This window comes from Dendrobates tinctorius, unplaced genomic scaffold (assembly GCF_039654945.1).
Source record: "Dendrobates tinctorius isolate UK_male_01 unplaced genomic scaffold, ASM3965494v1 ptg000231l, whole genome shotgun sequence".
In the NCBI taxonomy this organism is placed as follows: Eukaryota; Metazoa; Chordata; class Amphibia; order Anura; family Dendrobatidae; genus Dendrobates; species Dendrobates tinctorius.
The window spans coordinates 21807031-21951209 of NW_027361898.1; the positions used below are offsets into that span (position 1 = coordinate 21807031).

Here is a 144179-nt window from a genome sequence, read left to right on the forward strand (position 1 = left end):
ATACAGAAGTGCAAATGAAAATGTGCTGCATATTCGCTACGTGGTGATATACCCTGTGGCTATGTGCACACGGTGCGGATTCTGCTGCGGATCCGCAGCGTTTCTGGCCCTGCAGGTCCGCAGCAGTTTCTGCTGCGTTGTACAGTACCATTCTTTGCAATGGTAAAACCAAAAACGCTGTGCACATGCTGCGGATTTTTCCGCACGGTTTTGCTGCAGGTTACAATCCGCAGCATGTCAATTCTTTGTGCGGATACCGCTGCGGTTTCACACCTTCACCATTGTGAGGTGTGAAACCGCAGGGCTAAACCGCAGGCTAATCCGCAAGTAAACCGCAGGTATTTTGACCTGCGGATTTTTCAAAATCTGCAGCACCTAAAACTACGTGTGCACATAACCTCAATGTTAGACCTTTAAAAAATGATACAAACAAAAAAGTATCGCAAAACAAATTTTGCTATAAAACTGCTGGGTTTGAAGAATATTTAGAGTTGAGAGTCCTCTATCTACTTGCTAACACAGTACAAAGATATACACTCACTGGCCACTTTATTAGGTACACCATGCTAGTAAGGGGTTGGACCCCCTTTTGCCTTCAGAACTGCCTCAATTCTTCGTGGCAGAGATTCAACAAGGTGCTGGAAGCATTCCTCAGAGATTTTGGACCATATTGACATGATGGCATCACACAGTTGGCGCAGATTTGTCGGCTGCACATCCCTGATGCGAATCTCCCGTTCCACCACATCCCAAAGATGCTCTATTGGATTGAGATCTGGTGACTGAGGAGGCCATTTGAGTACAGTAAACTCATTGTCATGTTCAAGAAACCAATCTGAGATGATTCGAGCTTTATGACATGGCGCATTATCCTGCTGAAAGTAGCCATCAGATGTTGGGTACATTGTGGTCATAAAGGGATGGACATGGTCAGCAACAATACTCAGGTAGGCTGTGGCATTGCAACGATGCTCAATTGGTACCAAGGGGCCCAAAGAGTGCCCAGAAAAATTTCCCACACCATGACACCACCACCACCAGCCTGAACCGTTGATACAAGGCAGGATGGATCCATGTTTTCATGTTGTTTACGCCAAATTCTGACCCTACCATCCGAATGTCGCAGCAGAAATCGAGACTCATCAGACCAGGCAACGTTTTTCCAATCTTCTACTGTCCAATTTCGATGAGCTTGTGCAAATTGTAGCCTCAGTTTCCTGTTCTTAGCTGAGAGGAGTGGTACCCAGTGTGGTCTTCTGCTGCTGTAGCCCATCTGCCTCAAAGTTCGACGCACTGTGCGTTCAGAGATGCTCTTCTGCCTACCTTGGTTGTAACGGGTGGCAATTTGAGTCACTGTTGCCTTTCTATCAGCTCTAACCAGTCTGCCCATTCTCCTCTGACCTCTGGCATCAACATGGCATTTCCGGCCACAGAACTGCCGCTCACTGGATTTTTTTTCTTTTTCGGACCATTCTCTGTAAACCCTAGAGATGGTTGTGCGTGAAAATCCCAGTAGATCAGCAGTTTCTGAAATTCTCAGACCAGCCCCTCTGGCACCAACAATCATGCCACGTTCAAAGGCACTCAAATCACCTTTCTTCCCCATACTGATGCTCGGTTTGAACTGCAGGAGATTGTCTTGACCATGTCTACATGCCTAAATGCACTGAGTTGCCGCCATGTGATTGGCTGATTAGAAATTAAGTCTTAACACACAGTTGGACAGGTGTACCTAATAAAGTGGCCAGTGAGTGTATATCTTTCCTGTATCAAAATGCTGGGTTTGATGCATTTTTGTTTATTTGTTGTTTTTCACTTTGGCAACAAATGACTTGTGCAAATTCCCCCCAGTTACTGGGCTGTGGTTTGTCACAGCCTATGATAGAGTTAATTTATAAGTTGCTGTTTAGTGCCTATTAATTTACATAGAAGGTCTCCCACCCTTTTTTCATGTGTTTTTCAATGGCTTCAGTGCGGTTCCCACGGCTGTGCTGCCCGGAGAGGGATATTGGTACTGAGCTGGTGCTTGCGTCTGAGCTCTGTCATGCCGTATGTGGAGGCAGTGCGCTCTTGGGACTTGTCGGTCTGGCCGTCTGCTATAGGTGCAGTAATCGAAAAAAGAGCCGGGCGATCAGGATGGGTTGGAGAGTCCTGCTGGCCGGTGCCTCGGTCACCACAGGTGTGACTAGGGCAGAACCTGCAATTCGATAACTGCCTGGTCTTTGCATAGGGCCTCGTGCACACACTGTATTGTGGTTCCCATAGTATGTGGCTTCTTCTGTTCCTTCGTGTTTTACAATTTTCATTCTGTATGAATCATGCAACATAAAATTCATGGTGAGCACACATGGATGCTTTTCCCCATTGCTGGTAGGGAAGAACGGATCAGTGTAAACCGCACCCAGCAGAAGCCTATGCTATGGAGCCTCTATGTTCTGCATGGGACACTTGGCTGCGGCTCTGCAAGGGTTTAATGCAATAAAGTGCTATGTTATGGAATTGTACACTGTAGGATACTGCATGCCGAGAAGCCTTCATTATGGGGGTAAAAGCGTTACTTGTGACAATGCATAATATCCTGATAACATGCAATTTCAATGGAGCCATTAGGGTAAGTTCACACTAAGCATTTTTTTCTGCAGCAAAACCTGATCTCTTTGCAGGAAAGAAGCTGCAGAAAAAAAGCATGTTTCCCTTTTGTTTTTCGCAGCGTTTTTGTGGCAGTTTTGGCACGGTAGATTTGTCTCTTGTGCATGCTGATAAAGTTTAGTGTTAGAAAAAAAAAGTCCTATTCCATAGAATAAGGTTTTGTCACAAAAAAAGCGCAGCAATACATGATACATGCGGATTTGGTGCATTTTTTTTTTTTTTTTTTTTTTTTTTTCACCACCCATTCAAGTAAGTGCAGGTCACTTTCAGCCCCTCCAGCGATCAGGACCAGCGACGCTGGGTTCTAATGTAAATGTCGGGTATCCATTCCCATAGATTGTAAATTAATTTTTTTTTTCTTTTTTTTTTTTTTTTTTTTTTGCGCACTCCGTGTTCAAGCGTGCACATGCGTTTTTTTGAGACAGGTTGGACGGACCAAAAACGCAACAGGTTGCGTCCGGTGCGCCTAGGCCTACACTACAAAAAACGCATGAGCACGAAAATGCATACGAACGCGTGCGTACGCTAGACCATGCGCCCCCTTGTTAAAGGTAGAGGCGCAGGATGCATTCGCATGGACGCGCATAAAGCGCAGCGATAAAAAACACTAGTGTGAAACCAGCCTTAGGCATGGGAATCATAAATAGTAGAATTGCTTCCGAGCTTTTAGGGAATGACACCTCCATCATTTCTTTAATTGCTTTAAGAACACCTTTCCAGAAGGCTGTCAAGGCCGGGCATGCCCACCATATATGCAACATTGAACCCACATGGGCCCCACGTCGCCAACACAAGTTGGATACTCCCAGGAAGCATGGCCTGGACTTCAAGCGAGACACTGATTATTTTTTTTTTTTTTTTTTATGTATGCAGCAGTACGGTTATATTGCTGTGTATAATTGCTCTGTATTATCCCGGGGTCACACTTTTGAGAAACTCACACGAGTCTTGCGTCTCAATACCATGCACTGCCGCCAGCACTTGGACCAGAGCGCTCAGCTGCATAGAAATACATGCAGCCGCACACTCCGGTCCTGAGTGCCGGCGGCAGTGCCGGGTATTGAGACGTGAGACTTGTGCAAGTTTCTCGCAAGTGTGACACAGGCCTAATACAAACTATCAGACAATCGCAAAATCAAGTGCCCTAAGGGGACTAAATAATACAGTAAAATAAAGTTGAAAAAGTTAAAATCACCCTCCTTTTTCGCTATTCAAAAATAAAGATGTGAAAAAAATCTAAAAAATACTCGTGTCAAATTAACGCATCCGGAAAAGGAACTTAGATTAGTTGTGCCACTGCACAGCTGCAATAAATAATTTTAAAAAACAAAACAAAAAAAAACGCAGTAGCGGAGCTTTAACTGGGAATCAGTCAGCAAATGGTACGAAAGGGAGATTGTAACTGTTTTTCTGAGCTTTTCTTTTCTTGGCTCATTTATGACCACAGACAACATCAAAATTAAATGTGCAGGGAAACAAAGAACCTAATAAAATAAAACCGTACAAAATGTTTAATGAAGCACAATTGCAAAAATAATTATTTTAACCCAAAATATGTGCATTTAAATGAGAAAAAAAATTGTCTACAGCTGTTTGCAATGTTAAATACAGACTGTGCACTGCTGCCATCCATGCACTGTATGTGTTTTTTTTTACAGACCCATAGACTTGTATCAGCCCTTGCCTTCCGAGTCTGATGTTTACCATGGACTCAATAACTTACATGGCCTAGTGTGATCCCAATATCCGATCTAACTTCGGCATACTTCAACTTTTTTTTTTTTTCCTTGGACAGGCTGTGTCTGAAGAAAAAATTGGGCATGGGGACGAGTCCTATCCTTCAAAACAACGGATAGCACTTGTCGCCTGCACCTGCTGTTAGTCAGCAAGAAGAATAACCATGCATAGATGGCATCTGTGTACTGTCTGTTTTTGAGGATTCATGATCATGTAGGACTAATAGATGCGTTTTATTCATAAAAGTTTTTTCTTTCCTTTCATCCTTTACAACCCCCTAAAGGGTTAAGTAGTACTAGTATTTTCATTCAGATTTCTACTTGTTTTTTAGGGTTACTCCTGAACTCTATAGTGTGGCTGATCGCTCCCGACTTCTTGTCCAGTCAGTCTTGGATCGCTCGCATCTCCTGTGTTTTCATCTCTGTAAGTCATTTCTAAGGTTTTTGCCACTGATAAGATATTCCGATAACCCACACGATTATTTATACACTTGGAGATCAGCACCTGAGATGTTCATGTATAGAAGTATGTAGTGCTAAGATGTTAATGACCATCAGGAATTCATATTGATAGCCTGTCTTTAAAGACCCCTTTAAGATATTAGACAGTAAAAGTTCAGCTCATATTAGCCTTGTATTTTCTGTAATTTTCCTAACACCTGGAGACTGCGTAACCATCAATATTTAGGCTGTGTGCCCACGTTGCGTTTTTTTTAAGCGTTTCCGCAGCGTTTGTGCCGGCTCAGACGCTGCAGAAACGCTTAAAAGAAGCTTCTCATTAAATTTCATGTGTTTTTGGCTTTTTGTGCCAATGCATGCGTTTTTAAAAGCTCAGGAATCGCTTAGCGGCTAAAAACGCAGCATGCTCATTAATTTCCGCATTGCTGAGCATTTTTAGCCTTTTCCAATATTCCCAGAAAACGTGTGGGGGGAAAAAAAAGCTTAAAAAACGCACGTCTTTTGTGCAAGAAACGCGCGGAAATAAAACGTGCGTTTTTTGGAAAGGGGATCAGTTTCCTGAGCGTTTAAAAACGCTAATAGGCACATAGCTTCAATGAGAACATGCATGTTTATATTATTCATCCAATACCACTGAGTTCTTTATGACTGTTTAATGACAACGGTGTATGTTTATATTACCGCATAGCTCTTCAGTGCTAAAGTATATGTTTATAATTGCTGCATAATTTCGCTGTTAATGGTTGAGAAATGTCATGTTTATGTGGAATATCTGGTACCAGGAGAGTTTTTGGGCATGTCATATCCGGTGATGTATTTGTTTGGTGTAGATTGACATCTGAAGCGCTGGCCACTCAGAAGAAAGATATTATATTGGACAAATAGAATTTTTTAGTTTGTTTAACACTTGGTTATGCAAGCATTTGTTTCTAAACAATACATAAGCTGGGGAAGACTGCAGCTAAGACAGAAGCCTGTTATTCTGTGGACAGAAAGGGGACACCTTTAATGCCACAGTGTGGATATCCCAGGAATTTCTCTGTCTTCGCCGTTCTGCTTCTCATGGACGATGTGTACTATTCCTGGTGAAGTTTTTCCTGTGTAGCGTAAATACTTTACCTTTGTGATTTATATTATGCAAAAGTGTACCTAATATCACACTGTTTCCTATTTTCTGTAATCATTTAATTATTGCCATATCTGATACCTTTAAGTACTTGACAAAACAAAGTAATCCCTTCAATTCTGTAAAGGCTGAAGTTGTTTTTTTCCCTTCACCCATGACAGCACACCTGAGAGAGGGATCCGCCCCGCCAGGACAGGAACCTACTGAGATATAAGGGGCGGCACCTCTCCCCCGCTTCAGTTGGGTTCCTGTCCTGGAGGGAATCCCACTGTGACGGTGCCTATCATGGCAAAAAGGAGAAAAAAAAAAAAAGAGAAGATAGAAGAACAGAAAGGAAAGAAAAAGAGCCCAGGCCCATCCCGGCATGGGAAGAACAGGTGTCTCACCTGTAGCGCCGGCCGTCGGGTGCTGGAGGCACAGTCCCCGGTGACCCCTCGGGCTCCGGGTTCATGTGGGCGCAGGCGGAGATCCCGGTGGCTCCTGGAGAACCCGCTGCGCCGCCCTCCCCTCGCGCAGGCCCGCAACCTCGATCCCCGTAGCGGTTAGCATGGGAGAGCCGCGGGCGCCTTCCGGCCACTGACCTCAGCAGCGCAGAGGAGCATGGGTGCGCCGGCTGACGTCAGCAAAGGGCGACTGTGTCATGGCGACGACTGCGACGCTGGCTTTCTGAAGTGGTCGGCCAACGGTCGCGGGGGGGAGGGAGGAGGAGACACCCACCAGGACGGAGACACATCATTTAAAAGGAGGAAGCAGCTGCAGAACGGGCGTGCAAGATGGAGTCAGAACAGGAGCGTTCATTGTCCCTGCCTCCCTCACAACCCTCTAGCAGAAAACATGGAAGCCATTCAAGCAGTAGTCACCCCAGCCGCAGGTCGGGGGACTCCTCAAGGTCCAAAGAGCACAGGTCGCATGCTCCGTCGTAGCCTCCGAGTCCGGTACCATTGATTATGGGTGGTGAGTAATCTTCGTGAATGTTAGTGTTCTATTAATATGGGTTCCCTGATGTATGTTTGCCCCATAGGAAAAGCCTAAAAAAGCGGGAAGTAAGAGGAATAATAGAGACTGTGTGCCATATGTAAAACTCCCCTAGCAAGAGACTGGCAGAAAGACCTCTGTGCCAGTTGCATTCAGCGATCCATGGCAGAAGAAGCGCCTAGATTCGCAGCTAATCTTATATCGGCCCTTAGGTCAGAAATGGAGGGTTCAATTAAGACATTGCTGAAGAAAGGGAGAAAGGGTAAAAAGAATCCCCCTAGAGTTCCCTCAAACTCCTCTTCGGCCTCCTCTCAGTCCAAACAGCCATCCTCCTCAGACTCCTCAGACAGTGACACGGGGGGTAAGCCATGTTTTCCTGTTGAAGACACGGATGCTCTCCTAAAGGCCATTATGACAGCAATGGGCCTACAGGAAGAGAAAGCGGCTAAATTCCTAGAGGACGTTATGTTTGGGGGACTTCAAGAGAGGAAAAAGCGGACCTTTCCAGTAAATGAAAAGATCCAAGCGCTTATTGAGAGAGAGTGGAGGAAACCCGAGAGATCAGGGGCTCTTCCCTCCGCCTCTAAGAGGCGATACCCCTTTAAGAGGCGATACCCCTTTGAGCACAAAGATGCGGAAGTATGGGAGAAAGTCCCAAAAATTGACGCAGCAGTATCTAGAGTCTCCAAAAAATCAGCCCTGCCTCTGGAAGACTCGGGTTCTCAGGGACCCGCTAGACAAAAAAGCTGATTCTTATTTAAGGCATGCATGGGAAGCAACAGCGGGAGGATTAAAGCCGGCGATAGCAGGCATCTGCACAGCTCGATCCCTGATGATTTGGCTGCAGCAGTTAGAGGAGAGGCTAGCGTCAAAAGTCCCACGGGAAAAGATATTGGCAGATATGTACGGTACCTCCTGCATGGGGCAGCAGCTTTTTTTTAGCAGACACCGCGGCGGACTCTGAGGTTGACAGCTAGGGCGGCAGGGTTGTCAAATGCCGCCAGACGTACTTTATGGCTTAAAGGCTGTCCAGGTGATCTGCAATCAAATGCCAAACTGTGCTGTCTTCCCTGTGATGGTCGATTGTTATTCGGGAAGAACTTAGATGATATCCTGGAAAAGGCGAGCGATAGGAAGAAAGGCTTCCCCAGGTTCCCGACAGACCAGAGGAGACAGCCCTTTCGGAGAGGAAGATTCAATAGGGGTCGTCCTCCGGCCGATAGAAGGAGATGGGAAGATAAAAGGAAGAAGGAGTCGGGATTTATGTTTGGTGGAGGCACCTCCACTTCAAAGAAATCTCCACAATGACGCCAGCATTCCGGTAGGGGGGAGGTTGGCACTCTTTTCCCAGGCCTGGGAAAAGGTCTCTTCCAATACCTGGATCCTAGGCATTTTAAAAGAAGGCCTAAGAATCCCCTTTGTTCGCGAGCCAAAAGCTGTGTTTGTCATAACCCCTATCAGGAACACAATCGAAGAACAGTCTGCTTTGGAAACAGAGATCCTGAGCCTGATAGAAAAGCAGGTCCTTTGCGAGGTCCCAAACACACAGGAAGGAAGGGGATTCTATTCCCCCCTTTTCCTGATAAAAAAAACAAAAAAAAAAAAACGGATCAATCATTCAGGACGATCATAAATCTCCAGAGGTCTCAATCGGTGGATAAGAAATCAAACCTTCAAAATGGAATCGGTGACTACGGCCTTAAAGCTGCTACATCAAGATTGTTTTATGGCCCTAGTCGATTTAAAGGATGCATATTACCACATCCCTATCCATCCAGGTTACCAAAAATATTTGAGTACTGTAGCTCTCTATACTCAAGCACTTCCAATTCAGAGCTCTTCCATTTGGCATATCTATAGCCCCGAGGGTTTTTACCAAGATCATAGCAGAGGTAACAGCCTTCCTCCGAATACAGACACGATACAGTCATACACCCTACTTGGACGTGGGCAGCTCAGAAGACCACTGCACAGCTGAGCCGTGTGACCGACACCCTACAGGAATTAGGGTGGATAATAAATTTCAAGAAATCAAAACTACAGCCCCTAAGAAAACAGGCCTTCCTGGGATTTATCCTGGATTCGGAACAGCAAGCATGTCTGCTTCCGGATACCAAAATAGAGAAGGTACAGAAATTGGCTTTGGCTGCCCGAGACAAACCTTTTATGACTTTGAGGGAGGCGATGTCTCTACTAGGTACACTGACTGCCTGTATTCCGGCGGTCAGGTGGGGTCAATTTCACACCCGTCAGCTCCAGAGGCAGATACTATCAGCACAAAGATCGCTGAGAGGGCGTTTAGAAGGAAGACTGGAGCTTTCCTTAGAAACCAGGGACTCTCAACTGGTGTCTGGACAGTACAAACTTGGCTTTGGGAATGCCTTGGGACAGACAGGCGACCGATGTAATACTAACAGATGCAAGCTCCTCGGGTGGGGGGCACATCTAAGGGGTCATGTAGCCCATGGTTCCTGGAGGCCTCAAGAAATGGGGGTATTGTCCAATCTGAGAGAACTGTGGGCAGTAAACTAAGCCCTAAGGCCTGTTTCACACTTCCGTTTTTTCAAATCCGTCAAAATCCGTTGTTTTCCGTAAAAAAACGGATCCGCCATTTTTTGCAGGATCCGTTTTTTTTGTCCCATAGACTTCCATTACGGTTACCGCGGATCCGTCAAAAAAACGGATCCGTTTTTAAAAAAACGGATCCGTTTGCATCAGTTTCCGTCAAAAAAACGGAAACGGATCCGTTTGGCGGACACAAAAACGGAAGTGTGAAACAGGCCTAGGCCGCCTCATTCCCCTACTCGGGGGTCGCAATGTCCGCTTCATGTACGCCACCGTTACTTTGTTGTCCGACATCAACCACCAAGGGGGGACAAGATCACACTCCCTAATGAAGGCAGCGAACGACATTGTGGGCAGAACGGAACAACACCTACACTCCTTAACAGCCTTGCATATAAAAGGGGCAGAAAACCTAGAGGCCGACTTCCTGAGCCGCAATACTCTGAAGCAAGGGGAGTGGGTTCTAAATCGGTCCATTTTTCAAAAGATAACACTGCTTTGGGGGAAACCGGTGATAGACCTCTTTGCCAACAAGCACAACAGACAAACAGAGAGGTTTTGCTCACTAAATCCAAGAGAAAAACCATGGGCAGTGGACTCATTGCAGATTCCGTGGGACTTCAGGCTAGCCTATGCGTTCCTCCCCCCCCCCCCCAGTGGCTCTGATCCCAACGGTGGTCAAGAAGATCAGGAACGATCAAGCCAGGGCGATCCTAATAGCCCCATTTTGGCCAAAAAGGCCCTGGTTTGCTCTGCTGCGAAGGATGTCCCTCTCCGATCCATGGGTTCTGCCAGAAATTCTGGACCTACTAGCTCAGGGCCCAATATTCCACGCTCAAGTCAAAGGATTCCATCTGATGGTGTGGAATATGAAAGGTCGCTTTTAAGAGATGGAGGGTTCTCTCCCGGGTTGGTAGCCACCCTGCTAAAGAGTAGAAAACCAGTGACGACCAATATCTACGGCAAAACATGGAATAAATTCCTGCAGTTCCTAGGTAAGCCGTTAGGACAAGAACCCCCAATTAATGCCATCGTGGAGTTTTTACAATCAGGATTACAGCTGGGGTTAGCGGTAAACACTCTTAAAGTACAGGTATCTGCACTGGGAGCACTCTATAATTGCAACTTGGCAGCAAATAGATGGGTAGCCAGGTTTATCAAATCCTCCCATAGGTCTAGGCCTATCCCAATACCCAGAATAGCCCCGTGGGATCTAAACCTGGTACTAGAGGCCCTTACAAAAGAACCATACGAGCCTTTACATCAACTACCCATAAAGTACCTGACTCTAAAGACGATCATTTTAGTGGCCCTCACTTCGGCCCGTAGAGTAAGCGACTTGCAGGCTCTCTCAGTAATCCCACCCTATACACAAGTTTTTCCAGGATAGGGTGATATTAAGAACAGACCCCGCTTATCTGCCTAAGGTAGCATCAGATTTTCATTGGGGTCAGGAGATTATCCTCCCATCCTTCTGTGATAATCCAAAGAATTCAGGGGAGGAAAAATTCCATTGTCTGGATGTTAAGAGAGCCCTGCTAGCATACATATCTGTCACTAACCAGTGGAGGAGGTCCCAGTCCTTGTTCGTAGCATTTCAGGGTGCCAGGAAGGGCTATGGGGTTTCAAAAGGGACTATTGCCAGATGGATTAGGGAGGCCATTAGTGTAGCCTACACAGCTAGTGGTGGTCCGATTCCTGACGGCATCAAAGCTTATTCCACCAGAGCTGTGGCGACCTTCTGGGCTGAGAAGGCAGAGGTATCGATTGAACAAATTTGTAAGGCTGCTAACTGGGCCTCACCCTAAACCTTCTTTAAGCACTATAGATTAAATCTATCCTCCTCTGCTGACTTAACCTTTGGTAGAAGAGTGCTGCAAGCGGTGGTCCCTCCCTAAGGTGTTTTGAAGTCTCCAAAAATCCCTCAGGTGTGCTGTCATGGGTGAAGGGAAAACCACCATGGTTACTTACCGGTAGCCAGTTTTTCCAGAACCCATGACGGCACCCGTATATTTCCCCCCCCCCCTTTTTTTCACTTTATGGGTGTGCACGTTTAGTAGGGTGCATTTGTGTGATGTGGTGTTGGATTAACATGTAACTAACCGGGAAGTCCTCTCAATGCTCTGTAACCAACTGAAGCGGGGGAGAGGTGCCTCCCCTTATATCTTGGTAGGTTTCTGTCCTGGCGGGGCGGATCCCTCTCTCAGGTGTGCTGTCATGGGTTCCGGAAAAACCGGCTACCGGTGAGTAACCATGGTGGTATTTCCCGAAATGCTTCTATGCCTCTATAATGACAAACGCAGCTGGTACTCGCCCTCGCTGGGTCCAGTGTCTGATTGTTTACTAGCTGCAGCAGTGCCGTTACAACTACAGTGCACGAGTCAGCACTGCAGCCAATCACTGAGCTACGTGGCTAGTGCCATCTACATCAGCAGAGCTCAGTGATTGGTTGCAGCAGTGATGTGCACAATACTCTTGACTCGAGTATTGGCCGCGTCTGTTTTAGTTTCAGTAAATTTTTATTTAGAAACTTATTAAACCAAGTCCAAGTTATGAACTCCTATGCAAGGGAGTGTAAACTAACAATTTAACATACATTCAGTAAACTTCAAATAATATAAGGGAAGACAGGACATAGACAGGGGTAGGCAAAGGCACATAGGATTTAATTATACGATATCCAATAATCTATAATGGTATCATCAATAACCAATCCAGGGCGTTTAAAGCGGTTATGCAACCCACTATTGTAGGATCATATATGAATCCCGTCCCAGGCCATGACCAGTTCTCAGTTGGCTACAGAGAGAGCCTTAGTGCGTCATCCAGTCGAGTATCTGAGTGAAGCTCCATCCAGGGATGCCAAACCCTGAAAGAATCCCATGTGTCGGTTCTAGTTTCTTCTATTCTTTCATATAACATAATGTCTTTCATCTTCTTTCACCATAGATACTGAAAGTGAGGGCGACTTCCACTTTGCCACAATATGGATTTTAGTGGCCATACATAAATAGTTTACCAGCTTCTGAAAGCTTTTTGGATGCCGGGAAGGTCTGGTTCCCAGTAAAAGGCTAGAAGGTTCCAGTACAACTGGTCCACCATGCATCTGTGCTATCAGACGCTTCACCTTCTCCCAAAGTCCAGAAACCACCGTAGAAGACCACCAAATATGTTTCATGTCACTAGATAATCCACAGCCCCTAAAACAGTCTCCCGAGACATTAGGAAAAATGCTATGAATTTTTTCCGGTACATAATTGACTCTGTGCAATAGTTTTAAGGAGGTCTCCACAAGAGAAGTCTGGTGACTACCTTTCGATAGGGTGTCACAGCTACGATACCATTCATCAATTGACTGTTAAAACCCCAGATCCTCCTCCCATTGTAATGTGGCGCCCCTGAGGGTTCAGTCGCTACAGAGGTACTGCACCTCCTCCTGAGGTGTAGTATCCCACTCCCCAGGTAAGATGGTAACACCTGACCAGACTCCAGCACTACATCCAGCACAGACACCTTAGACCACAGAGCACCCTTTATGGCAGCTGCTTTGGATCATGAAGGGTGGTGGGTGGAGCTTAGAAACACTAGAGGGGAAAGCTGACAGGAAGTTATGTCAGACTCCCCTACGGGGGAAGGAGGGGAAAGGACGTTTTGCATCAGCCTCCTGTGAGCTCGAGCTGCTAGCAAGGAAAGAGAAGGAAAGAAGGATCAGTTGTTCATAAGGATAAGAGCGGAACGTGAGGAGAAGAGAGACTGGGAATTAGGGATAGTACAGAGCCCTTTCCTAAGTTTAATGCGCCAAGGGTGGGCGCTGGTATCCGAGGCGGTGTGTGATACTAATGATCCTACAGCAGAAACCGGAGGAATAGAAGTTGTGACCACTTTATTCCCACCTAAGATTCGAAGATGCAGCTTTAGGGGAAGTGGGCTGAAATACGGACCTGTCTGCAGAGGAAGGGTTAATGTACACTGTGCTGGACATGAACTGCTGTAAATGAAGGTGGGAGACAGCTAGACAGGGGAGAAGGTTGTTGTAGTACAGGGTTCTTGCCACTAGGGGGAGACCTAGGACAGGAGAAGTGTATTACTGCAGTTTGGCCACAAGATGGGAGTAGAGAGCTGTGAGGAAAGGACTGAACATCAGCTTAGGGCTACGAAACTGCACAGTTATGAGGGGCAGGGTTACAAGGACTCTAGGGGTAATTCCCAAGGAGGGGGATAAAAGGAAGACAGTTCTAGAAGCGGTCAATCCAGGAGAGGAGAAGACTAAAGGGAGAGGTGGACAAAGAAGAAGCTCCGGAAGGGACTGGCAACAGAGACGGTCAGAGGGTGGTCCTGACGGGAGATACCCCAGACAGAGAGAGCCTGGGGTACCACAAGATGGACAGACTCAGACGGATGAAGCGCTGTGGTGGTGGGCTTAGGGCAGCCACACTGAAATAGCCGCAAGAGACGTCAAACAGGAAAGGAAGGAAGTGAAGGCCTATGTGCGGAGTCGAGCAGCTGCTGTGTGGTGCTGCGGGTCGTCGAGAGGACGGCCAATAAAGAGGACCTGTTGGTCGCACTACAGTCTCTGTCTCCGTCTGTTCGCGGCGGTAATAGGACCACTTCCCAGTCGGCTCACCTACCTACATTTGGCGTAGTCAGCAGGATCATCGCCGCCAATACTCCATCTTCTGTGGTAAGCCTGCACCGAAGATCCAAAGGACCCAAGCTGAACGGGTTGAAGAATTTCCCTGTGGATTACAAAATTGGACTGTGACCAGGATTGTCGGTTTTCATCAGGCGGATCCGGAGCGGAAAAGGACTTGACAGAAAGACTGTGGCACTCCAGTGCCAGAAAGAAGCACAGGAGTTTGCAGCTACATTGGACAATCTGGGACTATGTTGCACCCGCCCCTGGGGGGAGCAGCTTACATCTGGAGACAGCAGCCTCCTCATGCTGGACCCTGGAAGATGGGTGGAGAGGCCGACCAACGCCCCACCCGAGAATGGGAGTGGCCCGGGTGAAGAGGCTGGGTGCGGCTGCTTGGCGCCATTAAGCTTCTGGACATCGGACGAAATGCGACACTGCAGCTGCCGTGGCCTCAGATGCCTGGAATGGAAGTGGCGTCAGGAGATCGAGTCCCTTCGGGAGAGCTGCCCCTGGGAGCCACTGTCGGTACCCCGGATGCCTATCAAGGAGGAGGAGCGACCCCGGACCCTGCTGAAACGGCCGCTGGAAGAACCGCCATGGAGTCTCCCCGCAGAACCACCGGGCCTGGAGGCTGGCATTGCCAGACGGCGGGGTGAAGATCGTCTGTTGCTGGAGGAGCTGCGGGATGGTCTGTCGGGAGCCGCGGCGCCGGGGAAGGTGAGCGTCCCCCCGGCTCAGCTGGCGTCACCGCAGGCAGCTCCCACTCCCCCACCTCGTGCACAAGCCAGGCCCCACCATCGGCTCCTGGCCTCCCCGCTCGGCCTCCTGCCCTCCCGCAACCTCGGCTCTGGATGATTTTGTGGCCCTGACGGGGCCGACCACCGTTCCTGACCACGACCCCTCGCCATCCCATCCCGCGGCGACTCCTGCCACGCTCCACACCCTGGCGGCGGCCTACCCATCTTGGCCTGCCACTGCCACGGTCCCACTCCAGTTTGCCGCGGATGCCGGGCCGCCGGCCTCCGCAGCCTCCTTGCTGACAGCCGTGGCCGCCGCTGCTCCATCTTTGGCTGCGGCCTACACCGCAGCAGCTCCGGCTTGACTTGTGGTGTCGGCCGTGGCCTGCCTGCTGACGGCTACGGCCGTCTCTACCCCTGCTGCGGCTGCCGGCCGCGGCCCGCTCGCTGGGCTCTGCGGCCTACACCGGACCCTCCGCCTGGGTTGCGGAGGTCATTGAGCAGAAGAAGGCCAAAGAGCGGGAAGTGTGGGTGCTGCTGCACGAGAAGGGGGAGGCAGCCACGTCTACCCCTCGATCATATGGCCGGCTCATGCACACCAACACCGTAAAAGGTTACGAGTTTATTCGGGACCTCGCAACCGGCCACAAAGTCTATCTCAATGTGGCTTCTGTTAAGCACGGGCGGGCTGTGTGGGAGGGAGACCTGGTCTTCTGTTACAAGGAGTACTGCCCCCGCGGCTTCTATGAGGTGGCGGTCAGCGCATACCCCGAGGGGTATGAGCCCCCAACTGATTGGCGAAACATCGCCCGCCAGGAGGTGGCCCGGAGTATCCTTCAAAATGGACTACCGGGACTGCCGTGCGCTGTTGCCTTGGGACAGTTTGACGTCCTCAAAGCGGGAAAATATGCCCACTCCTGATGAGGCAGGGATGCAAGGGAGGGGCAGTGCTCTCCTTATAGGAAGGGGGAGCACCAATGTTCATGTTTTGTAAAAAAAAAAAAAAAAGTTGTCTTATTTGAAAATGCTGAAGTAAAGGAAAAGTTAAAGGCGGTAGTATTAAAACATAGTATAGTTGAAAACTATGTATAGTATATAATAGCTGATTTGAAATGTTATTTGCATCTAAAAATGAGAATGTTCAACAGGTCCCGGGTACTAAAGGTACAGAGGAAAAACGCCGACCATGACTATTTAAATTTGACAGGACAAAGAGACAGGCGGAATTCTAACAGACAGCGATCCATAGGTCAAGCCCGAATACCACGAACACCCCAAAAGGAAAGGGAGGACGCTGACGATTACCTGGTAGGTTAGGGCCTCAGTCATTGCGCTCCAAATTTGCAAAATGTCACAGGACGGGAGATAAGTGGGAAGTACGCACCCGTAGAGGAATCTGGGTGGTCTTAGCCCAACCAGACGGAATTGTCATAGTGGCGTACGCGCCAGTGGGTAGCCGTAAGCTACTCAAAGCATGGTTGCTCCCAGTTTCGTTCAGCCCCCGCGTAGCGCGGGCCTGGCTCAACAACCGGTCCGACAAAATAAGGTGGGGAAGTTTCAGAACGGAAAAAAGGGGAATGAGATTGTCGAGGGCGACAGTGGTCAAAGGAAGGGGGAGTGTAGGGGAAGTGGGCTAACATATGGACCTGTCTGCAGAGGAAGGGTTAATGTACACTGTGCTGGACATGAACTGCTGTAAATGAAGGTGGGAGACAGCTAGACAGGGGAGAAGGTTGTTGTAGTACAGGGTTTTTGCCACTAGGGGGAGTGTTGTGAGTTCATTTTCCCCTTCACCGTTGATGTCTGATGAACTCCCTCTGCTGGTGAGGAGAGGTAGTGAAATTGATTGGGTTGGGAGGAACCTGTCATCTGAACAGGTGGAGCCTGATTGGACACCCGGAATCACTGAGTGGATATAAGGCAGCCGACGCCCTACAGGGGTGCTGGTGATCCTTTCTGCTCTGAGCTCTTGCAAACCAGTTCAGTACCTGTCTTCTGAAAGCTAAGTATTTGCTCTCTTGTTTTTCCATGAGATTGTGTCTGTTTACTTAGTGTTTGTGTTCTGTCTGCCCTTGTTGGTACAGGCTGAGCTCCATTTTTGTCTCTGGTCAAGTGGATCTTTGGCTCAGTCTTCAGAATATACCTGAGTGCTGATGTAGTGATTTTGAAGTCTAGTGACTTTGGGGCCTTTTTTCTATCAGACGTGTTGGACATTATTTTGGCAGAATTTTTGCGGATTGCAGCCAGCATTTTTTCTGTCCTTTCCTATTTAGTTAGTTGGGCCCCATTGTTTGCTCAACCTGTCTTTCTGTCTGTGTTTGTGTTTTCATCTGCTTTTCACCGACAGTACATGTTGGGGGCTGTCTATTGCTTTGGGGTCTGCTCTGGGGCAGTTTTGGATTTCCCCTTTCTTTCTTTGGGCTTATTTAGTTCTCCGGCTGTGAACGGGGGGTCTAGGGCACCGTAGGAACCCCCCGCGGCTACTGTTGGTTGTGTGAATAGGATCAGGGGTCTGCAATACGATAGCTGCCAACCTCTCCGGTTTTCTGGACTTGGCTTGTATTTTTGTTTTTTCCTCCTTCGGTGACTCATTCATAACAGGGGAGACCAAGGACTGGAGAAGTGTAGGAAGGTGTAGTACTGCAGTTTGGCCACAAGATTTGAGTAGCGAGCTGTGAGGAAAGGACTGAACATCAGCTTAGGGCTACAAAACTGCACTGTCATGGGGGGCGGGGTTACAAGGACTCTAGAGGGAATTCCCAAGGAAGGGGATAAAAGGAAGACAGAGTTGGTCAGTCCAGGAGAGGAGCTCAGGAGAGAAGACTAAAGGGAGAGGTGGACAAAGAAGAAGCTCTGGAAGGGACTGACAGCAGAGACTGTCAGGGGGGTGGCCCTGACGGGAGAAGCTGCAGACAGAGAGAGCATGGAGTACCACAACACGGACAGACTCGGACGGTTGAAGCTCTGTGGTGGTGGGCCTAGGGCAGCCACAGTGAAAGTCGAGAGAGACGTCAGTCGGCTCACCTACCTACACGGCAGCAACGTGTGTGAGCTGGGACATGATTGTATGGAGTCCCCGAAGCAGGATACAGCTGGCCGTTATACGAGTGGAGTTATAAGTAACATCAAGAAGGAGGAACTTGAGTGTAATTCAGAACTACAAGTACTTCAGATTAGTGCTAGAAAGGAGACATTCAGAACAGGCACACGCAAGGGAGTGCTGGAAGGGTTAATTCCTTCTGCCTTGGAGTTGGCTGAGTCCCAGACCTGGAGGCTGCGGCACTGAAGTGGGCACCTGTCTGTACCAGAAACATGAGTAAAAGCATTGGAACTGCACTCAGCTGTGTCATTGCCTTCTTCCTGCGCCAACCTACTCAGCACTGCTACGTCCCTGTGCCTAACACTACACCATCTCCCTCAACACCTACTACTACTGCCCTGGGACCACAGCTCTGCCTGTGGAGAGCTATTCCATCTTTGCTGCCTTATACCATCTGTCCCAGAGGATCTGCACCGCAGGGTTGGCTTAACACCTTCATTGCTGAGTACCACAGGTGGTGTCACGAATTATCTACCTATAAACTTTATTCAGCTTCATTCCACCTATTTTACATGGACGCCCAGGGCCACAGACCGAGTCACCGCCACAGCGACACATCCCTTTGAGACACCGGCCTAGTACCGAGGTGATTCCCACACCTGCCCTGGGGGTGATCCAGTAACATATACTTCAGTTTTTTTATCATTTTGTGGAGAATTATAGCATAGATCAATGAGGTCGTTCCCCTACCCAAAGGGTCATTTAGACATTTATTTTCAAAACTTGATGTCCTGAGAGTAGTATCGCTCGGGAGGATATGCTTTGCAAAGTGGAAGATCTGGTTTAATCGCATTACCTCCCTAACTGGAGGTTCAAATTCTTGTAACAAGTTCCTGTCTGTCAAGTAAGATATTAAATGGGGAACACAAATGTTTAAGTATACGAATACCTTTCAGCTTCGACCAAGAAAAAATTTGTGACTCAAGGCCTGGCGGGAACATGGTGTTTTGTAATATAGCTGTCAGGTGAGAGAGGCTAGATTGTAAGTTATATTTAAACCGGACTTTCCTCCAAAGAAGCAACGAGTGGACTGTAAAAGGAGCCACATTCATTAACCCCCGTGGAAGTCGGCCTAATAAAGAGAATGGTTTAGAGAGAAATGATTTCAGAATAACCCATCTCGACTATTGGGATATGAACACGTACTTATTAATTGAGCAATCCGTGCCGACTTGTAATAACGTGTAAAATTAGGGAGGGATAAACCCCCTTCTTTTCTGTGATGGAACATAAGTTTTTGAGCAATTCTGGGTTGTTCTCCTAGCCAAAGAAACTTGGACATCATAGAGTGTAAATGAGTGAACGTTCTGGCTGGTACCATAATTGGGAGGGACCTAAATAGATATAAGAAGCGAGGCAGTGATACCATTTTTAATTCATGTATTCTGCTGAGCCAGGATAACTTTGAGGAAGCCCATCTATCCAGGTCCCTCTGGAAGTTTTGGATCAGTGGAGTGAAATTCCACCTAAACAGAGTTGACCTGTTGGCTGTTAAGTTGATTCCCAGATATGTTAGATAATGTTCTTTGTGTATAAACCCAAAATGGGATGCCATTAGTTAGTGCTCTATCTTAGGAAAATTTACAAACAATGCTTCGGATTTATCAATGTTAATTTTTAACCCTGAGATCTTCTCAAATTCGTAAAGGAGGGAAAACAAGTGAGGGAGTGTAGTGTGGGAACTTACTAATATTAGCAGAAGATCATCCGCAAAGAGGCTGAGTTTATATTGGTCTCCCATATTCTCAGGGCGCAGGATATTCTGATCTCTCCTTATTGTTTCCGCAATGGGTTCCATTTTCCAAGTGCAAAAAGAGCCGGAGATAGACAGCCCTGCCTGGTAGCACTCTGAATATTAACCCCTTAGCGACAGAGCCAGTTTGCAGCTTAATGACCAGGCCAATTTTTACAATTCTGACCACTGTCCCTTTATGAGGTTATAACTCTGGAATGCTTTAATGGATCCCGCTGATTCTGAGACTGGTTTCTCGTGACATATTGTACTTCATGTTAGTGGTAAAATTTCTTTGATAAGTCTTGTTTATTTATGAAAAAAACCGGAAATATGGCAAAAATTTTGCAATTTTAAAACTTTCAATTTTTATGCCCTTAAATCAGAGAGATGTGTCACACAAATTTCTTAATAAATAACATTTCCCACATGTCTACTTTACATCACCACAATTGTGGAAGCAAAATTTTTTTTTGTTAGGAAGTTATAAGGGTTAAAAGATGACCAGCGACTTCTCATTTTTACAACAAAATTTACAGAACCATATATAATTTTTTTTTTTTTTTTTTTTTTTTTTTTTTTTGGGACCACATCATACTTAGTCATTTTGAGGGGTGTACATGACAGAAAATACCCAAAAGTGGCACCATTCTAAAAACTAGACCCCCTCAAGGTGCTCAAAACCACATTCAAGAAGTTTATTAACCCTTTAAGTGCTTCACAGGAGCTAAAGCAATGTGTAAGGAAAAAATTAACTTAACTTTTTTTTGCAAAAAATTTACTTCAGAACCAATTTTTTTTATTTTCACAAGTGTTAAAAGAGAAAATCAACCACACAATTTGTTGTAAAATTTCTCCTGAATACGCCGATACCCCATATGTGGGGATAAACCACTTTTCAGCACACGGCAGAGCTCGCAAGGGATAGAGCACCGTTTGACTTTTTCAACGCAGAATTGGCTGGAATTGAGATCGGATGCCATGTTGCGTTCGGAGAGCCCTTAATGTGCCTTAACAGTGGAAACCTCCAACAAGTGACCCCATTTTGGAAACTAGACCCCCCCCCCCAAGGAACTTATCTAGATGTGTGGTGAGTGTAATATCCACACGTTATGAAGAATTCAAGGTATTAAACTTTAGATATGTTTTATTCTTCGTCCTCCAGCACACAGCATAACAGTTGCATTCCCATGCTACCCAGAAGTGAAACTGAAACTTCCCTTCTCATCCCTCTTGTCTCCACCCCCCAAGTCCCATAAGTCTGGCTTGCTTAAAGAGACAGATCTAATTATTATACATTACATCATCCCCTTTTTTTTTTTTTTTTCTATAAATAACCCATATTACTGATAAATGCAACAACATGAAAACGTCCAAAAAAATCATATGTCCGTTTTGTCTTATTTGTTCAATTCCAAAACCAGAGAAACAAACAAAAAAAAAAAACAAAACAAACAAAACTGTAGTTACACTTCTTCAATAAGCCTCGATGGAGCTCTTCTCTCTCGTGTAGGATAACGTCTGGGCTCATTGAGAGGGTTCATTATTGATGGACCAGCTACCTCTTGTTGGTCCGCTCCACCATCGGATATCAAATCTTCCACCAAAGAGAGTTCATTGTCATCATTCTGCGGTATGACTTTAAAATATGAAGAATTTTGCGTTATGGAGTGTCCATCTCGTTCAGCTGTGATCATGCTGCCTTTCCTTTTAGTAACATAATATTTTGCAGGACCATATACAGGTGAGGTCTTGTTGGTTGGTCTTTGACGTACCACCACGACATCCCCTCTTTCGATGGCACTTGACTGTGTCCTTCGCCTTCTGTCTGCATAACGTTTCATGGCTTGTTTGTTGGAGAAATCTGTGGATCTCACTGAGGAGTCACTCGGTCGGGGATGGCTGGTCACATCAGGGTATACGTATACGCAGGGTTCTGCTGAACATTAAATGAACTGGAGCAGCATTAGTAGTGGAGTGTGGCGTATTGCGGTAATTACGCATGAATTTGTATAATGACTGTTTCAGTGGGATGTGCTCCAGACTCGCTGCCTTGATACGTTTCCCCAGAGTGCGCATAAAACGTTCCACAATTCCATTGGCTTGCGGCCAGCAAGGTGTGATTTTCCTGTGATTGAATCCCAAGTATTCAGAAAATTGTGTAAACACATGTCCATTGAATGGAGGTCCATTGTCTGTTTTAACCACTCTTGGAATACCATATGCCGAGAAAATGTCGTCCAGCTCTGGTATAACATTATTAGCAGATGTTGAAGAGATAAATGAAATGACAGGGTATCGAGAATATTCATCAATTGTTACGAGAATGTATTGGCCATTTGGCAATGGTCCATATATATCGACTGCCACTTCCTCCCAGACAGCAGTGGGTAACGGAGACATTTGTAATGGCTCTAAGTTTGATGATGGAGTGATTAATTGACAAGTAGAACAGCGTCTAATCTTTTCTTCCACCAAGTGATCCATATTTGGGAACCACACTTTTTCTCTGAGTAACTTCTTTGTGCCAACAATTCCTAAATGACCTTCATGTGCTATCTGTATGACTAAGTTACGCAAAGTCTTAGGTACAACTAGTTTGGTACCTCGAAGAATGAGGTGTTCTTCAGTGACTGATAATTCCTCACGTACGTTTGAGAATAGTTTTAACTCTTTCAGATCAATCTCAGAATCAGGAAATTTTTCCTTTTGAATTTCATGCCACCTTCGATTTTGGATGATTTGTATTAGGGCACAGAGTGTCTTGTCTTTTGTTGTTTCATTTATAAATTGATCAAGAGAAAGTGCTTTTGGCACGGCATGATCTGTAACAAAACGTAGGTATTCTTCAATGGAGGAATGCACAGGTATATCATCATTAGTAGGATGTCTTGAAAGATAATCAGCCGGATTGCTGTATTTTCCATGTTTGTGAACAATTTTATAGTTGTAGTCCTGTAGACGTAGGCCCCATCGTTCAATTCGTGCAGGCATTTTGGCTCTGGGATTTCCAAAAATTGTAAGAAGTGCTTGATGATCTGTGACAATGGTGAAGGGAGCTCCATAGAGAAATAAGTGAAAGTGTTCACATCCCCAGACAACTGCCAAGCTTTCTTTTTCAGGTTGAGAATATTTTCTTTCAGTGTTTGTTAAACTCTTACTTGCATAAGAAATGATGTGAGGATTTTGATTGTTATCCTTGTACTGCGCTAGAATAGCACCCAGTCCTACGGGACTGGCGTCCACAATCAGTTCAGTTCGAAGGGCTGGATCAAAATAAGCCATAGTGGTTGTCGAGCAGAGTTCATTTTTAATTGTTTCAAAAGAGGCCTGACCGTCTTGAGACCATTGAAATATACAACTTTGTTTTGTAAGTTCCCGTAGTGGATTGCTGATTGTTGAAAAATTCGGAATATATCTAGCACAGTAATTTGCCATTCCAAGGAAAGAACGCACTTCACTGGCATCCTGTGGAATTGAGGCTGTTCTGATAGCTTCCACTTTCTTGGGGTCTGGTTGTACTCCTTCTGCCGAGAAGATGTGACCATAGAATTCTAATGAACCCTTGTCAAACTCGCACTTCTCTTTGTTTAAAGTGATTCCAGCAGAAAGCAGACATTCGAAGATAGCATATAGAGCACGATTATGCTCAGCTTGAGTTTTACCAAAAACCAATATGTCATCACTGTAATTAAAGGCATTTGGAATGTGTTGAATGACACTCCTTATTGCATCCTGAAAAATTTCTGCTGCTGAGCAGACTCCAAAAGTCAATCTTTTGTATCTTCTGAGGCCCACATGGGTGGAAAATGTGGTCAAGTATCGGGACTCTGGACTCCGTTCTAATTGATGATATCCCTTATTGAGGTCGAGCTTTGAGAAGACGGTGGCTCCATTTAATAAATGAATAATGTCATCAATCGTAGGTGAGATATGTCTTTCCCTCTGGATAGCGGTGTTGGGCAGGCGCATGTCAACACACAGTCTCACTTGATCAGGAGTCTTTGGTTTTGGAACTACCACAAGTGGAGAGACCCACGGAGTGGGACCAGTAACAGTTTCAATAACGTCCTCATCCATGAGCAATTGGAGTTCCTTTTCTACCTTCTGTCTCAGGTGAAATGGAATACGCCTGTGAGGCTGGGCTACTGGACGAACATTGTCATCCACATGAAGGTGTACTTGAGAGTCCTTTAGTTTTCCCAAACCACTAAATAGGGAGGGAAAGCTGTTCACCATAGTTTGTACATCCATATCCGCAGGGTCAGTTATGGTATGAATAATCTGGATGAGCCCTAGCTCCAAGGCAGTGTGATAGCTGAGAAGACAGCCTCCCGATCCTTGTAATGTGTGGAAAGTGGTTTTCTGCCTGTTTTCTTTATATCTAATTTCAGCATCAAATTGTCCCATTATAGCTAGAGGTGTTTTAGATCCATAAGGAAAAATTTTAGTCTGACTCTGCACTTGTTGTAAGACTGGCCTTGTTTTCAATTGTTCATATGTAGTGCCATCTATGATATCCACTGAAGCTCCTGTATCTATTGTAAAGGTAATGTCAGTGTTGCAGATTGAGAGTGTACTGAACCAGTGACAGAGGTAGTGAACACATAGTTCTCAGTCGCAGACATTTCTTCTGTGTCCTGATTTATCACTTTTACATCTGCAGATTTTGTCATAGGCAGCGGAGGCTTGTAGTGCGCTGATTTGCAAACAGCTGCAAAATGATTCCCTTTTCCACATTTACTGCAGGTTTGTCCCATAGCTGGACATTTGTTCTGGTGGTGAGGGAAATCCTGTCCACATCTATAACATTTCTTCTGTTTCTGGGCTTGTTTGTCTGGTAAATTTTTCTGTTTGAGATTATGCACATGTAATTTATCCCCATTCTCCATTACGGTAGCCTGATGATCTGCTATTTCTATAGCACGGGCCATTTTGAGCAAATCATGTAGAGAGATATCCTGCTGCAGAGCCTTACGCCTTAGGTTATTAGACGAGCAGGTGACAATTATTTGAGTTAGGATTTCATCATCTACATCTGTAAAGGCACATCCATGTGCTAACTCTTTCAGTCGTGTGACATAAGTGTCTATGGACTCTTCTGGAAGCTGCTTGGCAATCCTGAATTTATATCTTTCATATCTGATGTTCTGTTTGGGGTTGAAGTAGCCAGTGAGAGCTTTAGTGCAGTTGCTGTATGTGTCTGTTTCTGCTGCAGGTAACGTACTGTATATGTCATAGACTCCTGTGCCTGCACAATGCAGGAGCAAAGCTCTCTTTCTTTTCTCCTCCTTTATGTCCATGGCTTCTAGGAAATTCTCAAATCTGTTTAGCCATTTTCTCCAGTTATGGGAGAGATTAATAACATCAGTCATATCAAATTGTGGGAATGTGTGCAAGTAGTCAGCCATGATAGTCTCTCAGTGGTGCTGGCGTGTGAAGCGGTAAAATATATTCCGTACTCACAGCAGTAGGTGATTATATCCCATCCTCGTCGCCAGTTGTAATATCCACACGTTATGAAGAATTCTAGGTATTAAACTTTAGATATGTTTTATTCTTCGTCCTCCAGCACACAGCATAACAGTTGCATTCCCATGCTACACAGAAGTGAAACTGAAACTTCCCTTCTCATCCCTCTTGTCTCCACCCCCCAAGTCCCATAAGTCTGGCTTGCTTAAAGAGACAGATCTAATTATTATACATTACAGTGAGCACTTTGAACCTTCAAGTGCTTCACCGAAGTTTATAACGTAGAGCCGTGAAAATAAGAAATCCATTTTTTTCCACAAAAATGATCTTTTCGCCCCCAAACTATTTTTACAAGGGTAACAGGAGAAATCATACCCCCATAGTTGTTGTGCGATTTGTCCTGAGTACGCCGATACCCCATATGTGGGGGGGAACCACTGTTTGGGCGCATAGGAGAGCTCGGAAGGGAAGGAGTGCCATTTTGGAATGCAGACTTTGATGGAATGGTCTGCGGGCGTCATGTTGCCTTTGCAGAGCCCCTGATGGGCCTAAACAGTGGAAACCTCCCACAAGTGACCCCATTTTGGAAATTGGACCCCCTAAGGAACTTATCTAGATGTGTGGTGAGCACTTTGAACCCCCAAGCGCTTCACAGAAGTTTATAAACGCAGAGCCGTGAAAATAAAAAGTCTTTATCTCCACAAGTGTGGTTTTTTTTTTTTGTTTTTTTTTTTTATAGACCCTCAAGGTTGATAAATAGTGGAAACTCCTCAATTCTTGCTCCAACCCTGACCCCAACACACCCCTAACCTTAATCCCAACCCTAATTCTAACCCTAGTTCGTCCTAACCCTAATTCTAACCCTAATGGAAAACTGAAAAAAAATATATATTTTCTTTATTTTGTTATGTTGGCCTAACTAAGGGGGTGATAAACGGGGGGGTTATGTACTATTTTGTTTATTTTGATCACAATGATAGTTTATCATCGTGATCAAAATGAATGAATGGAATCTGACAGCGCATGTGCCCGCCATTTTCCCCGGATCCAAGATGGCGGCGCCCACCGGAGGACGTCGGCAGGACACGGGACCACCGGGAGGGGACAGAGGACCACGGAGAGGTACCGGGGGGGATCGGGGACCCTCTTTCTCTCTCCTCTGATGTGCGATCACATCAGAGGAAAGAGAAATTAAATGTATAATCGCGGCTTATTTTTTTTTTGGCGGTCGCCGTTATAGGGTTAATAACGGCGATCGCAAAAGTGGGGTCGGTAAAAACCGACTGATTCATGTTCTCTGGGGTCTCGGCTACCCCCGGCAGCCGAGACCCCGGAGAAAATCCGACACTGGGGGGCGCTATTCACTTTCTCCACAGCGCTGTGAATTAATGGCGCTGTGGTTTAAGTACCCTTAGGCTATGTGCACACTCTGCGGTTTTGGCCCTGCGGAACCGCAGCAGTTCCGCAGACATGGTACTTTACCATGTTAGCCTATGGGTTTTCAAATCCGCTGTGCTCACGCTGCGGTTTTTTCCGCGCGGTTTTGCTGCGGTTTTTTTTCCGCAGCATGTCAATTATTTCTGCAGATTCTGCTGCGGTTTCACACCTTTAACATAGTAGAGGTGTGAAACCGCAGGCCAAAACGCAGCAAAACCGCAGGTCACTTTACCTGCGGTTTTACCTGCGTTTCCGCGCGGAAAAAACCGCAGCGGAATCCGCAACGTGTGCACATCGCCTTTTAACGGCGGTAATTAAGGATTATCGGCGGTCGTTAAGGGGTTAATTGGAGTGGAATGTGTTGACGGGAGTTTTAAATAAGCACTAGTGCTATCGTAAAACAATTGGAGGCACTTTATAAGTTTAGGGGAGAATCCGAATTCCGATAGAACCGTAAAAAGATATGTTCAGTACACTGAATCGAAAGCCTTCTCAATATCTAATGCAAGCAGTAGAAGTCTCTTTCGTTGTAGGTTAGTTGTTAAATATTTAACGCTCTCCTAATATTATCTGGGGCCCCTCGCGTTGGTATAAAACCAACCTGATCCTGGTGGACACGTCTGGTTTTTAAAGGAATACGTGTTGGCTTAATTTTTTATAAATTCCACCATGTGTTCCAATATTCTCTGCTTTTCTGGGGCTATGCAAGTGGGTTTTTTTTTTTTTTTTCTTTCCATCAGTGTTGTTAAATGAGTTTCACATTTGGACAAATTTAATTACAAAGCTTCTCTTATCCTTTGCATTGTTAACCATGGACAGCACTTGTACTGCCACTGATATCATCCATGTGTTGTATATGATTTTCATCCGTGACGGTAATTGAGAAATAAAAAAAAAATAGGCATGATTTTTGCACAGACACATGATTCACAAAAATAGAGCCATGAGAGGTGCCCCATAGAGAATAATGGGTACATGTTCTATCTGACAAAACCAAACATAGAAAACATACAGTATGTGAAACATCTGAATGAAGCCTCAGTGGTATGGGGTATCTGATCGGCAAGTGGCTGCCTGTAAGTACTCATTCACAGAAGAATATAAAAACATCATTCAGAGTTTAATACAGAAAAAGTGGAATTTTACTTTTTCTCACGTCCGGTGTACTTTTTTTTTTTTTTTTTTCAGCAGTTAATACCATAATTTACAGTTTCCTGTGTTACAGAACTGCAATGTAAAAATTGGATGCAGTACATGGCATGTTTTGTATTTTTTTTTTTTTTTTTCTTCCCTACTCAAAAAGATTTGTTTTAACATCTTATTCCCATCCATGTGTCTATATTTTTACATCTGTATGCCATCCATTTTATACATAAAAATGTCAAAATGTACATGATCAAATCCAGTTTCCTAGGTTAGTTTTCGTAGTGTACCTATAAAATGTGACTGTAATGCATATGTTCCATATAGGAGCCATATTTATTTTTTTTTTTCACTGTCCTTGTGTAAAAAATGAAGGAAAAAAAAAAAAAAACTGTCTAGCTCAATTGAATTACATTGGTCAGTGTGCGGTCTGTATTTTACTCTTGTCTGAACCAGCCTTTACTATGAAACAAGTCTCGTGGGAATAAACATTTTTGCAACATTTCTGCGATGTTTATTTGTGCAGATCTAGTTACATGGGTCCAAAAGGACCTTTGTCCATCAAGTTCAACCTTTCTCCACCAATTGTACATAGTTACATAGGACAATATGCATGATTTGGATTACGGTACTTGAATTGAAGCCCATAGTGAGTAATTTGCGTCCAGCGATAGAAAATCTAACATATTTGGAAACCTTTGTGACCTGCGGGAGGTCGCAGGTTGCAGTGTGACGTTGTGGGACAGGATTAGAAGCAGGGCCTTAATGCAACACTGAGATTTGCATGTCACACTGCATGTCGCCGTGAAGTCCTAGCATCAAAGGAATTAAATCTGCTAAATAGATCAGAACAGAGGATGTCCCCAGAAGTCTGGTAAGATTTGGGAAAAGTGGTATAATTCACCCTTGACACATTTAGCTCCTAATGCTATGGTTTCCTCGATCTCGCATCATAATCCCTGATGTATATCACTTCTGGACCATGGAAGCTATGATTCTGTAGATTTAAATGTGTCTATTATAATCTGACCTTGTATGAGCAGACAGCTCCTAAACCGAACTTGTTAGGAGGTGCAATGATTGGTAAGGTGTATCGTGTAGAATATTGTTTTATTTGTTAACTATTACATCACACTTTCAATAATAAGATATGTCACTGTGAATGATTATAACTCGTATTATTTTGACCTTATACTGCAATGTCATACATTTGTTATACTATGTTGTGGAACTCTTTAATAAAGAGTTTTTAAAAAAAAAAAAAATCTGCTAAATAGAACAACAAAATATTTGACATACGGTGACATGGCTCGGGGCATTGTATGCAATGGGAGTTTTCTGGGGTTCTGTATTTAAATCGAAAGAAGCCACATTACCCATCCAGATAGCGGATTCAGAACGGTCTTCCACCTCTGCAGTGCTTATTCTGCTGTCCATGTTTCTTGCCTTCTAACTATAACATTTTTCAATTGCACTTGAACCCGCAGACATGGATTCATTATTTCTGCTCCATGCTCTTCTGGGCGTTTCTCTGTTACTCTTTGGAGATTGATCAACTCTTCAAGCCAAACCCATCAGAAAGGTAATGGAGAAAAGCTATTCTACAAAGTGGTAAGAATTGTGAAATCAGAGAAATCATTGTGAGACAGTCACTTTTTCTAAGAAATAATAACCTTAGATGACATCGTCCAACATGTGAAAAAGATGAGACCGTAATTGAAAGCATTACAATTAGTGATGAGTGAACATGCTCAGATAAGGTGTTATCAGAGCATGCTTTGCTGCTAAGAAAGTGACTTTGACTTGTTTGAATAATATGTTCGAGTCTCGAGTCCACGCGGCTGCATGTCTCACAGCTGTTCGACAGCCGCAACACATGCAGGGATTGTCCATCAAATAGACAATCCCTAAATGTGCTGCAGCTGTCTTAACAGCCACGGAGGCTGGAACATATTTTCCACGGTGTCCCTCCTGAGAGCACCATGGAGGTCGTCGTCGTCGTCCTCCTCCTCCTTACAGGGGCAGAAAAGCACATGAGAGGTTAAAGGGAACCTCCCCAGATTGGACTGGCTGCAGGCTATGCAGTCTATATGCCTGAGAGGAGACTCGCCTCAGGTTAAAGGTACCATAGTCGTAGATACCTGGGTATCCCTAGTTGAAGCGCTTAAGTATCTTTGTATTATACTTCTACATATTTTTATTGTAGCTTTGTGTAGGTTATACTCAGTGTGCCATTCCAGGGGGTCCCTTGAAATCACTACAATTGATTTACACCTGTTCTGAGTACCTGAATTGACCTTTCTGAAAAGTAAATTTATTTCAAATCCCTGTGTAGTAGACTATTCAGGGAACCTTGGACTGGCATAGTGATTTCAGCGCCGGCTGAGTGAGTGTACTGTATAAGGGTATTCAATCTGTTTTTTTTCTTCCATATACTAAGTTCTACTTCATCTGCTGTTTGAGAAAAGACTCTTTTGAGATTTCTGCCTCAGTCTCGGTTTGTAACCCACTGGATCTTATTTGCACCTCCGGTCATTACATGAGATCGATTGAAATAAATGTAAGTTGCATCAGCCATGTGGTGGTACTTGTTAAAACACTGAGGGAGGTGGGTGGGGAGGGGCCTTTTAACCTCTCGTGTGCTTTCCTGTCCCTCTAAGGGTATGTTTACACGGTCAGGAAATGCTGCGTGTTTGATGCTGTGTACAGCTGTAGCGCCAAACATGCAGCGTCCAGATATTACAGCATAGTGGAGGGGATTTCATGAAATCCCATCTCCATTATGCGTTAAAAGACACTGCCGGCAGACCCGCGTAAATGGACATGCGGCGTAAACGTAGCTTACTGCGCATGTCTACTACTTAAAATAAAGGTCTGAGGCTAGTTTCACACTTGCTTTTTTTTGCAGCGCGTTTTTCCCGCAAAAAAACGCATTAAAAAAACGCATACAAATGCATACAAACGCTGCGTTTTTTTCCAGCATTTTAATGCGCATGCAGGAAAAAAACGCAGCGTTTTTGCGCGTTTGTATGCGTTTTTTGTGCGTTTGCGTTTTTTTACAGATTTTGGAAAAACCCCACAAAAAAGAAAAAACAACCATTCAACAACACACAAGACCAATGGGACTTCATTGTGGGTGTGGTATGTTAATATATATACACCCTGTCTACAGTATTCTTCACATTTGCTTGATTCTTCTCGTGACCATGGATCTGCGCTGGAAGAGTTTTCACTTCAACTTGGATTTGGACATCGCGATGGCTCAGGCGTATGCAGTTGCTTGCCATGAACAAAGGAAGAGAGAGAGGCAGCGAAGACGGCGGCGTATGTGGATACATCCGATTGTTGAACTCCGGGAGAGCCGTGGGGCATACCACACCCTCTACAGCGAGCTACGTGCAAACCCGGAGAAATTTACTGATTATATCCGGATGTCCCACGAAAGTTTCATGGATTTGCTTGCTCGTGTCCAACAATCCATCCGGAGACAGGACACACAGCTCCGTCGTGCGATTCCTCCTGAGGAACGGCTACTGGTGACATTACGGTATGTTTTAAAAACAAAGGGGTGTGGTCTGATGTTTTTTTTTGTAAATTTAGTATTCAAAACCTTGGGTAATTAGTTTTCGTGAATGTACTAATATTTTTTTTATAGTTTTTAAAAATAATATACATAAATATTAATTTTACTTCTTTGTCTGTTCACAGATTCCTGGCGACTGGAGAAACCCTATCCTCACTACACTTCCAGTACCGTATTGGAATCTCTACCTTGTCTGGAATTGTTGCTGACACCTGCCGGGCTCTCTGGAATGTTCTTTGCCCAGAATTTATGCCCCTGCCCACCGCTGAAAAGTGGATGGAAATTGCTGACAAATTCTGGACAGTATGCAATTTTCCCAACTGTTTGGGAGCTGTTGATGGGAAACACATACGGATCATCAAACCCCAAAGAACGGGATCTGAGTACTATAATTACAAAAAGTACTTTTCAATAGTACTCATTGCAATTGCGGATGCCGGATGTATGTTTGTAGCAGTGGACATTGGAGCATTTGGCCGTGGTAATGACTCGCAGGCTTTTAAAAACTCAGACATGGGCCGGAGGTTGTATGGCAACCAATTTAATTTCCCTATGCCACGGCCTCTTCCTCACACCGAAGCTCCGCCACTGCCCTTTGTAATGGTTGGCGATGAGGCTTTTCAAATGTGCGGAAACTTACTGAAACCCTACTCCAGCCGGGACTTGGACCACACCAAAAAAATTTTTAATTACAGGCTGACCAGGGCCAGAAGAACTGTCGAGTGTGCTTTTGGGATTCTTGTTTCCAGATGGCGAATTCTGGGCACGGCCATTAATCTTAAACTTGAAACAGTCGATGAGGTGGTGAAGGCCTGTGTGGTTCTACATAACTTTGTGATGGCTAAAGAGCACCCGACCTTTGAACTGGACGATGATGCTCCTAACCCATTGCCTGAATTCACTCAGCACACTCTCAGGTCATCCGTTGAAGTTGGCCAAATGAGGGACAAATTTGCGGCCTACTTTATTTCTGATGTAGGACGGGTGCACTGGCAAGATGAAATGGTGTAATGTTGTTGTTTATGGTAATAAAAATCCTTATTTGATACCATTACTGAGTGCACTATATTTTTTAAACTCCGATTAATTTAAAAACTTCCCATGTATAACTGAATTTTGTTATGTTCACACACCTGGGCAGGTAAATACACATACGAGTTAAAATGCAGCATTGCTAGTCTGCGTGAAATATATTGGAATGAGCAAAGCTGCAGGCCATGAATCAGGAAACCATTTTTTTTCAAGATAAAATTGTGCAAATAGTTTAAAACAAAGTATGTGATTTTCTCAAAACACAACACTCAAAACCCAACCCCAATGAAAGTCCATGGGGAATACAAGTCAGCATTGAGTGGATGAATGTAATCTGCTCCATTAAAAGTTATTACACTAGGCCTTTGAATGACTATACTAGGCCGTGGTATTTCAAATATGAGTATACTAGGCCTTGGGGCTAGTAGTATATGTGAAATACCACGGCCTAGTATAGTCATACCAAGGCCTACTGTAATAACTCGATTTTTAACAACTAGCATCTTGTTTCACCAAAAACAAACTGGTGAAACTAGAAAGAAACTTATTTTTTAGACAAGTTTCAACAGTTTGTTTTTCATGAAACCAGATTCTATTTGGTAAAACTAGAGTTATTACACTAGGCCTTGGAATGACTATACTAGGCCGTGGTATTTCAAATATGAGTATACTAGGCCTTGGGGCTAGTAGTATATGTGAAATACCACGGCCTAGTATAGTCATACCAAGGCCTACTGTAATAACTCGATTTTTAACAACTAGCATTTTAAACAACTAGCATCTTGTTTCACCAAAAACAAAGTGGTGAAAATAGAAAGAAACTTTATTTTTTAGACAAGTTTCAACAGTTTGTTTTTCATGAAACCAGATTCTATTTGGTAAAACTAGAGTTATTACACTAGGCCTTGGAATGACTATACTAGGCCGTGGTATTTCAAATATGAGTATACTAGGCCTTGGGGCTAGTAGTATATGTGAAATACCACGGCCTAGTATAGTCATACCAAGGCCTACTGTAATAACTCGATTTTTAACAACTAGCATTTTAAACAACTAGCATCTTGTTTCACCAAAAACAAAGTGGTGAAAATAGAAAGAAACTTTATTTTTTAGACAAGTTTCAACAATTTGTTTTTCATGAAACCAGATTCTATTTGGTAAAACTAGAGTTATTACACTAGGCCTTGGAATGACTATACTAGTCCATGTTATTTCACATATGACTATACTAGCCCTTGGGTTGGTTTTTAACATGTATTTACCCATCAGTGTGTGTGAGCGGCGCAAACAACATTAATGAAACTTATTAATGGTGAACCACAAATGTAAATTTATTTTTTATCACAAAAAAAAAAATTAAAAATTATTTTTTACGGCGTTTGGGGGCAGATGGTTTCAATTTGGGGGTGTGCAGGGAATATGCAACACTTGCAGTTGAAGACGGTGTTTGAGGGGAAGGGGCAACAAAACTTGTGGGGGAAGGTAGTCCAGTTAAGGGAATTAAACTTGGAACACTTGTAGGAGAGGAAATCTGTTCAGTTACATTAGTTGTAATGGCATGTCGCCGTAGGCTTGTGTGCCTGGACCGACTTTGGCCCAATGCCCGCCTTGATTGATTTCGCCTTGAAGTAGGGGCAAATATGGAATGTAGGTCCCCCGTCTGCTGGTATGGCTGCTGCTGCTGAGGTGGCGGCTGCTGCTGCTGAGGTTGCGGCTGCTGCTGAGGTGGCGGCTGCTGCTGAGGTGGCAGCTGCTGCTGAGGTGGTTGCTGCTGCTGAGGTGGTTGCTGCTGCTGCTGAGGTGGCGGCTGCTGCTGAGGTGGTTGCTGCTGCTGCTGAGGTGGCGGCTGCTGCTGAGGTGGCTGCTGCTGCTGAGGTGGCGGCTGCTGAGTTGGCTGCTGCTGCTGAGGTGGCTGATGCTGCTCTTCTTGGTCAGTGCTCGTCCTTGCAGGAGGACTGGTGGCGGCAGTGATGGCCCAGGTTTGCAGAGTGGTGGTGGCAGGGCTACTACATGTTGTTGTAGCGGCAGGGCTGTTCCATGTTTGCCTAGTGGTGGCTGAGCTCCACGCATGCATGGGATTGGCGGTGGTGCTCCAGACAGGAGCAGCGCTTGCCATGGTGGTGTCGGTGAAGTGACCAGCTGCACTCAGACTTGTGGTGGTGTAACGGTGGGTGTCCAGCCTTTGAAGAGAGGTGTCCGTGCAGTGGTATGCAGCACAAGTCGGTAGTGAGGTGAAGCGAGTCAATGGTGGCACAGGTGGAAAGGACACCACTGACTGCTGACCGTACCGATTATGCTGCATAGCCTGCAAGAAAGCATTGTTGCAGGCCTGCAGCACATTCAGCTGTTGATCAGGACTAAGGTGTTCCGCCATGCCCTTTTCAATCTTACTAAAAAAATGGTGTGCTGGTCTGTTGAGGTCGGCCTCCAGACGGTCAAGGCGCTGTTCTACAGAATTGAAGCGGTGTTCAAAGTGGTTAAAACCACGTTCCATCAGTGCAAAACCGCTTTCAACTCTGTCGGACAGTGACTTGAGGCTGGAATTAAATGTCTCGCTCAAATGCATAAACTCGGGCAAGACATTCCTGTCCAAGGCCCTCTGCCGCTGGCGGGTAGTGCCCGCATAACCAGTGGCAGAGACCTGGGACAGGGGAACACCTGATGGCCCAGCTTCCTGGTCACCAGCTGTGTGTGTGTGGGACCTGCAAGGTGCTTCCTGGCTGTCGGATGGCTGGGACGGGTCAGAGGACGTCCGAGGAAGGACCGCTCCAGGGCCAGGTTGCAGGGTGCTGCTCCAGGTGCTGTGGAAGAAAGGAAAATCATTACTACCATGCCTTTACAAGAAGCATCAGCTGTGGATTAGAAAAACACAGATTAATAAAAATAAAAACCCAAAATGTATAATACTTACGATCTTGTGGCAAGGACCGGTCTTAGGAACTGCAACGCGTGATAGTGACGGTATCTAGTTCTGGTCCTTGACGCAGATCCACTGCGAACCTGGCCCTCAGCACGAACATCACTGTTGAAGCGGTCCTTGATCGAACGCCAACGTGTTCGGACTTTGTCCACTGTTGATAAAAAAAAAACAGTGCCGTCAAGGACAACAGTCACTGCTTCACAATTTAGCAATACAATACTCAAAGCAGTCACTGTACACCCCGATGACACTGTTGGGTTTCCTGCTAGAATACACCTAGCACGAAACCCAACAGTGCCGTCAAGGACAACAGTCAATGCGGCACAATGTAGCAATACAATACTCAAAGCAGTCACTGTAGACACCGATGACACTGTTGGGTTTCCTGCTAGAATACGCCTAGCACGAAACCCAACAGTGCCGTCAAGGACAACAGTCACTGCGGCACAATGTAGCAATACAATACTCAAAGCAGTCACTGTAGACCCCGATGACACTGTTGGGTTTCCTGCTAGAATACGCCTAGCACGAAACCCAACAGTGCCGTCAAGGACAACAGTCACTGCGGCACAATGTAGCAATACAATACTCAAAGCAGTCACTGTAGACCACGATGACACTGTTGGGTTTCCTGCTAGAATACGCCTAGCACGAAACCCAACAGTGCCGTCAAGGACAACAGTCACTGCGGCACAATGTAGCAATACAATACTCAAAGCAGTCACTGTAGACCACGATGACACTGTTGGGTTTCCTGCTAGAATACGCCTAGCACGAAACCCAACAGTGCCGTCAAGGACAACAGTCACTGCGGCACAATGTAGCAATACAATACTCAAAGCAGTCACTGTAGACCACGATGACACTGTTGGGTTTCCTGCTAGAATACGCCTAGCACGAAACCCAACAGTGACGTCAAGGACAACAGTCACTGCGGCACAATGTAGCAATACAATACTCAAAGCAGTCACTGTAGACCACGATGACACTGTTGGGTTTCCAGCTAGAATACGCCTAGCACGAAACCCAACAGTGCCGTCAAGGACAACAGTCACTGCGGCACAATACAGAGCAGGGAAATACTCACTAAACGCCTTTTTGGCGGATGCTGTGGCGCTGTCCCAGCCATCCATCAACGCTGCGGCCACCTCATTCCATAGCCGCCGTGTCACCACATTGTCCTTGTACAGCCGGTCACTGCTGTCCCACAACGGCGAACGCTCCTGGACCAGGCTGATGAGCTGCTCATTATCCAGGTAGACGTCTTCATCCCGTTGTGGAACCTAGACAAAACACATTCATTAGAATAATCAAATTTAAATTGACTAAAAAGTTACAAAAAAAGAAACAAAAAAAAGAGTAAAAATAGAAGATAAAAAAAAAACAAAAAACATTACAAATCATTTGATACTTACATTACGTATAACCACCGGGAATTGGCTTCGCTGCTCCTGCTGTTCGCCCTCACTATTCCCGTCCGCAGATGATGATGACGATGTCTGAAAGTTGAAAAAAACGTAAGAGATTTGGAGAAGCAGCAGATATACTTACCAGATGCACGAAAATAATCACCTCACGGTCTGCTTGCGCCAATTCCTGCCGCGATGGGGAATACTCCGATTCTGAAGACATACTGCATGTAAAAATAATAAAAATCATTAGTACCGGGTGAGTCATAAAGGACGGATGTATTTGAAGTGGCTATAACTCACCACCAGGTGGAGGTAGAGATGTGCGGGAGGCGGGGTTATGTTTGTGAGGTGAAAGCATTGTTTTTATTTTAGTTTCAGTTTAAGCTATGGTGCCGTGGACGATAGAACATCGCGTTTTTGCGTACGACAGTTTTGTCAAGAATAATGAGTGTATCACAGCCGTTCAGCGTGAGTTTCGGCGTCATTTCAATATTCACAGAAATCAAGCTGTTCCCGCTCGTAACACTATCCTACGTTGGGTTGAAGCACTCCGTACACGAGGTACACTAATGAACAAACGACCACCGGGGGCTCCACGAACGGCACGTACCCCTGAAAATGTGGAACGCGTCAGGCAAGCCATGCTGCGTAGTCCGAGTCGATCTGCTCGGAATCATTCTTTAGAACTTGCCCTCAGTAATCGTACAGTAAGGCGTATTTTGCATTTAGACCTGCATTTCCACCCCTATAAATTGGCCATTGTGCAACAGTTGGAGCGCGGGGATTACGCAGCGCGACTGAAGTTCGCACATGAGATGGAAGCAATTATTGAGCAAAACGACAACCTTATTTTATTCATGAGTGATGAAGCTCATTTCCATGTCAATGGCATGGTTAATCAGCAGAACTGCCGTTATTGGGCCTATGAAAATCCGAAAGAATTACATGAACGACCGCTGCACAGCCCTAAGGTAACGGTGTGGTGCGCTATGGGCAAATATGGCGTGATCGGTCCGTACTTTTTCGAAGGCGATAATGGCAATACTGTTACCGTGAACTCACAACGTTATATCGCCATGATAAATAACTTCTTTGTTCCTGAGTTACGACGGCAACATATCCCCATCTCTAGTGTGTGGTTTCAACAAGATGGGGCAACGGCCCACACAGCCGGAGCAACAATGAACGTTCTTCGCCCTCTCTTCCCTGGTCGCATCATTTCCAGGTTTGGCGATATTAATTGGCCTCCTAGGTCCCCAGACCTGTCCATGTGCGATTATTACTTATGGGGTCACCTCAAATCACGTGTATACAAGCTTAAGCCTCGATCATTACAAGAACTGAAGGAAGCTATTCGAGTGGAAGTTGCCCAAATCGACAGAGTTGTGTTGGAACGTGTTGATGCCAACTTCCAAGAACGCCTTTGGAAATGCATCACTGATAATGGCCACCACATGGCAGATGTTGTTTTCCACACTTGAATTTGTCAAATATTTGTCAGTATACGTAACCAAATCTGTGAATACATTTATATTTAATAAATATTTAACTATTTTATGATTAGTTTAAAAACGTCCGTCCTTTATGACTCACCCGGTACATACATAATTTAAAAGGACAGGCATATAATGTAATATACTCACATTCTTCGCTGATATAATGGGTTCTTGGTTGAATGTCTGCTCTTCAATCTGTCTAGTGTAGTAGTGGCAGAGTTTTGGCAGGCACCTCCTTTATATAGACTTTTTTTTTTGGACTTTAGAAGATTCTAACTAGGATAAAAAGTGGACACCACCCAAAAAACGCTGCGCTAAAAAAGCGCATACCTGCGCATGCCAGTGCGCACGTATGCGCATCCATAGGCTATAATGGCCATTTTTAGCGCAAAACGTGCGCATACGTGCGCATGCGATTTTTTTCAAGGGCCAAAAAATGCAACATGCAGCGTCTGGAAAATACCAACGCACACCCCAAAAAAACGCAGCGCATGAAAATCGCATACATGCGCTTACAAGTGCGCAGGTATGCGCACCCATGTTAAATATAGGGGAAAAATCGCATGCGCACGTATGCGTTTTTTTCCAGCGCTAAAAAACGCAAATGTGAAACCAGCCTTACCTGTCCTGCTGCCGGAAGTCCGCATCCACTACAGTTCTCGCGAGAACTTAGTTTATCGCGAGAACTGCCGTGCACTTGACCGGGGGTTATCTCCGGTCAGTAGGCTAGTTCTCAGTCAGCTGATCGTGAGAAGTAGCAGAGCTGGACTCGTCGTGGGACACTTCGTAATTAAATGGACTACGTCGGAACAGGAAGTATTTGTTTGTTTTTTTTTGGGGGGGTGGTTTCTTCAGGAGATTGAGGGCTTTGCTTGAATTTGGGCATGCAATAAAAATATGGAAAACTGTAGTGTTTTATTTCGTTAAAATACTTTTTTCTGGCTCCTTTTTTTTTTTTTTTTTTTTTTTTTTTTTTCCCTCTAACTATAGGATTAATAATGGGTAGGTGTGTTATTGACAATCAAAGGTGACATTAACCCCTTATTATCCCATATGCCACCTCTACACTGCAGTGGGAAGAGAGGTTAAGCGCTGGAATTGGTGCATCTTAGAGATGCGCCATTTCTGGGGAGGCGGAGAGCTGGTGTTTGTAGCCAGGGGGGGTCCAATATCCTTGGACCCTCTCTAGGCTATGAATATCAGCCCGCAGCTGTCTGCATAGCCTTTCTGGCTACAAATTATAGGGGGACTCCATGTTGCTTTTTTTTTTGGGGGGGGGGGCCCTATTTTAATAGCCAGAAAGGCTAGCTGCGGGCTGATATTCATATCCTGGGAACTTCCATGGGCATTAACCCATTCCCAGGCTGCAAACATCGGCCCCGGCCGTCGGCTTTCCCTCTCTGGCGTAGAAAATTTGCCCGGGAGCCCACGCCATTAAAAAAAAAAAAAAAAAAAACACATTACATATTGGGCTGGGGTCAGACATGCGAGAAACTTGCACAAGTCTCGCTTGTCAATACTCTTAACCGCCGCTGGCACTTGGACAGGAGCATGCAGCTGCATGCATTTCTATGCAGTCACACGCTCCAGTCCTAGAGCCGATGTCAGTGCCGAGTATTGACATGCGAGACTCGTGCGAGTTTCTCGCATGTCTGACTCCGGCCTAACGCAGATTTTGTATGTGTGTGTCTCTTTAATTCTTTATGTACCATTTTATTTTTATTACTAAACATCGGGCTTGGTATTATCTATAGATAGATCTATCTTTCCCATATCTGTCTGTGTATTATTTTTCAATGGAGTATGTAAAAGAGGAGGTTGGACAAGGAAATGACATCACAATTCTTTTTTTGGTTAAATAGTATCTTTATTTAGCTTACAAAAACGCATGTAAAAAACACAGGTGACCTGCCAGTGACCTCAGGTGCAGATTTAGTGCAGATTTCACCTGTGTCAAATCCTGAGCCATTCCTGACCTTGGAAACATACCCTAAGGAGGAGGAACCTATTACTGGTAGGTCTAATACCTATTTTTTGAGCACGCCAAAGACACTCGGTTAGCACACGAGCGTGATCAGATAACACCATATCCAAGTACATTCGCTCATCATTAATGCTGACCCTTTCACTGTCTTAATCTGTACTCCAAATGAATAAATTCTGAGATCATTGCAGCTAATAGCAGGAACATGGAGGACGGGGGCACGTGTGTTTGGATGCTGGTTACGTGCATCTTTTAGGTTTTAGTTCTTCATATCCTTCCAGTGAAGAGCTACAACATATACCACTATATAGGTATATAGTATCATCCATTCAAGGCGTTGTGCAGGCTTCTAATATGGATCCATCATCGGACCCACACCGATTAGTGTATGGTGCTGAACAATAGCTCATCTCTCTACGAACTGTAGCCCAACTCCAGAACTGAAAACGGCTGATCAGTGCCGGATGTTGATCCCACACCAATCTGATATTGACAACTGGGAGGGAGCAGCAGGCAACGCTTTCCTGTACAGTAAAGATACTGAGCCCAGTGTATGTTACGAGGCTTCGTGTACTGTACGCAGGGTGTGTGGGGCCCTGTGGTGTGGATACAGTCAGTGATACACAAAAGTGTTCCCAAACCATGTATGAATAACACCTAATATTGACAGTTTTCAAAGTGTTCTATTTTAAACATCTATATTTTTATATTGCCTATTGTATCTTTCAGGTTTGGCTTATTGTACTCCTGTTTATGTTGGGGAGCTCCAAGCCTCATGTGTCTCCATGGCCTCCTTATGTTGTTGATTCCTTCTGTGACTGAAGACAGGTAGAAATTTGTGTTGTGTGTTTTTTTTTTTTTTTTGGTTTTTTTTTATCGATCACCATGGCCTAACCTATAAGAAAGGTCGCTGCACGGAAATAAAACAATTAGCCACATAAAATGAGAGGGAGACAGAACAAATCTGACTATCCCAGTATCTGTAGACTGTGAGCCCTCGCGGGCAGGGTCCCCTCTCCTTATGTACTTGTGTGTCCCTTGTCTTACACATGTTTATTATACTTGTCTATATTTCCCCTTTTCACATGTAAAGCGCCATGGAATAAATGGCGCTATATAAATGCATAATAATAATAATAATCTGTAATGTAACATCCGTCAGTAAAACGGATGCATCCTTACACACCCGTATCTACAAACTGAGTTCATAGAGTGTAGGGAGGATTGCACCACTAGATGGCAGTAGATGAAAAGCAAGATGATTGCTAATAATTAAAGGATTACTGACCAAATGGTGAAAGGACAGACCCAAACTTCCCACAGCCACCATGATGACAATGATTAAAGCCACAAGTTTCTTATTTCAGTGCGATCTTTCTCATCCTCTGTAATCGGCCTATGTGACCCCTATAAGACAGCTGAGGCCGGGATTACACATGCGAGGAACACGGCCGAGTCTCGCATGTTACTACCCGGAACTGCCACCGCCACTCGAATCGGAGCGTGCGGGCCGCATAGCAATACATGGAGCCACATGCTCCGCTCCTGAAGTTGCAAAAAATCATCCCGCATTTCTGACATAGTATTTTGGGAATTGTTTTTACGGTGTGTATTGCGTTGTAAAAATGACCTGGCAATGTGATTCTTCTTGTCAGTTCGGTTATGATGATATCCAGCTTTTTATTATTTTAGTGGTGGGAAAAAAAAAATTCTGAGGTGTAATGTTTTTGTAGATAGAGCTGTGTTGAGGCTAAATCTTTTGTGTGGTAAGAGGACTTTTTTTTTTTTTTTTTACATTTTAGGTCCCTTAGGGGACCTGAACCTGCGATCATACGATCACTTGTACTATATACACCAATACCTCAGTGGAAGTCTGTGATGAGAATTAAGGAGGTTTTCATCAGACCCTTGCTTTGATAGCAATCCATCGGCAATGCACAATCACACCACAGGGGCACCAATGAGTGACTAGAAAGACATGCCCCATGCCGGCATTGTTAATGCCGCTATCAGAGCTTAACAGCAGGATTTAACAGATAAGTCATTTATGGAGCTCTTTTAGAGGCAGGTCCTGGCTATACACAGTCATTACCCTTCTGGTAAGGGGTAGGCTCACCCCATGAGCCCACTCCATACAGCGGATACTGCCAATAAAGCCATACATGTATGGCGGATGTCAGTAAGAGGTTAAAGGGGATTCTCAAGTTTGGAAGTTATTACCTGTTCATGTTGAAAACCATCTGAGCGCAGCGCTCTGAGGCGGTCCCATTAAGAATATATTGAGCTGTAGGGCACATGATCAATTTCCGCTCCATTCAGATCCCTGGTTCATGGCATCTGTAGGGCCCCCAGCAATCGGGAAGTTATCCCCTATCCCACAGATGGCAGATAATACTCCTTTAACTCAAAATCTGCCTCTTTCAAATTTTTTCTGGAAAATCATATCATTTTGATGAAAATGGACTTGGTGGGGGCCTCTCTTCAGAAGGGACGTAGAGTTCAAGATTTCTTAGACACTTGGGAATTTTGTAGAATTTTGGCCCCACCATGTTTGTAAAGGATAGGTCACTTTCTACTCCATGGTACATCTGCTGTAAGGACACAACCACCCACCAGAGATCTTCCACAATTGCTGCAATTTCTATGTAGGGAGGGCATTTGTTGGTGGTGGTCCTCAAGTGACGCCATTATTAAAGTTTGCTTTATTGTTTATTAACCTATTGCACAGTAATTAATATTGCTACATTGACTTACAACCCTAATCTTATATAACGTATATCGAAAGTTTTTTCTTTGTTTTTTTGAGGCAAATCACTAATTTATTCTTCTGCTTTTTGTTGGTCAGATGTTACATAGTTTTAAATTCACTTCCTCTGTGGTTTTATTTTTGTCATCAATATCGTTTAATAGCAAATCCCTCTGCCAACTCTAAAAAGGGTCAAGGATGAAGGCATACCATATTATCATATACTTGATAACAAGCAAATTGTTCGTCAGGAAACCTAATGGACCGGATTTATTTTTTCAGGAGTTGACTGAATTCTGATTTCAAAAGTGAGCAGAGTCTGCTGAGACCTACATATTGGCAAAGCGTATCATACGTTATCACATTGATTTCAGCTATAAACAGATTTTTATTTTTTTGTACAGAAAAGTATTTGAGTAGAGATGATGGAAACTTTTGAAGTTTGATTTCACCAGCTCTACTGAAATTTTCCCAAAAAATGTTTTATTGCATAGCCTCCAATTACTCAAAAAAAAAGTGTAACACTCTTAGATTTCCCAGGACTTTACTCAACCCCTTTTTAAAGCTTCTTTAATGCAAAAACAGTTATGGAAATGTCAAACTGACCAATATATATGTATTTAGTCGGCCACCAATTGTGCAAGTTCTCCCACTTAAAAAGATGAGAGACCTGTAATTGACACCATAGGTAGACCACAACTATGAGAGTCAACGCAAATCCAGAAAATCACCTTGTCTGATTTGGCAAGATTTATTTTGAAAATTGTGGTGGAAAATAAGTATTTGGTCACCTGAAAACAAAGCAAGATTTCTGGCTCTCACAGACCTGTAAATTCTTCAAGAGGCTCCTCTGTCCTCCACTCATTACCTGTAGTAATGACACCTGTTTGAACTTATCAGTATAAGAGACACCTGTCCACAACCTCAAACAGTCACACTCAAAGCTCCACTATGGTGAAGACCAAAGAGCTGTTGAAGGACATCCGGAACAAAATTGTAGCCCTGCAACAGGCTGGGAAGACTGAATCTGCAATAGGCAATCAACTTGGTGTAATGAAATCAACTGTGTGAACAATAATAAGAAAATGGAAGACATACAAGACCATTAATAATCTCTCTCGATATGGAACTCCACGCAAGATCTCACCCCGTGGGGTCAAAATGATCACAAGAACAGTGAGCAAAAGTCCAAGAACCACACAGGGGGACCTAGTGAATGACCTGCATAGAGTTGGGACCACCATAACAAAGGCTACCATCAGTAACACATTACGCCGCCAGAGACTCAGATCCTCCAGGGGCAGACATGTTTCCCTGCTTAAGCTAGTACATGTCTGGGCCCATCTGAAGTTTGCTAGAGAGTATTTGGATTATACAGAAGAGTATTTGGAGAATGTCATGTGGTCTGATGAAACCAAAGTAGAACTGTTTTGGTATATACAAAACTCGTCCTATTTGGAGGAGACAGAATGCTGAGTTGCATCCAATGAACACCATACCTACTGTGAAGCATGGGGGTGGCAACATCATGATTTAGGGCTGTTTCTCTGCAAAGCGACCAGGACTACTGATCTGTGTACATGAAAGAATGATTGGGGCCATGTATCCTGAGATTTTGACTGTATACCTTTTTATATTGTTCTTGTAAATATATATACCTGTGTATTTCTAGTGCGCCTTTTCAGCAATTAACCCCTTCACTACCAAGGGTGGTTTGCACGTTAACTCCCGGGCCAATTTTTACAATTCTGACCACTGTCCCTTTAGGAGGTAATAACGCTGGAACGCTTCCATGGATCCCGGTGATTCTGACATTGTTTTCTCGTGACATATTGTACTTCATGTTAGTGGTAAAATTTCATTCATATAACTTGCGTTAATTTGTGGAAAAAAATGGAAATTTGGCGAAAATTTTGAAAATTTCGCAATTTTCCAACTTTGAATTTTTATGCTCTTAAATCACAGAGATATGGCACTCAAAAAACTTAATAGATTACATTTCCCACCTGTTTACTTTACATCAGCACAATTTGGGAACCAACATTTTTTTTTTGTTAGGAAGTTATAAGGGTTAAAAGTTGACCAGCGATTTCTCATTTTTACACACCATTTTATTTTTAGGGACCACATCACATTTGAAGCCACTTTGAGGGGTCTATATGATAGAAAATACCCAAAAGTGACACCATTCTAAAAACTGCACCCCTCAAGGTGCTCAAAACCACATTCAAGAAGTTTATTAACCCTTCCGGTGCTTCACAGGAATTTTTTGAATGTTTAAAAAAAAAAATGAACATTTAACTTTTTTTTACAAAAAAAATTACTTCAGGTTCAATTTTTTTATTTTACCAAGGGTAACAAGAGAAATTGGACTGCAAAAGTTATTGTGCAATTTGTCCTGCTTACGCCGATACCTGATATGTGGGGGGAACCACTGTTTGGGCGCATGGCAGAGCTCGGGAGGGAAGGAGGGCCGTTTGACTTTTCACTGCAAAATAGGCTGGAATTCAGATTGGACACCATGCCACGTTTTGGAGAGCCCCTGATGTGCCTAAACAGTGGAAACCCCCCACAAGTGACCCCATTTTGGAAACTATACCCCCCCCCCCCCAAGGAACTTATCTAGATATGTGGTGGGCACTTTGAACCCCCAAGGGCTTCACAGAAGTTTATGGCGTACAGCTGTACAATTAAAAAAAAAATCATATTTTTTCCACAAAAATGATCTTTTCACCCCCAATTTTTATTTTCCCAAAAGTAACAGGCCCCCAAAAGTTATTGTGCAATTTGTCATGAGTACGCTGATACCCCATATATGGGGGTAAACCACTATTTGGGCACATGGCAGAGCTTGGAAGGGAAGCCGCGCCATTTAACTTTTTTGGCTGGAATTGAGAGGACGCCATGTCGCGCTTGGAAAGCCCCTGATGTGCCAAAACAGTGGAAATCCCCCAATTCTAACTCCAGCCCTAACCCTAGCTCTGACCCTAGCCCTAACCCTAGCCCTAATGGGAAAATGGAAATAAATAAATAAAAATTTTTATTTTATTATTTTTCCCTAACTAAGGGGGTGATAACGGGGGGTTTGATTTACTATTTATGGCGGGTTTTTATTTTTGGCAGCTGTCATACGCTAAGACGCTTTTTATTGTAAAAATAGTTTATGCATCACCACATTTTGAGAGCTATAATTTTTCCATATTTTGACCCACCGAGTCATGTGAAGTCTTATTTTTTGCGGGACGAGTTGACATTTTTATTGGTACCATTTTCGGGCACGTGACATTTTTTGATTTTTTTTTTTTTTTTATTATGATTTTTGGGACCCAGAATGAACAAAAACCAGCGTTTCATGAATTTCTTTTGGGGGGTGCGTTTACACTGTTCCGCGTGCGGTAAAATTGATAAAGCGGTTTTATTCTTCAGGTCAGTACGATTACAGCGATACCTCATTTGTCATTTTTTTTTATGTTGTGGCGCTTTTATGCAATGAAAACAATTTCTATATAAAAAATAATTATTTTTGCATCGCTTTATTCTGCGAGCTATAACTTTTTTTTATTTTTTTGCTGATGATGCTGTGTTGTGGCTCGTTTTTTTGCAGGACAAGATGACGTTTTCAGCGGTACCATGGATATTTATATGCGTCTTTTTGATCGTGCGTTATTGCACTTTTTGTTCGGCGGTATGATAATAAATTATTTTTTGCTTCGTTTTTTATTTTTTAAGTGGTTCGCTAAAGGGGTTAACTAATGGGACAGTTTTATAGGGTGGGTCATTACGGATGCGGCGATACCAAATATGTGTACTTTTATTGTTTTGTTTTTTTTTGTTTATTTTCAAAAAATGAATTGGGGAATATTATTTATTTTTTTTTTTTAATTATTTTTACAATTTTTTTTTTTTTTTTTTTTTTTTTTTTTTTTATATTGTCCCATGGGGGACATCACTGTCCTGTGACAGATCGCTGATCTGTCACATCACAGATCGCTGTGACAGATCAGCGATCTGTCACAGGCACTGCTGCAGGCTTCCTCATGCCTGCGCTCTGCGGGCAGTGAGGAAGCCAGCTCCCTGCAGGCCTCTGAAGGTCCCCGTCGCCATATTGGATCCGGGGACCTGCAGGGAGAGACCCCCGCAGCGGCGCTGCACATCGCGCTGCTGTGGGGGTCGCAGGGAAGCATGGAGGGAGCCCCCTCCCTGCCGATGCTTCCTTTAATCCCCGGTACACCGCGATCATGTTTGATCGCAGTGTGCCAGGGGTTAATGTGTCGGACCGCCCCTGACACATTGTGCCGGGTGTCAGCTGTGATAATCAGCTGACACCCGGCCGCGATCAGCGGCGCTCACCACTATTCCGTCCTTGGGACTTAGGTCCCAGGTCACATGGACGTAATAGTACATCCAATGTAGGAAAGGGGTTAAATATAAAATTAATCTTGGGATGCTCTTTTATCTCGATTCATGAATCCCCACGTCTGCACGCTCGGTTGGTCAATTTTACTCTACCCGGGTTGGTTTCTGACCCGATATAAGCATATTGTCGAACGGGGCTTATTTTGAATGAGGAACTGGTGGCAGAATACCGTACTACCGTCTTTCCCCGAATATAAGACACCCCCGAATGTAAGACGTACTAGGGGAATAATGGGGGATGCCTAATGTAAGACATCCCCCGTTTATAAGACATAGCGGATCAGCGGTGCCCCGAAAGTAAGACGTTGTGCGGTACCGGTATAATGCATTAGGTTTAACATACCGGTACCGGTGCCTGTGTCCCCCGGGCAGAAGTCAGGGCCTCTCTGATTGGCCCAGCGGCTTCTGTGAGCCCGCCCGCCGCCGCCCTGACGTCACCGCTCATTGGCCAGTGTCCCCCTGCACGAGGAAGAAGAAGCCTGCCCTGCCCTGTCCCGCACCGCAGAGGAATCGCCATCCGGTAAGCAATGGCTGTGGGATACTGTACCATACCGTAATGGCAGGCTGTGGGATACTGTACAATGGCAGGCTGTGAGATACCGTACTGTAATGGCAGCAACCCTTCTGTATGGCAGGCTGCTGTGGGATACTGTATGGGACTGTATGGGTGACTGTGATACGGAACCATAAGCAATGCTTATACGCTATATTTTTGCCCCCAGACATGAGTGGTTCCGGTCCGAGTAAAAGGAAGAGCTACTCTGTGGAGTATAAAAAAGCCATGGTTGAAGAATCTTGGGGCAAAAATGTAGTGGAGTTCTGCAAGGAGAAGATGTTGGATCACCGACTGTTCCAAAAATGGCGTGCAGAATACACTAACCTGAGTGAGAAAGCGGAGAGTGGAATGGCTAAAAGGCGTAAGGTTGGATGTGGTCGGCAGCCAATGTATCCCGAGCTGGAAAGCCTGGTGTGTGAGTGGGTTGCTGACAGGAGAGCGAAGACATTGGTGGTGACCAGGGCTCAGATTCAGGAGTATGCCCTTGCTGTGGCACCACAGTTTGACATTACCCCTGAACAATTCAAGGCGTCACAGCACTGGGTGGATAACTTCATGGAACGCAATGACCTGTCTCTGAGAAGATCCACGACCCTCTTTAGGCTGGAAGATGCAGAGATTGTGAAACGTGCATTTGCCTACAAGAAGTTTGTGGATGACACTGACTTCTCCAAATACAATCTTTGCCACATGATCGCCATGGATGAAACTGCTGTGTTCATGGGCCAAGCAGCTCAAACCACCGTTGATCAACGAGGTGCCTCCTCAGTGTACGTTCCCTCCACCGCTTATGAAAGTGCACGTGTCACCTGCATTTTGGCGATTCGTCTGGATGGCACTAAAGTCACACCTTTGCTGATTTCAAAGGGCAAGAAGGACAAGATAGAGCGGGTTTCTGGTATTTATGTGCTGGAAACGGAAAAAGCCTGGGCCACACAAGCGGTTATAAGGAAGTGGCTTGATTTAATGCTGCCGCTTGTTATGCGAGGGAGCAAAAGAGGGATGCTGATCTGGGATGCAGCCAGCACACACCGGGCTAAAGACATGAAAAACTTCCTTCATGAGCGACGTATCGACCAGATCATGATTCCGGCAGGGATGACGGCTTATCTCCAGACTCTGGATATCGCCATAAACAAGCCCTTCAAGGACAATCTGCGTGCGGAAATCAATGACTACATTGAAAACCGTATGGAGAGGAACGTACGTGGGAACTTTGTTAAGCCAAAACTGCCTGAGATTGTGAACTGGGTGAAGAATTCATGGGATAAGATCAGTGACACCTGCATTGAAAATGCACTGCGAGCTGGCTACCTGGACAAGGCCTGCTCATTTCAGGACCGTGCCATTGCTACCCATGAGAGATATGGGCCAATGATTCAGGCGGAAATGGATTCCCGAGAGTCCCAAGAAAATCCACAGGAACCTCAGAGTGTGGATGTTTACGATGATGTTCCTGAAGATGATGACATGGTTGTCATCGAATAAATCTTGTTTTATCTTCCAGTATAACTTATTCAGACTGTTCATTGTTACCGTTTTTCATTGTTTTAAATGTTTTACATGTTATACATGGAAATACCGTCATGATACGGTTGTAACAAGACATTCTTGGCACTTTCTTGGGCACTTGGTTTAATAAAACTGTTTTGTGGTGAACACCACACTGTTCAGCTTGTTAATAAATGTTATTTTTTGGTTAAAACAAAAATCGTCATTTTTTTTTTTCTAATATAAGACATACCCCGAAAGTATGACATAGTGGGACTTTTGGGGGTCAAAAGAATGTAAGACACTGTCTTATATTCGGGGAAACACGGTATTAGTGAGGAACTCTGGTAGTGACGGCCAGGAGGTTTACATATATATCCCCAGCCTTGACTGGTGATATATATCCCCCCTCACTGGGAGTGCCTCAACAACTCGTATCTATAAGGGAAGCCTCTCCGGCGACTATTTGCCCTCGGTGCAGTTCTTTGACTGACCAGAGGCAAGTTGTGGCGCCAGAGAGCCAATCCCTGCTGGGTCCTTCTCTCCCCTCTCCCGAGGTTAGCGAAGTCGATACCCCCTTCCCCTGTGAGATCCGTATGTGTGTGTGTGTGTGTGTGTGTGTGTGTATAATATATATCTCCCCCCCCCCCCCCCCCCTTATTTTTTATCTCTATATCTTTAAGTGGCCAGATGGTAACTATTCTTCACGGCTGTGCTGTCACATACTATATGTGCTCTTTATTCCGTGTTTTGTGGCTTTCTCTCCCTATCTTTATGGCTTTGACGTCCGATCACTATCCAGATTCACCTCAAAATTGATGCTACATTCACTGCCTTGGCTTTTATACAGGCTATGATAGTACCTCCTGATTGGATGTGCTATACCACTAGCCATTTTTTTGGATGATTTGCCAGAATTAACTCTCCAGTTCGAACTCGTAGGGTTCAGTAAATTTCTAATGGTCAACAGGAACTCTATGTCCATCGAATCCATCTCTCTCGGCTCTACATTCAAACTGTAAAACAAAATGCGAGTATACGTCTTTATACAGCAAATAATCTATTTCTTCTTGTGGAAAGGGTCACATTGATATACAGAGACTCATCAAAAATCAATTCAAAGAAAATTAGTTGTGTAACGGCTCCTAAACAAAAAAACTAATTTTTAAAAACGGATATACTTTATTAATTGTTATAAAACCACAATATATCAGAGAACCAAGCAACTTAGTGCTGATCAAAAAACTCCAAACAAATAAGCGTATTGGAGAAAATGCAGGATAGGGGAAACAGTAACTATTCCGTCCATGTAACCTGGGATCTAAGTCCCAAGGACGGAATAGTACGTCTAGCGCGATCAGCTGCGCTCACGGGGGGGGGGGGGGACGCAGTTGTTCATGGACGGGTGTCAGCTGATTATCACAGCTGTCACCCGGCACTGTCAGGGGCGGTCACGGACCGCCCCCGACACCTTAACTCCTGGCACACTGCGATCATACACAATTGCAGTGTACCGGGGGTTTAGGGAAGCATCGGGAGGGAGGGGGCTCCCTCCGTGCTTCCCTGAGACCCCCGCAGCAGCGCAATGTGCAGCGCTGCTGCGGGGGTCTCCTTCCCTGCTGGTTCCCGAATCCAAAATGGCGGCGAGGACCTTCGGGGGCCTGCAGGGAGCCGGCTTCCTCATGCCTGCATAGTGCCGGCATGAGGAAGCCTCCAACACTGCCTGTGACAGATCGCTGATCTGTGATGTGACAGATCAGCGATCTGTCACATGACAGTGATGTCCCCCCTGGAACATTGTAGTAAAGTTAAAAAAAAAAAGTGAAAAAAATTTATAAAAAATCGCTAAATAAAATAAAAAAAAAAAAATATTCCCTAATTCATTTTTTGAAAACAAAAAAAAACAAAAGTACATATTTGGTATTGCCGCGTCCGTAACGACCCGCCCTATAAAACTGTCCCACTAGTTATCCCCTCTATTGAACCCCTTTAAAGCTTTATTTTTTGCTTCGATTGTTATCATACCGCCAAACAAAGTGCAATAATGCGCAATCAAAAAGACGGATATAAATAACCATGGTACCGCTGAAAACGTCATCTTGTCCCGCAAAAAACGAGCCGCCATACAGCGTCATCAGCGAAAAAATAAAGTTATAGGTCGCAGAATAAAGCGATGCCAAAACAATTATTTTTTATATAAAATTGTTTTCATTGCATAAAAGCGCCAAAACATAAAAAATCATAAATGAGGTATCGCTGTAACCTTACTGACCTGAAGAATAAAACTGCTTTATCAATTTTAATGCACGCGGAACGGTGTAAACACACCCCCCCCCCCCAAAAGAAATTCATGAAACACTGGTTTTTGTTCATTCTGCATCCCAAAAATCGGAATAAAAAGCGATCAAAAAATGTCACGTGCCCGAAAATGGTACCAATAGAAACGTCAACTCGTTCTGCAAAAAATAAGACCTCACATGACTCGGTGGGTCAAAATATGAAAAAATTATAGCTCTCAAAATGTGGTGATGCATAAACTATTTTTACAATTAAAAAGCGTCTTATAGCATGCGACAGCTGCCAAATATAAAAACCGCCATAAATAGTAAATCAAACCCCCCGTTATCATCCCCTTAGTTAGGGAAAAATAATAAAATAAAAAAAAATGTATTTATTTCCATTTTCCCATTAGGGCTAGGGGTGTGTTGGGGTTAGGGTTGGAGTTAGAATTGGGGGGGTTTCCACTGTTTTGGCACATCAGGGGCTTTCCAAACGCGACATGGCATCCGATCTCCATTCCAGCCAAAAAAGTCAAATGGCGCTGCTTCCCTTCCAAGCTCTGCCATGCGCCCAAATAGCGGTTTACCGCCACATGTGGGGTATCAGCGTACTCAGGACAAATTGCACAATAACTTTTGGGGTCCTGTTACTCTTGGGAAAATAACAATTAGGGGTGAAAAGATCATTTTTGTGGAAAAAATGATTTTTTTAATTGTATGACTGTACGTTATAAACTTCTGTGAAGCACTGGGGGGTTCAAAGTGCTCACCACATATCTAGATAAGTTCCTTGGGGGGTCTAGTTTCCAAAATGGAGTCACTTGTGAGTGGTTTCCACTGTTTAGGCACATCAGGAGCTCTCCAAACTTGACATGGCATCCGATCTGAATTCCAGCCAATTTAGCAGTGAAAAAGTCATACGGCGCTCCTTCCCTTCCGAACTCTGCCATGCGCCCAAACAGTGGTTTCCCCCCCGACATATCAGGTATCCGTGTACTCGGGACAAATTGCACAATAACTTTTCCAGTCCAATTTCTCCTGTTACCCTTGTTAAAATAAAAAAAATTGAACCTGAAGTAATTGTGTTTTTTTTTTTTTTTTAAACATTCAAAAAATTCCTGTGAAGCACCTGAAGTGTTAATAAACTTCTTGAATGTGGTTTTGAGCACCTTGAGGGGTGCAGTTTTTAGAATGGTGTCACTTTTGGGTATTTTCTATCATATAGACCCCTCAAAGTGACTTCAAATGTGATGTGGTCTGTAAAAATAAAATGGTGTTGCAAAAATGAGAAATCGCTGGTCAACTTTTAACCCTTAACAAAAAAAAAATTTGGCTCCCAAATTGTGCTGATGTAAAGTAAACATGTGGGAATTGTTACTTAAGTTTTTTGTGCACCATATCTCTGTGATTTAAGAGCATAAAAATTCAAAGTTGGAAAATTGCTAAACTTTCAAAATTTTCGCCAAATATCCGTTTTTTTTTTCACAAATAAACGCAAGTTAGATGAATTAAATTTTACCACTACCATGAAATACAATATGTCACGAGAAGACAATGTCAGAATCACCGGGATCCATGGAAGCGTTCCAGAGTTATTACCTCATAAAGGGACAGTGGTCAGAATTGTAAAAATTGGCCTGGTCATTAACGTGCAAACCACTCTTGGGGGTAAGGGGGTTAAACTGTCACATTTCCTTTAGGTAAGAAAACGTTGCCTTCCTTATCCGGTGTGATGTAATTCTTGCTCTTTTGCAATTCATTCTTGGAGCCCACAAGATCATAGGAACTGAGGTCTGAGGAAATCTTAGTCATGTTATGACTCTCCTGCAATGTCTTTGTGTCTCAATGACAACATGATTTGAACGTAAAGATAACAATGTGAGCAAATTCTTGACTATATTTACTCTCATGTCAAACTCTGAGGTTCAGAAAAATATCTTTCTAGAAGACCAGGGGTCAGGAAACTGCGCAACTCCACTTGAGGCACTGCAACTTCCAGCACTGCAGTTCAGAGTTGGTTTTGCTGCAGCTGGAGTGGCACAGATTGGAGACCAAGATACGTAGAGAAAATTGAGTGGGGACAAGCACACAGAGGGTGATATCGAAAGGTACAGATGAGAAGGGAGTTATGGAGATGATCACCTGAAATGGTTGTGATAGTTGTCACTACTCCAATAATTGCCCATGAATATTACAGCTGCTGCAGTCCCATCAGGAAAAAGAGGGCTCACCTTCATTTGCTATCTATTAGTAGAAAAAGTAGATTGACATTTCAGAGTAGACCTCGCTGCTGTAGAAGGGAAGCAGTTCCAGAGTGGAATAGCAATTTCGTAGGTTTATTTTATATCTGATCGTACTGTGTAGTTTGTTTTTGGAAAAGGGCTCATTGCGAACACGAAACACATAAAAATAAAAAAACTGAGATTACTCGCACATACATTGCAGGTTTTCCACTGCAAATTCATATGAAAAAAATATCAACAGTACCAGCCAACCATGCAAACAAGGACCTGTTTCAGAAATTGATTTGTGGTGTGGAAATTAAAAGGGTCCTCAGGGAGCTCACAATTGATCTATCTTTTGGACATTTCATTAGTATGACATTGAGGGTGCAGCATCCGGCCCACCACTGAGCAGCTGAAAACTGCTCCAGCAGCAGTCAGAACTAGACTATGTACAGACAAGACACAGCAGCCCCCCCATATTGCTTAGTGGTCACTGCTGAGTACTGCCACTAAGCCATGTACAGGGCTATAGTGTTCCCTCCCTGTACATCACTTACTGTATATACCGTACATCCGGCCATTGTGGGTGCAAGTTTCCATTGATGCGTGTTTTTTTTGCTTGGAGGCAATGTGCTGTGAACAGACGTATTGTATACCTTTTTTAATGTTTTCTGTAATCCAGGTTTTGCCCAGTATTATGGGGCAGCCATCTTTACTAACTGGCAGTTTAGAGATTTATTTTATAAGAACCACAGAGACACGGGACGCCTTGTGCAGAAAATGACCTTTTGAACAGTGTTGTAGGCAGGTGCTCTGACCTGTGCAGAGGTCTCTGCATAGGGAGGGAAATAATGGTGTGACAGGCCATGTCTACTATATTTGTATGTGACATCATTATGGTTTTCCCTAAGGTGTGATGTCATAGTATACATAGTGTCCTTTTATATTTACCTTATTCATGTGCTTTGACTTAATGTTGTGTAGTGGCCCTGTATTGTGGCATCATTGGGAGTCTTTTTCCCAATTATTTTTACACCACTGTCACAGTACAGGTAGAATTCACACGTCAGTGTCTAGATTTCCTGTGCACTATTGCATCACTGTGGAACCCAAGAAAAGAAAAACCGAACATGTGATCAAAAAACAATGCGGAACAAGAAAGTATATTGGGTCGCCCTCGCACACCCAGGGCAGCAGGGTACTCGGTACCGGGCCGGTGTCAAGGCGGGAATGTGTCACAGCAGCGGTGACCCGGTCTGTGGCCCTGGGCGCCCAATATCAATGGCGGTGTTAATGGTGTTAAAGTTTATATGAATAGTTTGTGACGCCACCCGTGGTGTTTGGCAAGTAAGATGGTAAGCCAACGCTGCATACAGATCCGCTGGGACTGATGGTGTGGTACAGCAGAGATGGTATAGCTCCCCACAGGTGGAGCTGTAGTCCCAGGGCAGTGTAGGTGCAATGAATGAGGAGAGGCGCAGAATGGTATGGATGCTGTTACCCAGATGTAGCGGTGCTGGAATAACTGGAGGACACCAGAGTCTGCGGTTCCAAAGCTTTGCTCACTGTTTGCAGTTCATACAACTTGCTGCCTCCGTACTGTGTTCTCCAGGTCAGGGCTCCAGCCAACCTCCAGGCAGGATAGGATTCTCCCTTCCACACTCCGCCAACATGTACCTTACTGAACGACTCCTCCAATGCGCCTTTAGGTGCGAAGCACTCCAGTACTTAGTTACCCTGGAATGCCTCTCTCTAGGTGTTCCTAGTCTTTACTTGTATGACAGACAGCTGTAGCCTGCTTCGGGAACTCCTCACTGCGTCCCGGCTCTCTATTCAGTTGCTGTTGTGTCCCAAGTCTATGATGGGAGCAAGGCGTTAGCAGCTCACTAGTCCTCCGGTGTCTGTTGCCGGACATAAAGATCCAATCAACCTCGGGGACCGGGCCCCGGCCTTTGCGCTCTCTGGACTGGAAGGGATATCTTTCTCAACCTGGTTCCCACCGTCCTTCTGTTCTCCTTCGTTCCGATCTGTTCCATCTCTCTTATGGAAGGTTAGGTTATCAATCTTATCAGTCTTTCTCGTGCCAGCAGCCCAGATCACTGGGACCTGCTGCAGCACGTCCTTCAGACACCCATCTTCTCTCTTCTCTCTCCTCCAACCAACTAACCTCTAACTCTCACTCTTCCCTCTCTTTTATATCTAACTCCACCCGCCTCCCCAGCACCTCTCATGTTACGAAGCCAGGGACCACAAAAGGCACCCTATGACCTTTCCAGCATAAAGCATGGATGGGTCCCTGCTAAACTATCCTGTGTGTGGTTTGCAGGTGTTGGAATGCGGAAAGGAGTTCCCAGCCTACCTGGATGGTGGGGCACTACACCTTAGGAGAAGGTGCAGTACCTCTGTGGCGACTGAAGCCTCAGGGGCGCCACAATATAAAGATAAAATACCTTTATTGACAAAGTGGTAAAGAGTAGTGTGGCGCCCCTGAGGGTCCAGTCGCCACAGAGGTACTGCACCTCATCCAGAGGTGTAGTATTCCACCCTCAGGTAAGGAGGGAGCACCACCCAGGACTCCTAACACTTGCACCCAACAGACACCAGGTTGGCCAGGAAAGGGTGTTGGGGAGTTGGTAGGGAAGGTAGGTAGAAGGGGAGGAGCTTAGGAAGTGGTGTCATTGAGGGCATCCAATCAGTGACAGTGAGGTGACAGTTGGTGGGAGGAGTTAGTGTGAGGTAAAGAGATCATTCTGGAAAGATCCAGTCAGTCAGGGATGGACCAGCGAGAGAGCAGGACTGATGTGGGCAGAGTAAGGGTCAGAGAGAAATATCTAGAAGAAAAGAAGCTCCTAGGAGGAGAAGGGGTCCTAGGGGCACGGGTAGTGCGACAAGCCACCCGTGGTGCCTGTATCCAGACGTGGAAGGACCAGGCCACAGTGGGGGAGCCAGCCCCTAAGCCTAGTTAAGAATATCAAACAAGGCTCAACTAGCAAGCCGGAGGCTGAGGTAATTTCAGATGCCTGAGCTGCAGCCAAAAGTATTCCCTAAAAAGGCAGCCAAGATAAGAGCAAGGGGACTTTGAGAACGTCACCTGACAGGGTCCGCGGCTGCCGGCTCAGGGACACTGCTTGTGAAGGTGAAGGGCAGGAGGGAAAGAAGAGATCAGTGCAGCGAGGCAGCCTAGAAAGGTGAACATAAAGAGGAGTCCTGAAAAGGTGTCACCAATCTACCTGGGAGTTGGCTGGACCCCTCCCCGGAGGACACAGTACAAAGCGGGGCACCGTGTGCACAACAATTGTGAGTAAAAACCCTGAAACTGCACCCAACTGTGTCCTTCGTGTTATTAGCATCTCGCCTGCCATACACCGCATTCACCATCACCGGCTCAACTGTTACCACCTGAACTGCCCTGGGACACAGCTCTACCTGTGGTGAGCGTAACCATCTTTGCTGCCCTAACACTGTCCCAGAGGATCTGCATTGCAGCGTCGGCTATTATTGCCGAATACCACGGGTGGCGTCACGATTCCCCTTCTCCTACCATTTTCCTATCATCCCCCCCCCCCCCCATTAAGCATCCATCTTTACTGGACGCCCAGGGCCATGGACCAGGTCACTGCCACCGTAACACATCCCCTTTAAAGAACCTGACCGGCCCGGTACCAAGTAACCTAAGGCCCTGCGGGGTGCTTCAACAGCACCGCATTCAAAAGGTGTCTGCACCATAAAAAAGTAAAAGAGCATATAAATATAATATAATGAAATATTAAAAGGCCAACTCCAGAGTAGCAGAAATATATAGTAATCTTGTATGTGTGTATAATCAATTTAAATATATACCATAAAGTACTGTGCTACAGTGTGCACAAAAAATGTCACTGTGTATATACCGCATAAATATGTGCAGCAACCAGTGCTGTGCCCCCAAAAAATATAGATCATGAATGAAGAAAAATGTTTTTAAAATATGAATGAGGGGAGTAAAGTACTCCAAAAGTGCAAATCTAGATGATTGTGAAAGAATCAGCCATTGATAGTGAAGTTAACATAATTATTTAGTAGATAAGGTTTAGTAATAATAGGGCTGAAATAAATAGTGATAGGCATAGTTAGGGTGAGACCAAACTGTTGGAAAGTATAACTTAAACAGGACCAGAATGGTAATAACAGTCTAAACAATTGCTGTAGAGCTGAGGCTGCAATGAAGTCGGGGGCACAATGACATAATAGAAAACAAATGTTTCCTGGATAGATGATGGCTCAGGTGCAGCGAACACTCTGACGCACGTTTCGGACTGTGACCCCTGACGAAGGACACAGTCAGAAACTCGCGTTGGGGTGTGCGTCGCACCTGAGCCATCCTCTATTCAGGAAACATTTGTTTACTACTTTGTCAATAAAGGTATTTTATCTTTATATACTTGCTTGTCCCGTATTGTGTTTTGATCACATGTTCGGTGTAACGGGGTCTACCAAGCTGGAGTACCTCTTTCAGTACCACCCCGTGTTTTCGGAGGTCCGCTCTGCATTGGCTGGAGTCTGAATGAATGACGCTGGCTGGAATTCCTTGGTTACATGGGCGCTTATAAAAGATCACTGCTTCTCCACGTATTTCCAGTCTGACAACACTTTACTCACAGGACACAGAATATATCACACAGATACAGAGGGCAGGCCAATAGAAAAGCGGCAGGCCAGACATGCATTACAAAAGCCGCAGGTGGCCGGAGCCTGCCGATGTTTACTGTGGGAATTACAAAGGTGGGGGGAAGGCGGACAAAAGGAGAATATTGTGTCCCCTCTGCCCAGGGGCGCAGCCTGTGGGCTGATGCATTAGGGACATGCATCTCACATAGAACCTATTATACATACATATAACTGCACAACATATTCTGGGTGCTGAGTGGTTCTGTAGCACGTAACACGGCTCCCCCTTTTCAGCGACGCGATCGGCATACACAGTCTGATCCTCAACGGATCAGTTTGGGGATGACCGAAGTTTATGGGGTTGGTACAAGTTCCGTTTGTCGACTTAGTCCATCGGCGTTACCGTTTTGTTTGCCGGGTCTGTGGTGGATGGTGAAGTCCAGAGGTTGTAGGGCTAAACTCCACCGCAGCAATCTGGCGTTGTGTCCGGAGACCCGATTAAGCCAGACTAGGGGATTATGGTCCGTTAGGAGGGAAAACTGTCGTCCATACAAATATGGTTGCAACTTCTTGAGTGCCCATACTACCGCCAGGCACTCCTCGATGGACGCATAGCTTACTTCACGGGGCAGTAGTTTCCGACTCAGGTAAGCTACCGGGTGTTCTTGGCCGTCCGGCCCGACTTGGCTCAGTACTGCCCCCAATCCAAACATAGAAGCGTCTGTGTGAACCAGGAAATGTTTAGTTGGATCGGGTGCGGCCAATACAGGGGTATTGGTGAGGGCGTCCTTTAGTTGGCAGAAGGCTTCCTCACACTCTGAGGTCCAGGTTACCTGGCGGGGTTGGTTCTTACGGGTCAGATCAATGAGGGGCTTGGCTATGCTGCTGTAATTGGGAACGAATTTCCTGTAATACCCTGCTGTCCCTAGAAACGCCATGACCTGGGTTTTAGTGCGTGGGATGGGCCATTTGGCTATGGCCTCAATCTTGGCTGGTTCTGGTCGCTGTTTCCCACTTCCCACCCAATGACCTAAATACTGAACCTCTGCTTTGTCCACGTGACACTTGTTTGGGTTCAGGGTGATTCTGGCCTGGTAGATCCTGTCCAATACTGTCTCTAGGTGATTAAGATGCTCTTCCAATGTCGCACTGTAGATGGCGATGTCGTCCAGGTAGGCACAAGCATAGTCCTGGAGACCATCCAGAAGCTGGTCAGCCAGCCTTTGGAAGGTCGCCGGGGCATTCTTCATCCCGAATGGCATAACTCGAAACTGGAATAAGCCGAACGGGGTGACAAATGCCGACTTGGGAATAGCGTCAGGACTAAGGGGAATCTGCCAGTAGCCTTTGCATAGATCGATGGTGGTCAAATACTTTGCCCCCCACCAGCCGGTCTAACAACTCATCCACACGCGGCATGGGGTATGCATCCATCACTGTTTTCTCATTGAGCTTACGATAGTCTACACAAAACCGTGTAGTCCCATCCTTCTTGGGCACTAACACTACGGGGGATGCCCAGGGACTATCTGACTCTTCAATGACCTCTAAACGCAGCATCTCTTGTATCTCTTGTCGCATCCCCTCTCGTACAGACTCAGGGATGCGGAAGAGGTTTTGTGGTAGGAGGGTCTGATCCTGGGTCTAAACCTTGTGTTGTGCCAGGCGAGTGTACTCCGGTCTCTCTGAAAACATCCTCTGTCGCAGCCTACAGGCCCATTCAGCGTGAGTATCGGTTACGCGTTTTATAAGTCTGCGGAACTTTTGGCGGTATGCCTCTGGTGTCAGCACATACCGGGCCAAGATCACTACTTTGATCCGCTCATAGTCCATACAGTCCTCATCAGGTACCGTGCGATAGGCATCCGCTGCCTGGCCTGTCAGCTTGCTGGCCAGAATCTGAACCCGTTCCTCCGGCTTCACTTGATGAAGGGCACACTGCCGCTCAAAGTCCTGCAGAAAGCCATCAATGTCTTCCTCTGCCTCCCCCAACTGTCGGAAGGCATTATACTGGATCTTTTTGTGGCTTACTGTTGAAGGTACCTGGTCGAAGGCCAGAGCTCCCCCTGCTCGCTAGCTCTCCTCTCTCCACTCTGCCATCTCCATCTTGGCCAGCTCCACTTTGGTCCGCTCTGCCATCTCCATCTTGGCCAGCTCCACTTTGGTCCGCTCTGCCATCTCCATCTTGGCTAGCTCTATCCTGGTCCGCTCGGCCATCTTTTCCTTCAGATCAGTACGCACATCAGCCATCACCTCTCGTATGATCTCTACTGCAGGGTTTGGGCCATAGAACGCCAGTCTGTTCTTTACCTCCCTCTGGAATTCGGTCTCCTCCACATTCACATTGGGGGGCGCTGCACTGTCGTGTTCCATGATGGCTGCTATCAAATCCGCTTTTGTTTTGTTGCTGGCGATCAACCCTTGGGCTTCCACCAGATCTTTTAATGTAGTCCTCTTTAACTTCTGGTAATTATTTTCCATTTATTCCTTTCGTCCTGTAGAAGGGGTATCATATCCCGCTGCTGCCACCAGTGTAACTGGGTCTACCAAGCTGGAGTACCTCTTTCAGTACCACCCCGTGTTTTCGGAGGTCCGCTCTGCATTGGCTGGAGTCTGAATGAATGACGCTGGCTGGAATTCCTTGGTTACATGGGCCCATATAAAAGATCACTGCTTCTCCACGTATTTCCAGTCTGACAACACTTTACTCACAGGACACAGAATATATCACACAGAGGGCAGGCCAATAGAAAAGCGGCAGGCCAGACATGCATTACAAAAGCCGCAGGTGGCCGGAGCCTGCTGATGTTTACTGTGGGAATTACAAAGGTGGGGGGAGGGCAGACAAAAGGAGAATATCGTGTCCCCTCTGCCCAGGGGCGCAGCCTGTGGGCTGATGCATTAGAGACATGCATCTCACATAGAACCTATTATACATACATATAACTGCACAGCATATTCTGGGTGCTGAGTGGTTCTGTAGCACGTTACATTCGGTTTTTCTTTTCTTGGGTTCCACTATTCTTCCAAATGGTCCACCATTCATCCTCTCAGCAGATGTATACCACTTATTTCATAAAGTATATACACTGATTTAGTTGGATATACAGATCTGGCAAAAAATTAAGAGACCACTGCACAGTTTTATAAAAATCAGCTTCTCTACATGGCTGACAGCCATTCTATTCCAATGTCAGTTGAATTCCAACCAAGGTACACCTCATTCTACTTAATGTGCTTCTGATTAGGTGATCACCTGAACCAAATCTTATTTAGCGAAGGAAAGTATAAAAAACCCTGCTGTGGTGTTCACAATCCTCTTGCAATAGGACAAGCTGGATGGCAAAACAAGTGCTAGTAATATCCCAAAAGTAATAGGAATGAAAAAATAACTTTTAACCATGCCAAAGGAGTTAGAAAAGTCTTGAGTGAGTTAAAGAAGGGCTCAATTCTGGCTTTACTAGCAGAGGGATACAGGGAGTGTCATCTTGCCTCCATCCTTAAAATTTCTAAGACAGCAGTCCACATTACAACAAGGTCAAGCAGCAGACATTGGGCACAACAAAGCTACAGACCGGCTGAGGGCGAAAATGACTCTTCACTGACCGGGATGACCGCCATCTTATTCGAATGTCACTCAGCAACCGCAGGATGATATCAAGCAACCTACAAAATAAATGGCAGCTGGGGTGAAGTGCACGGCAAGAACAATTCGTAACAGGCTCCTAGAGGCAGGGTTCAAGTTATGTAAAGGTAGAAAAAAGCCTTTCATCAATGAGAAGCAAAGGAGAGCCAGGCTGAAGTTTGCCAAAGACCATAAGGATTGGACCATAGAGGACTGGAGTAAGGTAATCTGATGAGTTTAATTTTCAGCTTTGCCCAACATCTGGTCGTCTAATGGTTAGACGGAGACCTGGAGAGGCGTACAAGCCAACGGTGTCTTGCACCCACTGTGAAAATTGGTGGAGAATCTGTGATCATCTAGAGTGCTTCAGCTAGGCTTGAATTGGGCAGGTTAATCTTTGCAAAGGACGTATGAATCAAGCCGCATACAAGGTTATCCTGAAAAAACAGTTGATTCCTTCTGCTCAGGCAATGTTCCCCCAACTTGGAGAACTCGTTTTTCCAGCAGGACAATGCGCCATGCCACACAGCTAGGTCAATCAATGTGTGGATGAAGGACCACCACATCAAATCCCTGTCATGGCCAACCCAATCTCCAGACCTGAACCCCATTGAAAACCTCTGGAATGTAATCAAGAGGAAGATGGATAGTCACAAGCCATCAAAGAAGTGCTTAAATGTTTGCACCAGGAGTGGCATAAGGTCACCCAAAAGCAGTGTGAAAGACTGGTGGGAAAGCATGCCAAGACGCATGAAAGCTGTGATTAAAAATCATGGATATTCTTCAAAATATTTATTTCTAAACTGTTCCTGAGTGAAAACATTAGAATTGTTGTTTCTAAATGATTATGAACTTGTTTTCTTAGCATTATTTGAGATCTGCAAGCACTGCATTTTTTTTTTTATTTTGACCATTTCTCATTTTCTGAAAATAAATACAAAATTTAGTGCTTGGAAATTCGAAGACATGTCAGTAGTTTACAGAATAAAAGGGCAATTTTAAATTTTATTCAAAAATATACTTATAAAGAGAAAAATCAGACAAACTGAAAATTTTGCAGTGGTCTCTTAATTTTTGTCAGAGCTGCATATCTACTGCTGCGTCCAGTACCTGTTTTCTATGACCTCACTGAGCATATTGTCCGTTTGGTGCAATTTTTTTAAATCAAATTGCTGCAAAATTTTTTCATATACGTAATTAGGGGAAAAATCATTCTTTCTATTTTCCACATTGTTCAGAACTTTTTTGTATTGCCTTTTTTTGTATAATGGGTTTCCTCGTATTGCAACATGTATTATTTTTTTTATTTTTTTTTAACATTTCGAAACCATCACTCTTTGAGCTTTTGATAATCCGTTCTTTAATTATTTTCCTAGAACAATAAAATGTCTTTAAAACTGCTAACTTCCCAATACCCGTTAGATACTTTTAAACCAATCTACCCTCAAGAACACAAATCTATGGATTCTGGAGAATAACAATCTTGTACATGTTATTAGTAGTTATTGATGCCTCTTCTCACAACATATGACCTAAATCTCCATCCTTCGTTTAGGACAGGATTGCTCCCTATCCATAAGCATTTCATTCTCTTGGTGTAGTGAATAGTATGTTCCATAAACAACCGTGTTTTATGATGGGAATGCATAAATATTGTGGTAGGCGGCCGGATTGGTGGGTGGTCCACTGCTTACCATGTCTGGACGACACAGACACCAGGCGAAGCAAGGATAAGACGGAGGCAGAGTTCAGTTGTAACAGATCTGGATTTTATTCGTCGTCCTCCTCACAGCCACGCACCGCAGCTTCTTTACTGCAATCTCCAGGCCCGGGTACCTGCACCTTTGCTCCAGTCGAAGTAACGTCCCTCGCGGATCTCTCGCTGGGGCTGTCCTAGACCAATCTACCGCCAGCGTTTCACCTGCCCGAGGTCGTCGTCCAATCGGTACCCCCGGGGCCTCGTCTGTCCTGCGGTCCGTCGGGTCAGGGCCACCCCCCTGACTGTCTCTTCTCAGTCAGTCCCCTGGTCAAGCTCTTCCACTGTCTCCGGTCTTCTGTCCTGAGTCTTCCTTTCCTGAGCTCCTCCCGGGACTAGCTTCTCTGGAACCCCAACCAGTCCTATTTATCCCCTCTCTCACTGGGAATTCCCCTCCTGGGTTCCTATCTCCCTGCCCCCCATGACTAAGCGTTTCTCAAGCCCTAAGCTGCTGTTGAGTCCTGAACTACTTCCCCCTGCCATCTTGTGGTCATTTCTCGGTACGGCACTCTCCTATCTACCTTTTTATAGCTGTCACCCTTCTATCCTGTCAATCTCTGTCTCTTGTGCACAAACTGTCCCCTCCTTACACCAGTCACGTCTGTCCGTCAAGTCTCCTTCCCCACAATATCACAGTTCATAGCAACCAAACCTCTTAGGGTTTCAGCCCCGTTATCCAGCAGGGGGTGCGCAAAGAAACTTGGGAGGAGGGGGTAAACTGTCTTTCAACTGGGACTGTGATGGTCACCACCGACACCTAGTTTGGCTGCCATACAGGGCTCCTTGCCCTCAAGAGACGCGGAACAGCCTCTTCACTCACATTCTTTCTGCAGTGCAACCGACACAACTTTCTTAAAGGGGCGCATCAGTCAATACAGGGCCACATTTGGATCCTGCACAACAATGTATGTATGGACTTAAGGATCCACTGGAGGAGGAGTCTCCACTGCTTCTCCTACTCCATGCACCCCCAAAACGGTGGCCCCTTGGCTTCCAGAGCTTCCGGATCTGGTGATGCTCCTGCGGCCGCCACACTCTTTCCAGGCACCGCCTCCTCCTGTGTAGCTGCAGGAGCTGCAACCGTTGCAAAAAAAGAAAAGAGAAGCCAGCGTTGCCAAGATCAGAACGCATAACATAAAGTGCATTTGCACATAACATCTAACTGTATTCAAAATGAGATATTTAGCAAAAAAATTGATCAATTCAATTGAGCCACCCCGTCGCGCCAAGGCAATCTCATGTGGGGGGTCCTACTCTACGTTTTTAATAAACACTGTGCCATTACGGCCTCCTAGATACATTAAAAGCAAGACCACTTTAAATGCAATCCGTACCTGAGCATTTCTGGATCGCTCCCATGATGCCAGAAAAGGCAAGTGCGGATGAAGGCCAACCAGGTCTGAATACAGACGTGTCAGGTTTTAGCCTCCACACATTGCCTGACCAGCAAGCATAGATGAAGGGCAATGCAGGTTCAGATACAGGTGCACAATTAAATAAAGCTTGGGGCAGGGTGGGGCTGCTGTGTATGTGTGCACAGCAGCCTAGATCCATCACAGTGAACACAGAAAAAATGGCGAACACGGGAGTGATGCAGTCATGCTTCAGGTATGGATTGTATTTGATATGGTCTTGCTTTTAAAACATTTAGGAGGCCGCAATGGCACAGTGAATAAATACAAATATAGAGTAGAACCCCCCATATGAGATTGCCTTGGCGTGGCGGGGTGGCGCAATATTTTGCTAAATGTCTCATTTTGAATGCAGTAAGATATGTGCATATGCACCTCATGTTATGCGTTCTGACCACTGGCAGTGCTGGCTTTTTTCTCTTTTTATTGCAACCGTTGCAGTCGGCCGCTCACAAATCTGAGCTTCCCGCAGTTGTCCTTCCTCCCGACTGGAGGCCATCTTTACAGCCACTGCATATGGCCCTTGGGGCCCTTGCTTCTTCACAAAGGTGGAGTGGTGCCATAGTTGAAGGGGACCTCTAGTTGCAATGGATCCAGCGTTCACGTAAACCTTATCTCCAGTGCTGGTCTCCAGGATAAATCCGTAGCCCCTCGTGGAATCAAAGTGCCAGACAACACCACTGGTCACCCATCCAGCCATAGCTCCCCCGCAGGGGCGCTACAGTTTTTTTCACAATGCGCTCACCGCTTTTAATTAATCTCCAGACCCACCGGGCCTCCTTGAGAGAGCGCACACTGGGTTTCTCCAGACATACGGCAGAAGAGGCAGCGAGAGTCGGCGATGATGGCAGGCCTGAAGGAAGTGAGGGGGTAGGAGCTGATGTGGCCATCTAATCGGATGCCGGTTCCCTATTCACTGACGCTGCGCCCGGTGACTATCTCGCGTAGCCATGGGAGCTGGTAACCAAGGTCGTGATGACCCCTCTATAGACAGTCTCCAAGGTCTTCCGGGCCTGTTTGGGTTCCACCAGTCCCACGATCTCCTCATCCTCCACAGCATGCTGTCCTGGTTGTTGGAAAGGGCGGCACTCCTCCCACTCATCCATCCACCAGATCGCTTCCAGTCCTGGCGTTCGATGCCACCGCAGAAGGACATACTCTGTCTCTGCATATTGTCCGGCAATGGCGTCCTCTCTCCTGACATGCCGACTCGTCTTCTCGGGCTCCCCGTTCGTGGGCGGAGTCTCTTCTGACTGCTCCACCTGTTCACTCACACTCTGTTGGGAAGGCTGAAGCTTATTCTTCGCGTGCACCCTTTTCAGGTGGGCATTAGTCACAGTGGGGTGTGGCCTCTTTCCTTTTGGCGCCAAGTTCCTTCCATGACGCCCATGAAAGACAGCACCGCCCTTCATTTTACGCACCACTTTCTCCTTGTCAGTGCTTGGCATCATTTTAGAGTCACTATCAGCCACCATTTTTAACTCTTTCACGGCGGTCCCCAGGCCACAAGTCTCAGGGCTCTTCTCCACCAGTTCTCTAGCTGCAGGGCTTCTGGATTCTACCCTGCCGACTATGCCAAGTGTAACAAAGTGGCACTGGGTGGTAGTCATGACTGAGTTTACTAAGACAGTCAGTGAGCACCCCGGCCCCTTGCACACAAGCAGGCAAGTGAAGTCCCAGTCCTGTGGTACGGTCAGTTACCTCCATCATACGTGTACCCCAGCTTCTGGGGATGAGCTTGCAGGAAAACACCACAGTCCTCAGGTCTGTTCCAATGGGAAAACTTTGTATTGGTCTAGTAATGCTTCCTGCTCTGTCCCTGCAACTTCGTGAGACGACATGGTATCCACAGCTCCCATCCAGGCCGGGAACCATAAGTCCTTCTGGGGTCAGTCCTCAACACCAGGACCCGTCCACACTGCCTGACAGTCCGTGGAAGCTAGTGTTCCCCCTCCGACTGGGGTACCCTCTGCTCCTGGCAGTGAAGAGCATCCTGCCCAGGCTCTTCTGCAGGAACAGGAAATTCCTTCCCTGTCACCCTGTTGGATTGGCCCACTTTAACTCCTGCTATCCCTGAACTAACTATATACATATGCAGGTACATGTCATATACAACACATTACACACAACTTGAGGGAACCATTAGGGTGCCGCATGGGCTCAGTGTGTAGGAGAGATGGGGCAACTGCTGAGTTTCCCAGCAACCTCCTTGCAATTTTGCTGAAGAGATAATAAACTCGCATCACTCTGGGAACTGTGGAAACGTGTTCTGTAAAATGCCGAATCTGGCATCTGATGGATAAGTCTAGGTTTGGTAAATGGCAGGAAAATGTTATCTGCCTGACTGCGTTGTTTGGAGGAGGGCTAACACTATGGGGCTGTGTTTCAGGGTTTAGGATGAACGACCCTGTATCAGCAAAGGTGATCTTGTTGCCTGATGATAGTGCAGAGTGATCCAAACAGGAATTGTGTATGTATTTTTTTTCTAATTAAATGTGTATGTAATGTAGTGTGAGTGTACTAATATACTCGCCAACCGCTGCTTTCTCCGGTCTCCAGCACCATTCTGCTCCTCCTCTCAGTGACAGTATAAAAATCATACAATGAACTCCATAATGGATGGAACGAAGTGCCTGAGTAGGGTTCCAATCTGTTCCCATATTCGTAAAACTCTGCACTCAAAAGGATATGTTGCAGAATTATGTGAATTTATTTACAGGGAACCAGTCCGAATATCCACAGCTAGTAGATATAACGTTTCGGTCCTCATGGACCTTCATCAGATGAATGCTGTGTTGTTGAAGTGAAAGATGAGTAGACAATATTCATTTGAGATGACACACAGACTGAAGGTGGTAAGAGGTATGTCTGCGCTGGGGTATAGTGACTGAAAGCTCAATGATATCGCAGCAATTGTGACTATCTGGCTCACTCTGTGCGAGAGTCAAGTCTTTTTTACAGTGAAAGCCTATAGAGCCTCATACTGACACTACATAGGATTACATTGCGAAAGCCACTTCCAGAGCAGTAAAAAGTCACTGAGAAGAGGAGCAGAATGACACTGGACACCGGAAAGAGTGGTGGCAGGTGAGTATATTAATACACTCACACTACATTACATACACACATTTTATTGACTAGAAAAAATATATACATGGGAGTGCAACCCTAATGTACAAACGTAAAAAAAAAAAAAAGTTTTGGGAGAACCATTTCTTTACCCCAACTTATGAGTATAGCAATATTATTAGTGATGCGTGAGTGTGCTTGGATAAAGTGTTTTGCGAGCATGCTCATGTGCTAATAGAGAGTATTCGAGAACGCTGAAGATAATGTTCAAGTCGCAGAGGCTGCATGTCTCGCGGCTGTTCGACAGACGCAGGGATTTCATGTTTGTTAGGTAATCCCTACATGTCTCGTGATTGTTGAACATAATGAAAAAGCAGCACAAAAGAAAAAAGTGGCTGCACGCTTCCAGGCATATACCAAACCTCAGAAATATCCATCAGAAATGAAAGCAGCACGCCTTGGAGGATTCAATTTGATGTTTATTAGCCCATCCGGCTAAGTGCCCATACAGTGCGACGTTTCGGTCCAAAAAGGTGCGGATCTTGAGAAAGGTCCGCACCCTTTTTGGACCGAAACATTGCACTTTATGGTGTTGTGAGTTCATTTTCCCCTTCATTACTGAGGCCCGAGGAACTCCCTCTTCTGGTAAAGAAAGGTAGCGAGCCTGATTATCAAACACCTGAGTCTGATGATGATGACTGGCTGAGTGGAGTTACTGACTGGATATAAGGTTGCTGACGCCCTTCTGCCCTGAGGGTGATTTCTCTGTGGGATCCTTGGAGACCAGTCTGAATTCCTGCTCCTCTAAAGCTAAGTTTTCTGCTCGGCCTTTTGCATTTGTGCTTTGACTTTTGTTTTGCTTTGTTTTTCTGGATTTCTGCCATTCCCTGCTGGGGTGTGCTGAATTCCTTTAGCTCTGTCTTCTGAAAATACCTGAGTGCTGATTTAGTTTTTGAAGCCTAGCTGCTTCAGGGCCTTTTTCATACCAGCTTGTTGACTTATGTCTTTGATAGGGTTTTGGCAGATTGCAGACAGCAGCCTTCCTGTCCTTTCCTATCTAGGTAGTTTTGGGCCCCGTCTTTGCTCAGTCTATCTTTCTGTCTGTGTTAGTGTTTTCATCTTGCTTCACCGTCATTATATGTTGGGGGCTGCCTATTGCTTTGGGGTCTGCTCTGGGGCAGTTTAGTTTTCCCCTTTCTTTCTTTAGGCCTAGCTATTTCTCCGGCTGTGATCGAGGGGTCTAGGGCATCGTAGGAACCGCCCACGGCTACTGCTAGTTGTGTTGATAGGTTCAGGGGTCTGCAATCTGATAGTTGCCAACTTCTCTGGTTTTCTGGACTTAGCTTGTATTTCTGTTTTTGCCTCCTACGGTGACTCGTTCATAACAGTATGGGCACATAGCCGGATGGGCTAATAAACATCAAATTGAATCCTCCAAGGCGTGCTGCTTTCATTTCTGATGGATATGTGATTGTTGAACAGCCACGAGACATGCAGCGGCGGCGACTCAAACATATCATTCCAGCACGGCGAAGATATTCTTTTTAACACACGAGCATGCTCGCTCATCACTAAATGATATATAAATACATACCACTATTTTATATAATGAACCTTCAGCTAAACAATGCATATGGGTTATAAGTGTGTAGCCAAAAAATCTCTGACCCTTAGGTTAACTACACACACTTTTTTTTTTTTTTTTTTTTTTTCCTGAAAAGGCACCTCATAAATTACCATAGTCCAAAGCACTGTCAAAACCATATTGCTGTGCACATGTTGCATTTTTATATAGCTTCTTTTAATGGCTTCAGGGTTCAGAAATCCTGAAATGATTAAAAAATTTTACGCTCACTCTTCCAGAGACTTCCATTGGAAGCTGCTTGCTCTATACAATTAACAGCATACAGTGAAAGTTGATGTTAGCGGAGCCACTTAATGAACAATGGCGTAACCACCAGGGACGCTGGCTCAAGAAAATGACCACCGCTGCTTTGCTTGAGGAAAAATCAGTACCTAAATGACGCCGTGTGAACATGCCTTTAGTCATAAAAAAATCTCCTAGTCCTTTTTAAAACTGAAACCTAAAAACCTAATTGCTTACACCAAAAAGAGACTTATAAATTTGGACATAATGTATCTATTTGCTGTTCATTTATTGACATATATAGGACTTTTTCATGCTGTTGCAACCTGTGGTAAAATATTTTGAATTCATAAATATAGAAATTGTATCATCCGTCGATATGGCCATGTGAGGGCTTGTTTTCTGCAGGACGATTTGTACTTTTGAACGACACCATTGGTTTTGCCATATCGTGTTCTGGAAAACGGGATATAAATTCAAAGTGTGATGAAATTGCGAATAAAGTGAAATTCAGCAATTATTTTTTATTTTTACCATTTTCACTAAATACTAAAACCATTGTGTTTCTCCAGGATAGTACGAGTTCACCGATGCCAAACATGTATAGGTTCTGTTTTATTTAAGTGGTGAAAAAAAAAAATCCACAGTTTGCAAAAAAATAGAAAATTGGTGCCATTTTCCAAGACCCATAGCGTTTCCATTTTTCAGGATATGGGGCAGGGTGAAGGCTTATTTCTTGTGTGCCGAGCTGGCTTTTTTATTGATACCATTTTGTTACATATGATATTTTGATCTCCTTTAATTGCAATGTTGTGGCGACCAAAAAAAGTAATATGCGGTTTACCCATCAGATTCTTTTTATATTTTCATCGGGCGTTTCTGAACAAGGCGATACCAAATGTGTTGTGTTTTTTTTTTTTTTTTTTTTTTATTTTGTTTGTTCTTTTGAATGGGAGGAGACTTAAATGTTTTTTATATTTTTAAAAACTTTTAAAACTCTTGGCTTCAATAACCAAACTCTTACATGCCACTGTATATAATTATTAGTCCTCATATTTTTCTCCACATGTTTCAGTATGCCTTCCACCAGTGGTTCTATGCGACATAACGTGTGTGCATAAAATACACATACACATTTATGGAAAAATAGCAGCACAATCCTAATGTTGTGGGTGCAATCTTTCCACAAGCTCCCAGCCAAGAAGCCTCCAAATTTGGAAAACATAGATTGGAAGCAGCCCTCCAGTGGAAGTCAGTGAAAAAAGTGGACTTTCTTCACACACATGCATACGACGTTTCAGCTCCTTATTAGAAGCCTTTCTCAAACCTTGATACGCTGCCGATATTGCAAGCTTTCCCACCTACAAAGAATGAAGGTCTCTAATTTTCAGCGTAGGTACACTTCACCTGTGAGACAAAATTTTAAAAAAAATCACATTGTATGACGTTTACATAAGTAATTTGTATTTGATTGCATGAAATATCTGCAATAACACTTCTTCCTCAGGGGATGACATATATCATATACATATATTTGATATATGTCATCCCCTGAGGAAGAAGTGTTATGGACTTCGAAACGCGTTGCGAAATAAAAGGTCAATTTATCTACATGATCTGGATCTGATAGTCTGTCTAGCAGCGCACATAAGTCCAAGAATTTTATTCCATAAAGAGATTTACGTAGCGGTCACTGAGTGGACCGTTGGACGTGCAGCAGGCTGACAAATTGATTCTATATGCTCCGCTCTCTCCTGGAAAGGGTGAGTATATCTCTATATTGTTTTTTATAAATCACCCGGATAAGACCCTATTGCGCTCTTCTCTACCTATAGTTTGAATAATATGAAATATCTGATACAATAGGAAAACAACTTAATATTTGGTACAGAAACCTTTGTTTGCAATTACAGAGGTCAGACGTTTTCTGCACACACTGCAGCAGGGATTTTGGCCTACTCCTCCATACAGATCTTCTCCAGATCTTTCAGGTTTCGGGGCTATCGATGAGCAACATTGAGGTTCAGCGCCTCTGGAGAATGGTTTGGCCACTCCAGGACCATGAAATGCTTTTTACGGAGCCATTCCTTAGTTGCCCTGGCTGTGTTTTGAGTTATTGTCATACTGGAAGACCCATCCACGACACATCTTCAATGCTCTTAGTGAGGGAAGGAGATTTGTTGACCGAAATCTCATGATATGACCCTAATCCATCCTTCCCAGGGTGCAGTCATCCTGTCCCCTTTGCAGAAAAGCACCCTCAAAGTATAAGGTTTCCCCCACCATGCTTCATGGTTGGGACAGTGTTTTGGGAGTTGTATTCCTCTACCTTCTCTAAACACGGTGAGTGGAGTTGATACCCAAAAATTCTATTTTGGACTCATCAGACCTCATGACCTCACATGCCTCCTCTGGATCATCCAGATGGTCATTGGTGAACTTCAAATGGGCATGGACATGTGCTGGCATGAGCAGGGGAACCTTGTCTGCCCTTCAGGATTTTAATCCATGACGTCCTAGTGTGTTACTAACGGCGGTGTTTGAGACTGTTATGCCAGCTCTCTTTGGATCATTGACCAGATCCTCCTGTGTAGTTCTGGGCTGATTCCTGAACTTTCCAAGAATCCTCCTTGCCCCACAAGGAAAGACCTTGCATGGATCCCCAAAACAAGGAAGAATGACAGTCATTTTGTATTTCTTCCTTTTTGTCAAGCTATAGCACTTACCGAATAAGCTGCAGAGGGAACCTGGCTTCCTGGATTGCACTGGCTGATCAGCGCCATAGCTGCATGTGTTGTGGCTGTGTCAGTCACAGCATATGCATGTAGAGCACACCAAACAGGCGAACAAATTCACTCAACATCTGCAAGGAGTTTGTATGTTCTACCCGTTTTACGTGGATTTCCTCCGGGTACTCCAGTTTCTTCCCACATTCCAAAGACATCGATGACAATGAGTTCAAACTGTAAAGCGCTGCGGAATATATTAATACTATATCAAATTAAATAATTATCACTAGATGGTGGCCCGATTCTAACGCATTGGGTATTCTAGAATATATATGCAGTTTATTTTTGAAGATTTAATAATAATGCAATAATGCACCCCCCAATCCTGGTATGCATGGTCCTCTTACCCCCCTTTTCGGGGTATGCATGGTCCCCTCACCCCCCCAATCCTGGTATGCATGGTCCTCTCACCCCCCAATCCTGGTATGCATGGTCCCCTCACCCCCCTTTCTTGGTATGCATGGTCCCCTCACCCCCCTTTGCTGGTATGCATGATCCTCACCCCCCAATCCTGGTATGCATGGTATCCTCTCCCCCAATCCTGGTATGCATGGTATCCTCCTCCCCCCAATCCTGGTATGCATGGTATCCTCCCCCCAATCCTGGTATGCATGGTATCCTCACCCCCCTTTCCTGGTATGCATGGTCCCCTCACCCCCCTATCCTGGTATGCATGGTCCTCTCATCCCCCTTTCCTGATATGCATGGTCCCCTCACCCCCCAATCCTGGTATGCATGGTCCTTTTACCCTCCTTTTGGGATATGCATGGTCCCCTCACCCCCCAGTTCTGGTATGCTTCGTCCTCTCACCCCCCCAATCCTGGTATGCATTGTCCCCTCACCCCATCCTATGCTGGTGTGCATGGTCCCCTCACCCCTCTTTCTTGGTATGCATGGTCCTCTCACCCCCCAATCCTGGTATGTATGTTCACCGTCACCCCCTTTCCTGGTATGTATGGTCCCCTCACCCCCCAATCCTGGTATGCATGGTCCCCTCACCCCCCAATCCTGGTATGCTTGGTCCCCTCACCCCCCTATCCTGGTATGCTTGGTCCCCTCACCCCCCTATCCTGGTATGCTTGGTCCCCTCACCCCCCTATCCTGGTATGCTTGGTCCCCTCACCCCCCTATCCAGGTATGCTTGGTCCCCTCACCCCCCTATCCAGGTATGCTTGGTCCCCTCACCCCCCTATCCAGGTATGCTTGGTCCCCTCACCCCCCTATCCTGGTATGCATGGTCCCCTCAACCCCCTTTGCTGGTATGCATGATCCTCACACCCCAATCCTGGTATGTCCCCCTCACCCCCCTATCCTGGTATGCATGGTATCCTCACCCCCTATCCTGGTATGCATGGTCCCCTCACCCCCCTATCCTGGTATGCATGGTCCCCTCACCCCCCTTTGCTGGTATGCATGGTCCTCTCGCACCCCAATCCTGGTATGTATGCTCACCGTCTCTCCCCTTTCCTGCTATGTATGGTCCCCTCACCCCCAAATCCTGGTATGCATGGTATCCTCACCCCCTTTCCTGGTATGCATGGTCCCCTCACCCCCCCTATCCTGGTATGCATGGTCCTCTCGCCCCCCTTTCCTGATATGCATGGTCCTCTCGCCTCCCAATCCTGGTATGCATGGCCCTCTTACCCTCCTTTTGGGGTATGCAGGTCCCCTCACCCCCCAGTCCTAGTATGCATGGTCCTCTCACCCCCCCAATCCTTATATGCATGGTCCCCTTCCCCCCCTATCCTGGTATGCATGATCCCCTCACTCCCCTCTCTTGGTATGCATGGTCCTCTCACACCCCAATCCTGGTATGTATGCTCACCGTCACCCCCCTTTCCTGGTATGTATGGTCCCCTCACCCCCCTACCCTGGTATGCATGGTCCTCTCGCACCCCAATCCTGGCATGTATGCTCACCGTCACTCCCCTTTCCTGGTATGTATGGTCCCCTCACCCCCCAATCCTGGTATGCATGGTATCCTCCCCCCCCCCCCCCCCAATCCTGGTATGCATGGTCCCCTCGCCCCCAATCCTGGTATGCATGGTCCTCTTACCCCCCAATCCTGGTATGCATGGTCCCCTCACTCCCCTTTCCTGGTATGCATGGTCCCCCTCACCCCCCTTTCCATGTAGCCACGACCAATCAGCGTCACGGCCATGTAGCCGCGACCAATCACTGCCGCGGCCCTGTGCAAAAATATTAAAAAATTAAAAAAAAAAGTTATTCTCACCTTCCGACGGCCTCTTGTCTTCTTTCCACGCGCCCGGCCTTACGTTCCCAGTAATGCATTGCGGCTTAGACCGCTGATGACTTGGGTCTTCTTTCTCGCTCTCGCGAGAGTGACGTCATCAGCACCAGGCCGCAACCAATCAGTGACAGGCGCAGCTGTTTGTAATGGTAAGCTGCGCCTGCCGCTGATTGGTGGCGGCCGCGACCAATCAGCGGCAGGTGCAGTCCGTCTTTTTGCATTTCTCCCGTGCCTATGCTTTATTAACATGAAATAAAGTGAATCATTTCAAGAGAACGGTGAGTGCCATCCTGCTGTCTTTTTCTACTATGATATTTCATGTTTTTTCTTCACATGGATAGAGCACCCGTTCAGCAAGGGTTACATGTGTCACACTGATAGCGGTGATATGTGACTTTGCGGGTATTTCTTTCTCAGGGACAGTGCCGGATGTTTCTTTTTTCTTTGACAGTACCTAAGATAAAACTTACACACCTCTCCATTCTTTGTAGGCGGGAAAACTTGCAATATATAGTTAATTTTTTTTTTTAATATCTATCAAAATGGATTATATACATTTTTAATCACCAGTGGTCCAAAATGCATTAGATCAGGGGTCCCCAACCGCCGGTCCGCGGCCCAGCACCGGGCCGTTGCAGTGCCCTTGCCGGTCCGCGGACACAAGGGGAGCCGGGGGGCGGTGCAGCAGCTGATACTCACCCTGCATCCCGCGGCGGCTTCATCCCGCGGCGGCTTCATCCAGCGCTGAGCGGTCACGTGCTACCGCTCATTTAAGGTCATGAATATGGACGCCACTCATCTCCCATAGGCGTGGCGTCCATATTCATAGACCTTAATGAGCGGTATCACGTGACCGCTCCGCACAGGAAGAAGCTGAAGCGCCGCAAGATGCAGGGACGTGCAGCGACGGGAAGGAAGTTCAGCGACGTGAGGGTAAGTATGATGGGGAGGATGGGGGAGCCGAGCGGAGCCATAAGGGAGGGAGAATGGGAGCGGAGCCATATATACAGGGGAGGGAGAATGGGAGCGGAGCCATATATACAGGGGAGGGAGAGTGGGAGCGGAGCCATATATACAGGGGAGGGAGAGTGGGAGCGGAGCCATATACACAGGGGAGGGAGGGTGGAAGCCGAGCCATATATACAAGGGAGGGAGAGTGGGAGCAGAGCCATATATACAGGGGAGGGAGAGTGAGAGCGGAGCCATATATACAAGGGAGGGAGAGTGGGAGCAGAGCCATATATACAGGGGAGAGAGAGTGGGAGCGGAGCCATATATACAGGGGAGGGAGGGTGGAAGCCGAGCCATATATACAAGGGAGGGAGAGTGGGAGCAGAGCCATATATACAGGGGAGGGAGAGTGGGAGCGGAGCCATATATACAAGGGAGGGAGAGTGGGAGCAGAGCCATATATACAGGGGAGAGAGAGTGGGAGCGGAGCCATATATACAGGGGAGGGAGGGTGGAAGCCGAGCCATATATACAAGGGAGGGAGAGTGGGAGCAGAGCCATATATACAAGGGAGGGAGAGTGGGAGCGGAGCCATATATACAAGGGAGGGAGAGTGGGAGCGGAGCCATATATACAAGGGAGGGAGAGTGGGAGCGGAGCCATATATACAAGGGAGGGAGAGTGGGAGCGGAGCCATATATACAAGGGAGGGAGAGTGGGAGCGGAGCCATATATACAAGGGAGGGAGAGTGGGAGCGGAGCCATATATACAAGGGAGGGAGAGTGGGAGCGGAGCCATATATACAAGGGAGGGAGAGTGGGAGCGGAGCCATATATACAAGGGAGGGAGAGTGGGAGCGGAGCCATATATACAAGGGAGGGAGAGTGGGAGCGGAGCCATATATACAAGGGAGGGAGAGTGGGAGCGGAGCCATATATACAAGGGAGGGAGAGTGGGAGCGGAGCCATATATACAAGGGAGGGAGAGTGGGAGCGGAGCCATATATACAAGGGAGGGAGAGTGGGAGCGGAGCCATATATACAAGGGAGGGAGAGTGGGAGCCGAGCCATATATACAAGGGAGGGAGAGTGGAAGCCGAGCCATATATACAAGGGAGGGAGAGTGGAAGCCGAGCCATATATACAGGGGAGGGAGAGTGGGAGCGGAGCCATATATACAAGGGAGGGAGAGTGGGAGCGGAGCCATGCATACAGGATGGGACAAGGGAGCCATGTATACAGGATAGAAGAGTGGGAGCAGAGCCATGCATACAGGATGGGAGGATGGGAGCGGAGCCATGTATACAGGATGGGAGAGTGGGAGCAGAGCCATGTATACAGGATGGGACAGGGGAGCCATGCATACAACAGGGGGAGCCACACAGAGCTGGACGGGGGGGACCACACATACATTTTCTGATGATTAGAAAATAATCAGCATGTACAGTACTCCAGTACAATTGTTCTTAAGTGCTCAATGCTCCATTTCCTTGTAGGTTCCAATCATCATTAGCAGTGACGGTCATCAGTAGAAGTAGCCCAGTGCTCCCACTGAAACAGAGAAACAAGCCAGGTGCTCACACTCATTCAAAACCTATGGTGAGTTGAGTCACATTAAAAATGTTATAATTAAATGATAAATATGCACTGCTAAACTACAACCGCGTCCATAGCCCCGCCCCCTTATGACCAAAGCCCCGCCCCTGTCACACCTCCATCCCCGCCCTGCCGGGCCATGGAAGAATGGTCTTGGTTCAAGCCGGTCCCTGGTGCAAAAAAGGTTGGGGACCACTGCATTAGATGATGTACTACTGTCTTTGTCTGTAATGTGTATATGGATATCCAATAAATCCTAATCAAGATTTTACGACTATTGGTGCAGAATAGATTCTCTCTATTGAGTATGGCTGCTCCAAGGCACAAGTGAGTCAATTAAACTGGTAAAAGATAAATGGCCTGAAGGTTATTCTGTAATGTGACCTTTTGGCTGAAAACTTTGCTTATGTTCATACATTGCATTTTTTTTCTGCAGCCCAAATCCGCTCTTTTTTTGCAGTGAAAACGCTGTGTTCCAAACTCCTGTTTTTCAGTGTGTTTGTGGCGTTGTCATGTTTCTTTTGAGCGCAAACTACATGTGTGCTTTGTTTACGAAAGTTATTTTATACACCTAAAATACTTTAAAAGCACAGCAAGAAACACCATTGAGTTTTATGCAACCTTTTTTTTTACTTTTTGCCTTCTGTGGTTGAAGAAGAGAAAGAGGGAAAAAAAAAAAAAAAAGCTTAATGAATTGACAAATTGCAAATTTCAAAAACGTTGCAGTTCTACAATTTAATAAAGAAAAAAAACGTTCATGAGGCTTGTGAAATCACATTGCTTTTGCTTGATCTGGAGAAAGCAGCATTTAATTTGTTGAATTAACTCTGCATGTGAACATAGCTTTACATTGAATCTGAGATTCAGTCAGTGTGTTGTGGTGACTATTTTCTTAGATTTCCTATAATATTGTGTGTTGGACTGAGGACGCGTGTTTTGTGTGTGATGGGAGTAATTGTTCTGTTTTGGAAGAATTTCTATATGAAGGTAAAATTCTGCATTCACTTCACAAACGCCAAACCCATTTTTTGCACCTAGAAAAGTTAATCAAATTGACTATAAAATCCTGTTGCAATTGTTTCTAACCCTAAATCCAAATGTGATTACGAAATGGCGGTGATGTCGCATTAGTAAATAGTACGATTTTCATTCTTCGTTGCCAAGAGTTTCTTAACCTTTAATATTAAAACCTAAAAGTTAAAATAGAATCTTTTAAAGATAATCTGTCTTAAGTCTTCCTCATTTTCTGCCTTATCCTTTCAAGGTGAACGCTAATATGCCCTATACAAAAAAGGTTATCACAAACTGCTTATCTACTTGGGGAGCACAATCTAGATTTTGTGGATAACCTATGCATGCATACTTAGGACTTGTTCATGCTGCAGTCTTCCATTGTATCTGTGTTTTTGAAGTGTTAATGTATTTAGTTATTTAGTGTGTTAGAATTGTATCTTGTATCTGCTGTTTTTGTTCTGTGCATAGAATACTATTGTTTTCTGCTTCACATGTTTGTTTTTGGCAGCCCATCCTCTTGTGTGACCAATGATTTTATTTAGACAGGCTTAAGAATTATTTTACCTTACCAACAAGCATTATGATAATTTATTGGGGGATTGGCAGCCTGTTCTCACTGGCTGATACTCGGGAAACAAGTGTTTCCTGATAATCAGGATGAAATCCATAAGGCGTCAAAAGTGACTGACAGCCTCAAGGTAGTGAATGGCTTTATTGGAGTTTCCATAGGAATCCTGTTTTTCCAGGTTTCTGATGGAAACCATGATGCAGTGTCCTACATTACTCAACCTAGACCACAATCTCTCTAAAAAATTTCCAACCTACTACTTGTAGTAACTACTGGAGACCATCTCCACCTGACCATCACAGCAGAGCAATGGCATAAAGCCTTTTATTCTGTCTCGCAAAATGTCTTCGATAGTTTTCTCCAGTAACCCAATTATCAACTATGGACTTTTTGGCTACAGATATCATTCCCTCCTCTATCTTGATGTTTTTGAGGACAGCTGGGGTTCTTGAAGGGGGATATGCTGCACTTGTGGTGGAACTTCCCCATTCACACAATCCTTTTTGGATCTATTCTTAAAAGGAATGTTAGTGAAAGCCTAGTGTCCTAACCCTGGTGGCATTACTCTATTTCACATGGATCCATTACATCTACAGTATATAAAAATATATTTTCCATCACTTTCCTGCAGCAGCAAGAGTTGTTATCCCCAGGAACTGGAAATCTAGCAGACCTCCATCTTGCCATAAATAGGTCCGAGAGGTCAGTGCTATGATTGTGAATGGAGAAATCGGTAGCTGAAGACCAAAATTGCTCCAATAAATTTAGTAGCTGGGTAGTTTATGAACCAAATTTAAAAAGTTCATTTTTTTTCTGGGTATCCTTGATTAACCTGCTCGCTTTTTCTTCCATTTCTCCCCTAAACTAATGTTACGGTATGTGCAAAGGTCATTATTTACATACCGGTGCAGCGGCCAAGTTTTCCCAGATGAAGGCACTTCAAGAAACTGCCCGCAGTCAATCTATTCTCCTGAGGTGGTTTCGCCATCTTTCTTGCAGCAGCTCTGCTGCCAATAGCTTTCACTCTATGCTGATAAGTAAAGAGCACGGATGGTATGCCAGCGGGAGCCACCCGAATAATGAGCATATCACTTCTTTTAACTGTTTCAAGATTTCTGAACCCTTAAACTGTTAAAGTGACCTGGGATGGAACAGGTTCACAGCAGTGTTTTAACATTGCTGGACACTGTGTTCATTTTATGGGGCGCTTTTGCTGTGCTGCTTCAGGCAGATTCTGGGCAGGATCTACCTGAAATACACCATGTGCTCGTATTTTGAAACCTGGGATAGCAGTTGTTGCAATGTGTCTCTACTTTCTTAGTATTCTACAGTAATTTTTTGAGACTCATCTTAAAATCAGAAAAATTGCAAATTTTTCCCTTTTTTTTTTTTTGTATCCACCATAGACTGCATGGCCGTCACCGCTTTGGATAACCTTAATTACCTGTTTAGCATTGCTCAGATTGGTATACTGTTTTCCAAATAGCAGAAAACTTATTATTTTGCAACCCTAAATAGAAGGAGTGATAACGTTAATTGACAACTTATTTCAACTTTCTGCCTAAACTTAGGTGTGACTCTAAAAATGGCCTGATTGTGTTCCATGACATACTCCTATACATTCCTCTATTACTGGCACTATTTGGAAGCCCTTTCCTGCTGAGAAGAGCGATTATTAGAGGTATGAAGACTGTTTACGTACAATGTAGATGTGTTCGCCCCGGGTCTGTAAGCCTGTTTTGATTTGTTTTCCAGATAAAAAAAAAAATTTAAGAATTGACAGGTAATATTGTGTGCATATTTAAAATAATAGACCATCAAGATTTTTTCTACAGTTCAAAATATTGGTATGAAGACATTATCTGAATTTACCACGACTTGTAAATTTCTGACAATTTCAGTAATTTTGTGTTGCCAAAGTTCTTCCAACTTAAAGAAAAATCCTAGACTAATTACATTTTTTTTTTTCTTTTTAAACAATGGAAAATAAGTCCCTTATTTTTACAGGCTGAGAAGAAAATGTTGGACTTGTCAAAACCCTTAGGATTTCAGTATTTCTGCTCTTAATATAACATTTTAGGATCAGGGCTGCTGGCAGTTGGTGTAATCCAGGGGATGGTTCTCAGATTGGAAACTGAACTATGCATTTGGGGGCTTGGTGGGATCTAAAATGGGCACTTCTTTTTCACAGTATCTTAAAACTGGGTATCTTCAGTTTCTGTGATTAATTATTAAAAAAAACACAATCAAAAAGAATAAACCATACTATGTGTTTCATTATCAGTCCTCTCCATGAGGTTGACACTCATATTATGGTTTTCCTCTCTAATTGTTGTGTTTCTTAGGGTACTGTCACACTTAGCGATGTACCAGCGATCCCGACCAGCGATATGACGCGGTCAGGATCGCTGGTACATCGCTAAGTGGTCACTAGTGAGCTGCCACACAGGCAGATCTCACCAGCGACATCGCTGGGGACGGGGGTCGCTACTTACCTGTCACACTAGGCGATCCTGCGTCCTCCCGCCCGGCTCCACGCTCGTCGCTCGTCATCGCCGCAGGAAGCTGACGACGAGAAACAGTCCTGGACGTTCTCGCGCGATCAGCGATAACCAGCGGGGGAGCCGGTCGTAGGTAAGTATCAGACACAGCGATATCGCTAGCAATATCGCTATAACATCACAAGTTATAACGATATTGCTAGCGATATCTCTTAGTGTGACAGGCCCTTTACACTGGGTTGTAAGAGAGTAGAAAAGCAGTAATACCTGTGGTGTGGTGTTTTTTTTTTTTGTTTTTGTTTTGTTTTTTGTTACCAGAAAAAATCTAGATGCGATTGCAATTGTGTAGCACATTCATTTCAGTAGAGACTGCGCTCCAAAACAAGACACACAATCTCAAGGCAAGCATGGTGCTGTTGAAGTAGGGCTTGTTTATATGAATAGTTAAAAGATCAGGAAACAGATTTGTCAGTCAGGGATCATTTAGTATCCTGGTTACACAGGCTGGCCTGGCTTCAGATGTACGGTGTGTTGTTGGCGACGCCATGGCCGGACTGGCCATCTGGCCACTCTGGCAAATGCCAGAAGGGCCTGTCTGGTCATGGGCCAACTTGTCTGCTACTTTGTTAGCAGAATCGGTGTTCTCAAGACACCCATACTGTTAAGAGTTGTGATGAAGCGCAAAGTTGCTGACTTCATCACTTACCCCAGCAGGCCACGGGTATTAAATATTGGTCTTGTAGTAAATCTTCCTTTCTTACCTCCATGATAATAGTAATATATCTCATCTGGTGCTTGGGGACGGCATGGGCCTGTGTGATTTCAAATGCCAGGGCTGAAATTCAGTCCCCGTCTGTACCTGGGCAGCGTGGATTCTGTTTATACAATTTATCTTTTTTTGTAAAGCATTAAAGATCATTTCACCCAACGAACAAGTTTGGGTAATTGGTAGCCTGCTAGACTTCATGATTATCATGGAATGAGCATTCCTAGAAACACTCATTGCAGTGTAAGGGTGTGTGCCCACGCTGCGGATTCTGCAACGGATCCGCAGCGGATTTGGCCCTGCGAAACCGCAGCAGAATCAGCTGCGTTGTACAGTACCATTAAAATTAATGGAAAATGGAAACCGCAGTGCAGATGCTGCGGAATTTTCCGCGCAGATTTGCTGCTGTTTCAAATCCGCAGAAAGAATTGACATGTGAATTCTTTCTGCGGATTCCACTGCGGTTTACCATCTGCTCCATTGTAGAGATGATAAACCGCAGGGCAAACCCGCAGGCTAATCCGCAGATAAACCGTAGGTCTTCTGACTTGCGGTTTACCTGCGGATTTTACTAAATCCATGCGGAAAAATCTGCAGACCATTCCGCAGCGTGTGCACACACCCTAAAGCTGCCTGGCTTTTCTAATCTCCTACAACTTTCTTTAAACTGTCGCTTGGCTTGTGAACTGGAATAGTTCTAAAAAGTGTAAATAAATAAACAAATTTAAAAAAAAACAAAAACAAAAAAAAAACTTTGTCTACGTTTATCTGTTAGTACCTGCTGTCCTTAAGATGAAATTTGGGGCCTACACTTGCTGTGAGCGAGATAAGAAACACGCCTTAAGCAGAAGACTGTTCCAGATCAATGGTACTTTTATAGTCTGGTAAGTGTTTTAGTCCTGAATATATTGTAAAAATGGCTTTTTATTTAAAAAAATAAAAATAAAACCACAATCCTCTTACTGTTCTTATTGTCATTCTTTTGCCTACTGCAGCTGGCTGGGGAACGTACTTTGTGACTTTATGCTGTTTCTTGTTGAAGTATCCGAAACGTCAGAGCCTCCTCGACAGTTACACTTGGCCGCAGTCACGACTTTTGTCATAATGGTAACAAACATTTCTACATGCCACATGCACTTGTTCACAAAGTACTTCATTATAATCTCAGATAAAGGGCTGTGGGAATCAAAGGTTTCATTTTGGCATGATTTAGGGAGATAAGAATAGCTGTTGATGCCAATGGCTAAGGGGCCCCATACATGATGGATAGCTGCTCATCGAAACCTCGTTCAGTCAACTGTTGTCTCTCCCGACTCCCACATAGAAAGGAATGTTCGCCCAAACGTTTTTGTGTTCTCTACAAGAAAGCCGATGCCAGACTCCTTTTGGCATAGACTTATCTTGCAGGGGACAAAATACACATTAGGCTGTTGTCCAAGCATGCGGATATTGGTGGCTTTGGATGGTGTTAAGGCAATCAATCACTTTATACCAATGTCTGCTGAATTCTACACTAATGTATGTTGGGAGTGCTGACCGACTGATTTTCGGGGGAGATGTCCTATTTTGGCCTGCCAATTGCATTGTCCTCCCTGCGTAAGCTGCCGCCCGCTTTCTCTGAGCACACAGGAGCGCATGGCCGAACAAGCTCTTCTGTGTAAGGGAGAGACTGCTGAGATGGCTATCGGCCTACCGATCATAAGAAGCATTGTTTGAGCGAAAGCCATCTAATATGTATGGCAGGCTGTAGTCTAATATGCTTATGGAAAAAAATAGCTGAAAAGGAATAAAAATCAATAAAAACATCACTGAAAGAGGTGGGGGGAAAGCAGTCATATTTGCTATACCATGTCCATACACAAATGCACAAACGGAATGGAGCGGGTCACCCATGATTACATTTTGAAATGTTAGATGGTTACTAAGTGGTTGTTTTCAGTATTTTGCACCTGTGCTGCCCCCGCCTTTATCAAGGGGGACCTGCTGAATCCCGTTTGTGCATTTGTGTCTGGACATGGTATTGCCAGTGGGGCTGCTTTTTTCTCTTTCAGTGATGTTTTTAATATGCTTCAGAGATCTGTGCGTGTAAATGCAGTTTAAGGATGTTTGATCTGATGTTTATGTCCAGCTTTAGGTGTTTTGTATTACATCACCTCTTGTTCTTATTATTCATATTTGTAAATGGATCTTCCTTGTTTGCTTTGATAGTAAATTTACTGTCCTGCTTATGCGAGAACATGACTATTTACCATTCCTCCAATCAGCTGGTGTTCTTTTATCAGACTTGTAAAGAAGTGATAGGAGAGTTGTAAACTCAGCAGCAATTATCTCAGCTGGTTAAGTAGACAATAACACTTGAGGTCAGACATTGTGTTAATTGTAAATTAATTTTTAAGACAGGTCTGTCCATGTGGATGGAAGGCAAAACAAAAGGATCGTTGTACGTGGACAGATGAATTGCCTGCGATCACAAACTTTTAATTGTTTGATAACTGTGAAAATTTACAATATTAAAATGTTTGTGTTCAGCAGATCACTGCATTGTGTAAAAGGCCCCTTTTTAGATTTGCTAAAATATTGCAGTCACATCACTGGGACAGGTGATGTGTGTGTATATACTAGGATTCTATAGATTTCAGAATTCTTTTTTTTTCTATCCTAAAAATATACAATGTCTGTGCATCATAATCACCAAAACACTAATCTACAAGGCCTCATGCTGTAATAACATAAAAAATATGTTTTGTTTTTGTTTTTCACACTAGCGTTTGGCAGAGGCCACTGCCGCACCTCCTCCGGTCAGCTCCTCCTACGTCTGCATGCAGCTCACGTACCTATCTTTAACAATGGGTACACAGGCCGTGCGGATGTATGCAGATGTGTCCGCATGCGTCGTTTTGACGATGCAGCGACCCACGTCGAACGCAACGTGTTGAATAGTCAAATTTTGTTTTTCCTAATGAGTCTTTTAGGATTTGGTTTTTTGATCGCTGGTGTCCCGCTAGCCAGCACGCATCGCTGTGTTTGACTCCGAGCGACCTTGTTGGCGACACAGAACTCATGGATGCAGGCGGCAGTCGTCAGAATAGCTGCTGTGTGACAAGATACCAACGACCGCCGAGGTCGATATACAGATCGCCAGATCGTTGCTGCGTCGTTGAGTAGATCTGTCTGTTTGACAGCTCACTAGCGACCATTTAGCGGTGCACCAGCGATCCTTACCAGGTCAAGATCGTTGTCGGGATCGCTGGTGCGTCGCTTAGTGTAACGATACCCTAAGACTCTGCTTATAGCTAGATCTTACAGGCCACCATACCCTGGGATCATCAGATAACCTCAGAGTACCATGGCAATGATCTGCACCCACAATAACATTCACAGGGGGTGTATCCTCCCTGTAGGCAATCTTTTAATGTGTGTGTGGGTGTGGTGAGACGATGAGCTCTTCTAAATTTCCTTCCCGCTATATTGACTGCCATGAGTTGAAAGGTATTCTCACACTCAGCTCTTTGTAGTGAGATCAGACAGTCATTACATGGCTTATACAAGCGAAAACCTTCTCTAAGCTATTATTCTTTAACCTGCATATTGCTACCGGCTAATGATTAGTGAGCCTCATGCAGGGGAAGAAGTACACACCCCCAGAGAAGACGCGCTGCTAACGCCCTCTTTGATTTAACATAAATTATAACCTAAACTTTTCAAGCGAATATCTCCACAACGGAGAGGAGAAAATAAAATTAACTACGTTTTACTCAGCTCTGCAGCCACTTTTCCATTATTAAAAACACATGTACAATTAACAAGGTTGGGTGCACTAACTGTGCCAAATACCATATTGTATATAAAGGTCAGGTGCCGCAGCAGTGGAAGTTAGCAATCAGGACAAGGAAGAAAAAGCACTACTGCAAAAGAGCGCACACTGAACCAATATAGTGAAACTAGAAAATATTTATTGATACAAAAGAGTTACACATTAAAATCATGATAAAAACATGACAGGCATCCCACAAGTACATAGCAATTGAATATGACACATGAAAAACATATATAATATAATACAATTGCCTATACATAGTCTGACCCAGCTGTAGCAATGTATCAGTAAACCTCCCTATTACTAGGCTCATGAGGACCATAAGGCCCTAACACTGCACAATAACTTAATGGAATCAATTCATTCCATATAGCCATCCATGCTACCTGGTTTGAGTACACGGGCCATGATAAGCCACAAGGACAGGATCACCAAAATGAATAATGCACCCTATAATAATGGGCAATACCAAGGTATACAAAAAACAGACAACGTCCACATCAAAACAGGAGGTTGAAAACTGTAATAAGGAGCAAACAGGTGGGTGCCCAGCCCAGGACCATTACCCCACGCGTATCGCCACAACCCGTATGGCTTCGTCAGGGGAAGTGTTTTTATCATGATTTTAATGTGTAACTCTTTTGTATCAATAAATATTTTCTAGTTTCACTATATTGGTTCAGTGTGCGCTCTTTTGCAGTGGTGCTTTTTCTTCCTTATTAAAAACACATGTGACATGCACAAATGTGATCAAGTCGGTAAGACAATGTTCACACCACCCATTGACTGACTGAAACACAAACAAAGCACAGAATGAAGAATGTGCAAAAATACCTTGCAGTAAGACATGTAATAGTAGTCAGCAAGTGCTGGTAAAAGATAACAAATACAGGGTAATTAGTCGATACATTTTTTTTTGCAAAAAAACATATGCCAAGCTGCTCCACCACGTCAAGGTAACCCCTATTGAAGCAGTCCCTAGCTAATATATTAAAACCTGAACATGTGAACAGTGTCTAAATGAGTAGGAATAAGAAACTTTTCCATTATGTGGTCAGTTTAAAATTTTCAAACTGGTAAAAGCGCCTCTTTAAGGGGTAAATGGACTTTCTAATATTAGGAAAATTTCTGAAATGCACAATACAGCACACAAGATGGTCTACTGTATCATATTGTAAACTCTTATACTAGATTTACATTACATTCGGCATTGCATTTGGTGGGAAATTTTGCAATTACCTGCCGATTGTATGCCGCAAATGTAAGTGACTGCATACATCTGCTATTGACTTATAGCCTGTCTTGAACCTAAGCTTACCTGCCATATTTGCAGATTATATTGCGTGGTCTTGCTCTTTCTTTATGGATTTATGTCTTTCATACTACTGCACTGTTATGTGATGTGTTGGTGGTTTAAAGATTAAAAAAAAACAAACAATGGTGATCTTTGTTTTTCAGGGTATTTTGAATCCCATGTTTTGTTGCGTACATTCCCTGGCTTTTTTTGGCTGGAGGAGTTCTGGTGCTTGTGTTACTCGGAGCAGTGCAGCTGAAGAAGCACCTTCTGGAAATAGGCTAGATAGGGAGGATTCAGGACTAGCAGAAGAGGAAAATCTTTTATTGAGGCCACAGACAGCACAAGCCACAGGAAAACTGTCCTTCCCAAACCTTTTACAACTGATGGACTCTGGTTCCTCTGTGGGTAAGCATAATATTGGGGCCTAGGCATCTTCCTTTGTAGTAATGAACATTGAATTAGTGTTCTAAATTTGCAAACATGGAAGTATACTGGTTTCCTTTCTGTCAGAGGTATTGTTTAAAAGTCCATGCTTCAGGTACGACTTAAGGCCCCTTTACATTTAGCGATGCACCAGCGATCCTGACCACGATACGACCCGGTCAGGATCGCTGGTGCATCGCTAAATGGTCGCTAGTGAGCTGCCACACAGGCAGATCTCACAGCGATGCAGCAGCGATACAGCGGTCGTTACTTACCTTTCAGACGCAGCGATCCTGACGTCCTCCCGTCCGCGTCCACGCGTCGCTCGTCGGCGCCAGCAGGAAGCCCAGCCGGAAGCGCCCGACGAGAAATTGAGCTGCGCGATCAGCGATGGACAGCGGGGGAGCCGGTCGGAGGTAAGTATCACACATAGCGATATCGCTGCTGCATCACCAAATCGGTGATGCTTTAGCAATGTTGTTAGCGATATCGCTATGTGCAAAACCCCCTTTAAGACCCCGTCTCACATAGCGAGATCGCTAATGCGTCACCGATTTTGTGACACAACAGCGATCTCGCTACATGTGACACACACAGCAGCAACTGGCCCTCGTGCTGGATATCGCTGATCGTGCAGGAATGTCCTGGGCCATTTTTAGTCGTCGGCGTCCCGCTGGCCAGCATGCATCGCTGTGTTTGATCGCTAGATCATTGCTGCATCGCTGAAGAGATCTGCCTGTTTGGCAACTAACTAGCGATCATTTAGCGACGCACCAGCGATCCCTACCAGGTCGTATCGTTGTCTGGATCGCTGGTGCATCGCTAAATGTAACGGGACCTTAAGAAAAGGGCCTCCATTTATGAGCTGAGGTTCTCATTGGAGCTACATGTGATGAAGGATCTGTATCCATTTGATTCTTGTATGTCTTGCTGTGCTAAATTAACAGACCATAGGTTGTTCCCCACTTGGGATCTGCTTAGCCCACTATTTTCTTGCCTCTTGTAGTTTTAGAGTACAGCATTGTTTTGCTTGTATAAATAAATTGAGAAGTGGATGCTGACATTCTCTTTATCTCCAAAATGTCTCATATAAAGCGTACATTGCTGCAATTGTGCAGCCAGTATCTCATTCATTCTACCCCTGGTTTTTGTACATGATTCTCCCGGTGGGTTACCTTTTTAAATATTAAAGTACAGCTCTTAAACCCTATCAAAGCACATTTACCCACTAATGGCAATGGCTTGTTTTGGCAGGATAATGCTTCCCGAAACACCAAGGATTGTTCAGAAATGATATGAGACACATTACAGAGTTCAAAATGTTGACTTTCCACTGATGCTTAATTGAATTAAGATCTGAGACATGTGCTAGTTGACAAAAACAAGTGGCCTCCCTGAATCTATTCCCAGTCTTCCACAAACGTTTTTTTTTTATCCTCTCAATGATTATATGTATGTACTGTATATATAATATAGTATATGTCTATAAATGTGTGTATTCTTTCTGCTTTTCTCCAGAATTGAATTGTTCTGCCTTGGAAATAAATGCAGTACGTCTCCTAGGGATGCGACAGTAACTAGCCCCTTCGGGATGGTTCCAAACATTTACACCGGACTCCAAATGCATATTTAGCTTTATCTAGAAAAATTGTAGCTGCCTGCTTTTCAGAATGATCTCTGTGAAAAAGTAGCTTTTTATTTTCTACATTGTACAAGGTTGGTTACGATCAATATCATTAGGATGAGGTTCTGATGCACGACCCAGGCTCTGTCAGTCAATACGCATAAATAGACAACAAAAAATTGTACTATGTTTAGAAAGACTCTGGACTTGGACTGGCCAATTATTACACTGCAGACCACATTTATAAAAAATGTGTAGCTATGAAAAAGACTTTGCTCATAGCAGCCAATCAATTTCTCCATTCTGGCTACCTTTTTGTCTAGGCAGTTATGTAGAAGACCCATAAATGCGATCAGTTTTAGGTACTTCATCCTTTTTGCAATTGAATATCTTATTCATGGTATGTGTTAGAAAAAAAAAAATAATAATAATCTGGGACTTTAACCCTGATGGTCAGACCTTAATGCTCCAATTTGTTGCATTTATTGGCGAATTTCCTGAGACCATGATGTAGATATTAAATTGGCGTTATTAATAAAATGTGAAAATCATGAGGTTATGGAAAGCAAAAAACTGAATCGCATATCAATCTACACATTCACAGCCTTTGTTAAATTAGTGTTTGGGCCATGGGGGGTGGAGGATGCAATTTTCATCTGCTGGCTAAATACATATGAATTATAAATGTGTGTATAATTTTATGTATTGTCATTGCCGCATGTTTCACCATTTGCAATGAGAGACTGAACACGTCTTACCAGACGGGAGACGTACTGTGAATGTAGAACAAGAATGGAACTGGCATAATAAATTTACAGCATCAAACAGTGTGGCCATTCTTCTTACTCTATGAGTAAAACAAGATCTGCTACCAGATAGAGACATAAAGAACAGTCTGAGGACTGGTGCACGAGTTATGCCTTATGCGCCTTTGTTGGCGTTTCGATGCCAGTATCATGCACGGTTCCTAGGCCCCTGCATCAGACTGGGTATCAGTTTTGCCTGATCCGTTTTTGCCAGTTTAGATAAAGTCACCTTTGATTGTATTAGATATCATCGTCCAACAAAACACAGCAGATCTAGTCAGTCATTACTCTGGCCAAATCTCCTTATTTATATGGCACCATGACGTGCTGATACTGCGTTCTCACAAATCCCTCTGTTAACCTTGATTTGATCAAAGGTTGAATGTGGTCATAAAAGGAAAAAAAGACAAACTTCCTATTCTAAAGTTGGACTCCACATTTTACTTTTGGGTGCCCTGTTAAGAAAAACTGGATTGAACTTTTAAACATAAAGAACTGAAAAACAAAATGTGGTTGCTTTATCTTTAGAGAAATAAAAAATGCAAACCACCTCTGCAATATCATTAATATGTAAAGGCCCCATATAAATAGGATATTACATGCTACGTAAAGGTCGCTTAGCCAACATCTCTCTCCATTCCCCCATTCACTCAGCTTGGCCGCTATGTTCTCTGAGAGCAGCTCTAAAGGTTCATTTGCACAGGCCGACCTGGGGCACTAGCCACCCACTGATCCACTTCTTAATTGGCTGTCATTAGTCTATTTACGCAGACCAACCCAGCTTCAGGCGCTCAGTGAGCGATCTATTATGTATCGTTCTGCTCGCATAGACTGCCATTGGTCTTGGCGGCATGAGTCTTGTTTACACAGGACAATGTGCTGTCAAGAATGATCTTTTGTGCAGTAGAAAAATAATTTCACCTACAAAGAAGCATTTTCCTAGTCCAGTGATGGCGAACCTTTCTGAGACAGAGTGCCCGAACTGCAACCTAAAACCCAGCTATTTATGATTAAGTGCCAAATGCCCCATCATGATCCTCTTCATGCAGAAATATGCCCCACCATGATCTCCGTCATGTAGAAATTGCCCATTTCTCCACCTCCATCATTTCCTCCTCCCCATCACACCATCATTGCCCTCTCCCCATCACTTCCATCATTATCTCTCTCCCCATCACTTCCATCATTATCTCTCTCCCCATCACTCCCATCATTATCCCTCTCCCCATCGCTCCCATCATTCCTCTCTCCCCATCGCTCCCATCATTATCCCTCTCCCCATCGCTCCCATCATTCTTCTCTCCCCATCGCTCCCATCATTGGCCCTCTCCCCATCACACAAACACCAGTGGCGCCACACACACATACACGCCTCTCCGCGCGCCGGCAGCTTCCTTCCTCTCACTTCCTCTCACACATTGAGCAGCGTGGCCTCGGCTGGATGACATCATCATTCAGCTCTGCGACCGCGCCGCTCAATAAGTGAGAGGAAGGAAGCTGCAGCTCCAGAGCAGTGAGGCGAGGCCACGTGCCAGCTGAGAGGGCTCTGTGTGCCGTAGGTTCGCCAGCACTGTCCTAGTGTGATCGTCAGCTTGTTTGTACTGCTGTTATCACTCTTGTATCTGTCTGCTATCAATGGTATGTCCAGTGGCTGCAATACCTTCAGCACCCATCTTTCCTGAACCCCCAATCACTCTTGTATCTGTCTGCTATCAATGGTCTCTGTCCTTTTTGGATTTTTTTATTCTCTATTCCTTTCTGACTTCTAATTAATCCCCTCCTGTGTGTGCAAGCAGTGTCCCTGCTGCTCCTCCCTCCTGACCACACATGGGCCTGTTTGATGTGCATTTGAGCTGTTATAAATTCTTAGAGATTGGTCTGCCTAGACCCTGGTCTGCCATTACAAGGATGTCATTATAAGGATAATAATTGAAATATGCCAGAAGGTACACCAAAACTCTGTTTAAATACACCAAATTTCTTTCTATCAGCTCCACACTTTCTCTTACTATGCTGAAATATGCTCTAATGGTTTTGCCTCCATTACTCCTGACACTCCTTCGCTATCCACAGACCCAGCAACCTCTAACCAAGTTATAATCTCTCCTTCCCTCTTGCCCCCTCATCTGACCTCTTCCGCTGATCTACTCCTCAACTTCAGATCTCTCCTAACAACACACAAAACACATCTCCCACTCTCCTCCTCCCACCTGCTCTGCCTCTCTCTGCTTCTCCTCACTGCTGGCGACATATCTTCCAACCCTGGACCCCCACAGCTCATACCTCCCATTATTACCCCCTTCTATCACTCCCAATCCCAAAAAAACACCCGAAATCTTTCCAACCTCAAATCCCTGCCTTTGACACCCACCACCCTGCTCCCTCTCTCTGTATCACTCTGGAATGCCCGCTCCATCTGCAATAAACTCCATGTGATTCGCGACCTCCTTTACCTCTCGCAATTTTTCGTTCCTTGGCCTCACTGAAACATGGCTGACACCCTCCGATACTGCTTCCCCTGCTGTGCTATGCTATGGCGGCCTCCACTTCACCCACATGACTCGCCCTGGCAACAGACAGGGTGGAGGAGTGGGTCTTCTCCTTTCTTCCAACTGCACCTTCAACCCAATCCCACCTGCTCCCTCCCTCCCTTGTCCTCCCCTCTTTTGAAGTCCACTCTGTCCGCATCTACTCTCCCTCCAACCTCCAAGTAGCTGTGATATACCAACCTCCAGGCCCCACCACTGCCTTTGACCAATTCACCTGGCTCCTTCACTTTCTCTCTGCTGACATTCCCACCATCATCATGGGTGACTTCAACATCCCCATTGACACCCACCAGTCAGCAGCTTCCAAACTCCTGTCCCTTACTTCTTCCTTTGGACTTACTCAGTGGGCCTCCTCAGCCACCCACACAGATTGACACACATTAGACCTGGTCTTCACCCGCCTCTGCTCTCTTTCTAACTTCACAACCTCCCCTCTCCCTCTATCTGACCACCATCTACTCACTTTCTCATCCCTGTCCTCCTCACCTGTCACCCATGTCCAGCAACACACGCACCCCCACAGAAACCTTGCACATCTAGACACTCACTCACTGTCTGACTTTATCCTACCACTGTCCTCCATATCCTCACTTCACGGCACAGACACTGCCACTAGTTTCTATAATGCCACTATTGCATCAGCCATCGACTCGGTCGCCCCTGTCATGCATAACAGAGTGCAAAGAATCAATAGACAACCCTGGCACAATAACACCACTAAAAAGCTTCGGTAAGCCTCCAGAATTGCTGAACTGCACTGGAAGAAAACGCATTCCCAAGACGACTTCACTGCACTCAAAAAAGCAACACTTGCATTCAAATCAGCTCTCACCTCTGCTAAACAGGCCTACTTTACATCCCTTGTATCCTCCTTATTCGACAACCCTAAACAGTTGTTCAATACTTTTAACTCCCTCCTCCGCCCACCACTGCCTCCTCCAACTTCCCTAATCTCTGCTGAGGACTTCGCCATGCACTTCAAAAACAAGATAGACCAAACACGGCAAGTCTTTATTATTCAACCACCACAACCCCTTTGCATACCAGACCAATGCCCAAACCCCATAACCTCCTTATCTAACATCACTGAAGCTCCCCTTCTCTCGAAATCACACCTCACCACTTGTGCACTTGACCCCATCCCATCCCACCTCCTCCCCAACCTCGCCACCACCCTTCTGCTTTCAAACATGCTACAATCACGCCTATCCTCAAAAAGCCAACCCTCGACCCAACCGCTATGTCCAGCTACCACCCAATATCGCTGCTCCCGTTCGCTTCCAAACTCCTGGAGCAGCACGCCCACGCTGAACTTTCCTCCCATCTCTCATCTAGCCTGCTCTTTGACAATCTACAATCTGGTTTCTGCCCCCATCACTCCACTGAGACAACCCTGACGGAAATTACTAATGACCTACTTACAGCCAAAGCGAACGGACAATACTCTATAATCCTCCTTCTAGACCTGTCCTCTGCCTTCGACACAGTTGACCACTGCCTCCTACTACAGATCCTCTCTTCCTTTGGCATCAAAGACCTTGCCCTATCCTGGATCTCCTCATACCTCTCCAACCGCACATTCAGCATCTCCCACTCCCTCACTACTTCCTCATCCCACCCTCTCTCTGTTGGAGTCCCCCAAGGCTCTGTTCTAGGACCCCTACTCTTCTCAATCTATACACTTGGCCTGGGGCAACTCATAAAGTCCCACGGATTCCAGTACCACCTTTATGCCGATGATACCAAGATCTACCTCTCTAGCCCAGACGTCACCGCTCTTCTCTCCAAAATCCCAGAGTGTCTATCAGTCATAGCCTCCTTCTCCTCCTGCTTAATCAAACTGAATGTGGACAAATCTGAACTGATCATCTTTTCCCCATCTCACAGATCTTCCTTATCTGACCTATCTATAACAATTGAGGACATCACGCTTTCCCCCGTACCAGAGGCCCACTGCCTTGGAGTAAGCTTGACTCTGCCCTGTCCTTCAAACCGCACATCCAAGCTCTCTCCACCTCCTGCCGCCTCTAGCTGAAAAATATTTCCAGAATCTGTCCCTTCATCAACCCTCACTCTACTAAAAAGCTTGTGCATGCCCTCATCATCTCCTGTCTCGACTACTGCAACATCCTTTTCTGTGGCCTCCCTCCTAACACCCTCGCACCACTCCAGTCCATCCTTAACTCTGCTGCCCGACTAATTCATCTCTCTGCTCGCTACTCCTCCGCTTCTCCCCTCTGCAAATCTCTTCACTGGCTCCCACTCCCTCAGCGTATCCAATTCAAATTACTAATACTGACCTACAAGGCCATCTATATCCTGTCTCCTCCATATATCTCTGAATTAATCTCCCGATATCTAACCTCACATAATCTCCGATCCTCCCAAGACCTCCTCTCCTCCACACTTATTCGCTCCTCACCCAACCGCCTCCAAAACTTCTCCCGAATAGCCCCCATCCTCTGGAATTCTTTGCACCAACATGTCCGGCTATCAACCACACTCGGATCCTTCAGACGGAACCTGAAAACCCATCTCTCAGGAAAGCCTACAGCCTGCAATGATCTCCACTGCCCCCTCACCACTACTGGAGCCACTGCCTCACCATCACTGGAGCTGCTGCAACCCCCCAACCTACTGTCTCCTTCCCCACCACCCTGTAGAATGTAAGCCCGAAAGGGCAGGGTCCTCTCTCCCCTCTATATCAGTCTGTGATTGTTAGTTTGTTTACTGTAAGTGATATTTGTAATTTGTATGTAACCCCTTCTCATGTACAGCACCATGGAATCATAGTAACATAGTTTTGAAGGCTGAAGGAAGACCTTATGTCCATCTAGTTCAGCCTATTTTTAGTGCAGCTGTTCTGCATTGTTGATCCTGGGGAAGGCAAAAAACCCACAGAGTAGAAGCCAATTTTCTCCATAGGGAAAAAAATTCCTTCCCCCTAAGCTGGGTCAACCATCTACCTAGAATATTCTGTTATTCGTAACCTTCTATACTGTTACTCACAAGAAAAGCATCCATTCCTTTCTTAAATTCACTCAGTGAGTTGGCCATCACCACTTCCTCAGGAAGAGAATTCCAGAGCCTCACTGCTCTTACCGTGAAGAACCCTCTTCTATGCTGGTGCAGAAATTGTCTTTCCTCCAAACAAAGAGAATGCCCCTTGTTCTTGTCACAGTCCTTGGTACAAACAGTTCATTGGAGAGATCTCTGTATTGCCCTCTGATATACTTATACATATATATTAAGTCTCCCCTAAGTCTTCTCTTTTCTAGAGTAAATAGACCTAATTTTGATAACCTTTCTGGGTATTGTAGTGAACCAACTCCATTTATCATTTTAGTAGCCCGCCTTTGAACCCTCTCAAGTTCAGTAATGTCTTTCTTGAGCACCGGCGTCCAAAATTGCACACCATACTCCAAGTGTGGTCTGACGAGTGATTTGTACAGAGGGAGAATTATGTTTTCATCTCGTGTCCCCAGACCTCTTCTAATGCATCTCATGACCCTATTTGTTTTCATGGCAGCTGCCTGACACTGGGCACTCCAATTTAGCTTGTTATTGACTAAGATGCCTAAGTCTTTTTCCATGTCTGATTTCCCCAGCAGTTTCCCATTTAGTAAGTAATTATAGCATCTGTTTCTCCTTCCCATGTGCATAACCTTACACTTATGTGTTAAACCTCATTTGCCATTTTTTATCCCAATTCTCCAATTTACTCCAAATCTGTCTGTAGTTGCAAATTGTCCTCCTTTGTGTTAACTACCTTATATAGTTTTGTATCATCTGCAAATACTGATATTTTACTGTGTAAGCCATCCACTAGATCATTAATAAATATAGTAACTAGATATGTATTTCCTGAAGGAAGTACAGATAGTGCTTTGAAATGGAGCCCGGGCTGCCCCTTTAAGAGAGACTTGCCTGCTGCCCCTGCAAGACTTTCAACTCAGGATCCGTTTTAACTGTGGGTGCCTCTCAGGGGCCACTTTGGCCTTTGGGGCCCCTCGGGGTCTGATTTGGTGGGTGGGGCCCCTCAGGATCCGATTCAGTGGCCTGGACTCCTCAGGGCTTGAATTGGTGGACGGGATCCCTCAGGGTCCGATCTTGTGGCCGGAGCCCCTCAGGGTCTTATTTTTTGTGTGAGGCCCCTCGGGGTCCGATTTGGTGGGCGGGGCCCCTTAGGGTCCGATTTGGTGGGCAGGGCCCCTCGGGGTCTGATTTGGTGAGTGGGGCCCCTCAGAGTCTGATTTGGTGAGTGGGGCACCTCAGGGCCATTTGGTAGGTGGGGCCCCTCAGGGTCCGACTTGCAGGGCGGGGCCCCTCAGTATCCGATTTGGTGAGCGGGGCCCCTCAGGGTCCGATTTGGTGAGCAGGGCCCCTCAGGGTCCGATTTGGTGGGCGGGGCCCCTCAGGGTCCGATTTTGTGGCCGGGGCCCCTCCGGGTCCGATTTTGTGGGTGGGTCCCCTCAGGGTCCGATTTTGTGGGCGGGGCCCCTCAGGGTCTGATTTTGTGGCCGGGGTCCCTCCGGGTCCGATTTTGTGGCCGGGGCCTCTCAGGGTCCGATTTTGTGGCCGGGGCCCCTCAGGGTCCGATTTTGTGGGCGGGGCCCCTCAGGGTCTGATTTTGTGGGCGGGGCCCCTCAGGGTCTGATTTTGTGGCCGGGGCTCCTCAGGGTCCGATTTTGTGGGTGGGGCCCCTTAGGGTCTGATTTTGTGGGCGCAGCCCTTCTGGGTTCAATTTGGTGGGCGGGGCCACTCTGGGTCCGATTTGGTGGACGGGGCCACTCTGGGTCCAATTTGGAGGCCAGGGTGGCTCAGCCTCCTTTTTGTAGGCCAGGGTCGATCAGCCTCCGATTTGGAGCCTGGGGTCACTCAGCTTTCGATTTGGTGTGCAGGCCCTTTAAGACTCAGTTTGGTACGCCGGCCCTTTAAGAATCACTTAGGCGCGTCGGCCCTTTAAGAGCTAGTTTGGCTCACTGGGCTTCTAAATCCACTTTGGCGCACATTCTCTCTCAGGGGCATGCGTCATGTGATGAAGCTAGATTTGCATTTGTGCTGTGGGTTTCGCTTTAAGAGCTGATATTATGTGCCAGAAACTGTGTCCTGGGAGCGTCTTGTGACGTTCGTAGGCGTTGGCATAGTAACTAGGTGTGCCTGCGCTTATCAATGAGCTTTACTGCCATTTGAATCGCCTCAGGGCATGTTTTACCTTCCCATTGAAAAGCATTGAGACAGTGCATTCCAATGATGGGGAAAAAAAATTTTCAAACGCAAATTGCGCAAAAACTACAAATCCGATTGACACGAAGAATACTCAGCACACCTCTCGTGGACGCTGGCTTCGAAACAACACCTCAACGGAGTCTGTGCGTGTAGCGGTTTGGGCCGCATTAATTGCGGAAATCAACTGAATAATAATAAGAAAAAGAATAAGTTAGCGGCGTTCGGATAACAATATAATGTTTTTTTCAAACCACTATAAATAGTAGGGGCCCAATACAGAACCCTGTGGTACCCCACTAGAAACCCTGGCCCAATCTGAGTATGCACCATTAATAACCACTCTTTGTTTTCTATCACTAAGCCAGCTACCTACCCATCTACACACATTTTCCCCTAGCCCAAACTTTCTCCTCTTACTTACCAATCTTTTATGTGGGACAGTGTCAAATGCTTTAGCGAAGTCGAGATAAATGACATCCAATGATTCTCCTTGGTCCATTTGAGAGCTTACATCCTCCATAGAAGCTGATCAGGTTAGTTTGACAGGAGCAATCCTTCATAAATCCATGTTGATATGGAGTTAAAAATTTATTAACATTGAGATATTCCATAATGGTATCCCTTAGAAACCCTTCAAAAATTTTACCCACAACAGATGTTAAGCTTACCGGCCTATAGTTTCCAGGTTCCCTTTTACACCCCTTTTTGAATATTGGTACCACACTTGCTTGCCGCCAATCAAAAGGATCAGACCCTGTTTCTATAGAGTCTTTAAATATAAGGAATAGAGGCCTGTCTATCCCATTACTTAACTCCCTTAATACCGGAGGGTGAATGCCATCAGGGCCTGGTGATTTGTCAATTTTAATCTTACTAAGGCGGTTCTGCACTTCTTCCTAGGTTAGGCAGGTAATACTTAATGGGGAGTTTACATTATCACTCTGCATTTCCCCTGGCAAATCCTTTTCCTGTGTGAACACTGTTGAGAATAAAGTGTTTAAAACATTTGCTTTTCCCACATCGCTCTCTATGATTTCACCCTCATTGTTCTTTAAAGGGCCGACACCATCAATTTTAATCATTTTACTGTTTACATAATTAAAGAATAGTTTGGGGTTTGTTTTACTTTCCTTAGCAATGAGTCTCTCAGTTTCCACTTTTGCTAAATGTATTTGTTTTTTACACATTTTATTTTTCTCTTGTTATTTATTGCCCTTTTTACATCCTTATTTAGCCACATTGGTGTTCTCCTGTTCCTAGCCCTTTTATTTCTGTACTGTATGGCTAGCTTGCAGTGGGTGTGTAAAACTGATTTACCGTATTTTCCGCTTTGTAAGACGCGCTTTTTTTCCCCCAAAATTTGGGGGAAAACAGGGGTGCGTCTTACAAAGCGGACATGCCTTACCTAGGCTGTGATCGGGGGCGTCCGGCGGTTGCTGGCCGCTGCTGCGGGTGTGTCCGGTGCCGCGTTGTGTGCCCGTCGATGCCCGGGGCTCTGCCAACATTGTGCGACAGGCCAGAGCCCCGGCATTTCCTCAGTTCCCTGTGTGCCGGTAAAAAGATGGCCGCCGGCGCGTGCGCAGATGGGATCTCGGGACCCAGTTCTCGAGAGATGAGATTTGAAATCTCATCTCTCGAGAGGTGGGTCCCGAGATTCCACCTGCGCACGCGCCGGCAGCCATTTTCCCTGGGTTCCCTGTGTGCGCGCGGTGGTGCCTGCAAAAAAATGGCCGCCGCGCGTGCGCAGATGGGATCTCGGGATCCAGCTCTCGAGAGATGAGATTTCAGATCTCATCTCTCGAGAACTGGTCCCGAGATCCCATCTGCGCACGCGCCGGCGGCCATTTTTTTTTTTACCGGCACTTCAGCGCACATATACAGGGAACCGAGGAAATGCTGGGGCTCTGGTCTGTCGAACAATGTCGGCAGAGCCCCAGGCATCGATGGGCACACAACGCCGCACCGGAGCACCCGCAGCACCGGCTTCCAACCGCCGGACAAGTGGAGAAACCTGACACCAGCACAAGACTCTGCAGCAGCAACAGCACACATCGGAGCCCCCCCCTCATCCCTGAATGCGGCCTGCAGCATCACTCCACGCCTGCCTCCTCCAGCAGCGAGCCTGGGACCCCTCTACACCGCAGCCACCAACCCCGGTAAGCAATAAGATGCAAGGATTATAAGAGGCACCACCATTTTATTAAAAAATATTTTTTTCTTATTTTTCTCCTCAAAAATTGTGGTGCGTCTTATAATCCGGAGCGTCTTATAAAGCGAAAAATACGGTAAATATTTCCCATTTATTTTCTGTGCTCCTATTTTTGAGGACATTGTCCCAATCAATTCGGCGTAGTTCCTCTCTAAGCTGATCAAACTTTGCTTTCCTGAAATTCAGCGTTTTTGTAACCCCCTTCCAGGGCACCTTACTGAAGGACAAGTGGAATTGTATTATATTGTGGTCACTGTTCCCTAGGTGCCCATCGACTCGTACTTCTGTTATTCTATCTGGCCTGTTGCTTAAAATTAAGTCCAGAAGGGCTGTCCCTCTATTTGGGCCCTGCACAAGTTGTGACAGATAATTATCCATGGTCACTGACAGAAATTGGTTTCCTTTCTGAGATACGCAGTTTTCAGTTTCCCAGTCTATGTCGGGGTAGTTGAAGTCCCCCATAATAATACTAATACTGCAAGATTATCAAGAAATGAGCATTCCTATAAACAGCTCGTTGACTATTATCTGGCAGTGTAATTGGACCTCGATGCTAGGTTCCCAATATGAATATTTGGGGAATTTGTGATGTTGCAGATCTTCTGCATGTATTAGCTAAATTAAATTACTTGCATTTTTACATGTGTGTTTGATGCTGAGGTTTTTGTTTCATTGGAATATTCTGTTTTTAAATTAAGCTGTGAACATTTACCAAGATGCCAAGTAGCGGCGTGATCACTTGCTTCCATATTGCCAAGATGCATCTGGGTAATTCTTCAAGGGTTAGCTGGGTATATTCCCCCCCCCTCTTTTAAAGGGGTTATTTGGTCAAAACCGATAAGTCTGCAGTCTCTGTGCGACTCCAGACTTTTGAACTCACCGCGCACTGCAGTATTTCGCTGGTTTCAGACCATGGACTGAAGGGTATGTATGAGCTATACGTTCCCTCGACCAGTGAGCGCGGCCTTGTTCTACATTCATCTGTATGGAGCAAGGCCTTGCCCACTCTTTGGCAGTATATATAACTACTACATACCCTGTATTCCATTGTCTGAAACTGGCGAATGCCCACATTGTGTGCTCTGGAGGGGATTCATAATTCTGCAGTCACACAGATTGACTACAGACTTATCAGTTTTCACCAGACAACCCCTTTAAATTAAGCTGCCTTGTTTTTAATACTTCCTGGTATTTGTCTTTGGCAAAACTTTGACAGTCGTGTGTATTACATGCATTTTTAGTCCGTTTCCTAAGCGAAAATGCACTAAAAATTTTACCTGTGAATTTTTCTCATCTAATGAAATTCTTTGGAGAAACTCCACACATAAGACCCAGTGTGCCCGCAAGAGAAATTAACAAAAAAATACTGGGCAGGTTTGGCCAACTTCAATTTGTTGTGTATTCGGGCCTTGAGGGTTTTGCCGTGTTTTTTTTTTTTTTTTTTTTCTTGGCCAAGTGCACTTACTTGCTGGACAGGCAAAAGCAATGCATCTACGCACTGCAACTTTTTTTTATTGCATGAACCAACTGTAAATTGCTTTTATAGTTTAGCATTTGTTTTTTTGTATGGCTAATGCACGTGACAATACATTGTGCATATATCACAATCCTTTGGAATAAGACCAACACTTTAAGGGTACGTTTAATTGCCACAAAGTTGTTTTTTTTTTGTTTTTTTTTTGTTTTTTTTAAACCAATGATTCCTAAATTACAGTGGTAAAGATGAATAATTACAGCATCAAAATTACATTTATTCTCTAAGCTAAAGTCCCATATAACATTGCTTATTCTAAATTACAGGAATCTCGTGGGTTTTAAACTTTAAAGATTTTTTTTTTAATTCAATAAATGTGTGTGTAATGTAGTGTGAATGTATTAATATACTCGCCTACCACCGCTCTCTCTGGTGTTCAACATTGTCCTGTTCCTCTTAGTGACATCAACGCTCTGCACTCTGGCCAGGTCACCCGGCGCTCTGTGTGACCCGGAAGTGGCTCTTACATTGTAAGCCTATGGAGTGTCAGAAGAAGACACCATAGGCTTACTTTGTAAAAGAGACTACTGGCTCATGCATATAACGGTGAGCCAGCTAGCCACAATTGTGGTGACGTCACTAACGAGAGGATCAGAATGGTGCTGGACACTGGAGAGAGCAGCAGTGGGTGAATGTATTAATACACTTGCACTACATTACATGCACACATTTGATGAATAAAAAATGTAATAGGAGTGCTTCTTTGATTTTTGCAAGGCAATGTAGTCTGTGCTGCAAAAGTTGTGGATTGATATCAGTCATTGGTCCTAATGAGCTCAATCAAAATGCTATGGGATACACCGGGACCAGAGTTGGCAGCCAGGTGTAAAGCCCCTAGACTAGTCATGCCTGCTTTGGTCTACAGTCTAATGTGCATGGGGACCTCCCAACTCTCCCTTGGTATCATAATGGGCGAGAGAAGGATCCAGCAGGTCAGGTTTTCAACAACTGATTTTTTTTTTTTTTTTTCTTTAGGATACAAGCCCTTGCTGGAGCAGTCTGGCAGTGAGTGTTTCATAGAGAACATGGGAGAGCACAGCCAAACCAAGTGTTCCTATGAATGGGGTAGACATCATTTGATAGATGTCTAATGTGTAGGAAGGGCTTAAATGGACTCTGTCAGCACAAACATTCAGTGCATCATAGTGTGGCCAATCATTCAAATACACCATCCTACCTCCTTGCTTTCTATCTATCAAGCCAAAGCTGTCAAAAAACGAAAAGTGGCAGGTGGAGATACAGGGAAAACATGAAGGTAGGAAGGTGTAGTTAAATGTTTGGCTCTACGATGTTGCACCCTTACTTGGTTCAAACAGTGATTCATAGATGACAGAATCACTATAAGAATTATTAGGGCACCAAATCTCAGGTAAACATACCAAAAGTCAAGGCAGGAGGAAGGTAAAACCTACAGTGGCATGTAAAAGTTTGGGCCCCCTTGGTCAAAATTACTGTTATTGTGAACAATTAAGCAAGTTGAAATGATCCCTAAAAGGTCTAAAGTTAACGCTGACACATTTATTTGTGTTTTAGGCACTATATATAGTAATCTTTTAAATTTTAAAAATTCTAAAAAGGAGAATGTGCTGACGCAAAAGTTTGGGCACCCTTGGATATTTGTATGCTCAGATAACTTTGACCAAGGTTTCAGACCTTAATTAGCCTGTTAGGGTTATAGTGTGCTCTGTTATGAATGGGTCACCGAGGAGGAACAACAAAAAGCTAAGTCCCAGAAAACCAGAGAGGTTGGTAACTATGCAGATTGCAGATCCCTGATCTTAACCACACAACTAACAGTAGCAGTGGAGTGTTCCTACGATGTTCCTAGACGCCTTGTCACCGCCGGAGGACTACATAAACCTAAAGCAAGAAAAGGGAAAACTAACTGCCCCAGAGCAGACCCAAAAGGAATAGACAGCCCCCACACATGTATTTACGGTGAAGCAAGATGAAAACACAAACACAGGCAGGAAAATAGGCTGAGCAAGCGATGGGGCCCAACTAACTAAAGAACAGGAAAGGAAAGACACTGTCTGCAATCTGCCAAAAAACCCTACAAAATAATGTCCAACACTTCTGATAACAAAATTAACCCTGAAGTCACTAGACTTCTCCCACTATATCAGCACTCTGAAATATTCTGAGACAGAGCAAAGAGGCCAATCTAATAAGGGACTAAAAAGCAAATTGGCAAATACAGGTAAATAAGAGTGCAAATTCAGCACAACCCAGCCGGGGCTGGCTGAACACACAAAAAACTGAATAGACCAATAAAATCAAGTGTGAACATTAGCAAAAACACTTAGCTTTGAGAAGGCTGGAACAGAGCTGAAAACCAAGACCTGAGCAGCCTGAAGCAATCACCAGCACTGACTTGGGGCGTCTGCAGTCTTAAATCCAATCTAAGATTCCTGAGGTTCAATCGTCATCATCACCATCAGGTGGTAGATCTCCACTGACCAAATCAGCCTCACCACCTCCTGTCACCACCAGAGGGAGTCTGGAAGGCGAACTCACCACTGGTGAACCAGAGAATCAACTCACAACAGTGTTCACTCTCATCATTAGGAAAGGCCAGATGATGCAAATTTCCCAGCTTTATAAAAACCCAGCCTCCTCTAACCTTGTGCCAAAAAACAGCAGCCATGGGTTCTTCTAACCAGCTGTTTACCACTCTGAAAATAGTGGAGGACTACAATGCAGGAGAAGGCTATAAGATGATAGCAAAGCGTTTTCAAGTTGACTTTTCCTCAGTTTGACATGTACTGAAAAAATGGCAGTTAACAGGAACAGTGGAGGTCAAGATAAGGTCTGGAAGACTTGGCAAAATTTCAGTGAGAGCTGCTCAAACGATTGCTATAGTGGCTAATCAGAACCCCTGCTTGACTGCAAAAGACCTTCAGAACGATTTAGCAGACACTGGAGTTGTGGTACATTGTGCAGGTGCCTCTTAATAGTGGAACAAATATGGTCTTCATGAAAAAGTCATCAGAAGAAAACCTTTCCTGCATCCTCACCATAAAATTGAGCGTCAGAAGTATGCAAAATAACATCTAAACAAGCCTGATGCATTTTGGAAAGAAGTTCTGTTGACAATTGAGGTTATAATAAAACTCTTTTGCTGCAATGATTAAAGGTATATGTGTAGAGAAAATACGACACAGAATTTCAGGAAAAAAACATCTTGCCAACCATTAAGCATGGGGATGGATCAATCATGCTTTGGGATTTTGTTGCAGCCAATGGCACGGGCAACATTTCACCGGTAGAGGGAAGAATGGATTCCATAAAATTTAAACAACTTTCTGTCAAAAAGCTGAAGTTGTAAAGAGGATGGCTTCTACAAATGGATAACGATCCTAAACACGCACCAGAATCTACAAGCTCAAGGTATTACAATGGCTTTCACAGTCCCTAATCTGAACATCATTGAAAATCAGTGGCTAAACCTCAAAATAGCAGTGCATGCAAGATGACCCAGGAATCTCGCAGAACTAGAAGAATTTTCCAAGGAAGAATGGATGAATCCTGTGAGTGTACATTAATTAAAAACAGAGATTATATACAGATAAACAAGTCAAAATAAGGCTCAGTATTGTGTGTGGCCTCCACGTGCCTGTATGACCTCCCTACTGTACAATGCCTGGGCATGCTCCTGTTGAGGCGGTGGATGGTCTCCTGAGGGATCTCCTCCCAGACCTGGACTAAAGCATCCGTCAACTCCTGGACAGGCTGTGGTGCAACGTGATGTTGGTGGATGGAGCGAGACATGATGTCCCAGATGTGCTCAATCGGATTCAGGTCTGGGGAACGGGCGGGCCAGTCCATAGCTTCAATGCCTTCATCTTGCAGGAACTGCTGACACACTCCAGCCACATGAGGTCTGGCATTGTCCTGCATTAGGAGGAACCCAGAGCCAACCGCACCAGCATATGGTCTCACAAGGGGTCTGAGAATCTCATCTCGGTACCTAATGGTAGTCGGGCTACCTCTGGCGAGCACATGTAGGGCTGTGCGGCCCTCCAAAGAAATGTCACACCATACCATTACTGACCCACTGCCAAACCTGTCAAGCTGAAGGATGTTGCATGCAGCAGATCTCTCTCCACAGCATCTCCAGACTCTGTCACGTGCTCAGTGTGAACCTGCTTTCATCTGTGACGAGCACAGGGCGCCATTGGCGAATTTGCCAATCCTGGTGTTTTGTGGCAAATGCCAAACGTTCTGCATGGTCTTGGGCTGTGAGCTCAACCCCCATCTGTGGATGTCGGGCAACCAGACCATCCTCATGGAGTCTGTTTTTAACCGTTTGTGCAGACACACAGACATTTGTGGCCTGCTGGAGGTCATTTTGCAGGGCTCTCGCAGTGCTCCTCCTGTTCCTCCTTGCACAAAGGCGGAGGGAGCAGTCCTGCTGCTGGGCCCCGTCCACATCTCCTGGTGTACTGGCCTGTCTCCTGGTAGCACCTCCAGCCTCTGGACACTATGCTGACAGACAGCAAACCTTCTTGCCACAGCTTGCATTGATGTGCCATCCTGGATGAGCTGCACTACCTGAGCCACTTGTGTGTGATTGTAGAGTCCGTCTCATGCTACGAGTGTGAAAGCACAACCAACATTCAAAAGTGATCAAAACATCAGCCAGAAAGCATTGGTACTGAGATGTGGTCTGTGGTCCCCACCTGCAGAAACACTCCTTTGAGTGTGTCTTGATAATTGCCAATAATTTCCATTTGTTGTCTATTCCATTTGCACAACAGCATGTGAAATTGATTGTCAATCAGTGTTGCTTCCTAAGTGGACAGTTTGATTTCACAGTTTGATTTACTTGGCATTATATTCTGTTGTTTAAGTGTCCCCTTTATATTTTTGAATAGTGTATTTATATTTAGGGCCACACAAACTTTGGAACAGTTTTTTGGAGGAGTGTTATTGCTGTGTTATGGGCATGATATGTGTATCTACCATGTTTTGGTTTTTAATGTTTTTAATATTGTCTTTTTGTTTGCATTGTTGATTACCAAATAGAAATATGGTCTTTTATTTTTATTTCTGGTGGTTTTGCTATTTTTCAGCAAGTCTCTCCCCTTGTTTTTTCCAGGGAAGGAAATTGCTTCCCAAAAAGACACTTCACGAATATCAACATACTGAGAGTTCTTTTCCGACCTCCGCAGAATAGAGCAGACAAGAAGACAATACATTCACAGAACCTTTTTATAAAGATCAAGATATCATGCAAATAGACTAGTACATATTGATAGAGGTCATCCAGAGACTGATATTAATAAACTCTTAAAATGTGGCTGCAATGTTTAAGGCTATGTGCACACGCTGCGGATTCACCTGTGGGTTTTTCCGCGCGGATCCGCAGGTAAAACCGCAGGTAAAGTGACCTGCGGTTTTCCTGCGGATTACCCTGCGGTTTTGCCCTGCGGTTTCACACCTCTACTATGTTAAAGGTGTGAAACCGCTGCGGAATCCGCCCAAACAATTGACATGCTGAGGGTTTGTAAACCGCAGCAAAACCGCGTGGAAAAAAACCGCAGCGTGAGCACAGCTGTTTTGAAATGCCATAGGATAACATGGTACTGTACCATGTCTGCGGAACTGCTGCGTTTCTGCAGGGCCAAAACCGCTGCGGAAACGCAGCAGAATCTGCAATGTGTGCACATAGCCTTAGTGATGCCTTCCTTTCAATCTTTATGTATTCACACTGTTAATCCCAAGTGTTAAAAGCTGTCATCTATGCAATACTGTCACTGGTTTGAAACAAACTATCCCATGCAGATCCAACTTGGTGAAATAATAATCCCTTTTGATGTGGCTGAAACAATGAGATCAATGAGTGAAGAAATCTATTTTTTTTTTTTGGTACAGCGAATTAGTCCATTCGCAGTAATAAGTATAAAGTTCCTGCATTGATTACTGCATTCTTTTTTCACAATACAGTATCGGTCTCTGCTTGTGTACTGCAGTGAAATCCAAGCCAGAAAAAAAAATTACACCGATTGGGGATGTGGTCCAGGTCAGGAATGTGTTGCAATAAACAGGAAGGATCCATAGTCCAAGTTCCAAATATTACAGATCAATTGAAAGAGTGAATACGAAGTATGCAGGATTCCTACTTAGAAATGATCAACTGTGCGATGACTGAGTTGATATTATAGGGGTTCTTGGAGCGGCAGCAGAGGAATAAAGAGTTTGTTGTTAAGGATTCTCGGCAGCTCTCTAGAGTGTAGAAAATTAAGGCAGAATTTCCCAAAGCACTTGAATACCACAGTGACAGGAACCAAAAGCTTTTTTGTCAAAGAAAGTAGGTGTCAAACTTTTATGAAGTATTCTTCTTGCCATCACCCACTTCTGACCCTGACCTTAGGGGCGCACCAGAAAGTTAATGCCTCTATACTCTTTTTAGATACGAAACTGTTGTGAATTCACTTTCTGGCCTACCTCTGGTTGCTAGTGAAGGTAGTGGAGCTGGTTGTATTGACAGAGGGGTCACGAGTTCTCTTTCCGAGCTCCCTCTGGTGGTTACAGGAGGAAATGGAGCTGATCTAATTGACAGAGGCCTGCCACCTGATAATGAGGAGGACGATTGGACATCTGGAGTTTCTGATTGGATTTAAGACCACCGACTCCCTCTTTCCCTGCTGGTGATTTTTTTTCCTGCCTCTTAGTTTCCAGTTTAGTCCCTGCATGCTCAAGCTAAGTGTTCTTTGTTATTGTTCACATTTGAATTGGTTTTGTCTATTCAGTTTTGTGTGGTCAGCCAGCCCCGGCTGGGGCTGTGCCGAATTTCCATCCTTATGTTACTGCTTGTGCCAGTTTGTTTTTATCCCTTATTAGATTGGCCTCTTTTTGCTCTGCTTTCAGAATATGCCAGAGTGCTGATATAGTGGGCGAAGTCTAGTGACTTCAGTATTTTTCTATCAGACGTGTTGGACATTTTTTGCAGGGTTTTTTGCGTGATTGCAGACAGTGTCTTTCCTGTCCTGTCTAGTTAGTGTGGGCCCCATCGTTTGCTCAGCCTATTTTCCTACCTGCATTTGTGTTTTCATCTTGTCTCACCGACAATATGTTTGGGGGCTACCTATTCCTTTGGGGTCTGCTCTGGGGCAGTTTAGATTTCCCCTTTCTTGCTTTAGGCTTATTTAGTTCTCTGCCTGTGTCGAGGCGTCTAGAATCATCGTAGGTACGCTCCACGGCTACTGCTAGTTGTGTGGATAGGATCAGGGGTCTGCAATCCGCTTAGTTACCAACCTCTCTGGTTTTCTGTGGCTTAGCTTGGTCTTGCGTTCCTCCTCGGTGACCCAATCATAACAGGAAACCTTTTGAAGAACCTATTGCTCCTGCCTTCCCTCCCCATATACGAGGATGCTCAGCTTAGCTGAGCAATCCTGTGCTTACCATGACCTGCTGTCATAAGGATCAGTTACTGAAGTTTGGTAGGTTGGATCCTTCTCTCCCATGAGATCATCTATTGAGGTAGAGGAGAGTCCACGAGTCCCATCAACATTAGACTAATGACAGGTTCTCAGCTGACTTTAGTCTAATGCCTATGCGACCTGTAGAGTATGTGTCCTTTCTTCCCACAGTAGAGACAAAGACCTTTGGGCAAACAAGTTCCTCTCTCTTTCTAAGTCAGAGCCAGATGACTAAAATGTATGCACTTCAGCTGGTTCCAGCTTTGGCAATACAATTAAAGGTAAAGAGAAGTATGTTCCTATGTTTAAAAGGATTGTCCACTACTAGGACAACCCCTTCTCAATCTTCCTCATGTTTGGCTGCATTAAAACAAAAGCAGCTATGCTCACCTCCCGTACCAGTGCCGTTCCAGCGGTGTCAGTACTCGCGTTCCCGGGGGTCTTGTGACATTATGTACCATGAGCCCTGAATCAGCCAATCAGCGACGGCTTACCTATCACCACCTTCAGATGTATTCAACATCAACAAGAAGCAAGGGCTGCTGCTGCTCTCTGCCTTCCTCTTGATATTTGATTTGTCCAAAGGATGGTGACAGTGCTGCCATTGGGTGCAGGGCTCACTTATCATAACAACTGCACATGAGCATCGGGAAAGCTAGAGCCGACAACACTGAAATGACGTCAACACTGGAGGTGAGTATAGGTGTGTTTATTCTGATGGAGCAAAACATGGGGAATGAGAAGGGGTTATCCAAGTACTGGGCAACCCCTCTAATAAAATTTCCCAGAAATGAAGATACACTGTAGTTGTTACTGAAATTAGGTTATCAAGGAACGGGAAGATCAAGACTCACAATTTTGTGCTTGAGTCTTAGAAAGCAGCCACACTTATTACACACTTCTGGAGCCCATGTGCAAAACTTGATGGAATACTGTTTCATCAATGGAAGTCTCTTATATTAGGTGGAATAATGCTAAGCAGACACAGCCTGATTCCTTAAAACTGCTCTGAAATTTATACAGATAATCAGATATGACATGATTGGTCTGAATGCCAAGATCAGAACTTCCACAAAAGCAAGAAAATTATGCAGGCCACCTTATGGAACATTAGGTTCATTTGGTGAGGTGGATCCACAGAACTGCAGGGTTATGGTTGAAACGCACTAGGTATGTGGAAGCCTGGAGCAGCACATAGATGGTGTCTGGATCCACAGCCGGTTGCAATACAAAGTGAACAAGCTCAAAATAGTTTTCATGTTAGTCAAAGATGGATTAACTAGGAGGTATGAGGGTTAGTATAAATCACAGGAGTTTGCAAAAAAGTATGCTGCATAGTATGAACAGTCTCTTGTATCAGTTCAAGATGCTTACAGTAAATAATGGCTCTTGTGGGTCAGTTGGTCTTGTGGAGCCATAGATAGTTGCAGATGTATGAGGAAATAACACATGGCAACTTAAAAGGGGTGTGTCTAGCTGGGCCTTATAAAGGCTAGGGAAATTATGTAACTGATACATGCCAGGCAATTAGTAAAACCCAATAAGGAGTACAGCCAGTGCTTTTTTTGCGACGGTACGGCGTACCGGAAATCTGAAGGTGCTTCAGCGGGGGAGGGGGAGTGGCGGCAGGAGCCGGTGGCTGGGAAGTCAAACTCACCCTTCCCATGCCTCCCTGGATGTCCCTGAATCCTCCTTGTCCCAGCGCTGACAGCTTCTTCCTGCCTTCAGCGGTCACATGGTACCACTCATTAAGCTCGTGAATATGGACGTCCATGGGCATGGAAGCATATTCATGAGCTTAATGAGCGGTACCATGTGACCGCTGAAGGCAGGAAGAAGCTGTTAGCGCTGGACAATGGAGGATTCAGGGACGTTCAGCGACGGCACAGCAGGGTGAGTATGAAGGAGGAGGTCGGGGGCTGCATGGAGGAGGACGGGGGCTGCACAGAGGAGGTCGGGGGCAAATATTGCGTACCGGCAAATATTCTTTTACAAAAAAAGCCCTGAGTACAGCAAATGAGGGTGGTGACAGGGGAAGTATGCTGAACCTAGACTAGAAGTTGAGTAAGGTGTAGAACAGAAAATTGCTGGAGACACAATTCAAGTGATTGGCACACTAGTTGATAAAGCCCTGACATGCCTTAACACCTACACTATGCAGGTGCCAGAAGTTCATATTCTTGAACCAGAGTAGCAAGCACCAACTAGGTGGTCACAAAGAAAAGGTCTGCCAGCTTACAGGAGTAGCAGAAGGAACAAAGGCAGTTGTCTGAAATTTCCAAAAGAGTCAGCAAAATTTCTTACTGGAAGAGCCTTACACAGCAACTTTTTCGTTCATAGCTTCATAAAGGTCTACTGACAGTATCAGGCGCAAAGCAAACAGTGCTGTTGTAATTCATGTGCCTGTGATCATGTTATAGTGAAGTACCAGAATGTGGTAAACTAAAAACTACAGTTGTGGCCTAAAGTATTGACACCCCTGCAATTTGGTCAGATAATACTCAGTTTCTTCCTGAAAATGATTGCAAAAACAAATTCTTTGGTATTATTATCTTCATTTAATTTGTCTTAAATGAAGAACCACAAAAGAGAATGAAGCAAAAAGCAAAACATTGATCATTTCACACAAAACTCCGAAAATGGGCCAGACAAAAGTTTTGGCACCCTCAGTCTAATACTTGGTTGCACAACCTTTAGCCAAAATAACTGCGACCAACTGTTTCCTGTAACCATCAATGAGTTTCTTACAATGCTCTGCTGGAATTTTAGACCATTCTTCTTTGGCAAACTGCTCCAGGTCTCTGATATTACAAGGGTGCCTTCTCCAAACTGCCATTTTTAGATCTCTCCACAGGTGTTCTATGGGATTCAGGTCTGGACTCATTGCTGGCCACCTTAGAAGTCTCCAGTGCTTTCTCTCAAACCATTTTCTAGTGCTTTTTGAAGTGTGTTTTGGGTCATTGTCCTGCTGGAAGACCAATGACCTCTGAGGGAGACCCAGCTTTCTCACACTGGGCCCTACATTATGCTGCAAAATTTGTTGGTAGTCTTCAGACTTCATAATGCCATGTACACGGTCAAGCAGTCCAGTGCCAGAGGCAGCAAAGCAACCCCAAAACATCAGGGAACCTCCGCCATGTTTGACTGTAGGTACTGTGCTTTTTTTCTTTGAATGCCTCTTTTTTTTCTCCTGTAAACTCTATGTTGATGCCTTTGCCCAAAAAGCTCTACTTTTGTCTCATCTGACCAGAGAACATTCCTCCAAAACGTTTTAGGCTTTTTCAGGTAAGTTTTGGCAAACTCTAGCCTGGCTTTTTTATGTCTCGGGGTAAGAAGTGGGGTCTTCCTGGGTCTCCTACCATAGAGTCCCTTTTCATTCAGACGCCGACAGATAGTACGGGTTGACACTGTTGTACCCTCGGACTGCAGGGCAGCTTGAACTTGTTTGGATGTTAGTCGAGGTTCTTTATCCAACATCCGCACAATCTTGCGTTGAAATCTCTTGTCAATTTTTCTTTTCCGTCCACATCTAGGGAGGTTAGCCACAGTGCCATGGGCTTTAAACTTCTTGATGACACTGCGCACGGTAGACACAGGAACATTCAGGTCTTTGGAGATGGACTTGTAGCCTTGAGATTGCTCATGCTTCCTCACAATTTGGTTTCTCAAGTCCTCAGACAGTTCTTTGGTCGTCTTTCTTTTCTACATGCTCAATGTGGTACACACAAGGACACAGGACAGAGGTTGAGTCAACTTTAATCCATGTCAACTGGCTGCAAGTGTGATTTAGTTATTGCCAACACCTGTTAGGTGCCACAGGTAAGTTACAGGTGCTGTTAATTACACAAGTTAGAGAAGCATCACATGGTTTTTCGAGCAGTGCCAATACTTGTGTCCACCCTCTTTTTATGTTTGGTGTGGAATTATATCCAATTTGGCTTTAGGACAATTCTTTTTGTGTTTTTTCATTTAAGACAAATGAAGATAATAATACCAAAGAATTTGTGTTTGCAATCATTTTCAGGAAGAAACTGAGTATTATCTGACAGAATTGCAGGGGTGTCAATACTTTTGGCCACAACTGTATTTGATGCTGACTAGACTGTAGTCTTAGAAAGCCCGAGTTTTACACTTTGCCCCTGCAAAAGGATTTCCACATTATGGTCTGCAAATTGGCCATTGATTGGCAGTGGTACTCGAGATGGAAAAGTGGTATGGTCAAAAGCGAAGCTGTGAGTCAGTTTCAGAAGATTCATCAGAATCGGAAAGGCCAAAATATAAAACCAGAGAAGGCAAGAAATGTAAACCCGGAGTAGGAAATCTAAAACTAAGCAGACATGTCAAAGGAAAAGGCATTTCAGTGAAAATTCCCATTAAAATGGGCATCCAAGCTTGACATCATACTTGGGCACTGGTTGGCAAAGACATCATGCATGCAGCCAGAGTAAAGGGCATGTCACACTAAGAGATATCGCTAGCAATATCGCTATAACTAGTGACGTTATAGCAATATTGCTAGCGATATCTCTGTGTCTGATACTTACCAGCGACCCGTTCCCCCGCTGCTCATCGCTGATCGCGCGAGATCGTCCTGGACCGTTTCTCGTCGTCAGCTTCCTGCGGCGCTTCCTGTGGAGAGACGAGCGACGCGTGGAGCCGGGCGGGAGGACGCAGGATCGCCTGGTGTGACAGGTAAGTAGCGACCCCCGTCCCCAGCGATGTCGCTAGTGAGATCTGCCTGTGTGGCAGCTCACTAGCGACCACTTAGCGATGTACCAGCGGTCCTGACCGCGTCATATCGCTGGTCGGGATCGCTGGTACATCGCTAAGTGTGACAGTACCTTTACAGAGCCACGGCCTATATCAGCAGAATGAAAGTAGGGCACACTTAGGAAGCTACAATCTTCAGCTGGATTGTAGAACAAAATATTGTGCATATAATGGATATATAGCACTCCTGTGACAAGGGGACACTCAGGGTTCCATATCCGACAGATAAAACATGAAAAGGTACTTGGCACTCCAAAGTACAAATGATATTTCAGATTTTATTAGGTAGTCCAAAAAAACTACACTGGCGTAACGTTTCGATCCCTATATCTGGACCTTTATCAGACATGGATTTCTATAAGATAAGAATGGACACTAAAGAGATAAAGAACTAGGAGCAGGCAGCCATAGTGGTTGTATGTGAGGGGCTGTATAACAATATTCTCAGATACTCTACACAAAAAGAAATGTACCATATGACACAATGTTTCTCGTATCTATGACCTACTCTTTATCACCAGCTTTCTTTACTGACTTAATATTAATATGTGGACCTAGGTAATAAACCAAGAGTAATAGATTTAAAATTGGCTAAATTACTGTATCTTAAATTTCTATTAATTTGCAAGATGGACATGTGCTATGCAAATATCTGATTTGTTATTTATTGTTAGATTTATTGATAACTAGGATTAAAAATACATTGATTTATAACATTTTACTTAAACTGGCAGAACACATGGCTTATGGAATTAATGGAGTTACTCATAATGGTGTTACACCTAAAAAGATACTCAAACTATTAGCCCTTTACAAAAGGATGCAGAAGGCTGAAATGATAAAGACTAACAAAGACATTATACCCTCCTCACTTTATTTGGTACTAGGTGAAGAGCCCGGCATTGCCCAGGCATAGCAACTAACTGTAGTTAGTTATAACAAACTATAATGATTATCCTCCATCTCATAGTCCAGTGCCCATATACCCATCATACATATCCTCCATCCCATAGTCCCTTCCCCATATACCCATCATACATATCCGCCATCCTATAGTCCTGTGCCCATATACCCAACATACATATCCTGCATCCCATAGTCCAGTGCCCATATACCCAGCACACATCCTCCATCCCATAGTCCCGTGCCCATATACCCATCATACATATCCATATCCTCTATCCCATAATCCCGTGCCCCTGTACCCATCATACATATCCTCCATCCAATAGTTCCTGGCCCATATACCCATCACACATCCTCCATCCCATAGTTCCAGCCCCATATACCCATTATTTACTAGGTATTGCTCCTACTAGCAAGTTTCCTACTCCACACTGATGAGGGGCAATACCCCGAAACAGCTGTCTGTGGATGGATACCATGTTTTGGCATAGGTGGTTTCCTTCATTGGAGACTGCCCTTCCCGTGGTTGTTCCTTCCCGGGGAAAGACCTGGCTAGTCATTGCTTGCGTTGAGAAACATGTGATGGTGTCTCCGTGGCTTGTGTTTTGCATGTTTTTGCATATTTTCCATAAGGGATGGGGGCATTGCTCTAGAATCGCTGCGTTGAGAAACGTGATGGTGTCTCCGCAGTGTCGGATGTTAACCTCCATGAGTACATTCATCCTCATTTTTCACATTTACCCATTATGACATCATCTTTGCCATGGCAACCATTCTGACATCATCATCACCATGGCAACCTATTATGACCGCATTGTCACCAGGGAAACCATTATGACATAACCGTCACCATTGCAACCTATTATGATATCATCTTCGCCATGGCAACCATTCTGACATCATCACCATGGCAACCTACTATGACAGAATCGTCACCATGGAAACCATTCTGACATAACCATCACCATTGCAACCTATTATGATATCATCGTCGCCATGGCAACCATTATGACATCGTCGATGCACACATATACACAAACATACACATTTTTATATACTAGCTGAAGAGCCCGGCGCTGCCCGGGCATAGTAACTAACTGTGGATAGTTATAACAAATTATAATTATCCTCCATCCCATAGTCTCGTGCCCATATACCCAACATACCTATCCTCCATCCCATAGTCGAGTGCCCATATACCCATCACACATCCTCCATCCCATAGTCCCATGCCCATATAACCATCATACATATTCTCCATCCCATAGTCCCATGCCCATATACCCATAATACATATTCGCCATCCCATAGTAGAGTGTCCATATACCCATCACACATCCTTCATCTCATAGTCCCATGCCCATATACCCATCATACATATCCTCCATCCCATAATCCCGTACCCATATACCCATCATACATATCCACGATCCCATAGGCCCGTGCCCATATACCCATCATACATATCCTCCATCCCATAGTCGAGTGTCCATATACCCATCACACATCCTCCATCCCATAGTCTCATGCCCATATACCCATCACGCATCCTCCATCCCATCATCCCGTGCCCATATACTCATCATACATATCCTCCATCCCATAGTCGAGTGCCCATATACCCATCACACATCCTCCATCCCATAGTCCCATGCCCATATACCCATCATACATATTCACCATCCCATAGTCGAGTGCCCATATACCCATCACATATCCTTCATCTCATAGTCCCATGCCCATATACCCATCATACATATCCTCCATCCCATAGTCCCATGCCCATATACCCGTCATACATATCCTCCATCCCATAGTCCAGTGCCCAAATAACCATCACACAACCTCCATCCCATAGTCCCATGCCCATATACCCATCATACATATTCGCCATCCCATAGTCCCGTGCCCATATACCCGTCATACATATCCTCCATCCCATTTTCCAGTGCCCATATACCCATCACACATCCTCCATCCCATAGTCCCGTGCCCATATACCCGTCATACATATCCTCCATCCCATAGTCCAGTGCCCATATACCCATCACACATCCTCCATCCCATAGTCAACCATTATGACATCTTAATGAGCGGTGGGGCTTGCAACCTATGATGACATCAGCGTCGCTATGGCAACCATTGTGACATCATAATGAGGGGCAGTGCTTGATACACACACACACACACACACACACACACACACACACACACACACACACACTTTCCCCATTATATAGATAGGGGCAAAATTGTTTGGTGAATTGGAATGCCCGGGGTTAAAATTTCGCCTCACAACATAGCCTAGGACACTCTTGGGGTCCAGACGTGTGACTGTGCCAAATTTTGTGGCTGTAGCTGCAACTGTGCGGATGCCAATCCCGGACATACATACATGCATACATACATATACACACTTGAACTTTATATATTAGATAGAAAGAAGATCAAGTATAAGAACAATATACAGAAATACACGCATATACACACCTTGGCTGCTACTAATGAGGTTTTTAATGGTTGTCTGAAGGATATTCTGCCACTCTGAATGCAATTGGGAAAATCATCAAGATCCACTGCTGGCAGCTCATTTTCCATTTGCCAACCAATGACGTCTTAGATATGCTCAATGGGAGACCAGGGCAGAGACACTGCAGGCCATTGTAACACATTTAGGCCCCACAGGCTGCTCACAGTAACACAAGCAACATGTGGCCTGGAGTTATAGTATGAATAAAACCTCGTTCAACACTTTCACCTTCTCTGGTGAAGGCCTTTTCATGGCATTGACCACTTGGTATCCATTCCAATCTCCATCTATCATTGCATCGAAGACAAAAGTGGGACGAATAGCTGGAGAGGATACACCTCCATTCCAGTCTGTATTCTTGTCTTGCTCTGCACCATAATAGTTATTGGGCACATACCATATCCTTCTCCTGCATGAAACTTTAAGTAGGCGGTCCTCTTTGTCAGAACCAAAACCAATGTCCATCTGAGTCCATATTCCAGAGAAAAAAATTACTCTTAGGCTCACACATTAACAGTTACCTGACAGTCCCTGGACATAGTCCAGTTACTTCATGTGTCCGCATGACCCCGGTCTTGCCAGCTTGGAGAGCCTGACACATCGTGTCTAAGTCCCTTGTACTCACAAGCCCATTGGTCAACACAGCAACAGCACCAGTAGTTTATAAGCACAGTCTTTGCACCATTTGGTCTAATGCAGTGTCCCCCAAATCATTCTCAAGAGCCACCAACAGGTAATCATTATCAAGGCATCAGAAAATGCCACAGGTTCCCTCACCTAGGCAATGCTAAGGAAATTCTGAAAACATGATCTGCTGGTGGCTTTTGAGGGATGGAATTGGGGGAACACTGGTGTAAGCTCTATCAGTGTTTATGTAATCCAGTGGTATGTGCAAAAAGTTATTATTTTCTGTGATATGTACTTTTTATTCTGCGGGGCACGAATCAGATTATCTAAAACTGACAATGAATTAAGGCTTGCAAAAGACATCAAAAGCAATAAAAAACGATTTTGGGGATATGTCAAAAGTAATAGAAAAGTAAAAAGATGCTATAGGATTTTTACAGGATACAAATGAAATGGTAAGAAAGGATGTTGAGAAAGCCAAACTTTTAGATTCCTATTTTGCATCTGTTTTCTCTCTGAAAGGAAATGTAACATTAACTGATCTTCACTGTCCTATTAAAGGAATAGAAGAATCCAGGCTATCTATAAACAGAAAGATAGTGAGGGAATACTTAGCTAACATAAAGGAATTCAAGTCTCCAGATCCAGATGAATTACACCCCAGAGTACTGAAGGAGATAGCAGAAGAAATTTTTAAACCACTCTCCATAATCTGTGAAAATTCTTGGAGAACAGAAGTCCCAGAAGACTGGAGAAGAGCAAATGTTCCTGCATTCAAACAGGGGAAGAAGGTGGACCCAGGAAACTATAGGCCGGTGATTCTGACTTCTATACCAGGAAAGATCTTTGAACAAATTATTAAACAACATGTATGTAAGTACCTGGATAAGAATGAAGTGATTAACCAGAGTCTGCATGGGTTTGTAACTAATAAGTCATGTTAGACTAACTTAATTTCCCTCTATGACAGAATCACTGAGGGGTTGGATGCGGGAAATGCTGTAGATATAGTATATCTTGACTTTAGCAAAGCATTTGACAAAGTATATCACACCATCCTTATTGATAAAATGACTAATTATGGAATGGACAAGGCAGTCGTTAGGTCAATTCATAACTGGCTTAGTGATCGGACCCAAAGAGTGGTCATAAATGGAATCATAGAATCGTAGAGTTGGAAGGGACCTCCTGGACCATCTGGTCCAACCCCCTGCTCAAAGCAGGATTCGCTAAATCATCCCAGACAGATGTCTGTCCAGCCTCTGTTTGAAGACTTCTATTGAAGGAGAACTCACCACCTCTCATGGCAGCCTGTTCCACTCATTGATCAATCTAACTGTCAAAAAGTTTTTTCTAATATCTAATCTGTGTCTCACCCCATTCAGTTTCATCCCATTGCTTCTAGTATTTCCTTGTGCAAATGAGAATAAAGATGATCCTTCTACAATGTGACAGCCCTTGAGATATTTGTAGACAGCTATAAAGTCTCCTCTCAGTCTTCTCTTCTGCAAGCTAAAGATTCCCAAATCCTGCAACCTTTCCTCATAAGACAGGGTTTGCAGACCGGTCACCATTCTGGTCGCTCTTTTCTGAACTTGCTCCGGTTTGTTGATGTCTTTTTTAAAATGTGGCTCCCAAAACTGGACACAGTATTGCAGATGAGGTCTGACCAAAGAGGATTAGAGGGCAATAATGACTTCACATGATCTAGACTGTATGCTTTTGTTAATACATCCTAGAATTGCATTTGCCTTTTTTGCGGCTGCATCACACTGTTGACTCATATTCAGTCTGTGATCTATTAGTATACCCAAGTCTTTTTCACATGTGCTGTTGCTTAGCCCTATTCCTCCCATTCTGTATATGCTTTTTTGATTTTTATTGCCCAGATGTAGTACTTTGCATTTTTCCCTGTTAAAAACCATTCTGTTAGTTGCTGCCTACTGCTCCAGTTTATTTATATCTTTTTGAATGCTCTCTCTTCTCTAGTATTAGCTATCCCTCCTATCTTTGTGTCATCAGCAAATTTAATCAGTTAACCCTCAATTCCTTCATCTAAATCGTTGATAAAGATGTTGAACAATACAGGGCCCATGACAGAGTCCTGTGGTACCAAACTTGAGACATTCTTCCAACTGGATGTACAGCAATTTACGACCACTCTTTGGGTCCGATCACTGAGCCAGTTATGAATCCACCTAACAGTTGCCTTGTCCATTCCATACTTAGCCATTTTTTCAATAAGGATTGTGTTAGATACTTTGTCAAATGCTTTGCTGAAGTCAAGATATACTATATCTACAGCATTTCCCTGATCCACCCAATCAGTGATTCTGTCATAGAAGGAAATTAAGTTAGTCTGAGATGACTTATTAGTTACAAACCCATGCTGACTCTGTTTAATCACTTCATTCTTATCCAGGTACTTACATACATGTTGTTTAATAATTTCTTCAAAGATCTTTCCTGGTATGGAAGTCAGACTCACCGGCCTATAGTTGCCTGGGTCCACCTTCTTCCCCTTTTTGAAGATAGGAACAACAGATATGACTTCTCCTGTTCTCCAAGAATTTTCAAAGATTATGGAGAGGGGTTCAAAAATTTCTTCTGCTATCTCCTTCAGTGCTCTGGGGTGTAATTCATCTGGACCTGGAGACTTGAATTCATTTAGGTTAGATAAGTGTTTCCTCACTATCTTTCTGTTTATAGATATCCTAGATTCTTCTATCCCCTTAATAGGACAGTGAAGCACAGTTGATGTTACATTTCCTTTCTGAGAGAAAACAGATGCAAAATAGGAATTTAAAAGTTCGGCCTTCTCAACATCCTGTCTTACCATTTCATCGTTTTCATCCTGTAAAAATCCTATAGCATCTTTGACTTTTCTTTTACTTTTGACATATCCTCAAAATCCTTTATTATTGCTTTTGACGTCTATTGCAAGCCTCAATTCATTGTCAGCTTTAGTAATCTGATTTGTGCCCTGCAAGTCTGCAGACAGCATTATATTCTTCTTTAGATATGTCTCCCTCTTTCCATTTTATAAATATTTCTTTCTTCCTTTTTAGCATGTGCTTAAAGGGAATCTGTCACCTACTTTTGGCGGGCGATGAAAACGAGGTTGGTCCGGTCCGATGAGCGGTGTTCCCGATGTGTGCCGCCCATATGCGCACCCATTGACTATAATGGGTGTTTGGCTGTAAAAAAACGCATTGCGTGCGCATGCGTTTTTTGGGGGCAAGTCGGACGCACAAAAAATGCAACAGGATGCATTTTGTGCGCCCGAGCGCACACTACAATAAAATGCATGTGCATACAAACGCGTACAAACGCATGTGTATGCGCACCCATGTAAAAGATAGGGGAAAAAAAGCATGTTTTTTGCACTAAAAAACAGCGCAAAAAAAGCAAGTGCGAAACCAGCCTAACTAAGTGATGCGCGCTTAGATACCCGATATTTACCTTAGATACCAGCTCTCAGCGCAAGCACGCTGGTATCCAAGGTACACAGCGGGTAACTAAGCGACGCGCTTGCTTAGTTACCCGATATTTACCTTGGATACCAGCGTCCTCGCTGGTCCATGGTCCTGCGATCATGTAGCGATGCATCAGCGATCCTGACCAGGTCGTATCGTTGTCGGGATTGCTGGTGCATCGTTTGCTGTGATGGGCCCCTAACTGCAGACTTATGCCGTAAGGCCTGACAAGCTTTAATTTTCTCTCAGGAGCTGCTGTTCCAGTAATCCATCCAAAAATATTTAAAGCTCTATTCTCAAATTACCTCTATATATCTGCAGGTAAATGGTATTGTTGTAGCTAGCAGACTCTCTTTAAAGGTAACTAGGTATCCAAAGGTGACCACAATCACAAAATTTGGCCAGCGGACCTTAAAAGGTTGTGCACCTCAGGTGTATAACAGGGGCAATAATAACTTAAACGCAGGAAAAATATCTGTGCTCTGATGCACGTACTCCCAATGTGACATTATTTTGGACCTTGCTGGTTAATCTTCTGGTCATCTGCAGGTTGTGCAAACAGCAGCTCTACAGAGATACATCATGCAATGTCTTGTTGAAAGAAAAATAAATTAACTCACAAATTTCTGGGTCCCCTTCTCCAAAGTTACAACAATAGTCCACTTTTGTCCAATGTCAATAAAGATTATTTACATAATTTTCTTCCATCTACTGATACATTATTAAAAGATAACTTTAATTATAACATTTTTGGGGTCGCTGGTCTCCCGCTGGTCAGCACGCATCGCTGCGTGTGACAGGCAGGAGACCAGCGAGCAGGTGCTGGTAACTAAGGTACACATCGGGTTTCTAAGGGGGCGAGCTGTGCCTAGAAACTCGATGTGTACCTTAGTTACCAGTGCGCTGATGCAGGGAGCTGGTAACCAAGGTACACATCGGGTTTCTAAGTGGCGCACGTCCCTTAGAAACCCGATGTGTGCCTTAGTTACCAGCGCGCTGATGCAGGGATCTGGTAACAAAAGTACACAGCGACGCCGCGCACTCGGCGTCGCTGTGCTGATCGCTTGTGAAGCTGTCTGTTTGACAGCTCACCAGCGATCATGTAGCGAACTCACCAGCGATCGTGACACGTTGATATCGTTGTCTGGATCGCTGGTGTGACGGGGCCCTCCTAACTTTTAATAGAAAGGAACAACCCCTTTAAGTTTTTATAGTAGTCACATTTTGCAACCGAATGAACGCAACATCAGAATGAATGCAGCTAATGGCAACTATAAGAAGCGGGCTGGTTATAGCAATCTCAGGATATGATGTGTGTTTTCATACAAGGCATGACATAGGTGTATCATTGTGTATGGACATAATTGAGCTATTTATAGTTGTGCTCAAAAGTTTACATACCCTGGTAGAATTTTTGCTTTCTTGGCTTTTTTTTCCAGATGATATGAATGATAACACCAAAACTTTTTCTCCACTCATGGTTAGTGGTTGGGTGAAGCCATTTATTGTCAAACTACTGTGTTTTCTCTTTTTAAATCATAATGACAACCCAAAACATCCAAATTACCCTGATCAAAAGTTTACATACCCTGGTGATTATGGCCTGATAAAATGCACAGAAGTTGACACAAATGGGTTTGAATGGTGACTAAAGGTAACATCCTCACCTGTGGCCTGTTTGCTTGCAATCAGTGTGTGTGTATAAAAGCTAAGTGAGTATCTGGGATCCAGACAGACTCTTGCATCTTTCATCCAGCCACTGACATTTCTAGATTGTGAGTCATGGGGAAAGCAAAAGAATTGTCAATGGATCTACAGGAAAAGGTAGTTGAACTATATAAAACAGGAAAGGGATGCAAAAAGATATGCAAGGAATTGATGATGCCAGTCAGCGGCGTTCAAACTGTGATTAACAAATGGAAAATTAGGCGCTCTGTAAAAACAAATCCACGGTCAGATAGACCAACAAAAATTTTGTCCACAACTGCCAGGAAAATTGTTCAAGATGCAAAGAAAAACCCACAAATAACATCAGCTGAAATACTGAAATACTGGACTCCCTGAAAACTAGTGGGATGGTTGTTTCAGTATGCACAATAAGGAGGCACTTGAAGGAAATTGGGCTGCATGGTCGAGTCGCCAGAAGAAAGCCATTACTGCGCAAATGCCACAAAGTATCTCACCTACAATATGCAAGACAGAGCAGAGACAAGCCGCAAAACTTCTGCAACAAAGTAAATTGGATTGATGAGACCAAAATTGAACATTTTGGCCACAACCATAAACATTACATTTGGAGAGAGGTCAACAAGGCCTATGATGAAAGGAACACCATTCTTACTGTAAAGCACGGAGGTGGATCGCTGACTTTATGGTGATGTGTGAGTTACAAAGGCACAGGAAACTTGGTCAAAGTTGAGGGAAAGATGGATGCAGCACGTTATCAGCAAATACAGGAGACAAATTTACAATAATAAGCCCAGAAGCTGCGCATGGACGTACTTGGATGTTCCAACATGTCAACGATCCAAAACACAAGGCTAAGTCGATCTATCATTGGCTACAGCAGAACAAAGTGAAGGTTCTGGAGTGGCCATCTCAGTCTCCTGACCACAATATCATTGAGCCACTCTGGGGAGATCTCAAGTGCTCAGTTCATGCTAGCCTAGGAATTTACAGGAACTGGAGGCTTTTTGCCAAGAAGAGTGGGCAGCTTTACCATCTGAGAAAATAAAGAACCTTATCCACAACTGCTACAAAAGACTTCACACTGTCATTGAAGTTAGAGGGGACAATACACTTTTTTAAGAAATGGAGTATGTAAACTTTTAATCAGGGTGATTTGGATGTTTTGGGTTGTCATTATGATTCAAAAAGAGAAAATAGTTTGACAATAAATGGCTTCACCCAACCACTAACTAAAGTTTTGGTGTTATCATTCATATTCTCTGAAAAAAGGCCAAGAAAGCAAAAATTCTGCCAGGGTATGTAAACTTTTGAGCACAACTGTATCTTAAAGGGAAACTGTCACCTATAAGATGCGGCCACTGCCATTTGTAGAATGCTGTAGATAAGCACTGAAATGCAGTGGCCGCATCTTATAGCGGCCAAAACAGGTGACAGGTTCCCTTTAATAAATGCTATAGAGCAGTAGTATTTATATCAATGTCAGTGATGAAAGTTCCAATTTAACAATTCTATAGTTGTAGAAGAAAGAAATTCTGCAAGAATCGAACTATTTTTAAATAGTTTGTCTAATGAATCACCTCCTGCAGGTCCCTTTCTTTTCTTTTTGCTTTGAGGGTCAATAAAGGGACTTTGTTACCTGTTCTTGTTAGTGCAGGCTCTTTGTCTTGACCTTGGGCACCATAAAAATTTATGCTAAACAGATTGGCATAGGTCAGAGTTCCTGTGAATACTGCGGTCTATCTTTTTTCCTCCTCCAAAAATGTAAGCAAAAATTTCTGTGGGCCAATAACAGCAGTGCCCAATTTCGGATTGGCGAACAGGGGATCAGGTGAATTCTCGGTGGGCCCCTAAGTGGGTGTGGGGCCACCATTTCCCAACATGAACAGTAGCTGTCACAATACACTTGATTCACTATACAGTATATAGACAAAGGCAACATCTCATCATTCATTTAAGAAACTACCAGTGTGTTATTATACAAACGCATGGGCCATGCACATTGTGAATAAGTCAGTAGGACAGTATTCACACCACCAAGAGACTAAAATACAGAGAAACACAGTACAACAAACGTGAAAAAATTCTCTGCTGTAAAAAAATCTAACAATAAACAGCAACTGCTAGTAAAAAGATGATAAAACAATGTTATGTCTCTTGCTTTTGCAAGTTTTTGGGAGGTCCCCACCCTTCTCATGTGGGCCATGCACATATAAAGCCGTCTCACACAGCGTGTCCACCTCAGACATTACCTTTCTGAATCCTGCTCATATAGGTACTGTTCACATAGTCAGGTTTTAAATACATTGGTTAGGACTGCTCTGAAGAGTATACCTTGGCGTCTGGTAGAGCGGCTTACTATCAAAAAAAGTATCAACTAAATACCCTGTTTTGTTATCATCTTTTTACTAGCACTTGCTGTTTATTGTTAGATTTTTTTTACAGCAGGTTTTAATAGGGACCTGTGGAAGACGTTAGAGATTTTGAAGGAGGTGGGCAACTTAGCCAGGGGGGATGTGTGTCATTGATGGTGTCTGCAGGAATTGCTGGCATGGCGTGGAGGAGTCGCAGTGTTGGTGTCGGCAGGAAGTGTCTGCATGGACTGGTGGAGTGGCGACTATGGAGAGTAGCACTCACCATGTGGGACTTGGCTGCTGAGCTGGACTCAAGCATGCTTGACTTCGTGGCAGAAGCTGAACTCATCTTTGGGACTCTGTTACTAAGCAGCAGCAACTGGTGGTGGACTCTGCTCCAAGGCTGCACTATGGTGAAGGATCCTGTTATGGTGGAGGAGAAGACGCACGCAGGTGGAGGGCTCTGTTGCAGGAGCATAAGCACAGAGCATAAAGCTAAGTGGTGTCCCCCTGTATTGTCTCTTTCCCTCATGTGTGTCTCTAGTGCAGTGGTGGGGTTAGTCTCCGCACCACCCAATTCCCTAGTGAGGGTTTAGGGTCAGGGCGAGCAAGGGTTTAAGGTTCGCGTGCGGCGACAGGTGCGGAGCCTGTATAGGGAATGTGAGGAGTGCAGGGACACTGGCTCAGTGGAGTGCAGGAGGCCTCCATGTCCCCATTCCCTATCGCAGGGCCCACCATTGATTCATTCATTGATTGATTCTGAGTTGGTGAGAGCCTGGTGGAAGGATGGAGCTGAGGAGGAGTCCTGCGCAGCTTAGCCAGGGGGGACGTGTGTCAGTGATGGTGTCTGCAGGAATTGCTGGCATGGCGTGGAGGAGTCGCAGTGTTGGTAGAGGGTCAACTGGAGTACGAGGTAGGGCGTATCATTGATTCGCGGTGGGTGCGCCGGAGACTTCAGTACTTTATCCATTGGAAGGGATATTCCGTTGAGGATCGATCGTGGGTTCCGGCCAGTTCGGTGCACGCTGATCGACTGGTGCAAGCTTTTCATACCAGGTACCCTGAGAAACCTGGGGGTCCGGTGGCCCCCCATTAAGAGGGGGGTACTGTCATGGTTAGGACATGGTTAATGTCCTGTTCTGACAGGGTTAACATTGCCGGCCTCTCTTTGGATCTGGGAGGGGTATTTATGCTCACTCCATACTGGCATTCTCTGTCAGTTATACTGCTATTCTGGTGTGTCTGACCCCTGGTGTGTGTGTTCTCTGCATTGTTTGTTTGCTTCCCGTGTATGACCCGGCTTGTTCCTTCACTCTGTACTCCGTCTCTCGTTTTTGGTACCATTGTCTTTTCTGGTTCTGACCTCCTGGCTTGGCTATCGTTACTCCGTTACAGTTTACCCCTATTGTACCGTCTAATACCTGTTCTGGTTTTCTGATCTATTGCTACGTCCTGACTATTCTTTCTGTCTAAGCCCTTTGGTACTGTCCTGCTATCTCGTGCTTTGACCCGGCTTGATCTGCTGTCTAGTTCAGTTATAATGTCAGGAACACCGCACTGCACTTGCTCACTGAGCCAGGGCGCGTGTCCTGAGTACAAAGACTGTGCACAAAGATACCTGCGGAGCGAGCAGCAGTGGTGACAATGCATGCTCCAGGACCTGAATCACGTGACTGCTGGGGGCGTGGCCTAAGCTCCACAGAGCTAGGAGCTGCAGGGAAACTCCTAGAAGGCTAACTACAGGACAATGTTGCCAAGGAGCATAGACAGAGACAGACACCAGAAAAGACAATGGCACCAAAAACGAGAGACGGAGTACAGAGTGAAGGAACAAGCCGGTCATACACGGGAAGCAAACAAACAATGCAGAGTAGACACACACCAGGGGTCAGACACACCAGAATAGCAGTATAACTGACAGAGAATGCCAGTATGGAGTGAGCATAAATACCCCTCCCAGATCCAAAGAGAGGCCGGCAATGTTAACCCTGTCAGAACAGGACATTAACCATGTCCTAACCATGACATATGCTAGCTGACTGCTGCAGATCCCCACCTCAACAGGGAAGTGCAAAATAGAAAATATCACCCGCAACTCCCAACAGCAAGTTGAAAGTTATAAACACCCAGATCCAGGTGTTACCATTAGAGTCAGGGGAGGTGGCCACTGGGTACTACTGTCAGAAGGATCAGGCAGAAGTCTGCAAAGCAAACTGCTGAGACCTTCTGCAGACAGATGTAGCATAACAGTCTGCAGCCTCTTACACTTCCATGACACTAAAATTTTAATGAAATGCTGCTAAATGTGGCACAACTGTCACATCTGTGATGTTACATCTACAGTAGGGTAATGGGAGGCCTTAGCTTCTCCCATGAAGGTGCTGCAGTTTTCATGAACAATGCTAGTATGTCTTTCATGGTTGTCAGCCATGCTAGGGATGTCATTCAGAAGCAAGCTTTTTGGCCCATCGTGGCTACCTAAGCAGTACTACAACTAATGAATTTGAGAAGTCACAAGGTGGGCAAACTACAGACAAGTGTCCTGAGATTAGATAACAACTGGTTTCCATCTACTTCCAATATGATTTGCAACATTGCAACACACAAACACTTTTCCAGATGGAGATGAGAAAGGGCCTGTTGGCGTCCAGAAGAGTGTGATCTGATATTAGTAATTGAAGGGAACTTGTCATCTGATTCTTGCTGCCCAAACCTCGGGCAGCATAAAACGCAGCCTGGCTGCATGATTGCAGCCAAGTATATCTTTCTCTGAAACATGCTGGTGTTTCCGAGTAAGTATACTTTTTATAGAGCTCTCTATATATACACACAAGGGTCAGACCTGTAAATCTTAAGACTAGTCTACTGCCACCCCCGACCTGGATCTTCTCCCTGTGGCTGCAAGTGATTGACAGGTCTCTACTTCATCTTTACATAAGTAGAGATCTGTTAATCACCTGCAGCAGTGCAAGAAAGAGCCAACCGGGAGTAGTATCTCTGGCTATGGTCCCTGGGATTTTTAAAGTATATTTTCTCTGATCTGCCTGTGTATTTTTGTAGCCAGGATCTGATTCATGTTGCCTGTGGTTGGGACAGCATGAATCAGGTGACAGGTTCTTTTTAAAGGGACCTATTACGTTCCCAAACATTATTAACCTGATATGGGGTTAATCTACAGATTAATGGCATTATAAAGCTCTGTGGCCTCCACACTGAAGTCAAGCTACCAGGAGGAAATTAACTTTACTCCTCCCTGCAGCCTCTGACTTTCAGTCATAGAGATGCAGCTGGCATGGTTTCAGTCTCTGCTCAGTACATAGTGAACGGTGCTTTCACCATGCCCTGAGCTGGCCGTCAGTCAGTGTGGGGGCATAGTTACCAAGCAGTGGCTTAAACTTTTAATACATCACTAAAAACATTCTGCTAGAGAAGCAGCAGTAACGCCAAACACATTATTGTTTGTTAAGGTAAGGCACCTACATCATAGAACTCCATGTTCTACATGCTGGACAGATTCTACAAGTAGCACAGATCTGTCAATGATTAGCTCAGGCAGCAAAACAGGGAATGTGTCTAACATCAGATATATCACTCGGTTTGTGAGCCCCTCCATAGAAATATCATCATGATACCACACTTCTGCTGTGGAGTGGGATCAGAGGACGACTGCGCAGGAGAAACTGGAAGAGACAGGTCATCTGCTTTTCATTTAGAATGAAGAAGAGATGTGCAGCCATAAAAGCTAATAATTTTGCAAAAATGTACCCTATTTCCACTGATACTATACACTGTAGCAGCACACATTAGTACTGATATAACCGAGGGCGAGGTGTGTAATGTTGGGAGCCATAGTCATATCCTTCTTGGGTGGAACTAAATCCACAGAAACTCCAAAGCTTTTCTGATGTTGTGTCAATAATGTGGCGCACTGGCCCAATCACACCAAGGTTGCTATGAAGAGACCAATATGACCAGCTGTGAATGTACTTTAGATCTTCAGCATGCCGGCAGATGTCATAACTGCATTGTTACGTGGACGAGCGTGGAGAAATGAAATAATATTCACTCTCCAACAACAACATTTGATGTGGGGTTGAAGTTCACAAGATCGATGAGGTAATACGCTCATGACTGCACTAGCCTTACATCCCCTCTTGTGTAACTAGTGTAAGGGTTTATTCATACATCCGTGTGAATGTCGGTGTGCTGCCTGATTTTTACCGGACAGCACACTGACCCCCTAAGTACATCCCATTCTATACTCCACATCGTCTGAGAATAAGACATTGCCTGAGTTTTTTCTCAGATTGTGAATGGACAAGTAAAATACTCTTTGCGTCCGAGTGCTGTCTTATCAAACGATTTGCAGATTCTGATGAAAACACACATGTGTGAATGCACCCTAAAGAAGTTTCTCCTGCTAATAAAATGGTTTAACAAAGAAACTGCACAGCCTGTTCCATAAGCAGTCATACACATCCATACTATTCTTTGGAGTCATACTGACTCTGAATGCCTCAGAGGCATACAGTCAGACTCAGATTCCTTATGTTTTATCAGATTCTCCAGCTTGCAGAAATTCCGTGTGTCTCTGTACAGGCTCTGTGAACATAGCTCTCCAGCTTCGTGATATACAGTGTAACTGTGTGATTGAAAAATTGAGTTTTCAGCACAAGGCCAGGTTCACATTGCCTTTGATCCCCCACATCAGTGCCTCCATCAGGGCTTACTATGCGCTCTGCTGAACATCATTTTCGGCCATACTCGCCTATTTGAGGCAGACATCAAGATGTGTTTAATTGCAATGTGGTTACTGCATCAAAATAAGTGGATACAGCCAAAAATGATGTCCAACTGTTATGAACTGACCTGAGTTGGAGTAGTGACATTGCAACCTCTAGGGGCAGCACCAGAAGGTAGCATAGTCATGAAATCGCTAGAGGTTGGTACACAGAGCCACAGTGTAGTTTGGAGGACAAGCAGGAATCATAGTCAGGAGATAGCCAGAGGTCAGTACAGAGTAGCAGCCGTAGGATCTTGAGGATAAGCAGGAGGTGGAAAGCAGCTAGACTAAAGGATGGGAGCTCAACAATCTCACAAGGAAGGAAGTGCAGTTCCAGGTTTAAGTAGGTTGTTCAATCAGGAGATCACAGGATAGAGATAATCAGGAACTCGGGTGGAGAGAATCAGGAACAACACAGGTACCAGCATCTGGTTTAGCAAGGAACTCTCCAGCGAGCTGAATACCTCAGAGGGAAGAGCTGCCACCTGGTGCACAAGAGCTGCTGGGATTGAGTCCTGACACAAACAGAGCACACAGTGACACATTACAGTCCATGGCTCTGTCAGTGCATACACCTGAATCCCATTTTCCAGGGCTTCCAATGTAAGCCCCAATAGCACCGCTGACATGCTGATCAAACGCAGTGTGAACCTGGCCTTAAGGTAGTGTCACACTTAGCGATGCACCAGCGATCCCGACCAGCGATATGACGCGGTCAGGATCGCTGGTGCATCGCTAAGTGGTCGCTAGTGAGCTGCCACACAGGCAGATCTCACCAGTGAGATAGCAGCGGTCGGGGGTCGCTACTTACCTGTCAGACGAGGCAATCCTGACGTCCTTCCGCCGGCGTCCACGCGTCGCTCGTCTCCACAGCAGGAAGCGCAGCAGGAAGCTGACGACGAGAAACAGTCCAGGACGTTCTCGAGCGATCAGCGATAACCAGCGGGGGAGCGGTCGGAGGTAAGTATCAGACACAGCGATGTCGCTAGCAATATCGCTATAACGTCACAAAAAACAGTGATGTTATAGCGATATTGCTAGCGATATCGCTTAGTGTGACAGGCCCTTTAGTCTAGTGCAGTAAAGACATGCTTAGAAAATGTTCAGGCTGTTTTGTACTCCTTAGATTAGATTAGCATCTTGGCATTACTTGCAGAAGTAAGATGTGGAATATAGTTTGATTCAATCACATCTCTTCCGAGGAACTAATCCTATTAATCTGAACTGATTTGTGGCTGTAACACACTTATACTGTAAAAATAATTCCTTTATTTCTAAATGAAAATTGTATAACTCATCTTCTATAATAAAATAGCAGCTCCAGCAGAAGCTCATTTCTAAAGAGGAAGTGATATTTTCATGCCAGTCACTGATTGCGTAATATGAACTGATCCTATGTTGGCACAAGATCTGTAAAAGTTGAGGTTTGTGTTATTTTACAAACCAAATATATTGCTAGCCACAGTATGCTTCCCATGCAGTGCCACAATATGCTCCTCATTACCAGCTATTATCAATATCACTTTGCTCACCTCAATGTCCCCTATCATAATATCACCAATTGCAAAGCCCCCATTTCTATCCACGCTATCTTCCTAAAAGCCACAATTCCCCCAATAAATTAGATAAAATGCCCCCTAGATAGACACATAACCAAAATGTTGTAACCGGTGCCTGATTTGGCCCACTAGTAGAAATATTCACTTTCTACTCTATACCTAATGATATCCCTTCCATATAGTTGTCCTACTAGTCAGGGATGCCAATTTCCCTTCAACTTTACAAGCAGATGGGCAGATGCTATTGGTCCACAATTATCAGAACATATGTGGTATATAACTATCATTTATTGCAGTTAGGTCAGTTATGAATGGGGCCCAACTTAGGTCAGGTCATCTTTGAATAAGGACCCGAGGAATCCCTATATCTGGGGCACTGATCTCTACAACCATCCAATAGTGAAGGGACACATTATGGATCGATGCATTGATTATATTTAGTCCAGTATCTTTGTGATAACCTTTACATCAATTATTGCTATCTTTTATTATTGCACATTCACAATTTTTTGCCTGGATGTTCTTTTAAATTAATATAATAAAAGTAAAGTTTTAAGTGGATATTCACATTAGTCACTTTGATTCATTCTCCTGTAAGTACCTATGCTGTTCAGTCAAACTAAGAAACAAAGAATTTAATATAGGTACTAGACCAGCTGTTTTTTCCTTTAAAGATCAAATGCAAGCTGGAAATCAGCACTCACGAGTGATGAGATGTATTATACTTTATATATTATAGGCATTCTCCAGGCTTGGGGCTCAGGTCTGCACTCACTGTATGTGACTGCAGACTTGTAAATCTTCACAGATTGCACAGTGCGTTCTGTGGTATAGGCGCCTGTGACCGCAAGAATGCAATTTGCATGCATACGGGCACGTGCAGACTAGATGTGTATGGCCTGACTCAAAACAAGTGAATTGAGCAAGACAGTACAAACCTAGTTGGAGTGTTTCCAGAAGAAATCAAATTACATAGTTGCAGTCACATGGTCGCCCACTTTCGGCACCAGAGATCCCTGACCGTGCACATTTGTGAGGGTTTGCAAGTCTGCTGTCACATACAGTGACTGCAGACTTGTACACCAAGCCTGTACGTCGATATTGGCAGGTTTGGCCAACATTAGTGAAATCTCTGATTCATCAAAGTAATTTCACCAGCATTACTTTGAGAGTCACAAAATTTTAGCAGAACTCCGAGATGCCCCAAAAATGTTGTGATTTTTACCCTTTTCACTCAAGTTTCTTCCAGCCTTACAAAATGGGTGGAGCATGGATGAGACAGGGACGCAACAGGGGCGTGAAGTCACAACTCATCTAACTCATGACGAGCCAATGTCCTTCCTTTCGCCAGAAATCTTACTCTAGTTGGAGACTGAAGGAAGATTTCTGGTGATGCACATTGAGCCTAGAAAATTGCCGGTCTTGATGAATTGGGGCTTTTGACCCCAATTCATCATTGGTGTTTCTCTAGCTTTCTGTAGTAATTTGCTTCTTTTTAGAGGCTTTAGTATTTGCACCTTAATATCTATATGTTTTTAAGTTTTTCTTTTTTGAGTCTTTTTTTATTTCTCCTCTACAACTTTGCTTATTTAGTTGTTTTAGACAGATTCATGAAATGAGTCTTTTACCAAATGTCTCATTTTTCTCACTCCAGTGACTTTGACTTCAATAAATCACAAAATGATGAATTGGGCCCAAATTTTTTTACAAAAGTAATGAAAAAACTCCTGCACTGATACAGAGAAACCTACAACCCTTGAACAAACTTGAGGTCCATGGCAGCATAACCCATTTTCACTTTCCTATGTGACCCCCTATAGTGGAAGCAACAAAATTCATGTTGTCCCAAGCAATCCCTCCTCCATCTTATGTATGCCTTGTCTTCTCTTCTCCTTCATTCATGTTTTATATTAGATTGTGGCCCTGTGTTGCTCTGAAACTAATCTACAAACACACAAAGGTGCAAGGAATGGCTTTGGAAATTCGTGTTTTGAGTGGAACAACAAGAAATAGAGGGAGCGTCCATCACTCTTTTATACAACCAATACTGACTATTTAAATACTAGAGAAATCTATCTCTGTAAAATTTATGTGTCTAAAATTTCCAATGAGAAAATGGAAAACGGTCTTAGGAGCGCAGGAAAAAGTCTCAGACAAGAGATGGGTTTAAACCACAATGCGTTTCCATTTTCTCATTGTTCCTATCCTCCATTGGAGGTTTTCGGCTGGAGCTGCGGTGGAGACCTGACATCCTTGTCTGCCCCTGGGTTGCTTCCTAAGTGCTCCTTTATGACCGCTTATCACTGACTCTTATTAAAATTTCCAATGGTCTTTATAGGCCAAAATTGGCCATGACAAGCAAAAACTTTTACTGTGCATAGAATTGCTTAAACGGTATTCACATTTTCATCAAAGACTATTTGACCCAGAATCAGGGTTTGCATTGTCACACACTCAAAGCCAATTTGTACATTATGAGGTTGCAGTTAGTGCAGTTTGTGTGTATTTGCCAGTACATATTACTGCGCAAATCAACAGTTGCAACACACGGTTTTCTTTATTCCTCTCCTTTAAATTTTGCACACTGAATACTCAGCATGGCTTTAGGTGAAGCAATTTAATTTCCCGTCAACAATCTGTCTTGCTGACATGCATCTGATGGGGTCATTTTTGCATCGATTTCCTGGAGCTTTTCATAATCTTCTCCTGGATGTCTACAACAATGCAGATATATCTAATTTATTTCGTCATTGGCCATGTATACTGCTTTTTGGAGGAGTTGGAAGGTCTAGAAATTGACGCAAAACATCTGTTCCTTGAATGCGCCTGTGTGTACACAAGCCTCCATTATCACAATTCTTTGTTGAACTGTTGGACATAATCACATAACATTACTGACCTCCACAAAGATACCACTTAGCTGCTAGGAAAGAATATGATGGTAATCAATTTTACTGTATGAATTAGACCCCATCCTGCACAAAACCAGGTGTGTTGTCCACGGTCCGATATGTATAAATGACATACTAGTCATTTTTATTGCATGTGTCACACTAGCACCACTCGTCACACTGCTATACAAGCTTAAAGAGCCTGGATCTACAGAAACAGGAAACTATCTCAACCAAACCCTAATCAACGAAGATAACTTGTTAGTGAATTGCTTGGAATAATCTGGTTTCACATCCGATCAGTGTTCGGCTACAATATTTTAGTGAAGAGCAGGATAAGTCCAGACGTCCTAACCAGAGGTATACTTGGACTCAACTGGGGGTATGTAAATATTTTACACCTCTGCCAAATATCATTTATCTAAGTTACTACATTTGGGGATCCTAAACTCTGATTAAAGGGGCTGTCTACTACTTACTGATGGCCAATTCTTACAATAAGCTATACGTGTAAGCTTGGTGAGGGGTCTGACACCTGGCATTCCTGCTGTATGAAGTTCCTGTGATATAAGCAGTGTGCGGGGCACTGATGGAGCCATCAATGGTTTGTACACTGTCCAGTGACTGTTCTTGTACAGCTCAGTTCCTATTCAATATATGGGACTGTGCTGTCCTGGCTCCTCACAATATTTATATATGTATGGTGCGGTAGCTGCAAATACCGTCTCCCCCCCCCCATTCCCGAAAATAAGACAGGCATATATGGTATATTTCAACCTGCCTCCTCTTCAGTTCCTCTAGACTCGTGCAGTTACAGAACCTTTGGTGACATCAAGGGCACCAAAGGTTCTTAAACAGTCTTAACCTAGGAATAGAAATACTAGGGGCGCCTAAGTGAGTCATGGCCCTGAGAAATTGCCCAGTTTGCCATGTCTCCCCCCCTAACGTTGGCCCTGTATACTAGCCTGTTCAGTTCTTCTGGAATTTTTAACCTATGAATAGAAATACTAGGGGCTCCAAAGAGAGTGGGTACCCTGGGCAATTGCCTAGTTCACACCTCACCCCAAATACCAGCCCCAACTGTAACTAGGGCTCATTTTTTGACTAGGGCTTATATTTCAAGCAGACGCCAAAAAGCCTGCAAAATCATGCTAGGGCATATTTTTGGAGTAGGTATTATGTTCCGGGGAAACACGGTAACTGACTAGCGGGTATGCCAGATGTCAGCCCCCAACCAATCTGATATTAATTACCTTTCATAAGAATAGGCCATCACTATCCAAGCAGGTTCACACAGAGTTTTCTTACATGGATTTTGAAGCAGATCAACTCCAATATCGTCATAAAAAAGACTGGTCAAAAGAATGAAAAAAAGTATTCCCCATTCTATACAGCAGTTGCATCCAACTTTGTGGCCCACATACAATAGAAAAGTCTCCTTTTTTGTACCTCATACAATAGTAAGGGCCCCGTCACACATAGCGACTCACCAGCGATCCCGACAACGATATGACCTTGTCAGGATCGCTGGTGTGTTGCTACATGATCGCTGGTGAGCTGTCAAACAGGCAGCTTCACCAGTGATCAGCACCAGCGACGTCAAGAGCAGGCGCGTTGCTGTGGACCTTAGCTACCAGCGCGCTGATGCAGGGAGCTGGTAACCAAGGTAAACAGCAGGTTTGTAAGCGCCGCGCAGTGCTTAGAAACCCACTGTTTACCTTGGTTACCAGCTCCAGCTCGCTGATCGCTGGTCTCCTGCCTGCCACACGCAGCGATGCGTGCTGGCCAGCGGGAGACCAACGATCAAAAAAATGGCCAGGGCTTTCCACAACGATCAGCGATACCCGACAGGGGGGCCGGTCGCTGATAGGTGTCACACACAGCGATCTCGCTGGTGAGATCGCTGTTGCGTCACAAAACTGGTGACTCAGCAGCAATCTCGTTAGCGAGATCGCTGTGTGTGACGGGGGGGCTTAACACCCAATCTTCTGTCCCTCATACAAGAGTTATGCCACTTATTTGTGCACCTCTTATGTAAAAAAAAAGGTGGAACACGCCATTTACATTAAATAACTGGTATGCCCTTAGAGGCATTATCACACTCCTATGGTCCCTAGAGCACCATAGACCTTATAAGCATGTACAGTACAGATGAATTCAGTAACTCACAAGTGATGTTTTTTCTAAATGTAGTCATTCATTTTTTCTTCATTTGCCACAGACTGCTATGACTACTTCTTCCATCCATGATGACTTTTCCAGCGCTCTTCCCACTTTTTTTCCCCACACTTCTCCAACTGTATGTGCATTTTTTAGGGTTGTCAGCTTGACTTTTTATTTTTTTGGACTGCTTATCAAAAAAATCACATGGATACTCCACAGCACTTCCACTGGGCTGGTAGTCAAGTAGCATCCTATCCCGTTAATCGTAAACTATATAAACTTGACTAACTGAGCGCCAATTTTATATATTTTTTATGAAAAAAAAATCACAATTTTTTTACTGATATATTGGAACGCCATAACAAATCATTATGAAAATTAGTGATCCGTGTTTATCTCTATATATAAAAATGAATGTGTGTGTGTGTGTATCACCAGCCAATCACGAAGCATCTTTCATTTCACCAGAGCTGTTCAAAAGAAGCTGAGCTGTAATTGGTTGCAATGAGCAACAGTTTTCCTTGCAACCAATCACTAAGCATCTCTCATTTCACCAGAGCTGGTTAAAAGAAGCAGAGCTGAGATTGGTTGCTATGAGCAAGTTTTCCCACTTGACAACACCTCAGCAGACACTGACATGGTGGGAGAAATCTAGCATCCCTGGGAACATAAGCTCCCAGCCATTGTCTGCCTCCCAGAAGGGAGCAGAGAGCACGACAGAAATGAATCCCCCTCCCGTGCCTATATACCCAACACACATCCTCTGTCCCATAGGCACATCTTCCCTCTTAAAGGGATCATTGGTATGGAAGTCAGGGCAAATCCATCCAGCACTTTGGTACTGACCCCAGGCCTCTCTTAAAGGGATCTCTGGAAAGGAAGTCAGGGCAAATCCATCCAGCGCTTTGGTTCTGACCCCAAGCCTCTCTTAAAGGAATCCCCGGTGTGGAAGTCAGGGCAGTTGCCTTCAAATGCTCTGGTACTGATTTGTTTGAAAGTCCAGCTCACCACCGTCTGACCTCACCGCACCTCAGACTCGGATCCGGCCCTGCCCTGGCCGCACAGCAATAATAAAAAAAGAAGTGATCCAGCTGAGTGCTCTGGTGATTTATTGAGTGCTGTTCAGACAATAGAACGTTATTTACGCGTTTCTGGCTAGACGCCCTTAATCATAACGATTATGATTAAGGGCGTCTAGCCAGAAACGCGTAAATAACGTTCTATTGTCTGAACAGCACTCAATAAATCACCAGAGCACTCAGCTGGATCACTTCTTTTTTTATTATTGCTCTGGTACTGACCCCAGGCTCTCTTAAAGGGATCTCCGGTATGGAAGTTAGGGCACATCCCTCAGCGCTCTGATTCTGACCCCAGGGTTCTATTAAAGGGATCATTGGTATGCAAGTCAGGGCAAATACACTCAGTGCTCTGGTTCTGATTCCAGGCTCTCTTAAAGGGATACCCGGTATGGAAGATGGGGCAAATCCACTCAGCGCTCTGGTTCTGATCCAAGGCCCCTCTTAAAGGGATCTCTGGTATGGAAGTGAGGGCAAATCCAATCTGCGCTTTGGTACTGACCCCAGGCCTCTCTTAAAGGGATCTCCAGTATGGAAGTTAGGGTAAATCTCTCAGCACTCTGATTCTCGCCGCCAGGCTTCTATTAAAGGGATAATTCGTATGGAAGTCAGGGCTAATCCACTCAGTGCTCTGGTTCTGACACCAGGCCTCTCTTAAAGGGATCCATGGTATGGAAGTTAGGACCATTCCACTCAGTGCTCTGGTTCTGACCCCAGGCTGACGGGATGATGTGGCTATTAGGGGTAGTAGTCCAGTGGCTCTGGCTGACGGGATGATGTGGGATATTATGGGGAGTAGTCCGATGGCTCTGGCAGAAGGGATGATGTGGGATATTAAGGGTAGTAGTCCGGTGGCTCTGGCTGACGGGACAATGTGGGATGTTAGGGTTAGTAGCCCGGTAGCTCTTGCTGACGGGATGATGTGGGATATTAGTTGTAGTTGTCTGGTGGCTCTGGCTGATGGGATGATGTGGGATATTAGGGGTAGTCATCCGTTGGCTCTGGCTGACAGGATGATGTGGGATATTAGGGGTAGTAGTCCGGTAGCTCTGGCTGACGTGATGATGTGGGATATTAGGGGTAGTAGTCCGGCGGCTGTGACGGGATGATGTGGGATATTAGTGGTAGTTGTCCGGTGGCTATGGCTAACGGGATGATGTGGGATATTAGGGGTAGTAGTCCGGTGGCTTTGACAAGATGATGTGTGATATTAGTAGTCCGGTAGCTCTGGCTGACGGGATGATGTAGGATATTATAGTGAATGTGGCTATGCGGAGTGGGCGGGGCTATACAGTCAGCTATGTATATAGATATAATCATTATAATTTGTTATAACTAACCGTAGTTAGTTACTATGCCTGGGCAACGCCAGGCTCTTCAGCTAGTAGCCAATAATTGTGACATGAAGACATCAGTTGCATTCAATGTAAACTGTAAAATGATGATAATTACAGTCAAAATTGTTGGAATAATAATTACGGTATTATTGTATATATTGCAAAAACTACTATTAACCACTGTTTAATAGTGAATGAGTTTCTGTCTCCAGGAATAATGTTATATTGCCAATAATTAATTGTTAAGAAAAACTTTGCAAGCTGGCAGACAAGATGCTAAGATCCTAAGCTATAAGAAATACCAGTTGTAAGCTGTGTTATCCTTGTTCCTGAATATGTATGCATTGTTCAATGGCTGTACAGTACGGAAATTAATCATCTGCCAACAAAAATTATATAAGTTTGTTCAGCTTCAAAAAAATAACAGACGTCTTAAATTTTTTTAAGCACAGGGCAAAAAAACTGCCTTATTTTTACTAACTGGAAAAGGTCATTGAGGTCCTCTAGTGTTGTTGGCTTCATGCTACCAATGACTCTATACTCTACAATAGCTTTCAATTTGATTTACACACAACTCAGACACTTCATTGAGAGGCAGCACTGAGGAAGGGCAAACAGCAAGCTGCAAGCACAGCAGATGGCCTTTCTAGGAAAAGGAGAAATGGAAGGACCACTTTGGCAGAAGGCAGGTACATGTGGTATGAACTGTAGTGCTTCAAAGAGAACAAAGCTTCAAATGTTGCTGTGTTAGAACTTATTCACATGTCAGTGATTTTTCACGCCCGAAAAATGTAACTGCTCTGGATCCGATTTTCATCTGTTTTCAACATGTGTCCATTTTTGCCATCTGTGTGACATCTGCTTTTTGCAGCTCTTGCAAAAAAACCGATGGAGGTATGCATATGTTATCCATCTACTGTCCATTTTTATCGCTGACTCACTGACTTGAATGGGTGAGTATTGTCTGCAAATGTACCAAAGTAGGACCTGGCTCTGTCTTTCTCTTTGCAGGCTTTCTCTATGCAGACTTTCAGCAAAGAAAATCTGTCATGTTAATGGCAGCCTGCAATATAATATGTCAATGTGCGGTCAGTAAAGAACGCTGACATATGAATTAAGCATTTCTCTGGTCTCTCCAATGTGGTAAATTATTGCACTTTGATCATATATTTCCCAAACTGCATGATACTGGTACAAATTATGAAAGATTTGAGTCATTCAGTAGGATTTATATCGTGTACATAACTTCACACCTGGAACCAGAACTAATTAACGTGCCCATTAAATCTTTATTCAGTTATCTGGACTCCTCCAAATCTAAATAGTCCACACCCACAATCCATGGCAAAGTTTCCTTCGTAATTTGGAAGTCTTTGCCTTCTCTTCATATCACATTATAAGAAGACTTGTGCTTCACCACATCCCTTGTCACACCCACTGTGTCACTGCATGTTCGTGTAGCAGTGCGTCACCAGCATAGTGTGTGGGAAGACATGAGGTGTGTGGGTATGAATGACTGGTCAGTGATGAAGCACGGTCTGCGGAAAGTATCAGTCTACTCTGCCAAGTGGGACACGGTGCAATGTGACCTATGGAGGGCAATGGTCATGAATGTGTCCTATATATCCAGTGTAACATAAACTTGTTAATGGTTCCGACATAACACACTGTCTGTGGTGTTGAACCTTCTTTGGCTAAGACTGGTCTATTTCTATAGACAATAAATAAGCCAACTTTACATTTCTTGCTGTTTTCATCCCAAAAAAACTACAAATGGCACTCTTTTAGGCTAAACTGTAAATGTAAAATTTCAGCTTCTTTTGAGCATTGGTGCATGAAGAGATGGTTCCTGTGTTTCCAAATGTTGCTCCTTCATTATCTATAGTTCATAAGTGGTCTAGTGAATTCAAAAAAGGTATGGAGAGCATGGAAAATTATCTGTGACCCGGACACCCAGTTGTAGCAGCTACAGACAATATTGTCGAAAACAATAGTAATGGAATATGTCCAAATTTGAGTGTGAACATTAGCAGATATGACTAGCCAATCTGTTGGTACCATACACAACGTCCTTCATGATCTAGTTAATTTGTCAAAGGTCAGTGTACGATGGATACCTCGAATGCTCACGGATTCTCAGACATTGGTCTGAGTGTATTGTTTTTTTTTTTTTCTCAATTATTTTTATTGAGGTTGAACAAGAAAACAAGTCAAAACAATGACAACCATAGTTACAACCACCATATATATGAAACTAGGGGAACGAGAGGAGAAAATAAGGAGCAGAAAGTGGGGACCGACAAATGAAAAACAGGAAAGGAAGGGGGGGGAAGGGGAAGGGGTGAGGGGAGGAACAGGCATTAGTGGCATCGATAGAACTATGTGTAACAGCAAGTACACATAATAAGTCTCAGTGTTCTGCAGTACAGTAATATATTCCAAAAAGGAAAGAAAACAAACAATATCCAATATCTAATATCCGGCATCTTAATTATATACGGCTAAGCAGGCTGGAGCGGGGCGACCGTGGAGTGTCTACTATGTATCCAGGGGTGCCAAATGTTCTGTCTTTTTATTATGGCGGTCATCGAGTGAGCTAGTGCTAGTTCAAGATGGCAGTGAGTGTTAATTCTATCAATTAGTCCTGCAACCTCTGGGGGGGTGGGATCTTTCCATCTAGCCGCTGTCAACACTCTAGCAGCTATCAAAATATGTGACAGCGTATCTCTAAGAATATGAGGAATTTCGTTCAGGCCAATGTGTAAAATGGCCTGGCTTGGGGTCAGAGTCATCTGGATACCCAAGACTTGTGAGATCAATAAATCAACACCCCTCCACCAAGGCTGGAGCACCGGACAGGACCACCAAGTATGCTCAAGAGTACCCCTCATCCCACACCCTCTCCAGCATTCACCAGACCCACCAGCTCCAAAATGTGCCGTTCGGACCGGGAACTGATACCATCTCAGGTGCGTCTTTTTCAACTGCTCCAGATGGTTCGCACATGAAGAGACCCGTACAACTTCACACAATCCTTCCTCCCAGTCAACAGGTTCGGAGAGAAAACCCAGATCCCGCTCCCACCTGATCATATAGGGCAGTTTTGTATTATCCGGCGGGTCATTCAGGGCTCTATATAATAATGAGATACCTCTCGGGCCAGAAGCAGGCAGCAGAAAATAACCGTTAACTGTGCTATTTAGTTGTGAACTGAAAAAAACCGAGTCCGGTGAATTATGCAACATATGACGTATTTGTAGGTATTGGTAAAAACACCTCTGGGTGGCCGGAAACTCAGCAGCCAATTGGTCAAACGGGATTAACCCACCACTCCCCACCAGGTCTCCCAGACTCACAATTCCGGCAGCAACCCATGACTGAAGATTAAGGTATGGAATATGCATCTCAAGGGCCTTTAACGATATGGAGTGGCGTGATAGTTTAATAAGAGATGGGACCACTGTCCTCCAATGATGTAGCGCAGCTTTCATAGTTGGCATAAGTGGGGAATATTTAGTAGTTTTAATAGCTTCAGCCTCCAAAATATGTCGGGTAGACCTGGCGGTAGCATAATAGTTTTCTATTTGAAGCCATTTATGGTCTCTGTCCGCTTGCCACCAGTCTCTCAGTCCCGTCATTATAGCGGCTTTATGATACTTTAACAAGTTTGGTACCCCCAGTCCCCCTTTTTTATACGGGAAATACATTAGGGCCCTGGAGATCCTAGACTTTTTATATGACCAAATATAACTATATGCCATAGTTTGTAATCTTAGAATTCTTTTTTTAGGGATTATCATTGGTATGCACCGGAGTAGGTACAATATTTTAGGTAGGACAATCATCTTAAAGGCATTAATCCTTGCAATCCAGGAGGTCAGGACAGCATGAAGCTGCTCCAATTGTTTCTTAAGCTGTATTTCCAAATTAGTAAAGTTCCTATCCACAATCTGCTCAGAACCCGTCAGTGTAATGCCCAAATATGGAATACCCTCTCTCATCCACTTAAACGGAAAAATGGCCTCCAGCCTTGTCTTTGCCGCACAAGGAACCGCCACCGGAAACAACAGGGATTTTGTGGGGTTCAGTTTATAGTATGAGACCTTGCTAAATTCCCCAAGTTTACAAATAATCGCAGAAAACGAAGATTCTAAATTTACACAGGATAGAATGACATCATCGGCGTATAGACCGACTTTGTGCTCCACCTGTCCAACCCTAATCCCAGAAATGCCCGCCGACATTCTAATGCGCTTGGCAAGCGGCTCCATGCACAGCGCAAAAATAACAGGCGAGAGCGGGCACCCCTGTCTTGTACCATTCGTGATCTGGAGCGGGCCGGACAAGAAGCCAGACGTCAAAACCCTGGCGCAGGGGGTCGAGTACATGG

The 144179-nt window shown here is 44.7% G+C and overlaps 1 protein-coding gene across 6 annotated transcripts; it reads left to right on the forward strand.

The window, feature by feature from the left end:
• The first annotated feature begins 1829 nt into the window (after positions 1–1829).
• Positions 1830–108043, forward strand: LOC141059940 (G-protein coupled receptor 143-like). Of its 6 annotated transcripts, none has more exons than XM_073556164.1 (9): positions 1830–2179; positions 4718–4809; positions 29255–29349; positions 40924–41022; positions 81024–81133; positions 83495–83603; positions 83715–83826; positions 87995–88238; positions 107309–108043. In XM_073556164.1, exons 1-9 carry the CDS (start codon positions 1951–1953, stop codon positions 107356–107358), a joined length of 1140 nt encoding a protein of 379 aa, XP_073412265.1. In that variant the 5' UTR covers positions 1830–1950; the 3' UTR covers positions 107359–108043. The 6 variants fall into 6 exon arrangements, with proteins under 6 accessions (XP_073412265.1, XP_073412266.1, XP_073412264.1 ...); XM_073556165.1 differs by lacking the exon at positions 107309–108043 and adding an exon at positions 89511–89864; XM_073556163.1 differs by lacking the exon at positions 107309–108043 and adding an exon at positions 89775–90705 and having other exon boundaries at positions 1834–2179.
• Positions 108044–144179: the final 36136 nt, after the last annotated feature.

What these genes read in the sequence shown, in the direction of transcription:
- LOC141059940 (XM_073556163.1), top strand. Translation starts at nt 1,951, where the DNA reads ATGTGTTTTTCAATGGCTTCAGTGCGGTTCCCACGGCTGTGCTGCCCG. An exon ending in CCTTCTGTGACTGAAGACAG is followed by an intron (nt 41,023 to 81,023) that starts GTAGAAATTTGT and finishes GCCTAAACTTAG; the next exon opens with GTGTGACTCTAAAAATGGCC. An exon ending in GAGAAGAGCGATTATTAGAG is followed by an intron (nt 81,134 to 83,494) that starts GTATGAAGACTG and finishes TTTATCTGTTAG; the next exon opens with TACCTGCTGTCCTTAAGATG.